The sequence below is a fragment of the Zalophus californianus genome, chromosome 2 (genome assembly GCF_009762305.2).
Source record: "Zalophus californianus isolate mZalCal1 chromosome 2, mZalCal1.pri.v2, whole genome shotgun sequence".
NCBI classification, from domain to species: Eukaryota; Metazoa; Chordata; class Mammalia; order Carnivora; family Otariidae; genus Zalophus; species Zalophus californianus.
The window spans coordinates 20,664,737-20,808,915 of NC_045596.1; the positions used below are offsets into that span (position 1 = coordinate 20,664,737).

General features: G+C 45.1%; 1 protein-coding gene and 1 long non-coding RNA gene across 5 annotated transcripts; one reads left to right on the forward strand and one right to left on the reverse strand.

Moving 5' to 3' along the window:
* Positions 1-12,078: 12,078 nt before the first annotated feature.
* SEL1L3 (SEL1L family member 3) lies at positions 12,079-112,931 on the reverse strand. 3 transcript variants are annotated; one of them, XM_027599805.1, is made up of 24 exons: positions 112,656-112,820; positions 99,275-99,845; positions 88,460-88,586; positions 86,700-86,821; positions 86,016-86,131; positions 83,408-83,466; positions 75,394-75,526; positions 73,381-73,513; positions 71,707-71,847; positions 60,277-60,488; positions 58,905-59,084; positions 50,559-50,678; positions 48,758-48,898; positions 45,023-45,085; positions 41,394-41,570; positions 39,119-39,246; positions 36,500-36,583; positions 29,420-29,510; positions 29,201-29,285; positions 27,931-28,040; positions 23,006-23,133; positions 22,282-22,384; positions 22,129-22,201; positions 12,079-13,213 (listed from the first exon to the last, which is right to left on the reverse strand). In XM_027599805.1, exons 1-24 carry the CDS (start codon positions 112,818-112,820, stop codon positions 13,080-13,082), a joined length of 3,396 nt encoding a protein of 1,131 aa, XP_027455606.1. In that variant the 3' UTR covers positions 12,079-13,079. The 3 variants fall into 3 exon arrangements, 2 of the variants coding, with proteins under 2 accessions (XP_027455606.1, XP_027455607.1); XM_027599806.1 differs by lacking the exons at positions 86,700-86,821; positions 88,460-88,586 and having other exon boundaries at positions 112,656-112,931; XR_003520943.1 differs by lacking the exons at positions 12,079-13,213; positions 22,129-22,201; positions 22,282-22,384 and adding an exon at positions 23,221-23,523 and having other exon boundaries at positions 23,003-23,133; positions 112,656-112,931.
* On the forward strand, positions 111,423-119,407 carry LOC113925202. 2 transcript variants are annotated; one of them, XR_003520944.2, is made up of 3 exons: positions 111,423-112,132; positions 114,443-114,500; positions 118,979-119,407. It is a non-coding gene; the product is annotated as an uncharacterized LOC113925202 (long non-coding RNA). The 2 variants fall into 2 exon arrangements; XR_003520945.2 differs by lacking the exon at positions 118,979-119,407 and having other exon boundaries at positions 111,423-111,973; positions 114,443-114,766.
* Positions 119,408-144,179: the final 24,772 nt, after the last annotated feature.

The window sequence follows — 144,179 nt, forward strand, 5'->3', positions numbered from 1 at the left end:
GACAGGAGGCCTGCTGGCTGTCCCATGGCTATGTGGCCTACTGCAGGAGCCTAGGTCAGAGAAGCAGAGGAGAGAGGGGTGCCTGAAAGTGACAATTAAAAACACATGAGGCAGGATGGTGGGCGGGGCAGGTGGGGAGGGGAAGGCTGTGTCCAGGATCAGAGCTGCCAGGAGCAACTGCCTTCCTATTCCATGACCTCTCAGCAAGTTCTGCCTGGCTGAGCAGCCAGGCCACAGGAAGGGACGTGAAATATGAGCCAGGCCCGTTCTCAGAGATCGATCCAGTATGTATTCTTCATGGACTGAATAGAAACTAGAAAATAAGAGCTCTCCTTACTGGGTATCAGCCAGCCTTCATTCTGAGTCCCTGGTTTCCTTAGGTTGACTTCCTAGGAAAATGACCCTTGGTGTTTCTAGTGCCTTAGACTTGCCCTCTAAAGAATCATCACTGTCCCTCTAAACACCATGTTGAAGCTATTTGCCACTCTGTAAGCACCAGGAAACATCCAATGGCCACGTTCAGCTCCTGACCTTTTCAGAGACCAGCTGATATTTGGGTGGCCATGTTCTCTGCTTTCTTTTTGCAAACTTTCCAGAAGGCAAATCCGTGCCTGTTCAGAGGCAGCCTTTTCTGAGCTCACTCAGGTGCTGAGTTCCCAGGTCATGCTAACCAAGGTGGGGAACCAGAGCCCTCCTGTCAACGGAGCTCTCTGCTCCACTCTCTCCCCACTGTGTGTGTCCTCACCTGCAGACCCTCGTTCAGGCAGTTCTTCCCACCTGAGATGCCCCTCCATCTGCCTGGCTAAAACCCTGCCCAGCCACAGGACTCAGTCCCCGCCTCTGTGACTATCCCTCGCTTCCTGGCTACCTCTCTTGCTCTCTCATCACTGAATGCCTTGAAACATATCTTGTATTATCTTGTAATGGGTTGCAAACGTATGTACATACATCAAGATGTGCATTGGAAAGATATTTTCTTTAGTTGTCTGTAGTCGAGACTTACATTTGTTGTTGCACATCCTCTGGGTATTATTGGGGATGGGTGGAGAGAGGGGGCGGGAGGGAGCTGGTTAGTCAAAGGTAACAAACTAGTGCAGGTATCTTCGGGGGATGTTCAGTTTCTTTAGGTAAAATGCCTTTTTTCAGAATCACCCCCCCCCCAAATTCCCTTGTAAGATGGTAGATGGTGGAAACTGCGGGATTCTTACAGTGGTGTGTGAAGTCTTCATACTATCTAGTCATTGGCCAGCCTCGAAGCAAACATCTGCTGTCAGCACGCTTGTGGTCCCTTCCTTGGCTGGCATGCTTCAGGGTCATCCTCTCCAACTGCTGCTCACCAATGACCTCCACTCTGGCTTTCACTCATGTTTAAAGATTTCCATAGCTGGGGCGCTTGGGTGGCTCAGTTGGTTAAGCATCCGACTCTTGATCTCAGCTCAGGTCTTGAGCTCAGGGTCGTGAGTTCGAACCTACTGTGTTGGATCCTACTTAAAAAAATAAATAAAGATTCCCATAGCTGCAGCCTCTCTTAGAGGAGACAGCCAGCACCCTCGGCTACCTTCCCCATTTCTCCCTCAGGGCACACACATGTTTCTGCTCACCTTCAAATCACACAGAAAGCCAAGAAGACACAGGGAAGCCTCAGGCTCTTGCCCTTGGCTACAGCAAACAGAGGCACTGGTTGAACCTTAGGTATGGGCAGAGGGTCAGCAAGACTGGCGGGGCACAGAGGATACTGAGAGGGTCTAGAGAAGGAGATCGACGGCATCTGCTTTCAAACTCTGTTCCTCTCTTTCAAACTCTGTTCCTCTCTTTTCCCCACCATTGGCTATAAAGAGTGATTTTTCTCTTATTAAACTCTTTCAACCATAGTACCTAGTTGTCACAAGTGGAAGGAATATTGGCTCTCCAATATTGGTAGAAAAATCTTTGAGCTAATTCTCCAAATGTATCTTTTGATATAACTAAAGAAATGTAAGAAACCCATTCTTTCCCCACCAGGCTTAGTTGGCAAGCCCAATTTCCTGTTAATGAAGTCAATTATCTGTTTTCTTCCACTCTCTGGTTATAAGCTTTAGGGCTCTCTCTGAGGGAGAAAGCTTCAAAGGAACATGAGTTGTGGGAGAAATTAAAATACATTGGTTTAATATGTGCAAATATTGTTCCAAATTTCATCTTGTTTAACACTTGTGCTTTTATTTAACTTTTTATATTTGTTGGTCCTCTCTCTCCAAGTAAGTAAAATGTTTGTTTTATCCACCACGAAGTTTCACACACTGTTATATACAGAGTAAATTCACACAGGAGCATTAAAAACAAAATTGTACAGCTTCATTGAAATGTCATTGACACATGGCATACTGCACATATTTAAAGAATACAATTTGATAGGTTTTGACATTTGACTTCTATCATTCCCAGAAGTTTCAAAAGCATCTTCCCTGCCCCCGCATCTCACTTCAACCCTTGCCTGCCCTAGGCAATCACTGATCAGCTTTCTGTCACTGTAGATTAGTTGGCATTTTCTAGAATTTCATGTAAATGGAAGAATTTGGTATGTACTCTTTTTTGTCTGGTTTCTGTCACTCAGCATAATTAATTTGATATTCATCCATAGCTTATGTGTATCCTTAGTTTGTTTCCTTTTATTTTATATTGGGTAGTCATTCGTTGTATGGATATACCATAATTTGTTTATCCCTTCTTTTGTTCATGGACATTTGAGTTGTTTTCAGTCCACTATATATACAAGTGGACGTATATTTTTATTTTTTCTTGGGTAAATACCTAGGAGTGGAATGATTGGGCTGTATGGGGAGTAGAGTTGCCAGATTTAGTAAATAAAAATACAAAGTGCCCAATTAAATTGAATTGCAGATAAACAGCAAGTAACTTTTTTTTAATATGTATGTTCCATTAAATTTTTAGGCCATACCTATATTAAAAATTATTTATTATTTATGTGAAGTTCAAATATAATTTCCTTTATTTTATCTGACAACATTAAATTAACTAAATGAACACTTGATTGACACTATTAACTTTTTAAGAAACTGCCAAACTTTTTTCTGAAGTGGTTGTAACATTTACATTCCCTCAAGCAGTAAATGAGAGTTCTAGTTCCTTCATGTCCTCATCAACACTTAGTATGATCAATCTTTTTCATTTTAGTCATGCTAGTAAGTATGCAGTAGTATATCAATGTGATTTTAACTTGCATTTCCATAATGACTACTGATACTGAGTATATTTTTAATGTTCTTCTTTGGTATCCCTATAGCTAGCTTGATGATGAGTCTGTTCAGTTTGTCCACCGCCCCCACCATCTTTTTTTGTATTGTGTTTGTGATACCTTATTATTGAGTTCTAAGAATTCTTTACATATGCTATATACAAGTCGTTTGTCATATACTTTTTTTGCAGATATGTTCTTCCAGTTTGTCGTGGCTTTTTTCATTTGTGTTAACAATGCTTTTGAAGAGCAAGAATTTTCATTTTGACTAAATCTGATTTATTGATATTTTCTTTTATAGTTCATGTTTTTGTGTCCTTATTAAAAAAATCTTTGCCAGTTCAAGGTTACTAATATTTTCTTTTAAAAGTTTTATAGTTTTAGCCTGTACATTTAGATCTATAATCCACTTTGAGTTAATTTTTATCTGTGGTGTAAGGTACAGTTTCAATTTTTTGCTTATGACTATCAAGTTGTTGTTTTTAAGAAAAGATTATTCTCTCTCTAAGGCAGTTGAATGTCTTGACCAATTTGGTGAAAATCAATTGACCATATATGTGTGGGAATTTCTAAAATCTCTATTCTGTGCCATTTATCTATATGTCTGTTTCTATGGCAATACCATCCTGTCTTAATAACTGCAGCTTTATCATAACTCTTAAAATCAGGTAGTGTCAGTCCTCTAGTTTTGTTCTTTTTTTTTCAGTGTTGCCTTAGTTGTTCTAGGTCCTTTGTATTTCTACATAAATTATAGTATCAGCTTGGCAGTTTCTACCAAAAAAAATTCTGCCAAGATTTTGATTGCTATTGCATTGATTCTATAAATCAATTTGGAGAAGATTGACGTCTTGAAAATATTAAGTCTTTTGATCCATGAACATGATCTATCTCTTCATTTTATCTAGCTTTTCTTTAAATTTTTTCAATAATGTTCTTAGTTTCAGAATACAAAGCTTATAAATCTTTTGTTAAATTTATCTCTAGATGTTTCATATTATCTGATGCTCTTGTAAATAGTTTTTTTTAATTTTCACATTTCAATTGTTTATTGGTAATATATCAAAATATAATCTGGTTTTGTATGTTGACTTTGAGTCCTACAGGATTACTGAAGTCACTTAGTTGTTATAGCATCTTTTTTGGGTATTCCTTAGAAATTTTACAGATGACTTTCAGTACAATGCTAAATAGAACTGGTGAGAGCAGACGTTTTTGCTTTGTTTCCAATCTTAGGGGGAAGCATTCAGTCTTTCACCATTAAGGGAAATGTAGCTGTAGCTTTTGCTGTAGATGCCCTTTATGCAATTGAGAAATTTCCCTTCTCTTCTTAATTTGCTGTCTGTTTTTATTATAAAGGAATGTTGGATTTTGTCAAATGTCTTTTCTGCATCTATGCAGATGATCTTGTTTTATATTTTTTTGTCTTTTAATATGGTGAATTACATTGGTTTCAATCATTAAATCAACCTTGAATTCCTGGGACAAACTATATTTGGTCATGATGTATTATCCTTTTTATTTATTGCTAGTTTCAATTTGTTAATATTGGTTAGAGATTTTTGTATCCATGTTTATGAGAGTTACAGACCTGTTGTTTAGTTTCCTTTTCTTATAATATTTTGTCTGATTTTATGTCAAAGTAATGCTGGCCTCATAAAATAAATTCTGAAGTATTTCCTTTACTTAATTTTCATGAAAGTGTTTGTCTAGAGTTGGCATTATATTTTTCTTAAATTTTTTAAAGATTTAAAAAAATTTTAAGTAATCTCTACACCCAACATGGGGCTCAAACTCACAACCCAAGATCAAGAGTTGCATGCTCTGCTGACTGAGCCATCCAGGCTCCCCATTTCTTAAATTTTTGATAGAATTCACCACCATAGTCATCTGGGCATGGAAATTTCTTTTTGGAAAGGTTTTTAAGCTATGAACTCAATTTCCTTAAAAGCTGTGGACTATTCACATTATCTATTCTTACATTAGCCTTGGCAGTCAGTTCATGGCTTTTAGGGAATTTTCCATTTTATGTATGATGTCAAATTTATTGGTTTAAAGTTTTCATAATATTCCCTTGTTAGTCTTTTTATGTCTGTAAGATCTGGTGATAGTATTCATTTATTCCTGATACTGGCAATTTTTTGTCTTTTCTCCAGAGCTTTACAAATTTCATTGTTTTTTTTTCCTCAAATAACCAGATTTGATTTCATTGTTTTTCTTTACTTTTCTGGTTCAATTTCTTTAATATCTTCTCTTTTCTTTACTATTTCTCCTCTTCTGTTTACTTTGAGTTTATTTTGCTCTTCTTTTTCCTTATGGTAGAAATTTAGATCATTGACTTGAGAACTATCTCTTTTCTTTCTTTCTTTTTTTTTAAGATTTATTTGTTTAGAGAGAGAGAGAGCATGAGAGAGTGCAAGCAGGGGGAGGGGCAAGGCAGAGGGAGAGAGAGATTCCTCCAGCAGACTCCCTACTGTGTGCAGAGCCCAATTTGGGGCTCGATTCCAGGACCCTGAGATCATGACCTGAGCTGAAATCAAGAGTCGGCCACTTAACCAACTGAGCCACCCAGGTGCCCCAAGATCTACCTCTTTTCTTATAAACAGTTAATGTCATACAGCCCCACAATTTTTGATGTATGTGTTTATTATTATTCAGTTCAAAATATTTTCTAATTTCCTTTCAGATTTCTTCTTTGATCAATGGGTAGTTTAACAATGTATTATTTCTTTTCCAGCTATTCTATTTACTTTATTTTTTTTATTATGTTACGTTAATCACCATACATTACATCATTAGTTTTTGATGTAGTGTTCCATGATTTATTGTTTGCGTATAACATCCAGTGCTCCATGCGGAACGTGCCCTCTTTAATACCCATCACCAGGCTAACCCATCCCCCCACCCCCCTCCTCTCTAGAACCCTCAGTTAGTTTCTCAGAGTCCATAGTCTCTCATGGTTCGTCTCCCTCTCCGATTTCCCCCCCTTCATTTACTTTATTTTTGTTAACTTCTAATTTATTTCCATTGTGGTCAGATAATATATTCTGTAAGATTTCTAAATTTTGAATTCTATTGAGACTTGTCTTATGGCCCAGGATATAGTTTAATCTTCAAAAACATTGCATGTGTCCTTTAAAGGAACGTGTATTTTATGATTTGGGGGTATAGTGTTTTATGTTAAAACATTTATAAAGGGTTTTGTTATTCAGGTCTTTTGTATACTTACTGATTTATTTTTAGTTGTTTTATTATTGAAAGAAGTGTGTTAATGTTTACAATTTGCGGATTTATCTATTTTTTCTTATTTCTCTTTATTCTATCTTCCTGATTTATTGTCGCTTTTAATATAATGAAGTGTCCCTTTCTGTCTCTTATAACACTCGTTGTCTTAAAGTCTATTTGCCTGATATTAATAAAGCTACTCTACCTTCCTTTTTCCCCATTTGTATCTTTAGTAATGCGCTACTTTTAGAAAATATTACGTATTTTTAAATGTTTTTTTCTAGCATTTTCTAATTCTAAAATCCAGGCAATTTAATCAGGGCTGACTTTTTCTCACCAGTGTTTGGTTCTCTGCTTTGCTGATCTCTGCAGCATGCGCTTTGTCTGTCCATTGGTTAATCCAACACTGTCTCCATGACACCAGAGCTTTTGCAAAATATGCTTTAGCACAGACTCATTAAAGGAAAGCCAAGGCTAAAGTCACAGTGAAAGCCAAAATCAGGAGATTATAGGGTCCACTCATTTTTTTTTCCTCTTTAAGGATATTCACAGGGTAGCAGACTGAACTCCAATGGACACCTACTAATTCTGAGCACTAAGGTCAATTTTTGTTTGTTTTGTGTTTCTTCATTTCTTGTGTTTGGACCTCAGGTGCCCAAAGTTGAATTAATCATTTTCTTCAGTTCATGGCACACAACCGCTGCTCTTTCCTTTGCTCACATCGTCTTTCTCCCAGTCCCTGCCTCTGAATACTGCACTAGCCCCTCTAATAGCTTGAGCCAGTGATACATGATTTGAGCCAATGATCTCAACCAGGAAAACTTTCTTCTATCCCCACCAGGGGACATCTGGAAATGTTTGGAGAAATTTTGGGTTGTCCTGAAGGGGTGCTACTGGCCTTTAGGAGAGAGAGACCAGATATGCTGTTAAGCATCCTACAATGCATAGGAAAAACCCCCACAACAAAAAACTATATAGCCCCAAATGTGCATGTCACCAAGGCTGAGAGCTATGTGTACATCATGGAAAAAAAAAGTATAAATATACCCACACATGAATATATACATATACTTATATGTGTGTATATAATACTCTTTGGGAGTTTGATTTTTAATTTATACAAATAGTATTGAGATACAGATCTTATTCAGTTTCTTACTTTTCTCATGTGTTATTATATTTGTCGACATCTTTCTATGTGGCTGCTCATAAGTCTAGTTCCTTCCTTTCTGACTGATGCATCGTTTTCCATTACATTCATCTGTTGCATCCATTCTCCTACTGATGGACATCCAGGCTGCTCCATCTCCTTGCTCTCTGAGACAGTGCTGTGATGCATGCCCTCTCTCATACATATCCCCTGTCAGACCCGTGCAGTAATAAAGTAATGAGTAATAAACACTTAGTTTTCACCAAGTGCATTTACTGCCATATGCCCTCCTGCTAGCTAGGCGTGAGAGTTTCTATTCCCCCATATCTCAGAGTATTATCTGTCTTTCTCATTTTGCACACATGTGGATATGAAGTAATATCTTCTAATTTTAATTTGTATTTCTTTGACTTCAGGTTAGATTGAGCAGCCTTTTATCTACTTGTAGTTGTTATATTTTTCTCTTTCCATAAATTGGCCAATCATATGCTTTGAATATTTTTTTCTACTGGGTTTTCTGTTGTGGTTGATTAGTGTGCTTTCATTGTACATTGTAGATATTGATCTTTTGTGGTGATGGATGTTGCAAATGCCTTCTCCCAATCTGTCACCAATCTGCCAATTTTGTCTATGGTCATCAGAGCAGAAATCCTTCACTTTTGAAAAAAAGAAATCTATTGTTTAAAAAATCCTTTCTGATTCAAAATCAGTAAAATACTGTCCTACATTTTTTCCTACTAGCCTTCCAAGTCTGCCTTTCACAGTTAAGTCTTTAATTAAATTTGACATTTAATTTTTGTATAAAGGACATGAAATACTGTTTGCATCTGATTTTTCTACCTATGAATATAGCCAATTTCCTAACTCTGTCTACGAAATATTCCATTCTTAGTCCAACTGGTTTGTGATGACACTTTATCGTACACCAAATGTCCATTTGTAACTGGTCTGTTCCTGGCTCTCCATTGTTCCCCTTTGAACAATTTGTCCATTCCTCCATCACCACCCCACTGTTTGTGTTACTGTGCTTTGTAGTAAAATGATGTTTGGTAGGTAAATTCTCTTTCCTCTTCTTTTTCAAATTTTCTTTACCTGTGCATGGACTTATATTCTTTTATACACATTTTATTTTATCTTTTAAAAGATTTTATGTATTTATTTATTTATTTGAGAGAGAGAAGGAGAGAGCGAGAGAGAGCACAAGCAGGGGGAGCTGCAGAGGGAAAGGGAGAAGCAGGCTTCCTGCTCAGCAGGAAACCTGATGTGGGGCTCTATGCAGGGCTTGATCCCAGGACCCCAGGACCATGACCTGAGCCAAAGGCAAACGCTTAACCCACTGAGCCACCCAGGGGCCCCTCCATACATTTTTAAATCAGTTTGTCAGTTCCTCACAAACACAAAATCAGGACTTGACTGAAATAATGAATTTATATATTAATTTTGAGGAACTTAACATATTTGTATGTTATTATTCTATCCATGGACATAGCATATTACTTTATTTATATCTTCTTTTTTTGTACTTTAATAGTTTTTAGTTTTCTTTGTAAAGATCTAGTGAATTTAATGTTGGGTTAATTACTGGACATTTTAAAACTGTGTTGCTATTATAAAGGAAATTAATATTTTAATTATTTAGTATTTTATTTAGTATAGGAAATACTAAACATCCTATACTGCTGGTATAGGAAAACACTATTTTTTTTTAATTTGACATTTTATCCTACATCTTTTTTAGACACTTTGTTGGGACTTCAAATGAGTCACAACTTGGCATCTTCCTCTACCAAAGAGTGGAAAGAAAGACTACCATCTCCCCAGCTAACAGAGGCTTGACAATTATTAAGCACTAGATGAATCCGGGACTCACTCTCAGCTTTGCCAAAATGCAGTCACTAAGAATAAAGAGAAGGAAGTCCAAAGCATGGACTGTAAACTCAAAATACTTAGGTGGGCTAGGTGTAAACAGCAGGGAATGGTGGGGACTGGGGTAAACCAGAAAGCACAGGCTCTACCTAAAAGAGGCAGACCTCCTTAGCTTCAGCTAATTCTTGGCATGCAGCAATGAAAGCTATTTTTTTTACATCTTCAGATTTTGTTAGGAGAAGCCCCAAATCCTCCATTTTAAGATGTTAAGAAATTATTCAAATTTTTTAAAATATTGGATGGGCCAAAGAAATCACATCTGTGTGCTAGATTTGTTTCACAGTCTACTGGTCTACACCCCCTGGTCTAAGAATGTCCTAAAGGGAGGAAACAATAGGGAACTTGAACATCAACTCTGGACCCCACTCTTCCATTCCTTTCCCCACCCTCACCCCAAGTTGACTTCATTGTTCAGGGTTCTATTCCAGTCAGCCTAACACTAGGCTCATAGGAAGTGAATTTAGAATTTGAGGAGAGAAGAGGGAGGTTGAGGCTTGAGAAGGTGTGAGCTAGACCCAGATCATACAGGCTGAGAACTCCCAAGAGAACAGGTGCCTAAGCTGGGACATTAACTGATATGGGACCTACCTACCAGCTTCACCTGCAGTAGTTTGATGCTGGAACAACTCCAGCTCTTTCCAGCATGACCTGGAGATGAGCATGTTTGGACAACTGTCTCAGATAAGGATGGCTCCCATGAGCCCATGTTCTGGAACTGAACCACCTCCCACAGTGTCTCAGGTTGGTGTTACGGGCTGAATTGTATCCTCCCAACATTCTCACACTGAAGTCAAACACTCAGTATCTCAGAATGTGGTTATATTCAGAGATGGGGCTGTTACAGAGATCATTAAGGTAAAATGGGGTCATTAGGGTAGACTCTGATCCAATATGATCGATGTCCTCAAAAGAGGAGATGAGGACACAGGCACACACAGAGGGAAGACCTTGTGAAGACATCGGAAGAAGGTGGCCATCTAGAAGCCAAGAAGAGAGGCTTCAGAAGAAAACAGCCCTGCCGCACCTTGATCTTGGACTTTCAGGCTCCAAAACTGTGAGGAAATACATATCTGTTGGTTAAGCCCCCCCCCCCATCTGTGATACTTTGTTATGGCAGCTCTAGCAGACTAATATAGCTCTGTTCCTTGGAAATAGACTCTGAGATGCAGGGTTGCATGTGAAGTTTTATGGGACCAGTGTCACGAAATCCTACACAAAAACAAGGAAGGCAGAATTAGGTAGAGGGAGAAGTTGAACTAGAATGAGCTTGCCATCAAGGTGGTGTTCTGGAGTTGGGATGGCCCTGCAGGGCTGTTCCAAAATGAGGCAAGAAGCCTTTTTTCCTACATAGGTCATTCTTAAGGTGAAGGGTGGCAGGAGGTGATTCCTTCCTGCCATCCCACCCCCCAAAACATTTGGCAAGGTCTGGACATATTTTTGGCTGTCACAACTGGGGGGTGGGGTGGGGGATGCATGCACTGCTGGCATTTAGTGGGTAGGGCCCAGGGATGCTGCTGCTAAATATCCTACAATGCACAAGCAACCCCTACAACCAAGAGCCATCTGGTCCCAAATGTCAATAGTTCTGAGGTTGAGAAAGCCTGCCCTACATCAACAAGTCATTGGCCATGAGGTGCTCTTGCAAGGACATAACCTTGGTCAGGTCCCTAGAGCTGATGGCAATTCCCAGTGAGCCATCTGTAGTCTTATGATCCCAGCCACTGAAGAGTGAGCTTTTGCCATGAAGAGAGGATCCAGGTAGAGCAAAGGGCCCTTTATCTGGACCCTCAGATTTCTGTTTCTTTTCTTTCTTTCTTTCTTTCTTTTTTTTTTTGAAGATTTTATTTTTAAGTAATCTCTACACCCAATGTGGGGATTGAACTTACAACCCTGAGATCAAGAGTCGCATGCTCTACCAACTGCGCCAGCCAGACGCCCCTCAGACTTTTCTTTCTAATAAAAATAACAACAAACCATGCTTAGGACACTGTGTTGGGGGTTTTACCTACATTATGGCATTTAAGCTGCATGGAAAGTCGGGAGAGGTGGATTTTATGGTCCTTATTTTATAAACAGAGGGTCTCAGAGAGGGTTAATCACTCACCCAAGTTTATTGAGCTAGAAAGTTACAGAATCAGAATCTGAATCCAGGGCTGTTGGATTCCAAATTCTGGCTCTCTTGCAAGCAGGGAAGACAACTTTTGGTAAAACAAGAATAGTCTACGTGACTCACAGAGGAGAAAGAACAAGGACCACAGACGTCACCCAGAACTGATATAAATACAGCCCCAATGTAGCCAGAAGCCCCGAAGCAATGCCTGGAACCATGCAAACATCACAGGGGCCAGGCTCTGAGCGTGGGATCCCTGGAGAGGAGCCGCCTTCCACCTTCATATCTGTAAACCTTCATGGGTTATCAGAAATAATCCCTCTCATCAGGAGCACTCCTTTTTTTTTTTTTTGCCTCCTTGAGGAGCATGCATGGACCTTAAGACTTTGTATGAAGACAACAGTAACTACGAAAAAGCAAGAAAGCCACGTCCCAGGAGTCAATGGTAGAAAAATAATTTTTATTTACTACTGTAAATAAAGTAGTGCAAAGAGTAGTTTGGACCCACAATATTGCATTACTGATTTATTTACTACCTTAGCAACATACAGTGTATGGACAGTCTGCTGTCCCCTTTCCTCTCTCTCTTTCTGTCTCTCACACACACACATGCCCTTCCACAGACTCAGGCAGGCATAAGGGGTAGGGATGGAACTATGAGCTAAAGGCTTATTTCCTGCATATTCCACTGCCGCCAGTATTCTAATGGGTAATTCATGGAGAAAACTACAGTTAAATACTAAGAATTTTCTAAATGTTATTTTATGGATTCAATTGAAAAGGAAATGATATCCAACAATGTCATTGAATGATCTGGAAGCACGACCCTAGAAAAAGTCAAGGAGAAGAATGTGAACCCATTTACAAAGCCGTCACCTTCCCTGCCTCTCCAGCCACAACTGATTTCTTTCAAGGTGCCTTGCAACTGCTGGGTCTTGGAAGTCAAATTGAAATCTGCCTTTTGGATGTTGAGGAGCAGGGCTGTGGCCAACACACACCCCGAAATATTCTCTAACTGGTGGGAAGAGGTCACAATTTTCAGTACTTTAATGACAGGGAACGAACAAGGGGCTAAGATCCTTAAAAATACATCTCAGTGTATAAGGATTCGGATACACCACAAGGCAGACTATGACCCCCCCTCCATACACACGGTCACTAGGGATGGACTCTGCAATGACCTAGTCAACCTCCCTGACATGCCCCTGTGATCAGGGTGTTCCTTGTATTTGTCTGATAACCTTTGGTTTACCCACTGCCTGCTCTGGGTACTTCCTTATAACCGGATTAAAAAAAAAGACACCAAGTGCAAAATTTGCATCCAGTTGACAAGACATGTAAGGTGTTTATCAGTATAATGCCCTAGCCCCAGCTTTCTAATACCAGCTGCTGACGGGCTTCTCTCTCATCCAGAGAGACCTGGAGCACACAGTTCTCTCTCAAGGCTCTGTGTTAGTAGTGACTGTGGGCTGGTCCTGAGCAGAAGCATCTGCAGCTGGAGTCACAGCTGGACTTGCGGTGGGAGCCGTGGGGTCTGCAGAGGCCTGGGCTGGTGTCAGACGGGAACCACTGGCTGCAGAGACACATGGATAGCAGGTACTGAATATTCAAAGCACTGCATGCAGGACACACAACCACACCTAGACCCTAGCAAGCCAGGGCAGATGCTTCTAGTCCAGTGGCCCTGACACTAATAGATAAGTGACTCTACACCCATTACCTAGATTCCTTGAACTTTGGTGTCCCTTCCTATAAGATGGCGGATGGGAAGAGATGTGCAAAGATCTTTGATGGTTCTGACATCTTGGGATTCTAAGTTCTGCATCTATGCTGTGACTTCCAGGCAAAGGTTTGCATTTTTTAAAAAAAGAAAGAGAGAGAGAGAGAAGGAAGGAAGGGAGAAAGAAAGAAAGGAAGAAGGAAGGAAGGAAGAGAGGGGAGAAAAAAGAAAGAAAAGAAGAAAGAAAGAGAGAGAGAGAAGAAAGAAAGAAAGAAAGAAAGAAAGAAAGAAAGAAGAAGAAAGAAAGAAAGAAAGAAAGAAGGAAAAGAGAGAGAAAGAGAAGAGAAAGAAAAAGAAAGAAAGGAAAAAGAAAGAGAAAGAGAAAGAAAAAGAAAGAAAGAAAGAAAGAAAGAAAGGAAAAAGAAAAAGAGAAAGAGAAAGAGAAAGAAAAAGAAAGAGAGAGAAAGAAAGAAAGAAAGAAGAAAAGAAAGAAAGAAAGAAAGAAAGAAAGAAAGAAAGAAAGAAAAAGAAAGAAAAAGAAAGAAAGAGAAAGAAAGAAAAAGAAAAAGAAAGAAAGAAAGAAGAAAGAAAGAAAGAAGAAAGAAAGAAAGAAAAAAAAAAAGAAAAAGAAAGAAAGAAAAAGAAAGAAAGAGAAAGAGAAAGAGAGAAAGAAAGAAAGAAAGAAAGAAAGAAAGGAAAGAAAAAGAAAGGAAAAAGAAAGAAAGAGAAAGAGAAAGAAAAAGAAAGAAAGAAAGAGAGGGAGGGAGGGAGGGAGGAAGGAAGAAAAGACTGACTCTCTGGTCTATGTCTCCTGTGGTCATCTCTTTTTTTCTCTTCTTTTCTTGCAATGCAAGCCATGAATTATACCAGTCGATCAGAAAGGAGTGTTCATTTTATTCACATTCTTACTCCCATTGGATGAAGTATCAAATTTGGTTTAAATTATGTTATTTAAATAAATGTGTATAAGAAATCATAATTATGTTTTTTTTTTTGGTTTAATTGTTTATCAAACTACCTTTAGTAAGCAGGTTGAACCACCATAAATATTAGGGAAGCTTATAAAGTTTTGTACTTTATGTCAGTAGTTTTCAAATAGGGCGATTTTGGTTCCTGGGGAAAGTTGGCAGACGTTTTTGGTGGTCACAACTAGAGGGCAGGCTGCTGCTGGTGGATCGTGGGTAGAGGCCGGGGATAACCTGCCTACACCAAAGAATGATCCAGCTCCAAATATCAGTAGCGCTGAAGTGGGCATACTCTGCTTTCTAGACTGAGGCCGAGACTATCCTGGCTCATAAGATTGTGGGATCTGGAAACTGGCCACTCTCCTTTAGAGTTAATGTATCTAAAGTGCCCAGAAGAGTGTCTGGCATGCACAGCTACTCAACAAATGTTAGCCATTGGTACTAGTGATAGTCGATCTCTTTTACCCTGGAAATGTGTTTTAAGATTTATGAATTTCAGGGACATAGCATGCAGGACTGGTGAAAGAGTTAGTTGGCGCATCTGAGTCTGGGATCCCTCTAGCTCTCTTTCAGACCCCAGTAGCCTCTGAAAACAGCAGAAACTTTGAAGCAAGAAAGACAGCAAAGCTTTGAAGCCAGGAGTCACGTGGCTCTGGCATTTACCAAATGGGTGATCTTAGGCAAGTTACTTAACCTCTCTGAGCTGTGGTTTCTTCATCGGTGATATGGGGGCAGCAATTTGCAGGCAAGTGTGACGTGTGGCTAACACAGTGGCCAGAGTTTGTGCAAACAACTGCTAGCGATCTTAAGCTCAGCAGTCCCTGAGTCTTAGACAATTTTCAGTAGGTGGGGGCATTCTTAAAGGTTCCCAGTGTCCATCCTGCAATGTATCGACTTTAAGAAGATGACACCACATTGACAATCTCACTTCTAGATGAACTCTTCGAGAGTTCCATCTCCACGAGGCCATTCCAAGGACTTCAGGAACAAGCTCCAAAGCCTCTGGCTTTTCTGGTTATGGAATTTCCTAGGAACCCCTTCCAACAGCTACAGAGTATTTTGTGGATCCAGAGATGGTTTTGAAAGAACAGAACAGTGAGGGTGGTTGGTGGGATGGGGAGGAACCAGGGTATTATATGATGATGTGCTGTTTCTAGGTTAAAGCCATCACTCTGGTGGGTGATCTAACCATGGCAGGGAGCATGAAGCCCAGTGACGTGGTACAAAGACCTTAGGCTGGAGTCAGGAGACCTGGTCTGGGTGAGCCTCATTTATCTGCCACTAACAGGTGACTTTGGGGTAGGTACTGAGTGGCAGACATTTCAGTCCTAAAATGCTTGAATCTCACGGGTCTCAATGTCCACCTCTGTGAATTGAAGGACTTGGATCGGATGGTGTCCAAGACCCCCTTGGGCCCTGAGATTTATCTTTCTGATGATCTTTGAGGAAGTTCACAAAGTACTAAGGCATGCAATTTTTTCCTTTTCAAGCTCTGGGGAAAAAAAAAAAGTTTAAATCACCATGGTAACAAGATAAAGCAGCAATCAGTTTTCTGATTAAAACCAAAAAGTGCCAATGTGTAAATGTAGAAGGAATGCATAATTAGCATCGCCACCATTTAAATCTTCTTGTAAGAACATAATAAAAATCCTTGATGTTTCTACAGTAAATTTGTTATTACCCACGTGAGAACGCTCCCCCTTCCAACAGGGGGTCACAATCACTGGACAAGGCCCCCCACAGCCCATCATAATTTTATTTTATTTATTTATTTTTAAAAAAATATTTTATTTATTTATTTGAGAGAAAGAATGAGCTAGAGCATGAGGGGGGGAGGGTCAGAGGGAGAAGCAGACTCCCTGCTGAGCAGGGAGCCCGATGCGGGACTCGATCCCGGGACTCCAGGATCATGACCTGAGCCGAAGGCAGTCGCTTAACCAACTGAGCCACCCAGGCGCCCGTCCATCATAATTTTAAAGTGGCCTCTTTGTTTCTGCTCACCTGAAATGCGTGCTAATTGGATTACCAGACTGGAATCAAGGTAACCAGGAAAATAAGTGTGCTGTTTGAAAAATTACAGAGTCTATTCCAGAGCCAAATCAGAGTGATTTTTGTATTACTTGTGCTTGGGGGACCGTTTTGTGTATAGGAGCGAGAATAATCGAAAGCTGGCCCTGAGAGGGGTAGACCAGGGTTTGGCAGACTGCAGCCCACGGGCCAAATGGGGCTGACTGCCTGTTTTCGGATGGCTTGCAGCCTAAGAATGGTTTCCGTTTTTAAATGGTTGAACAGAAATCAAGAGAGGAGTAATATTTCGTGACAGGTGAAAAACATAAGAGATTCAGATTTTCACATCCATAGTAAAGTTTTACTGGAAACGAGCCATGCCCACTCGTTTTCACGTATGGTCAGTGGCCGCCTTGGCCCTATAATGAAAGCTGAGGAGTTGAGATGACCTGCAAAGCCCCAAATGTTTATTAGATGGCCCTTTGCAGAAAAAGTTTGCCAACCCCTATTGTGGGCCATCGCGGGAAAAAGGTCTGCTTGCCAGTTGACCAGATGGGAACATAAAAGAAAAGAATATAAGGGACATACTGGGTCAGTTCTGAGATAGTAGAATGTTTACAAAGATGGAGTCCAAGGGGGTGAGGGGGTGGGGAGGGGGAAAGCCCGGAAGTCCTATGCGATGAATAAGATCTAGCGTACTTCACCTGGGCCCCCGGATCTAGCGGGGCACCGAGACAAGGATGAGATTCATGTCATTTTTTAAACATTTCTCATGAGTAAAGCTACCGGGTCAGTGCCAAGGGTAATGAGAAAAGTGAAATCTCGCCGTTAAAGAGCTCTGACTTGAAGCCCTCTGCTTTTTTCATGACCGCCACTTTCTGACATTTCACTGTAATTTTAGTAGCAACCTCATTAACTGGAAATGTAGAGGACAGGAAAAGAGTGGAAACGGTTTAATTAATCTTGGTCATATCATCCTACCCATTTTCAAAGACCACTGGGCTAACCACTCGGGCAGAAAGAATGAGTTGGCTTCAATTCTGGCTGTTTTGAATGGAACGACATTGGTTTAAGAGGTTACCCGGTCATACCCAGGAGCTGCTAGTTCGGCAGGTCTCGCTCTACGCTGTGCATTCTACCGAGACATCCAGTTTCTGGTAATACTGGTAAGACCAGACTCTCTCTGGAAGGGTACCTTCCATTTTGTCCCTTTGTCCTCTCTTTACCTTCCTTCAGGCAGCCAGCCAGCCTCCATGCTTTCTTGGTCTACGGGGGGGGGGGGGCGGGTTTCAGCAGGGCAGAAATGGAAACGGTTCTAGACATACTTTGCTTTGGGGATTCTTTTTTGTTTTGTTTTTGTTTTTTGTTTTTCCAAAAGCCTGAGTCCATTAAGGCAATTATGCTTGGCGCCCTGACAGGGAAGGGAGAGGAGGAGCTCTTCAGGGACTCCGTGAGGCAGGGAGAGGAGTGTCTGGAGCCTGGGCAAGTGGCCGAGCCCATCTGTGGGTTGTACCGGCGGCAGCTAAGCCCTCACCTTGCCCCCTCAGCAATCTCAGACAGGAAGCATGGGGAGAAAAAAAGGTGAGCAGCAAAGCTGGTGGGACTCCCAGGTGACCAGAAGCTGCAAAGCCAATGGACTTGGAGGGACAGAGGAGGATCAGAGCAATGTGCATTCTGTCATCCCACTGGGGGTCACGTGAGTGGTCCTACTGCCCCCCAAGACCCAGGGACCCTGGCACTCCCCTGGGAGGCATCGGTCTCAACACAGACTGAGCTGCCTGGTAGAATGCAAGCCAGGAGACAAAAACAAGTTCCCTTAAAGGAAACAAGAGATGTGCAATAGTTTTCATATATTTGTTTTGGTTCTCTTGAGAGCCTGGTCAATATCTTTCAGATGGTTTAAAAAAAGAGTTTGATGTTTTAGAAAGAGTCTAACAACATAGAAAAACCCACGAGGCGCTGGGAATTGTGTCTGTTCCTGAGATAACCCAAGCTAGGTAAGTGCAGGTGCTACTTGGTGTCAGCACGCTTTAACTGCAGGTGGAATGCCCCAGGATATGATTCTTTGGGGAGCTACCAGCTACCATTTGTTGAGTTCTAAGCACTTTACACTGTGTTATCTGGTTATTTGCTTCTCTCAACTACATTTGAAAATAGGTGTACTGCTGTTGTGGCTATTTTACCGAAAGGGAAACTGAGGCACAGATGGGCTCCCTCCCTTGCCCAAGGTCATGCAGTGAGTGGCAGGGCCAGAACCTTAGCAGCATGACTCTCGAGCCTGTGTTATTAGCGTCTGTCCTACGCTGCTAGTCTTCTGAACACGGGACAATTTAGTGTGGGGCAAACGCAGTGGAGTGTGGACTATATATCACAGAGCACATAAACTCAGGAGGAAAATGAAGGTAGTTGGAGCTGAAAGCAAAATGGATGGACAGCTCAATTTAAAAGTTTGACCATAAATCACCAATTTTTTAAAAACAACTGGCCGGAAAAATGCAAATCGCGAAATGACAAAGATCCTTAACTTAGAGCAGAATCCTTCCACAAGGCTACTTAAGGGAGGCTCCTGACTCAAAATTTTGTCCCTCTTAACTGTCACTCAGCACGCAGACTTCATGCCTGTGCCGGCTTCACACCAGCATCCGCTAGAGGGCGCCCCCTCTCCCCGGGGCAGGTCAGGAGACCTCAGGCACCAACCAGGTCTTGGGCGAGGCACCAGGCCCAGCAACTTCGCCTTCTGAGCAGTCTTCTCTCCTGCCCCACTGTACCTACCTGTCTCCCACCCCATTGCCTAACCACTGACAGAGTACCTTCCTATTTCAAAGTTGGGTTTTTTTTTAAAGAGTTTTTTAAAAATGTATTCATTGGATAGAGAGAGAGCACAAGCATGGGGAGGGGCAGAGGGAGAGGGAGAAGCAGACTCCCCGCTGAGCAGGGAGCCCGATGCGGGCCCAGATCCCAGGACTGTAGGATCATGACCTGAGCCGAAGGCAGACACTCAACTGGCTGAGCCACCCAACGCCCCCTATTCCAAAGTTATTGACAAATTTGCACTTATGTTGAGGATTTTAAAAATATGAAAATAATTTACTATGTATTTTAACTCTTAACACTAGTTCTAACAAGGCTGGTAGGCACCACTTAAGGCACATTTTGGAAATAACGTGGAGACTTTTTTTTTTTTTTTTTTTTACTTCTAGGCCCTTCCTACTCAAAGTGTGGCCCATGGAACCACAGCGTGGACATCACCTCAAATCTTGTTAGAAATGTGGAATCCCGGAGCCAACCTCTGGACCCACTGAACCAGAATCTGCATTAAACAAGATCCTGGGGGTGATTCATCTGCACATTACAGTAAAGAAGTATGGGGCTAGAATTCACATATTAAAATATGTCATTTTATTATAATTCATTTCTTTTTATTTCTCCTTTATATTGCTGTTAGGGCAACTACTTTTTAAAAATATGTGTGTAGGCAGGATAATTATCATTCACTTCAAGGTACCAAAAATGTGCTACAAAATATTTTTTATATAAGGGAACAACAGGTCAGAGACAGAATGGTAACCACTATTTTATTTTATTTTATTTATTCATTTATTTTTGGTAGCCACTATTTTAAAACACTGCTGACCTTTGAATAGTTCAGGTTTGGACTGGATGGATCCACTTTCACAAGTTTTTTTGTTTTTTGGGTTGTTTTTTCTTTTTTTTATAAACATGGTACAGCACCGTGAATGGACTTATGATTTTCTGAAAAGCGAATTCTTTTCTCTAACTTGCTTTAATGTAAGAATATAGTATATAGTATGCATAACATATAAAATACGTGTTAATTGACTGTTTATGTTCTCGGTGAGGCTTCTGGTCAACAGGAGGCAGTAGTGAAATTTCGGGGCAGTCAAAAGTTATATGCAGAATTTCAACTGCAAGGTAGGTCGGTGTCCCTAGCCACCCCCCCACCCCCGTTGCTGAAGGGTCAACTGTGTCACAAGTCTGAAAAAGTTTGAAATCCTGCTGCCCTCTGTCCTTTCTTGGATATTATTTTGTGATTTGGGGCAGACCCCTTCATCTATTGGGCCTCAATTTCTTCATCTGCAAAATGAAGGGCATAGAATTAAATTAACTTTAAGAGCCCATCCAGACTTAGTCTAAGGCCAGCAACAGGCAAGGAGGTATGCTCAGGAAGTAAATGAGTTTGCAAAAAAATGAAGAACACATGCGAAAGAGCAAAGGATACACAGCAAAGGGAAAAAAAGATCAGAGGGCAGGAGGGGCAGGGAGGCGAGAATGTGGGGAGGCTGATAACGCCGACAGGGAGACAGGAGAAAGAGACAACTTCTGGTAAAAGCAATTCCACCAGCCCATGAATTTTCATGGCTACCAGCTGGCATGAAATCATAAAGACAATTTTCAGCTCCTCTAAGGGAATTGCATTTGTAATAATCATAACAATATTTCTACAGAGTAAAAATGACAAAGATAATTTGAAATGGAAAACACCGACAAGATGCAAAATAAATGTGCTCTACCGGGCAACAAATTTAGGGACGGGACAGAATTTGCATGAGGAAAATTTATAAGCCAGCATACAACGGGGCATCAAATCTGGACGGGTTTTGATGGCTCCTTGTTAACCTCCTCAGGTAAATCAGAGGGAAATGATTCTGCTTTAGCCTCTTGTAACAGAGACTTCCTTCCCACCATCGGATCTGCGGTGAGACGCACTCCTTTTGCTTTTCGTTATCTGCTGCACAAGCAGCGGTTGAGCACGTGTTACGATGCCACGTCCGGTCCTAATCTGCCCGTTTGTAAACGTCCCTCCTGGTCTTCAGAAGTGATCGTGCCCTTCTGCAGCCCGTCCAAGAGGGTGGAAGATTGTAATTCTCCACCGACAGAGGTTTGCAACTTTGAGCACCTCCTAAGTGTGAGATATTCCACACGATGCACGAAAGCCTTCCACCCTATGGTCTGATAGGGGAGACGGACATAAGAGCTCACATTGACTGGTTTTATGTGCCAGATAAATATAATGGCTACGACTACCTGCAGTAGTCACTTTGGTAAGTGTCACGTGTATTTTTTTCACTGAACCCTTCGAACATCCCTGGGAAGTAGCAACTATTATAACCTAATGTTATTGTTGGGAAATGGGGAGATCAGGAAGGTGAAATAACTCTCCATAAGTCACACAGCTAACGAGCAGCCAAGCCTGGACTCCAAGGCCACCTAGAAGCTACGGTGGTGTCCATCTCTTTGACGACAGCCCAACGCTAGCTCGGAAAAATAACAGTGACCGGTGGAAATCACACTAAACTAACTGCTCATTTCATCTTCCTCCTCAGCCCCTCCTTTTGAATCCATGTGGCTGGGTATGTTTACTCATCATGAGGCCTTATTCATCATCCCACACATTTGATTCCTTGACTGGAATAAATAGGAAGAATTCATACTGGAGGGGGCTTCAGAGCTGGGTTCTAAGGTAACGGAGGTAGGATATTGACAGTGGATGTATTTTCAATGGGAGAAGGCATTTTGGTTCAATTTCTGAAGCTTCTTATTTAAAAAAAAATCCTTGCTTACTCTGACAGATATAACGATAATTGGGACCTTCCATCAGCCAGAGATGATGACACCCCCCTGGGGGAACCCTCCACCCCACGAATGACCCATCTAATGAAAGGAAATAGCATGGTCAAGGGCATGAAGAGGGAGAGTGTCATTTTTTTTTTTTTTTTTGTAGGGAAAAAGAATCCCTACATTTTTATAGTGTCCCAGCTTCTTAGAAATCTTTACCTGAAACAGACTGGAAATACTGCACGGTCCAGGCGATCAGTCCGGACAGTAGGAAGGTTCCCAGAAAGTAGATCTGCAGAATCCGAAGCACGAGTCAGATGGCTGCCAAAGGGCAGGGGCCACGAGGGCAGGGCTGGGGGAGATGGCACCTACCAGGGCAGAGTGCAGGGCAGCACCCCAGATGAGCCGCAGGTGAAGGTAAAGCCAGGCCAGGGAACAGGGGCTGAAGGACTCCTCACTGCTCTGGCTCCAGCACCTGTAGACAAAAAGCACAGGGAATCCCGAGGGATCGGCAAACGTGGGGGGCATCACCCATGACCCTCGTTGTCAGATCCTCAAACTCTCCTCCTGCTCTGGGCAAATGGGCACACTTGAGATGAAAAACAAAGACACGAAGCCCGTTCTAAAGGGGGTGGGGCCTGTCCTGAGAGTCCAGGCTCCTGGCTGGCAGAAACCTCAGAAAAAGATAAGTCTTGTTCTCAATAAAAAGCTAATGGGTCAAGGAGGACCCCGACACAGATCCGCCAGAGCAGTACTCCTGGCCGAGTGCCTGTCCAAAGTCCGGACGTCAGAAAGCTTCCCTATCTTGCAGAAAGGCACGGTCTAATCAGACACATTATTCTTTCCACTCTCGTGGAAAACCTTGGTCAGCACTTTAACTTCAGATCAAGCACATTCTGTATAGAAAGCCTGAGATGCTAAAAAAGGGAAATAGTTTGGGTCCAGCTGAGTGTTCTCGAATCAAAACAAATCCCGAGCCCTTTTTATAACCACTGGCGTTACATAATAAGAGAAACTCTGACTTTAGCCAAGAAGCAAACACCACCCACTTGGGTTCCCCCAGACTCCACAGCATTAAAGAAGGCCCTGAACTCACCTTTCATACAGTTCCTGGAGGATGGAGATGTTATTAGAATGGATAGTTGGGTCAATTTCCAAGAAATCCAAAATATGATGTGGGATTATAGCACCTTCCTCAATGAGCAGAGCCAGGTTAAAAAATCCCTGAAAAGAAGCCACAGACCAAACTGATCAACTCCTTATAATAAACCCCAGACACACACCCTTCATCAGAATGTAAACTTTTACAACCTCTAGGTTTGTTTTTTTTTCTTTTTAAGTCCCTCGAGCCAGATGGTTTTGTCATCTTCATTGATGGATTGTTTCCCTAAGTATATGCATCTGAGAAATTTATTTGCAGGAGAACCAGGAGGCTTTCAGAAGATGCTGTGTCCCATCTGCTCAGAAGCCAGTCAACCAGGGCAATCTGTCCTTTCTTGCTCATTCTCTCAAGACAGAATTCGGTGAAAACACGCCCTTGTGTCATCCACAAACCAGAATACCAAGTTGAAGGTGATGTCTATCACTTATAGATCACGCTCTGGGACCATCAGCCTGTCGGAAATCGAACAGAGTGTTTTTGTGGCCGGGGGTGTTCCTCCTGACTGGCATTCTAATGTAGAGAGTCTCCCTCATGCACAATGTCACACATGGGGGGTTGTCTCTGCTCTCCTAGGCCAGTGTGGAAAACTGCTCATGATCCTCTTGGCACAGCTCCACTCGGATACAATTCCTTACCTCTTCCTTACACACCTTGTTCCTGACCCTCAGAGGTAGGACCTGCCTTATTGGGCTGTACAGATCCAATTAAAAAACCCAACAGTTAAGAGGCTGACAGGAGAGGCGCTTCATAAAGAATGGGAGCTACTACACTATCTGGGGAGAGGCACGATCCGCCAGGAGCAGAGCATGTGGCCGGACCGAGAAATCAACAGAAAATGATGTGTTACTTACCACTAGGGATTTACAAGTGAAACGGGATTGTTGCCCTTCAAAGAATTCACGGTCATGTTTTAATGACTTGTATCTTCCCTTTGACCTTTCCTTTCAGTTGCCACGGACAAGGATCTCAATGAAAATCACCCCCAACAGGCTGTATACACCAGGCCTCCCATTACCATCCTAGGCAATAATCACGATAAACATAACAGCAGCTAACATTTTCTGAGTGCTGTTATAATGTGAGGCGTTGTTCTGTTTTATGTATATATCTACTTAATGGTCGTAACAGCAGATTGAGATAGCTACTATTAGCCTCTCTGTTCTAAAGGTGAGGAACCTGGGGCACAGAGAGGTTGAGGACCTTGCCCAACGTAACACAGCTGGACAGGGGCAAGGGCTGGAATCCAAATGCAAGCAGACAGGGCCCAGAGTCTCAAATCTTTACCTTCACTGTGCTGCCAAGTAACCTCTAAACCGATGAAAGTGTTGTACCTTCAGGATGTACACGTAACACACACTTATGCACAAGCAGAAAACAGAATATACTCTTAAAACTTGAGCTATTAGACGAAAAGAAAAAAAATCACTTTATGTAATTTTAATGTCTCTTGGAAAAATACCAAAATTAAAATGAATGGGAAAATAGACTAGGTGAATATTTGTATGCAATGTAATAGCTTAAGGTCCATTATCTACTGGGCAAATGTATAAAGAACTAATTATGATTCAAATGGAAAAAAAAAACAGTATTGGGGGCGCCTGGGTGGCTCAGTCGGTAAAGCGTCTGCCTCCGGCTCAGGTCACGATCCCGGGGCCTTGGGGTGGAGCCCGGCATCGGCATCGGGCTCCCTGCTCGGCGGGGCGCCTGCTTCTCCCTCTCCCTCTGCCCTCCCCCTGCTCATGCTCTCTCTTTCGCTCTGCCCTTTCTTTCTCTCAAATAAATAAATAAAATCTTAAAAAAAAGAAAACCAGTATCAAACCTCCAATAAATAAATAGGAAAAGAATACGAATAGAGAATCCACATAAAACATACCACGAGGGAAATGACCGTAAAGTCTACGTAAAAATGTCCATTGCCACTAGTAATCAAATCAACGCAACGTAAAACCCTAAGGAAGTTATCAACTTATAGTTATTTAATTAGAATAATTAAAAGTGAAGTCATGAGAGCATCCAGTGTTGACAAGATTTCAGTCCCTTTCCCGCACTCAGCCACTGCTTGGTGAGGTATTCGTTGGAAAACCCTTTCAGAAAGCACATATGCTATTAGTATGTAGCCATGAGACCATTTTGACTGTTTGAGTCAGTAATACGAGCCCTCAGATCATTAAGAAATTATTCCAATGGAGATAAAAGACGGAGGTATGAACATGTTCACTGAAGCACTCGATAGCATTGCAACAACGGAAAAGGCCTCTGCGTCTTCCTTAATAGACTATAAATCCCAAGCAGGCAGGAATATTGTCTTTTTCTCTTCCGTCCCCACCACTAAGAAGTGTCTAAGACATGGCAGGACTGAAGAAATAGGTGCCAAGTCAATGAATAAATTAGCAAACGAGAATAAATGTCCACCAATAAGATAAAGCTTAATAAATTACAGCCATCGGCTCAACAGAATATGGGGCAGTGGTTAAGAGTAATTAATAGTTACAGAGACGATGCAGTAAAATGCACACATCCCTACAATTTGTGAAAAGACACAGATTTTCTAAGTGGCATGGATGCTCTTGTTAACATTACAGAGATACACTTGGCTGTGGGCAGCAGCTAGAGGGGGACAGGAAGACAGGAAGGAGCAAGGACCCCGCTGTGGAACTGTGGCTGCATCCTTTCATGTTTATTTTCCTTTAAAGTTATCTTTTAATGTTTCTATAACATTGTTTTTCCAAAAAATAAACATCGGGATTGAAAAAAAAACAGGTCCCCTAAATCTGAGTGCCAACAGATATCATCGGGGAAGTTTGGCTCTGTACTGAGTCCTTTTAGCACCAACTCTGATTTCATTCCAGAAGAAATAATCATAGGAAAGATCATGTTCGTTGAGTGTACTCAGTGCTGACTGTTTAATAACATTCAATCCTCATAACCTATGGGCTAAATACTATTACTATCCCCAGTTTCCAAATGAGAAAACACAGACTCAGTGATTCAGTGACTTGCCCGGTAGAAATAGCAATGAAGTGCTAAAGACGTGGGGGTTTAACCCAAGTAAAGAAACACTCGGATGTCGCACCTCCTTTAAAAAAAAAACAAAAGAAAATCTAAGATAGGGGTGCGTTTCCAGCTTTTGCTCTGTAATCAGACCGCAAAGCACAACACCAGAAACCCGGTGTCTAAGAAGGCGTCAACCACAGGGCGCCTGGGTGGCTCAGTCGGTTAGGCATCTGCCTTCGGCTCAGGTCATGATCCCAGGGTCTTGGGATCGAGCCCCGCTTCTCCCTCTCCCTCTGCCCCTCCCCTTGCTTGTGCTCGCTCACTCTCTCTGCCAAATAAATAAATAAAATCTTAAAAAAAAAAAAGGCATCAACCACTGCGACTTCCATCGTGAAAATGGCCCTGAGATTCTCACAGGAGAATTCGGATTAGCAAATGTCAGAGAGAGGGAACCGGAGGATCATCATGAGCTCACCACACTAATGATTGTTGCTGGCAAGATCTACTAAAGGATGCTAAAATTAGTGGACAGAAATTTGAGGAGAAACAGAATATCTGCAGAGTCGCAAACGATGTCCCCAGGATATATATAAATTAGAAAGAAAAATGTTAACTTTACAGGGGAGAAACCTAGCAGAAGCTACCTTAACCAAGGGACTGAGATCAGCCTCACCAGTAATCAGGTGTACTGACGTCACTCTTATGATACACTCAGAAGGACATATCACTTCTCTGCTTTCCTTGCTCAAAATGCATAACTTCATTCTATTCAAGAGGAAGCAGAAGACAGAGCCAAATTGAGGCACAGTCTACATAATACCCAACCAGTGTTCTTCCTAAGTATCAAGGTCATGGAAGACAAAGGCCGAGGAACTACTATTGATTGAAGAAGAAAAAAGAGATAGGACAGCTAAATGTGATGTGGGAGCCTGGATGGGATCCTGGAACATAAAAAGGGCATTAGTGGGGGCGCCTGGGTGGCTCAGTCGGTTAAGCGGCTGCCTTTGGCTCAGGTCATGATCCTGGGGTCCTGGGATCGAGCCCCGCATCAGGCTCCCTGCTCAGCAGAGAGCCTGCTTCTCCCTCTCTGCCTGCCTCTCTGCTTACTTGTGCTCTCTATCTCTCTGTCAAATAAAATAAAATCTTTAAAAAAAAAAAAAAGGGCATTAGTGAAAAAATGAGTGAAATCCAAGGGAAAGCCTCAAGTGTACCTAATGGTAATGACCCAACACTGACTAGTTGATAATGGTGTTGTGGTTATCTACAAGATAGTCACATTCGGGGAAGCTGGGTGACTGGTATACAGCAATTCTCTGTATCGTTTTTGCAACTTTTCTATACATTTAAAAATCCTCCAAAATAAGAAGTCTCCCCCGCCAAACAGTCACCAAGAGCAAATTCCTATCACTGAAGCGTTGGCCCAACTATACAAGCAAATCATTTGTCATTGTGACCACACTTCCAATTTCTTCAGTTTCTACGCAGTGAGTTAGTTTGATGGAATCTGGTAGAAGGACTCCTGGACTTGGAACCAGAAGACGTGGCTTCAGGATCGGGCCGCTTCCCCTGCTACCTGATTGGTTGGCCTTGAGCAATTTACCACCCGATTGCAGTCTTGTTACCTCCACTATAACCTGGCTATAATCACCCCCACCTTCAGGAGATTGCTGTGAGAACCACGTGGCAACCGTAGCAGCTGCTCCATAAAGGTGTCCTGTTAGGGTTCGTGTCCTCACAGAGCTGTGACAATGGAGGGGAAATGACTCTGTGAACTGAGAAAGAGTAAAGACGGGAGGGCTTGGGAGGACTCCAGGTCTTGCAGCCTCACAAACAGACATCACCCAGAGCTTGTTTCTGTGGTTTACCTGCGTGTCTCCATCCAGTGCTGCTTGGGCATACATCTGCACGGACAACTCAAGGTCTTGGGACTGGTTTTGGTGGCCATAGTAGTAAAGGTCTCCCATTTTCAAATACGCTGCCGGACAGAAAGCACAGGCCCGTTTGTGAAGCGGTTTTATTTCAGACCAACATTTTCAATAGTTGGCCCAGTCGCACGACTGAGAGTTTTTCCTATCTGGACCTGAATACATAACATCATTGTTTCCTTGGTGTGTCAGGAAGGGGGGTGGGGGAGGAAAACCTTTGGTACTGAGCACCACCATTTCTAGACACATTTTCTTGCTTTGCTGGGCAGCTCTCCCAAAGGGGTCTGTGAAAATCCCAGTCTGCAACCTTACAGCGCAATTGGCCAAGATTGTTTGGGGCACTTTATTTGACATCTGAAATTTTGCTGCCTAAGTCTGATGACTGGTGGGTATTTCTTCACTCTGTTTAAGCCATGGATTTTATTCCCCCCCCCCTTGGAAAAAGTTTTGCCTAATGGTGTACGTATCACTCAATGTCTAGTCAGAAAAATAGAATCTATGTCCAGTGATTCAAAAGATGGATTTCAACACTGGGAACTGGTTACCAGGGTGTTAGAAGGGCTAAAAGGGCAAATGGGGGGACAACCAACAATCCAGAGAACAGTTAAGATAGGAAACTATTACCATGCCTAGATCTGGGACCACCTGAGACCACAGAGGGTGGCCTGTCAGTTAGGAGGTGGAACCATGGGTGTACGGCCATTGCCGGAGACACGGCCCAAAGTAGAGGGAGAAGGGGAGAAATACCTGGACTTTTCACTTCCTCCCACCCAGCAATCTCCTGCCGGCACCTCCCACTGGCTGAAACCAATCAGATGCCCAAGAACACAGGAGTCTGGGAACTGTACTTCCTGGGGATCAACCCCTCCCATACAGAGCAGAGCAGAGCAGAGCAAGACGGGGATACATCCGAGGGCAAAAAAGGCAAATGACTGGCTCAGAGAATCTCTCCAGCAGAGCTTTCTCTTTTGAATTCTCACCAACTCTGAAGAAATGGTGGGTTCAAGCATTCAGTGGACAATGGAGGGAGAGAAGCACATGGCTTGAGGCCGACAGTAGTTTACTCGTGATCTTAACAGCAGAGATTTTTCACACTCTTTCCTAATTGTTTAGAAATACCATACTTCGCACAAAGCTGTTACATGTTCCCTGTTACTAAAGATTAAAAGTGTCCAATGCTTCAATTTAGCACCCATTTTTCTATACATACCAAATGAAGGAGCACCAATTTGAAAAACAGAGAAATTATAGTATCTCCAAACACAATTAACACCCAAGTATCTCTTGGCCAGGTCCTAAGGGGATAAAGGGGGAGAAAAAGTTAATTCATTAATATATTTCAGCCAAGTGACTAATTTTGCCTTCATAAAACCCGATTCATTATCCTTAACCTTAGAGCTTCCACTCCGAGAAGAATACATTTACTTACTGGCCTCTCCTCACAGATGTGTGCTAAATTTGTCTGTGACACTTCGATTCCAGTTTCTGCTGCTAAAACATAATACAGCAAAGCTTCGTGCCTAAAAATAGATGATTAATAATAAATTTCATATAGTGGCTCTTACTAATATTCACAGAGAGCTCTATATTCAAGCATAAGAGGGCACAAAATAAGCAGTTTTTTTAAAGCCACAAAATCATGAGTTTGTTGTGTGTGTGTGTGTGTTTAAAATAAATACTGTTGTTAAAAATACTGCATGCACTGATTTATTTTCTATCTTAAAGGCTGAACTCCCTGATAAGGTTGGAGAGTTATTGATGCAACAGCTACCTCTACTGGCTAAATGGTGTATGGCATGCTGGCAGGGTGGTCTAGTAACCTTGGGTCCTGGAATCCTTCCATCCCCACTGAGAAGAGATAAGTGGCATTTAGAAAAAGCCCTGTGCTTTCGGGTCCTCTGTTTTGTGAAAGGCTCCATGGGGCTTAGGATTCTGAGCAAGCTTAATTAAAGCTGAGTTTTTGTGATGCATTAGAAGTTTGGCAGAGGGGAGGGAGTTTACAAGGGGCTTGAAACCAGAAAAAAAATAAATGTTCGATACCACTAGCAACTGAATGATGGCAAAGCAATGACGGGTCACTGTTCATCTGTTGAAAGACTGGCACAAGATTCATAAGACAGAATAGCAGCAAGGGTTTGGGGAAATGGACATATTCCTAAGGCCAAGGGCAAGTGACCCCAACCGTTAAATGCGGGAAGTCTTAAGAATGCACATACCATTTGGCCAACAGTTCTCCCTTGTGAAGGTTTATTCTAAAGAAGCAGAAACATGTGCAAAGATTCTGTGACAACAGAGTTCACAGCAGAGCTGTTTATATGAACAAAAAACACTGGAAGCAACTTAAGTATCTGAAAATCAGTGAGTAGTTAAATTACCCCATGGTGCAGCCACTTTCAGATGAGGCCATTAAAAATGATGTCGTAAAGAGAATTCAGAAACGTAGAAAGATGTTTATGCAAAATTTTCCACTCAGTTAAAAAAAAAAAAACCAGCAGGATGAGAAACAGAGCAATTCCATTTTTGTAAAACAGAAATAAAACCGAGTGCACACCTTCACAAGCTCAAGCCGGTGCATATAGGCCGAGGAAAAAAAAAATAAAACCCCAAAATTATCTATCAAAATGTTCACAGTACTTTTCTCGAGGTGGTGAGAATCAAGTCATTTTATTTTCTTCTTTTTAATTCTATGATTTCCTCCATTTTCTTTGTGCTACCCAGGTTATGAGCGAAATTTTATTTTGACCAGATATCATTGTTATTTTGCACTCTCAGGAGTTGACATTAAGAACTCTTTCTTAATTGCAGTTCCACCCCAAAACTGGCTTCTGACTGGGGGTCAAATTAGGACAGTGAGACCTTCAATCGGACATGGTGCAGGTCACGGGCCGCTTCCCAGACACCCAAGGCAGCAGACCAATTAGCCATGACTCATGCTAAAGAGAGACGAAGTTGGCTGGGCACTTGTGCCCTGCATTGCAAACCAGATAACAAACCCACAACGGCAGCCATAAGAACCACACAAAAGATGCCTGGGCGTTTTCCTACAGAGCTGGTAAAAATCATGCTTTGTGACAAGAATCTTCAGAACAGACCCCAGATGGAGGGCATGCAAAGGAGGCCTGGCAGAAAGTCCCCATCATTCTGCGACAGGGACCCATTCCCAAGGTCTTACAATCTTCCATTTCTTTGGAGACACTTGGATTGGAACCAGTGCCTGTTTCCCCCAGGGATGGATGCGGGAAGGAGCTGGTGTAGACTTGCCAGCTCAAGGTCACATGTCGGGCCAGGTCCCTCTGCTGCCATAACTGGATGGGATGTGGCTCACATTATTAAAATGTAATCAAAATGGCGTTTTCTTTGACAGCAGTCGGGCAGACTGTTAGAATGTGCGAGGGAGGCATGAGGCTGACGCTTCCCGGAAGAACTGAGTCACTAGGATAAACTTTACAAAGACAAGATCTTGTCTCTAGAGTTACTTTGGTTGTGGGGAGGGGAGGGAGGGGCGAGTTTTATAGGAAGATTTGCGCTGTCCAATTATTGTATAAGCCAAGGGGAAATTTCATAGAATTCCCAAGTATTTCCTTTGAGGAAGCACTGAAACCCATCAAAAAGAGATGTCTATGAAACATCGATGTCAACAGAAGCACTGAAGGGAAATCCACCTCTGTCTTGCCTCCTGCAGAAGCAACCCTCCGATGCCGTGCACTCCCGCACCACCACCATCCGCAGGGGACAGTTAGAACTCTCGCGGCCAGACTTCCTCAGCTTATTAAGACTTCTGAGAAATGACACCTCTGCAGAAATCCTACCCACATTTAGCCTCCCAGTGCTTTGTTCTTATTTGTGTTTCAACACAGAGTGCCCAGAAGTATTAATTACAGATATTTCTATATTTATATTCGTGGAACAAACACGTACACAGCACTTAACCATGGGCAGGAAGCCCAAAGACAAGCCACAAAGCTGTACTGTCCTTTCCATGAATTTCCGCAAGGCTTAGGAAGCTCACTAGAGCTTCAAGCTTTATTTCAAATGCACTAAAGTGAAGTTGTCCCCCAGACAGTCATTCCGACAGGGATGGGGGTGGCGGGTGGACATGGAAAGGAGGGGATTTATGGTAAAGAACGAGTTTAGGGGCATATTTGCTGTCCTCCCACTTCTGACTCAGCATATACACTTAGAGAGTTTTATAATGATACATCTTAATAATCAATCCTTTGGCTGCTTGCTGTGAATTGTGAATTTGAGCAGCTTCCCAAACAATTATATGATTTTCTTTGTGCTCTTCTCTGCAGCTCAAACCGAAAGGATTAAAAAAAAAAAATCCTGGGATCTCCGCGGAACTTGAGACCCCTGGTCTCTTGCCGAAAGGTGAATCTCTTTCAACTGAGTTTGGCGCGCCTACTTGTCTTGCCTCAAGCCCGCCATAATCTGGCTAACCTCCTGGGTTAAATATTTGGGGCATATTTAAGACAAAGGACAATAAAACACATGGCTCACAGATAAAACACACATAGGGGAAGGCAGAGAGAAATGAAACATGACAGTCAGCCTCTCCTTCGCTGACTTCTTCTGGTGTCCGAGGACAGCCTGAGGCATGACAACATTATCTTCCATATTACGCAGATACAGCAAAAAGCCACAGGCCCTTTTCTCAATCATGCTCCTCTTTTAAACTATCCCATATAAATCTTGGAACAACACAGAAAAGCACAAGCTCATCAAACTGACACATGTAATTTGAAAATAACGTCCAGAATAAATTCACTCACAGAAAATGAAAAAGGGGGATGGACTTGGGACATTGGTGGATGATTTAGTTCTATTACAGCAAAATAGATGGTACCAAAAAAGCCACATTGTGGTGTGGGGAGGCCAACATTCCTATATTTCCTGTTTAACCCCAGGGCCGGCTTCAGGACTCGGAGAGCAGGAGGAAATAGAAGCACTTCGCCTCAAATATATTTTGACGAAGATTTTCCCATTATAACGGATACTAGATGTCTCTTCCTGTTGATAGAAAAAAGGCTTCGGATCCGGATTGAAACTTAATAATACGTAGCATCAGCATCAAGATTGGTAAGGATATGGAGAAACAAAAATGTATACATGGTTGGCAGGCGAGTAAATTGGTAAAATCCTTTGGGAAAACAGCTAGCATTATCTTATAAAGGTGAACACTATCTTATAAAATACCTGCCCTGTGACCCCACTCCTAAGTTTATATTCTAGCGAAACTTTTCGTAGGTATGCCACGATATGCATAAAAAATGTTCATGGTCACATTGTTCTTAAAAAACAACAAAAAAAGGGAAACGCAAATGTGTGTTAAAGTAAGAATTGGTAAGTAAAGTGTGGTATATGACAGCAATAAAAATGACCCGCAGATACATGCATCAAGGGATATGAAGCTCAGAAACACAGTGTTACGTTAAAAAAAAAAAAGCAGTTGAACCATATATAATATGGTTCTAATAATATGAAGCCCAGACACAAGCCAAATAACTCTACTGCTTAAGAATATATCCACGTATAGCAAAACTATAAAGAAAGCAAGGGGAGAGCAAAAACAAGGCTCAGGATGATGGTTACTTCTGGGGACTGGGGGTGGGGGTGGGTTTAATCTGGGGGGGGGAAATGCAGGGGGCTTCAACTGTTCATTTTCTTACATCGGGTTACAGATGTTCATTGTATCATTATGCTTAAGAACCTGTACGTATCACTTCATACGTATCAACTACTATATGACAGAAGAAGGAGAAAACAACTCAACTGGCTTCTGCCACATCTCCAGTTCAAATGCTCGGCTCCTTTTACCTGGATTCTGAGCCAGCATGCCCCTTCAGACTCTCCCTTCTCTTTACCATCAAACACAGTTGTCTGGTTAGACATCTCAGGCCCCAGCTCTGTCATGTCACTACCCTCTCCCCAAACTATCAATAGCTCCCCACTGCCTCATGAATTAAGTAAAAAGTGTATGACCTGCCATTCAAAGTTCCATAGAGCAGCACCTCTTTGCTCTCATTATTTGTCACTCCCTTTTACAAATCTTACCTGAAGGCAGACTGGTGGCTTAAAATTTCCTAGACGCATCCAGAATTTTCCTATCTCTTTGCTTTTGTTCCTGCTATTCCTGTCATCAGAAATGCTGTTCCCTGCATGGCCAAGTGGAAATCCCACCCAGCCCCCAAGGCCATATTATCTGCTACCCCCGTCATGAAGGCTGATCTAAGTCCCACAAACCAGATAGCATCTTCTCCTTCTCAGAATCCTTCATGCTCTTTATATACTGCTCATGTGCCTTGAGTTATGGTTGTTCTATTTGCCTTGGATCGTGCGCTCTGCTTTTGAGCACTTCCCAGGTAACCCTAGGTGCTGGGCCCTGGGGTACAAATCACCGGACAATCAACAAGAGCAGTCATGATCTTAAAGGGAGTAAGGAGTTAGGGAGGACTTCTCGGCAGAGGAAACAGCAAGTTCAAAGATCCAGAGGGCAGACAGAATGCGGGCCACGTGAGAAACTGCAGAAAGTTCAGCATAAGGAAGAAATGAGGCAGAGCACCTGGCTGGTTAAGTGGTTAAGTGTCTGCCTATGGCTTGGGCCATGATCCTAGGATCCTGGGACTGAGCCCCGGGATGGGCTCTCTGCTCAGCAGGGACCCTGCTTCTCCCTCTGCCTGACACTCCCCCTGCTTGTACTCTCTTTCTTTGTCAAATGAATAAAATCTTTAAAAGAAGAAGAAGAAGAAAGAAGAAGAAGAAGAAGAAAGAAGAAGAAAAGAAGAAGAGAAAGAAAGGAGGAAGGGAACTTCCCCACTTCCTCGAGCCCCGCCTGTGGCATCCCCTGCAGCTTATGGCAAGGCAGCCTGCATTTAGGTGTACTCAGTAAAATCTGCTGACCTGGACCCGAACTCACAGTGTAGAACACACTTAATTTCCCCCTCCCCTCTACCAAAAAAAAAAAAAAAAAATCAATCTCGTGTTGTGGCTGAATATTTTAAGAAGGACAACAGGTCGCAAAAATCTTAATTCATCTCGACCTTCACAGCAAATTTTAAAATGTGCTACCTGAAATGCTTTGTGATGTTAAATTCAAATGCAGGCAAGAAATGTAGCTATTAATAGACACTCTCTTTATGGAAAAAATAGTGTTAAGCATTGTGGTGTGTATGTGTGTCAGTGTGGGGGTGTTTACAGATGGGCTCTCTCTTTGGGAAAGCCCACATACACACTTCGGTTTTTGAATACTCTTTTTCCCCTAAGAAGCTTGTGGGGAGCAAAGGGCGGGGGAAGTTTGGAGGATGAGAAGTAGAGAATAAATTAAATTCAAATTTGGGAGTTTTAGAAGCTGAAGCTCACTTGGGAGACAAGATAAAGCACCAAAAAAATTATAAGGTGTATCTAGTGGAAAATAAAAATTCCATTAAAATTTTTTTCCAGATTGTGCAAAGTGAGGCTGCAGATAATAAACTTTCACAGGATGATAACAAACATTCCTTTTGGTATTTTCATTGGGTTCACTTCCCTGCCTTCTTTAAGATTTTCATTCACTGACATGCTGTCTGCTGATTATGCGGGCACCCATGGACCAAAGGGGAAAATAGTGTTCTTTTGGACTTATATTTTAATTTTTAATTAAGGTTCAGATCAGACTATGATCTATGATAGGTCTGGTCTAATGTCTTTGAGGCAGTGGACCAATGGGATATGTGCTGATTTGTATACCCTTTTAAGTTATTACTGAAATACCCAGATCACTTAGGCAATAAACCAACCAAGAAAATATGTCCCAATGGAAAAGGAAGACAGAGTGGCAGGACTGGCAGAAGAAAACAAAAAGATGGAATCAGGTGGAGTTTGCAGTTTGGAAAGGTGTGCCCTTATTTGTAAAATCAAGGCACAGCAAACGGGGATCATTTGCAAGTCCTCAGTGCAGCGTCTCATCCCATAGGGTACAGGTTGAGATTTGTTAACTCCATCAGAAGAAAGTTAAAATGGGGAATCTGTTTGGCTGTGATATCCGAGGGCTGGTGAGTGAGTTCCAGTAATCCCAAGCTCTTGGCCATGGAAGATGTAGTAACGTATCAGTGGAAAGATGTAGCTTGAGCCTTAAACACACTGCTCTCTCCGCTTCCCATGAACTTTCTGTGCTCTGCCAGGGAGAGGCAGAGGTTCAGCTAAGACCCCCTGTGCTGTCTCCACTCTAAAACCAAGGGGAACAAGCTTGAAGGGAAGAGAAGTCAACACATTCATGTGTCTCTCAACTTGATGAATGTGGACGCTTCCCCTAAAGAACTAATTTTTGTGTATAATTAAACATGGAAATGCTATGTTTTCCAATCAACAGCCAATCAGTCTGTGATACTCTGAATATCATTACTGGGAGGCCATGATTTCCCTGCAAATTGCTCTTTCGGTTGTATTTTAAGACTCCTTCTCATACGACTACACTGACAAATTGAAAGGTGAGGGCTGAGAAAGTTCATTCTCACATGGGTCCCCAGCTTACCATGAGCCCTCCAGGTAGGCATTGAGGCCTTTGCGAATGACATGGCCCAAGTAGCCATTTTTCTCAGCTACGTGCTTCGCCCATCTGAAAAGAAAAGGAACGGGAAAATATTCAAACTGTGGCAAATTAAATAATTGCTTTTTTCTTCATATGATCTCAATAAATCCCACTTGGGGATTATTTTGCTTGTTAGAATTTTTACACAGCAACAAACCAGAACTGAACATTAAGAAGGCAAAAAAAAAGATGCATTTTGAGAACTTTACATTCAGTGCCTTTTCTTCTAAGTGCTTAGGAGTTATCGTGTATGGAGACAAAGACATGAGAGACACCTAATGAAAAATAACCGCCGATGCGAAAAAAGATAATCTTCACCAAGAGTTCTAGTACTCCCTCCATTAAAACATGTTTACTGATTTATTATAAGGTTTCCCCATTTTTTTTCTGTTCTCTAAGTTATCCTGGAGAATTTTTACTAATAATGAACTGGCCTGTTGTAATCTTTAGACTTAACAACCACTAAAAGAATATTACAAGGATACACAACTAACAAGCTGATGGAAAGGGGAAATAAGATTTTTAAAAAATACTTGAGTAATGGGGCGCCTGGGTAGCTCAGTCATTAAGCGTCTGCCTTCGGCGCAGGTCATGATCCCAGGGTCCTGGGATCGAGCCCCACATCGGGCTCCCTGCTCAGCAGGAAGCCTGCTTCTCCCTCTCCCACTCCCCCTGCTTGTGTTCCCTCTCTTGTTGTGTCTCTCTCTGTCAAATAAATAAATAGAGTCTTTAAAAAAAAAAAAAACTTGAGTAATGTAAAGGAAGGGTAAGAAAAGGGGAAACAAGCACAAAGAATGGATGGGACAAATAAGGAATAAGTAGTAAAATGGTAGATTTAAAACAAAATGTATCTGCAAGTTGCATTAAATGTAAATGGTCTAAATATACCAATTAAAAACTAAACTCGTCAGACTGAATAAAAAGTACACAAAACCCAATTATTTGCTGCTTAGAAGAGATACATATTAAAATTAAAAGAAGACAAAATTAAAAGTCTGGAAAAAGATATAACTCTAACAAAAAAACTCTAAGAAACAAAAAAAGCAGGTGTAGCAAAATTGATGGTATGCTGGTCATAAAGTAAGCCTCAACAAATTCCAAACAACTGAACTCATTCAGAATGTATTCTTTGATTGCAGTGGAATTAAGCTAGGAATCAATAACAAAAAAAAATTTATGAAACATATGAATGTTCACACCAAACATCCTAACAAATAATGATAAAAAGCTTCAAGTTTGTCTTGGTCAAGTTTTATCACTGAGTTCAGGTCAGGTTGGATTTGCTCTCAAATGCCTTATGAAACAAAACCTTTTGAAAAGCCAGACTATTGGTTTGAGGGTGGTCTAAAGCAGAGGTCTGCAAAGTTGTTTTTTTTTTTTTCTGTAAAAGGCAAGATAGTAAATATTTTAAGCCTTGTGGGCCACACAGAGTCTCTACTTATATTCACCATAGTGTGTGTATTTGTCTTACAACCCTTTAAAAATGTAAAAAGCGTTCTTAGCTCCTGGAGCCACACAAAACAGAGGGTGGGCCACATGTTACTTATGGGTCCTAGTTTGCCAACCTCTGTAAAACATTTTCAGATATGCATGACCTCAAAAATGCACCTCTTGTTCACCATTCTTTAGGAAGCTACTGTAGGATGTGCTCTACAAAAGCATAGGAGTAAATCAAGAAAGAGGAAGAAATAAGGTAAGGCAAGGAGAACCCAAAAAGACAGGGATGAAGAGAAAGGGAACCTCCACAGTGATGACAAAGTTAATTTCAGGAAGGTAGCTCTGTCCTGAGCAAAGACAGAGATGTCACCGAGATTAAGTTAATTGTATACCTGGTGGGTCTGGACATACGGAGGAGAGATTTAGACAACTGTGGGAGAATTTGAAGAATTAAGCACATGAAAAATGATAAGTATGCAGAACGCTAAGCAACTAAAGGACTATGAAGTATAATTAATACTCCATGGAACAAAAAAAACTGTGTAATAAAGAAAAAGTAGTCATAGCATATTACACGGCTCAGCTGTGCCTAGCACTCACATGGCCCTAATAATGGACACCCCGCTCCTAATCTAACCAAAATAATGATATATTTATGGGAAAATGGGACAAGGTGGGAAGTGTGGATGCGTGGGATGGTAGGTGGTGGCAGAATGAGAGGGAACTCTATCTTTATTTTTCACAGTGGGACATCATTAGACAAAGCCTGTAATGAAAATAACAAGAGATAGTAGTATGAGCATGTCATTGAAAGAGAGAGGCAAACAGTAAAGAAATAATGAAAAGACTGAAAGTGACTTGTTCTTGAGAGCAGGAAGTAGTCTGGGTGGGAGAGCAGATTGCTTGTTTTTCCCATGTCAAATTATTATTTTTTTGGTTTCAGTTAAAATGTACTTATTTTTGCCTTGTCGAACGAGATGGCTTTTGAAACTCTGTGCATGCATAACTGGTAAAAATAAAGATTGAATTCAAAATTGCAAAACAAAGAATGGGGACTCCATTTTCAGGCACAGTGAATAAAGTACGCAGCTTTCCCTTTGTGCACAATAGCTGACAGATTCTTACACAACAGCCTTCTCGGGATCTCTAGGGAATGTCTCCAGGTTTCCTGTGATATAATAGAGAGAACACCACAAGGTTCCTTCGATGTGTCCGCCCTGTGCAGCCTTATGGAAATATTCACCAGCTAAAGTCTGTAGAGAGAGAAACAGAGTTATCTCATTGGTGAGGAGTCCTCCCAAGTGGACTGGTCTCCCCAGAGCCAACACGGTGAGACACTCAACCGCTGATATTTTCACTGGCTCATCACTTCTGATATCTTTAGGAAAACCAAGTCAAGCTTCAGGAAGACAACCCATCACAGAAGCCGGCCTCTGGATGCGATAACCTTGACAGTAAGCTATTCTGTTAAGTTTACCCAATAAGTTAATAAGACAACACGTAGCTATGAATCCCTTAACCCTTGTAAATGAAACAGAAGAATGTATCAGAAGTCACACCGGGTGAAAATTCAGGCATTGGCTTCCCTAACCTTGCTGAATACTTTCTTCAAACTCATGTGCCAAAACTGCATCTCCCGCAGGAAGGTGAGAATTAGAATATGACAATAAAAAATCCACACTAGCATATACGTGGGTGGGTGACCAGACATTAGCAATGCATAAAAATATACAGCCTCTTACGCAGGCAGAGAGAGGCAGAGGGGAAAAATAAGACAAACATTTAGAAGGGTGAATGTTCTGCTGCTTACTATTATTTTTTCCAAGGCGGTTAGCTGCCGTTCTGAAGCAGGGCTTTGGAGTCAGATGGGCTTGGGTCTAAATACCAGCTCTGCTCCCCGCCCCGCCCCCCACCGTGTGACCTTGGGCGTGTTAGTTCATCTCTCCAACTGCGAGATTTCTGCAACTGAAAAATATGGCTAATAATACCTAGCACGAATGGCCGTTTCAAGGATTAAATGAGATGTATTCTCAAGGCTTAGCACGGTGCTTCACAAAAATTCTCTTCCAGTTCCCTACCCCCAGAAACTTGCCACTGCCTCAGGCTGGCCCATCCTGCAAATTGCCCCCTCCACTCTTCTACCTCGATAAATGCCAAATACTTTGTGGAGTCACCCTGTCTCCTCTCCCCTGTCACACCTCACATCCAATCCATTAGCAAGCCCTGTCACCTTGACCTTCAAAGTACATGCATAGTCCAGCCACATTTCTGTCCCTGCTCCTGGGGTCGCCCATCCTTCTCACTTGGATTCAATAACCCATTAGCCCCTGCTCCCCTCTTGTCTTCTTTAATCCTAGTCTCTGCTAGGATCCAAGGGGAGGTTTTTAAAGCACAGCACATCACTGCCCTGTCCAAAGCTGCCCAGAGGTTTCCCATCTTCCTCGGAGGGGCCGGGACCTCACAATGACCTGCACACCTGCCTGCCTGACCTTCTCGCCCACCTACGCCCCTCCCCCACTTCCCGCTCCGCTGCTCCAGCTTCCCTGTTGTTCCTTGAGGAGCAACAAGCCTGCTTTCCTCTAGGGCTTTTGCCTTGGCTATTCCCTCTTTCTGGAACATTCTTCTCCCAGATATATGTAAGGCTCCTGTACCCCCAGTGCCTCGTAGACTGCCTGGCATAGGGTGGGCATTCAATTAAATTTGTGGAATATAATGGTGCAGAAATTAAAAGCACCATCATCAAGAGTATTAGTAATAACGAGGGGCTTCTATTTTGCGCAGGGATCCCAGTCCTGCCTCCACTAAGCATATGACTCTGAGTAAGTTACATATCCTCTCAGAGCCTTGATTGTTCATTCTGTAAAATGGATATAATCATAGCAGCTATTCCAGAAGGTAATTGGAATGACATGGGGTGCATGTCAACTATTTCTGAGTGTCTGTCACAGAGGAAGTGCTTAGCAAACACTGAAGACTGTCACTGTGGTTTTCACTATTATGAAATCTGGTCTCATATCAGGCAACCCTATCTGGACCCAGCTCTCTTTGCTTCTAGGAAGATCAATCTCTGCACTGCCTCTTGCTCATTCTCATCTTGAATCATCTTCCCCTTCCTCCCTAGTTCAGGCCTCCCTCCTCCAGGAAGCCTTCCTGACTGCTTTTGGGTCATGACAGTTTCCCCTGTCGAGATCCGTTTGGATCACAGCAAAGGGCACACACTTGACACTTGGCTAGATAGCATCCTTTGCTGTTTGCTGTCTTATCTTCCCAACTGGACCCTGGAGCTGCTTGAGGACAGGGTCTGTCTTGGGTGGCGTCTGCACCCCCACGGGGCCTCACGCAGGCCAGGCACACGGCAGATGAGCCAGTAGCCAGCGGCACAGCTGGTCTCAAGTCTTACTTGATTCCTTTCAGGAATTCCGGGGAAAATGCCATCCAAATACAGGACTCCAAGATTGTACGATGCATCCGGATTCCCCATTTCTTCTGCTTTTAACCAGTACTTTGCTGCTTTGGCATAATTTTTCTTGAATTTGTGGTAATACCATCCCAAGCCATTGACTGCCTGATGCAATCCCTGGATTTTAGAACAATGAAAAAAAAAATTACTTTTTAAAAAAAATTTTTTTAATGAAACCTAAAGAGAATCAATTGTTGGGAAAGCACTCCGCCTGGGTCTGAGCAAAACCTTTCCCATCTCTTTCTGGGGGCAGATGGCATTGAAGAAAAGCTAAGTGTTAGAAACCACGAGCCTGCTCGGAGCCTTCCCCGGGATGGATTTCATTTGGCTGCTGCTGGGGGATTCCTGCCTACCAGCTCCGCAGCGATGCTACCCCCAAATCATGGCGCAGCTCCTGCAGGCTCCTGTGCAAAGCCCTTGTCTACAAGAGGCCTCTTCTTGCTCCGCAGCATCAACAGTGACCTCGCGACTCATGAGCGCTCATCTGCAATGGGAGGCCTGACACCCCCCCCGGCTGGGACAGTTTCTAGGTGATCCGCCTGCACATCTGTTGATTACTCTGCACTGAACACCAACAAATTCTCGGAGGGAAGCGGCTGCAACAACCTGCTTGCAAAGCACAGGAGCTCTGAGGCTACTGGGAGCCCCAGTCCTGACAGGTAGAGTCAGGAGGGTGGGGGAGGGGGGCTTGGGGGGGGGCGAGGGTGATGGGGATGGGAGAAGGGTTTTGTTTTTTTTTTTAAGATTTTATTTATTTGTCAGAGAGAGAGAGAGAGAGTGAGCAAGTGAACAAGCAGGGGGAGCGGCAGGCAGAGGGAGAAGCAGACTCCCTGCTGAGCAGGGAGCCCGATGTGGGACTCGACCGACCCCAGGACCGTGGGATCATGACCTGAGCCGAAGGCAGGCGCTTAACCAACTAAGCCACCCAGGGTCCCTGGGAGGAGGGTTTTAAAACTGTGTCTAGATCTGGGGCTGGTACCGAGGAAGTACTTCAAGCAAATCGAGTCTGGAGCCTCCTTGTGCTTGCTTATTTCATTCTAGCAGGTACTCTCATGTGCTTTCCCAAGATGCTCCCGCTTGCTTCCACAGGGCAGCCTGCAGCTTGGTTGTTGAGGGCTCAGAAGCCCTGCAGGGGTGTGAGTGCTCCAGAAGGAGCCGCCCGCCCCACAGTGAGACACCTGTGTGTAGACATGGGCAGACAGGGTTCTCATACCTCCCTTTCTGCGGGGCCCACCAAACCATGAAGAAGCAGGGGGAAAAATATCCAAGGGTCAAACAGTGCCTTGCATCTGTAAAACTTGTTAAATCAGAGTCTAAGTATAGAACCAAATCTCTTTTACCACCTTTCACGAGTGAAGGATGGGTGTCCCTTGAGAACAGATGCCAAGATCCCAGGCTGAGCCTTTTCAGTCTGCAGTGGATCCTGAAAAGCTACACTTCCTAGATTTCTGTCATACTCCGGGTGCCAGAAAGACCAGGGGGAAAGAAACTCACAAAGCACATTAAAATAGAAGCTCCAGGATGCCTGGGTAGCTCAGTTGGTTAAGCGTCTGCCTTCAGCTCAGGTCCTGATCCCAGGGCCCTGGGATTGAGCCCCACATCAGGCTCTCCACTCAGTGGCGAGTCTGCTTCTCCCCTCTCCGGAGCTCTGTGATCTCTCTCACTTTCATTCTCTCTCAAATAAATAAAATCTTTTAAAAAATAAAATAAAACAGAAGCTCCATGAGGGCAGGAATCTTTGTTTTGTGTCCCAAGAACCTATACTAGTGCTTGCTACAGAGTAGGTACTCAAAGATTTGACGAATGAACAAAAGCCACACTTTGAATGCTGGAAATCCAAATCCTACACTTTGAGGATGGACAGTAGGGTTCAGATCTGCAGGCCCCCGAGATAACTGACTCCCAAGCCAGCTGACATCAGGAAGGGTGTCAGTGCCGTGGATCTAGTCATCGAGGCCTTCTTCCTGAGCTGCATGCTGTACCAGGTGCATGGTGGTCTCTTGGAAAGTCTGGCAGAATGCCTTTCAATCATGTAATGGACCAGGCCATACCATAAAGTGGCAACAGCCAGGTTTGGAACAAGCCTACGGAAGGTACACATCACAGTGACTTTTGCTGCAAAGCCAGAGGCCACAGGCTTATTCAAATGCACCTGTCATCCCTCAAAACATCTGCAGAACTCTATGAGGAATTGCATTTGGAGCCCCACAAGAAATCCTGTCTTTCTTGCTTACTATTCATATTCTGTTCTGGACAGGTGCAGCTCAATCACCAGATTTGCTCCCGTGTGACTTTTCGCTAATTCCAAAAACCAAACTAGATGGGACCTTCGCCACAGTGCCTGACAAAGAGTAGGGGCCTCAAAATTCCTTGCCGAGTGAATGAGTGAGAATCACGTAACACTTTTAAGGATATGATGACTCCAGGCCATAAGGCAGCATTTCCCAATCCTCACCTAAGCTCTGCTAAGAATCCGTTCAAAACAAAGCACATTAGGCGTCAGCTCACCACTAGGATGGCTAAAGAGATGCAAATTTCACAGCTGCCGGGGCAACCCCATCACTGCCCTATTTTAGGATGCTTTGGACTGAATGCCCACTGTTAATCTGCCTCTCTACTTCTGCCCTTTAATTTGTGCGGGGAGGGGGCAGGAGCTGGTGTGCGCTTCAGTGGGCTCCCTTCTCTTGGGTCAAGTGCCTTCTTGACACCACCAAGGTGGACGGGAAAGCCTCTTTCTACACACAAAAAAAAGAGACTCTGAACTTCTCATGGTAGGATGAGCGGAAAAAGAAATCAACATGGGTACTTGAGGAGTCTTTGTTGATAAGGCAAGTATTTAGCAGCCTTGGGGAGGGAGGCACTTTCAAGAGCCAGAAGGGCTATAAAGGATTCTGTCAAGGTTGTAGACTTATAGTGGTTTCTACGAATTTATTTGCAAGTTGCATGCATGCACCTGTGAACGTGCTTGTGTGGGTGTGCAACACATTGTATGTGTGTGTGTGTCCCCTCACAGGCGATATTTAACCTCCATTCTGTAGTGCTAGAGTGAAACCAGCTGACTCGACGACAACATTTTAAAGAAAACAGTGACAAAAACAAAGCAATTTTTAAACCTGGCCGTCACCTTGATATGCATCCCCATTATTACAGCATGGGCAGTACACGGGCTTTGGACACGACAGGGTTAACCTTCAAAGGAATTCGGCTTTTGGTTTTCCTAATTCAATGGCATGTCTACATACCCATTCAATTCCAAGGAGCCCCGCTCCCCCCCACTGCTTGTTATCCAGGCAGCCCGTGATTATAATTTTAGCCTTCGAACAAAATCGGCCTGAATTCTATTGACTGGAAGGTGAATTCAGCTTTTGAATTCCACCGTCCCCATTGTGGCGGGTTTCTGTATGTGTTGTAGCTCCAAAATGACTAATCACCGCTATGGCAGCGACCCCCCCCTCCCCACTCCGTTTTCCATGGGCCGGGCCAAAGGCTAGCCATTTATTCTCAGCCGTGTGAGCGTGTGGGCGTGTGTGGTGCAAATGTTTCCCTCTGACAATATGCAAAAGTGTTACCTTGGAAGCCGCTTTCTTCATCAGCTCCAAAGCAAGCCGTCTGTTCTTTTTCACTCCTTGACCCTAAACAATGATAAACAGCAATGAGTAGGAAGAAAATAAACCCAGATCGCGCTTGAAAACATGACGCAGGTGTATCAGTGCTCCACATAAAATACTTCAAAAAGAAAACCCAAGCCTTCTTCATTAAAAGCCTCATCTTAAAGATTTCTACACGCAGAACTATTCTACCGTCATCATCATCATCCTCACTATTATCTTGCTTATATGTGTGGTGCAGAGGCAGCAGACCTCACCTTGCCCGCTTAGCATCCATACAAACCCCCCATTATCATCGAGTGAATGCCATTCCTGTCAATCCACAGGTACTATTGGGAGAAGCCCTGAAGAACAATTAAATGAGTCTGGTCATCCTGGATGCGTTTCTCTGTGGCTGGCCTCGTTTGCGAGCCAGATACAGCCCTTGATCTGTGATGGGACTGTCAAAAGTTATTAGGTTGTCCTCTGCAGCCTTCCCGGGTCCTCTCGGGAGTCTCCAGGGTGGACCAGCTCAAGAGCCAGCTGTGAAGGAGACAGGACCCGTTGGAATCTGTCGCGTCAGATGCTGACGGAAACTGACAAGGTTCCTCCTACAAAGTTTTTCCAGCTAGAGGCGGTTTGAACACCACCACAGAGAGAAACGGCTTTGGGGTTCTTGCTACAAGAGAGGAACTTTGTGGGACTTCACTGAGGTGTCTGCAGGACCGTGTGGGGAAGTGACAGTTCTGAGGATCGAGTGGGAGAGGGCCTCAAGATCTCTCTCACCACAGGACTGACAATGAAGATGGTGCACAAGGTAAGCCGGATGAAAACCATCGCTGCTACCAAACCCACCTAGCATCTGTGTTGACACACTCACCACATGTGCCCCATGGAGACTTCCTGGCCAGAGACAGGGAGGTTGATGGGGTCACATGTGATATAATGTTGGGGGTGCTTCGTACCAAATATAGCTTTTAACTCTACTGAAACAGCACTACAGTAAGTGAAGACAGCATGAGCAAACATCCCTGTGTTAATTAAAGTGGTGGGTTCAGCACTGTGCTGCTCTATCTAATCCTCACCACAAGCCTACGGACATGCTGCTAGCATTCCCATCCGAGCCCTTGCCCAGAATCGCACAGTAAGTGAGATGCAGAGGCAGGATTCGAACCCAGGCAGGCAGGCTCCAGAGTCCAAGTTGTAACTAGCACGCTCTACTTCCTCCTGTGCGTTCCTGTTCCGTGCTGAGAACGTATTATGATTCATAACCTCCTTACAGAAAATGTGCAGGATATGTTTGTCTCTGTATTTTTCAGGACCCCAAATAAAATTGCGAATCCAACTAAGAGTTAAATTATATACACCAAGTTTCTCCTAGCCTTGAAGTTACCTATTTAATGAAACCGATGAGCTGAAGCCAAGTTGAAGATGAAAATATTTTTCAGAAAAGCACCATTACTTCATTTAATAGAGAGGAAGAGGAAAGACAAAAGGACACGGAGGCTATGTGGAATAACTGGATGGGGCAATGGGACAAGCTTTTTGGAATTCTGGAAAAGTGTCAGAAAGAGCAGGAGAACAGAACGTTAGAACCTGGTTGAACTCAAGGTTTATCTTCTCCAACTTCTTTGCTTTGAAGGCATAAAATGGGAGGATGACTTACCCAAAGCCTCACAGTTAGATCTGTGACTAGAATTCAGGTACTCTTATTTCTAGGCACCAAGCATCTTCTAGAATATTTGTTATATAAACCTAAGTGGGATAATTTCTTGCACAAAGACCCCGCACTAAGCACAAATCTGAGTCGTACTGGAAGCTGTTAAGTGAGAGAAATGTAAAGTCCTGGTACATAGTAAGTGCTCAGTAGGGTCCACTGGGTGAATTCATGGAAAACAGCTGCTACAGTAAACGTCAAAGTGCTATCCTCATGTGGATGCAAGACGGGATGGCTTAGACTGTCTTGGCCAAGCTGTAGCCACCATGGCGCCATCATACAATGTGCCGAATGCCCACACAGAGCTCCAGAGCACACTACTGTTCTTCACATTTGGGAAGCTCATTTTCTGCATGGGGTTATTTCACATGGAACACACTTAAAGTGACCTTCTGACCAGAGGTAAAATCTTCCCCGTTACTGAAATACCGATAAGGGGCTTCCCTTGTCCCACTGAGGGATTCTTCGTTAGAATGCAGGAGAACCCAAAAACTTTAAGGTTGGGAAAGCAGACAATCCATCACCTCCAGAGTCATTTTTCCTGTATCTGCCTCTCCCTCTAGATGGTGAGCTCCTGGTGATCAGAAGTAATGTCTCATTCATGCTATTATTTTCTCTGCACTTTGACAATGGCCAGCCCCAGTTCTGGTGGACCGGTGCCTCTCTGTGCCTGCCCTCCCCACCACTGCACAAGCCCCTTGAGGTCGGGGATGTGGCACACACATCCATCTGTCCCTCCCTCTAGAGTAGAGTCTGGCGTTTTGTCAGCCTGGAATGGGTGTTTATTGAATAAACACATGGATGCTTCAGCATATGGCTAGGAGTCAAACCATTTCTATGTTGACTTGACAACTGAAAAAGGAAAGTCCAGACCCTATATTTGGAAACCATGTGAACCAATAGGTTTTAAGGCTGTAGAGGGCTAGAAATGTAGCAAAGTCATGGCTGTTAATCAGTGAGCAGCCACAGCTGTGGTTCTGAAGATGGACCTGGCCATGATTCCATGTCCTTGTTTGGAGACACTCACTATGAGGGTAGCGGCTTTCTTTGGGCAGGACATGGGGCCCAAGGGCTTCTTTCCCAAAATCAAGAGTTTTGCTTTTCCAAGGCTGGTGAGTTGATGTCTTGTGTTTAGGGGTGAAGAACACAGACTCTGAAGCTGAACTGCCTGGATTAGGATCCAGATCTTAGAGATCTCAGATCTCTAAAATGTACCAACTGTGTGACCTTGGGCAAATTAAAAAACCTTTCTCTGCCTCTGTTACCACATATACAAACAGTAATCATAACGCACCCCCATGCCTACCTCACAAGGTGGTTGTGAGGCTTTCATGTGTTAATACATGTAAGTCATGTAATAAGTGCTCAATCAGTGCAAACTATGAGGATTTCGTTTAAGACAGTATTTTACATTTCTTGAAGCCCATTCATTATGTTATCTCATTCAGTCTCTGGTCATTACCATTGCCCCATGAGATCAAATAACTCTAAGGACACATAGCTGATGATTGCAGAGGAGGGACTTGAATTCCATTCTCTGTCTCCTGGGCTAATGCCCTTTCAACCCATCCCCCGTTCTCCTGTTGGCTTAAAACAAGATCTTTGTTTTGACCAACCAGATTGTTGGGAGCCAGCCCAAACATGCACTTGGGTTAAGCTGTAATTCAATGACAACTCTGTCTGGTGGTGAACTTGCAGAACCTCTGGGGGCTGGTGGCCGTTTTTTTCCAATCCATAAAATAGGGGTGCTTCCTCTAGACAGTTCTTGCAAAAGCAAAGAGAATCCAGGTGCCAAACATAAGACTAATGATTGAAAATGAGACCAGGGGACTGTTTCTGACTCTGCCTTTTCAGCAAATATCCCTTTCCATCAAGAGTGACAGAAGCATATACTGAATTTCTCCGGTTACAGAATCCTCGTTTGCCTGCACGCCTACGGGAACTGCTCGGGAAGCCTGATAAGAATTGCGTAATTTCAGCCCAAACTGAGGGACTCTTACCTTGAATAACACAATGGCATAGTCATATATTAACGCAGGGTCCTCGGTCTCCAGCGCGCCCTTGGCATACCACTGGATCGCCGCCTCAGGATTCTTGGCCACACCTTGCTGGCCCCAGAACAGCATCTGGGCCAATCGTTGCTTCAAGACAGTAGCAATTTAGAATAATGACTTTCCTGTGTAATGCTTAACATAAGACTTTAAAAGGTGGAAGGACAAACCTGAGAACCAGGAATTAGGTAGACACATGTCATCTTTCAACTGGGGGCTGGAGCCCTGAAAAGTGAACTTGTGTAAATACAAGTCCGTAGCCCCAGTTGGAAACCATGCATGTCTGTACGTGAATGTGAGTCAGTCTACTACTGCACCCAGGGCCAGAGCCGGGTGAAACTTGGTCAACAATGACTCTCCTCTCTCCAAAGCCCCTTTCTTTTGGAAGGTACATGCCATCCCCTGAGCCTAGTGAGTGGCCTGGAGGCCTGTGCACATCCGTATCAGAAGGGCACTCAGCTCCTCCCACTCCAGCACTTGTCCACATGGCTCATTCCGCCATGACATTCGAGGCGGGGAGCTCTCTGGGGATCAGAACCTCACGATGTGATTTGTCCCTCTTTCTTCCCTCAGCCCCCACTCAGCAAAGCTCAGCAGAAGCTCATAGAAGTTACTCAACAAAGATTTGCTGAATGAAGGCAGGAAAGTTCATACAAGCTCTGGAGCACCCTGGAAATGACTCTGACGGTGGCATTTCCGGAACTAGGCGCTGGAATTCCTTCCTGCCCTAAAAAGACTGCAGGCTGGAGATGGATGCCCGAGAAGGGAGCAGAGGAATGTTGGTTAACATTCTAGCCCCATTCTGGCCCCTGATGGTCTTTCTTCCTTTCTGCTTCTTCTCTCATCTCCTTTTCTTTCTACCCTCTACTCAAGTACTTATAACTTCCAGCAAAGTATCTCCTGAAACTCTAGGAAGACCTAGCGTTACTAAAGGGTCTCTGAAATGCTTGCTTGTCAATGCATTTGTCTTTTTTGTTTTCTTTCTTTTTCCCATCTCTGGGCTTCTGCCTGCTTAGTGGACCCAGAGGCCCTTAACCACACTGTATGCTCACTAGGAGCACAAAGCAAAAGCTAAAGCCATTCCTGGGGAAGGGAGCTTTCTCCCTCCCAGTGCAATCTGTCTAAGCTGGCTCCCGTCAAGGGTTTCTCTTCAGAGTGAAATCAAGGCAAGAAGTCAGATGAGAAAGTTCTCCCAGCTTTCTGCCCTTCCTGGTACCTCAGAAAAGTCCATCCAAGAAACAAGACATGTTCAAGAGCCAAGGTTGGTCCGTTGGTCATGCTGAACCTGATTTCTGTTATTCTCCTAGCTGAATTCATGGCTTTCTTCCTGATACCCATCTAATCTCTCCTGCACTCTTTTTATTTCTATCTAATGCCCTAAAATGTCTAATGATAGTCTTTAGGACGGATCACAAACCGTGTAGCTCTCTCTCCTTCTGGGTGCACTTCCGGCCTGCGTGGTCAAGAGAGACCATGTGACTTGCATTGGCCGTAAAATGTGAGAGATGGCTTGTGCCATTTCTGGGCAGCCATGGCTGTGGGGGCCTGTGTTGCAGTGAAGCCCCTGTTAGCTCCATTCGTAGGGGTCTACGAGAGCACAGCGCATGCTCTCAGCATGAGACGGACAGCGGGAGCAAGAAACTAACCTGCGCAGTTTTAAGCCAGTGAGGTTTGAGATATTTTGTTACCATGGCAGAACCTGGGTATTACAACTGATGGGTTTCCAAAACAGTGGACCACATTTTTTTACCTGAGCTGCTGCATTGCCTCGGGTGGCTTCATGCTTCAACCACATAAAGACATCTCCGTCCTCTTTGGTCTGTACCTTGAGTGTTTCATCATCCTTCAGTCTAATTGTTTCAACATACGCCTGAAAAGGAAGGAAGGAAGGAAGGCAGGGAGGGAGGGAAGAAGGAAGGAAAGGGAAGGAGGGGGAGAAGGGAAATATCCAAATGATTTGGGCACGCAAGAGCCAGGACATTATTCTTAAACTAGCAATTGCACAAGTAAAAACTATATGAATAATTGAAATATGAGGTGTGTTCATGATGCCATGAGATCAGATTCTTCTTAAATGAATGTGTCACATCTCATCTGTCTAAATGGGCATTTTTGTTCCTATCAAACAAAATGTTTGCCTTGGGAGGGCAAAATTTATTCCCCTTTCACTCCGGCTGCTCAGGCTTGTCCAGAAGACCACTTTCATGCCGCGGATTTCAGAGTCAGATTACACACAGCATCAAAAAAGGTAAATCAATATTTTCTAAGTATAACTTTGTTTTTTTTTTTTTTTTATCCCAAAGTGTTATTATCCTGCATGCCTAACCCTTTTTATTTAGCGGGCTCAGCTTCAAATATCTTTTGGCTATTTCCAAAAATTAAATCTACCCTGGAAAAAAAAAGAGGGCATGTTCACTCTGAGGATGCGAGCAAGAATGTGCTAGAGGCTCGAAGGATGACCCCAAAGGGAGAGTTCATAAAGTGTTTTGAATTGGCACATTGCCTCTGAAGTATCCGACTCCTCTGAAGAAAATCAGATTCATTTTGATGTGTAAATTGTGGCTGCTTATCAAGAGACCAGTTCTGTGGTTTTACGGTCTCCACTTATACATAATGAAGTCTATTTAACAATGCCATGAGGGGTCCGGGAAAGGGCTTCCTGCGCCCTGCACATGCCACGGGCAGATGGTGAAAAAATTGGATCTGCATGAGTTTGGGAAAGAAGCCTCAGAGAATAAGGAGCCAGGCCTGATTTCCCTTCTGACCCTCTTCGTTAGTTAAGAAAAGTCCTTATATTCACAAACTCTAGCCTGCAGACCCATTCCTGAGACTGCTATGGCCGTGCGGAGCCACAGGTCCCTTCCGGGGGCCGCTGGGGGCTGGGAAGCAGGGACTGTGCTGCGACTCAGCACCCAGCAGGCGTCACGGCCTGCTCAGTGTCTCACCTGGGGAGGCCACCAAGTGAAGAGCAACGGTTCGAATAATGACACCCACTACCTTTAACTGAAACCACCTGTGCCGGGTATTTAAAACTTTTTCCGCACTTCATCCTCACCATAGGGTTGCAACCCAAATATCACTGTCCTTGATTTATAAGCAAAGAAACCGAGGCTCCAAAGGTGAAACTGTCAGCTCACGGTCACTTTGTAGAGCAGGCCCTGAAGCCAGGCTGGCTTAACTCCAAAGACGGGGCTCTTTCAGGCTGCCCAAAGTGTCGCCCTCTAGCAAGAAGGCCCTAGACTCCACTCTGTCTCCTCGACCCTGACAAGTGTGCAGCCAATGAGCTGGCGTTTCAGCTCAAACTCCAGGGGACACTCTGTTGTCTGTGATGAGCCTGGAATTGGGCTGAAGCTTGAGCTGTTCAAATAATGGAATTCTCAACTAGAATTTTTTTTTTTCAACAGGAGAACTTGGACATTTTGATTTTTGGTTGTTTTTCTTCTTATTTTGTTTCTTTCTCTTTAACTTTGTCATGGGATTTTCCTACCCTGCAAGGATTTACAATCTCAGATGTTTCTGCCACTCTCTGCCAAATGACGATATGTCACTGATATATCCCAATAAGATATATCCTGATGATATATCACTGTTCTAATTGCTTTGCCCAAGACTGACTCATTGAATCTTTGCAACCTTACAAGAGTATCACTGTCAATATCTCATGCCGATGTAGAAACTGAGGCTCAGAAGTTAAGTAACTTATCCAAGATCATATATTTAGTTCTTCAAGCTTAGATGTCAAACTCAGGCTGGCTGGCCGGTGGGGACCATGGGCTCACCCACCCAGTGAAGGACTCATACATCTGAGAGGAAGGAAGTGGTAGACTGTTGCATCGTCTTCCTTGAGACATAGAAAATTCAAACAGTGTCATGAGGAGGGTCTTGGCAAAGGTCATGTTTCTGGGGGGACCTGGACAGCTGTGCATAATTCTGAAGAAGGAACACTTTGTCCTTTGTATCACTGTCCCCTGGCTTAGCCCCTCCTACTCCCCTGGGTGGTGCCATCGAGTTTTGCAGCAGGATCGGGCCATTAAGAGCACAACCTTTCACATCAGACCAGATGGAACTCTAACTGACCACTAACTACCCCGGGACCTTGGGCCACTAACTTTACTGATCTGAGCTCTGTCTCTGCATCCATAAAATGGAGCTTAGCATGATACTTCCTATATCGAAAGCACTCAACCTATCAGCCATTATTTTTTATACTATGAAGAGTTAGAAAGGCCTAGGTTCTAACTGAGGCCCCATGACTCATTTGGTGTGTGACTTTGGGCAGTTCTTTACCTTCTGAGTCTCAGTTGCCTCCTCTGTAAAATAAGAACCGACTTCATAGGGCTGCGTGAGGATTAAATGAGATTATTTATAAAAGAGCTAGCAGAGTGGAGGGTGTATGCTAAGCTCTCAGTAAGGGAACTCATCATTTGTTAGGTCCTTAGTTCGCTCTAACACGTAAAAGGCCGACAGCAGCTTAAACATTCGCCCTCCTGTTGGTTTTGCAGTTTTGTGCAGCTCATAGCCTTCCGTTGAGGGGATGGTCTATCTAAGAGAATTTTATGCTTTGGAAGATGGAAGAAACAGAATCTGAGGAGGGGGCATCAGGGCCAGAAACATTTTAGAGAGCTCATACCATGTGCTGGGCTCCACTAGGCACACATCATGTGGCTTAACTTATTCAAGCTGTGTGAGGCGCACACCATCACGGCACCCACTTTACAGGTAGAAAGCTGTACAGAGACAGAGGTGAGGAAAATTACCCTGAGACTTCACACCCAGTGAAGAGCAGACCTGGGACCCGAACCCGGGCAAATCTGGCCCTGGAGCCACGCCTCAACTGTCCGCCATGCCCAGGCAGTTGGCTGCTTCTCCATAGTGCTGGGGTCACTACGGCAGCACCTATCACCATGTCAGAGCCACATGCCTGGGACCTTCTGTGAAAGCTGACCACCCACAAAGACATCCGATGAAGAGACAACCCCTACAAGGAAGCAATGCTTGGTGGTTGGTTCGTTCATTTGAAACAATACTTGGTGACCAGAGAATGATGCTTCAGATGGAAACCTGACCAAACCAGGAAGAAGCTGTGGTGTGCAGAAGCAACAGGGTGGGTGGGTGGCGGCCAGAGCTGGGTAGAGGTGGGCAGGGACCCAGAGGCCCCACCCCGGCCAGTGCTGTGATTTTTGTGGCTTCTGAGGGGTTCTTTTTGTTGTTGTGTTATAAATCAAGGTCTCTAGAATGAACAGTGCCGATCCCGTACTGCTGACCAGGTCAGAGGAGGTCCACTGTCTGGAGACTGTGCTGTCCTCAGAGCCCCTGCATCCAGTGTCAGAGGAGAGGCCACACTGTCCCAGACACTGACTTTCACCTGCGTTACCCCCTTCCCCTCTGCTCGGCCTGCAGGCTACAAGGGCTGTGCTCACACCCTATCAGCTATCTGCCGTTGAGCACAGAGCAGGGCACAGGGCAGGGCAGAGGGGAGTGTGGGCAGGGGTTGTGGAGGGCAAGGGAAGTGGTGGAGACAGGAACAGAGGAGGAGAGAGAAAGAAAAGAGGCAAAGAGAGCAAGGGAAACATGAGAGAGACAGACAGAGACAGAGATAGACGGAGACAGGAAGGAAGACAGAAAGGGCAGGAATTTGAAAACCCCCTTCGACTTTGCAACTGGGGAGCTCGCATTTTCTCGAACATCTGCGTTCTCTGGAGTTGTGAGATACAACGGTTCAGCCAACCCCCGGGGACTCAGGAGCAGGGCACTTTCAGAGCCTACACTTAAAGCCCCTACCTCCGCCAACTTCCCGCATGGCCCGTGGGAAACACCAGTAGGAACCTGCCTCGCGGGGTGTTTAAAGTCAGCTATGATGCTTGGCTCCCAAGAGAGGGTGTGTGTTTTCTTTGTTAAGATTTAACAGTTTAGGGATTTTATTAAAGTAAGAATGGAGAAATATCTGCTGTAAGGATAAGTACCCGAGATTCTCAAACAGGGGATCCCACGCAGAAAGCCTCAATGTGAGAAGGGCCAAGTGCTCTGGGTGCTTGCAGTCCACAGTGAGCACTGGTCGCTTCAGAAATCACCAGAGAGTCAGCAAGACAGTGTAATAACTTCATGTTTGTCACTGGATGAGCTGCACTCCTATCCCATCCATCATCCCATTGGTAAGCCCTGGGTGCCAACTGTGTGTCAAGCACAATGCTGGGCACTGGGGTCACCGATGTGAACAGAAAAGTCGCCTGTGTCAGGGAGCCTCCAGTCTCCTGGGGAAGTCAGCTCCGTGACCCTCTACACAGCACCCACCCTAAGGGCAATCGCAGGTGTACACCCAGGTACCACGGCCCCCCTACAATAGATCTGGAGGAGGAGGTGATGTCTGAGCCCAGGGTTCAAGTAGGAGGGTCAGCAGGCAGGAAAAGGGGAGCGAGTGTGGAGAAGCAAACCAGACAGAGGAGACCAAACAGGGCCAGGAGGTGTGCACAGCACTGTGTGGCCAATAGTATGGTGTCCCTAGAGGAGACATGCTGATCAGGGACTACTGACAACTGAGCTTGGAGAAACAGAAACCAGATCAAGGAAAGCCTCCTATGCCAAGCGACCAGCTGAGCTTAGATCTTGTGGGTCAGCACTTCTCAACTCTGGCTGTGCATTATGAGCATCTGAGCTTTTTAAATACGCTTGAACCATACAGGTTTGAACTACATGCAGAGTTTTTTCAATAAATACGGTACTGTGAATACATTTTCTTTATGATTGTCTTAATAACATTTTTTCTCTAGCTTACCTTATTGTCAGAATATAGTATATAATATGTGTAACATACAAAATATGTGTGAATTGACTGTTTATGTTATCGGTAAGGCTTCTGGTCAACAGTAGGCTATTAGTAGTAAAGTTTGGGGAAGTCAAAAGTTATACGTGGACTTTTAACTGTGTGGGGGGATCAGTGCCTCTAACCCTTACGTTGTTCAAGGTCAACTGTATAAATATACACATATACACATATGTCCCGGCCCCCCAGTCTGTCACTTCAAGACTATGGGGTGGAGCCTGCGCAGAGCTATTCTTTAAACCCCCAGGTGACTTCACTGTGCCACCAGGTTGAGAATCTCGACTGTGGACAGCCTGGTTTGGTCTCAGTGAGAAGAGAATGGGTGGGACAAAGCCTAGGGACAGAAAGACCAGTCAGGACGTGTATTGATTTGCTGCGGCTGCCACAACCAAACATCACAGATCGGGCGGCATAAACCACAGACATTTATTTTCTCAAAGTTCTAGAGGCTAGAAGTCCAAGATCAAGATATTGGCAGGCTTAGTGTCTTCTAAGGCCTCTCTCCTTACCATGCAGATAGCCACCTTCCCACTGTGTTCTCCTGGGGCCATCCCACCGTTTTATCCGTGTCCTGCTCCGCTCTTCTCGTAAGGACACCAGCCATATTAAACCAGGGCCCACATAATGACTCCATTTCAACTGAGTTACCTCCTTAAAGCCTTGACCTCCAAGGAGAGTCACATTCTGAGATACTGGGGGATTAGGACTTCAGTTAGGGGTAGGGTGGGGTGGGCATAATTCAGTGCAGAACAAGAGGCTGTCCAGTGGCTCAGGGTAGAGATGACAAGGGGTGAATATCGCTTGGGGCAGCAGGGATGGGATGGGAGGAGAGGGAAACGGGCAGGTGAATGTGGTGGGATGACCGGGACCGATGGGATGATGGGGACGATGGCTACTCGGATGCTAGCACCATGGACAGTGGTGTCAGCCGTGGAGGAGTTTGCGGGGGATGGAGAGGGGAGGTGGCGGGTTGCCTGCACGGTGTGTTATGATTGTAGTTGGGGGGTGCGTGAGAAAAGCTGGAGAGGAAGGTCTGAGTGTCGTCAGTACGTGGAAAGCAGCTGACACCAGGGGTGTGGATGAGACCCCTGCCCCTCTAGCAGGTGCAGAGCGAGGAAGCCGGGGACCAAACCTTGTGGAAAAGCACATTCCCAGGAGCAGAGAGAATGAAAGAAACTCATTTGCGATTAAGCCACAAAAACAAACAAAACCTAGCAGCTTCTTTCTCTTTCACCTGAGGCAGAGACCCGCTAAATCATACAGAAGTGACATGCAGCAAGATTACTAATAAAGAAGATGAAATGATGTGAACCACGAGTTACATAAAAGAGAAAATGAAGCAAGAATCGAGGAAGGAGTTACTGACAGATCCTTGGTTCGTTAATTAGAGGTTTGGCTTTCCATATCTCCTCATTTGTTACAGGCTGCTGGTGAATTAATAGATTTCTCAACAAAAGGACATTTAAATCAATATATGACACCTGCTTAAATTCTCAAGAAGCCATTAATTGCACATTCCTAAGAAAATGAGCGAGGATACAACTCTCCTAACGGTATAATTCCTATCTGTGATTCTTAATCATACAACTTTCAGCTGCAAGATGGATCTCCTCTATTCATTTTCCCTGGTTCTGATCAATTAAACATTTTCTTTCATAATCGTAACATTGCATGTGCCAAATCTTCAAAAGAAAAGGAGCTTGTTAGCAACATACCACTTCCCATTGCTAATTTATGCTGAATTAGAATTCTTAAAAGTATAATGTACACATAGAGGACATTATTAACACATTCAGGCTGAGTAGAACAACCACAGTATGACTTTGTGGCTTGCTTTTTGTATGGATGGGTTTTTTGTTGTTGTTGTTGTTGTTGTTTTCAGAATAATTCCTTTCTAAAAAAAACAACAACTTCATCAATTCATAAATTAATTCCTATCGAACTAAGGTCCAATTTTGCGCATAGCTTATATACACTGATAGAATACAAACGATAATGATGAGATTGTGTAAGTTTATTCAGGAGAAATCACTCTTTCCTGAAGGAATTAGAACGTCTCTATAGATAGCCATTTGGTGTTTTATGGTTTGACTCATGTTTAATGGTCACCGACAGCATATACCGTTGAGTCAAAACCATACAGCAACCACTGTAGATTTCCTTTCCGGCACCATCCATTTCCGATCATCAAAGTGCAACTTTTCTGCACTGCGGATTTCTGAGTGCAATCCAGAAGCAGCGCTGGGGACCAGTGAGCGGATGAGTTCCCAGTTAGCCGCTGAGGCTAAGGTTCCACAATCCTGACCTAGCCGGGAGTATCCCCTGGGCTCATCAAACAGAAGCAGGGAAAACCAAGAGTTTATGGCCTCCTCTGGGGCCAAATCCAGCCATGAAGTTTACGCACTATTGACAGCTACACAAACCCAGGCTCCCCGTTTGCTTATATATTGTCCCTGGCAGAGGCTGTATGAGCAAATCCTGAAGTATTTACTACCTGGCCCTTTACAGAGAAAAAATTGCCACCTCCTGGTAGAGACGGCTTGCCTTTCCTCTCAACTTGACCACCTCAAGGGCTATGACCATTGAAACCTCTTAAATCCTTCCTAGATAAAGAGGATATATACAAATACATTCCAAGAAGCCAACCCTGCCATGGTCTGCTCCCACCGAATGCAGACCTGCCTCAACTAGAGGCAGCTTCCCTTGAATTCTTACACTATCACTTCTACTTATACTCTTTTATTCATGGTCCTCAAAGCAAACCATCAGTTGATCCAGCAAACCATCAGGTGCCCGGCACTGGGAACATAGCTGGGGATGGAGCTTGCTTCCTTGTGCCGCAGACCCTGCTTGCTGGTTACACACTGATAGGAGCCCTTGGCTTATTCCCCCCACTCAATTTGACCCAACCCCTAACACCTCCACACCCACCCCCTCACACGACCTTGGAACAAAGAAAACGTATCTATGTTTCTGGTACACATTTTTTGCAAAATCGAAAGCTGTCCAGGGCCAAATCTATTCTTCCCATGCTAGTCCTCCCGCTCATGAAAAGCTTTTCATGCACGGGTGTAGGGTTGTTCCTGCATTCAGCCTGAGAACACAGCCAGGAAATATGAATTGGAGAATGCAAGATAGTTTTTCTCTCCATTCAATTACGCTCAACCTCTGAAGACCTGAAAATGAGCCAGCCACAGGTGCAGACACTGTATAAGATTGTTCAGGAAGCCCCACTAAACAGGGCCATGACCATCTCCACCCACTTCTTTCTCTTACCTGATCTCCCTGTAGCGTGTGCTGGTCAAGGGGTGTCTTCGTGGCAATATTGCTGTAGTAGGCATAGGACAGCTCCCAGTCCAGGGGGTAGTTGTCAATACCCTGGTAGTGTTTGTATCCAAGATTCATTGAAGACAGCCTCTCACTGCCCTGGCCTCCTACCAAACTATACAACATGCCCTGTTAGGAAAAAATTGACCAAGTGTTCACAGGATTGTAGCAAAAGGTCATAAAATCCTAACATTGAAAGGTCATCTGGCCCCGTCCCTATATATGAACCTGGTCATTCCAGAAACATGTTAACATGCCTTTAAAAACAATCTTTAGAAAAGAAGCCACAGCAACTTTCCAATGGTTCACAAATTCTAGCTCTCTGTCCTTCTTAATGCCCAATACTATGATTCCTCGACTTCTGCCCTTCACTCAGTGAAAACAGGGGTCATCCCCCGATTTCTCTCATAGAATCTTCTTGTGTATCTGCCAACTGTTCTAAGGACCCCTGGTGTGCTTCAGTTACGTTATCTATGGAAGATGATATGAACAGTGGCCATGTCCTCATCTTACACTCTCAGAATGCTAGTGTTGAGGAGGGTCTTTAGAGATCAGCTAGCCCAACAGCCTCATTTCATAGTTGAGGAAAGAGGGGAGAGAGAGAGACTGCGGCCAACCAGCCACTTTGTGACAGAGACAAGGTTAGAATCTTCCCCACTATTCTACCTTTGTGGGACTCAGGAAAGCACTTAGAAGGAATATGGAACCACCTGGGCAGGTTTAAACAACCGGAGTCTCTTCAAATCCAGGATGAACAATCTTACGTGCAGATCTGAAAATTAAAAGTGACCAGGAACCACCCATAGCACTTACTAAAAATGGGATCCCAAATGTTTAGCAAGTTGCATAACTAATTGGGTCTCAGAACCACAAATGAAACAGTCTGGTATGGCTTTTGTATTGATGGCAGAAGGCTAGATGTGACGATACTTTGCTGAGAGGTCCAAATGACTTCATTTAGCTAAATAGTCATGAGAGATAATGGCCCTACAGCCAGAGTAGTTAGGTAGTTATAAGAATTGGGCGAGAGGCACCTATTCTCGAAGGAGTGGGATTCTGGTAAGCCCTGCCCCAACTCTTCCTTAGAGTATGCCAATCATATCCCCTAGCTTGCGTCCAGGAAGGAAGCGCCTTTTCTCACTCACTGAAGACAGAAGATCCTGTACTTAACATAGCTCTAGGATGTTTTTCTTGAGTGTCAAGATTTTTAAAGCACTCCATGGAGCATGAACATGTCCGGTTTCTACCTGCAGTATGAGAGCATTACTCTGCAAATATAACGCAGGTGATTGATGTTCCTGGAACCCATGAAATACTCTACCTGCAGCTGATTCCGAGGCAGGTTTAATCCAGTTTCATAAAAGACTGCGAGGTAGTAGGATGCTTTATGGTATCCACAGCAGCTAGAATCCATCAGAAAGGGGACAATAGAGCTAATTTGGTGAAGACCATCAACACTGGAGAGTCTCTTTACAGCCTTCTCAAACATCCTCCTGCCGATTTCTAATACAGATTCATTTCGGTTCCTTGGCACTGTAAATAACCACAATTCACAGCACACACGATTAATTACCATGGGATCGACGTGGCTTTAGAAAGAAGAGGGAAAAGCCAATTAAACCACCTGAGTTATTAATATGGCTGGTTCTGCAGTGCCTTGAAATATACCACCTTCCAGGAGGTAAATTAAACCCTTTGGGATGTCATGGTGTCATTCTGCAAATAGGTTTTTCTTTGGCACTAAATGACAGCCTAGTATCCTGGGAAAAAGGATGTGCCTTATATAGTTGAGAAAGTGCCCCCAGAGAGTAATTTACTCAGTGTAACTCACCACCAAATCAGGACCACCGAAAGTTCCAGAGAGACTTTTTTTCCCTCTACGACTCTCGGAAGAAGAATGTGTTTTATCTCAGAAATCGTTCCTAGGTGCTGCTCTAAAAAGTTGCACAAAAGAACCTTATTTTGAGATGCTTTCTTATCTTTCGCCTCCAGTTTTTCTTGAGGGTTTCTAAATACAATAAAAGGAACGAGTCAACTTTTATGGAGGGCTTACAAAATGCCAAATACTGGATTAGGTGTCTTATGCAAATTATGTCATGTAATCCGAACAATTTTATGAGGTAGGTACTATTTTTAGTGTCCTTATTTTTCCAATGAGGAGTTTGAAGCCTGGAGATGTCAACTAACCAGTCCAACATTAACAAAACCTGTCAAGTGGCTGAGCCCAGTTTTGAGTTCAGCTTTGCAGGTCACGAAAGCCATTCCTACTTAACTCTGCTACACCGACCTGCTGATGAACAGGCAACCAGATGTCTTACTAAGTACCTTACCACTCTCGGTAGACCCTTCTCTATGCAGCTACCTTCAGCGGTACGGTATTTCCTTTCACCTAACCATCCCATAAATCTGATAAACATTTAAGCCCAAACTAGCAAGTTATATGGCTTTATAACGTAAGGGGGTGATGGTCTTCCAATAGTTCAAAGTGGTTTACATGGTTCATCTCTCTTGTTCATTGATTTAGGCAACAAATGTTTACTTTCTATTCTGTGTATCTATTAGATGCTACGTTTCAAAAGACCAGGAGGATTGTATAGATATTGTTTACATGTAAAGAGACATGGTCATCTTATTTAAGACTAAAATTGTATCTGCCTAAAAGTTGTTATGTCCAACATTTTTCTTTTCTTCATTCTATCCAAAATTAAAATGTTACTAATAACTTTCAGGGGGGCAACAAAAGACTCATTCTATCAGCACTCCATTAAGGAGTGAACAGAAATGAGTTTCCAATGTGGGAAAACTGAAATGGGCAGGTCTGAGATCGGATTTATTTAAGGGCAAGTCCCTTGCAGAGTCCATGCTAAAAACAGAGGCCAGTGGGATCCAAGGATGAAATTGCGAAAGCCAAGCCATTGGTTATGAGCTGGTGTCAGTCCTTTTGGGCACACAGGCAGGCTGGCTGCCCCCTGAGTGGAGGACACGTGCCTCCACTTGCCGAGCTGCGGGGAAGGAGCCCACCCCTGCCCGGAGCCAAGGCAGTCTCATCTCCTGGCTCCTGGAACCCCTCACCCCAGCCTTCTAGATTCCAAGAAGCAACAGCTGGGTCTGCTTTTACTCTCTCGATCCCAAGCAATAGGTGCTGAAAAAAATCACCTCGCTGAACATATGGAATTTGCTTCTCTTTCTGTATTTTTTAATCTCTAAAGAAATAGCTGCTTGTTTAAAAAAAATCAAACAATGCAGATTTGTATAAAATAAAACCGGAAGTGCCCTCTCTCCTAACCCTTTTTTAATAGTGAAGACAAGCATTGTTAAAAGCCTGGTGTGTATGCTTCCAGACTTTTCCCTTTGCACAGACTGTAACTCATATACACATCTATCTGTATTGATACACATGCATTTTCTTCCACAAAAGCTCCTACAATTCTGACCCTCAACTTTTTTGCTTAAATTAACCACGTATCATGGGTATTTGTCTGTGGCTGTCAGAAGCCCATTCTTTCTAAGGCTTCACTAGTATTGCATTCTATAGCAGTGCTGTGTCCCCAACCAATTCTCTATTTTTAGACCCTTGGGCTGCTTCCAGTGATTTTGCTATAACCAACAACACGGCAATGAACATCCCTGAACATTTCCCTCTGCTCGTCTGTTGGGATATATCTGAATAATAACCCCCTTTTCCACCAGGAGTCTGGGGATCTCATTTTGGATTTTCCCTTTGAATAGTTGAGAGAATTCCATCCTACCCAACCATTAGACAGGATAAGAACCAACCTTCTCCACTGGATTTAGTATGCACCGCAGCACTCTGATGCAGTTGCAAAATAAATCCTACTCATTCATATATTTACTTCTAAATATGTACCCATCTCAGATATGCCTCTCTGTGCACATTCTGAGCAAAGCAACATTAACATTTTGTTAATGATTCATCCCCACCTCACCTGTTCTGCCAAACACCTAACCAAGATGATGAGTTTTGCCTGAGTACCCACAGACATGGGCTTTGTGGGCTCAGAGGAGAGAGGAAACTCCGAACCAAATGAAGCTCCAAATGAAACACTTGCCCCAGCTGACCCCTGGCACAGAACCCCAGAAATCATTAGCAAGAGTGCCCAGGTAGCTGGGATTGCTGGAGAATAAAGAGCAAAAGGGGAATCCTTCACAAAGCTCAAAGCTTTAGCACAAAAAACCCACAGACTGCAACCAAGGCAGACTGAAAAGGCTTTGTTATTTCTTTTACACATTAAAACTCCTAACTCTCCCCACACCCAAATATTACCAATCAGTATTTCCTCTGCAAAAGAATCTAAACAATTTTCCGCACTAGTGAATGTAATAAAAAAAATAAGTCTAAAGTCAAACTGCTCTTTTTGCGTATTCTTTAAAGTTCAAGTTCCAACTGCGGCAGAAAAGCAAAGCCATGCATGCTACCACTGGTGAGTCTGTAAAACTGGCAATTTCAAAATTAGTTTAATGAAACTGTTAATTTCACCCATCTGGTTTAGCATATGCATTTTTTTTCTAGTCAATCTGTAACTAAAAAACATGCCTTGTTTATGGAGATGAATGGCGTAACGAAACAAACAAACACAATAGAAGAAGGAGCCACGTTCCCATTTCCTGGCTTTCTGCCCCAGAAGCTAAGGAAACAAAAGCCCAGCGCCCCCACTCCACTCCTTAACTCTTCCTATTTCCCCAGGAGCATGGCATTGTTGGTTTTGCTTTTCTACAGCAATACCGATACCATAAGGTGGCCATTGGCGGGCTCATCATCAACGGAGGCAAAAAGCAGAAAATGAGAAGGTGGGCCCTTGCTGGGGAGCTGGAGTGGGCCTCTGACTGAGAATTCAGGGGAGAGGCAGACTCCTTCCTCGTGAGAGGCACGGGGGGCATCGATAGGAAAGTCATTTTTAGTTTCAAGCTTCCAAAAGGTGGAACGCGTCCAAAGTACAAGTTGGAAAGGGAAGAAGAAGTGAAAGGAGAAAATGTCATTTAACCAGAAAAGGAAGCTCTCACCCGGCTTACTCCTTAAAAAAAAAAAAAAAAAAAAAAAACAGCATATTCCTGATTTGCATTCTGATCCCCTGAGCCCCAGAGCCCCAAGGAGGTGGCTTATTTCTCAAAAGTAAACTGCTTGGGGCGCTTGGGTGGTTCCGTGCGTTGGGCTTCGGACTCTTGATTTTGGGCTCAAGTGGTGATCTGCGTCCTTTGTCCATGCTCCTCAGTGGTGAGTCTTTGTCTCTCCCTTTGCCACCCCCCCCCCAACCGGCCCCTCCAGTTCTCTCTTTCTCTAAAATAGATAAATAAATTTAAAAGGAAAAAAAAAAAGTAAACTGCTTGTACTCTTCGGTATGCAAGTTTTCCAGGTTTGTCCTGTAATTTCTCTCCCTCCCTTCTCCATCCCCCCACCCCGCCCCACCCTCAGGACTGCCATCAGGGGACCTCTGGGCAGGAAAAGTGTGGCCCTCTCTGTTTTCTTCTCTGTGCTTCTGTGTATTTGCTTAAAAAAAATGATAACGTATCCTTTCCTAAATAAAAATAAAGATGAAGTTTTTTCAATGAACGACACTGAAAATAGCTCTTAAAGGACACGGTATCCAGGTGTTACCAAGAAACATTACTGTATGTCTACCATTTCCGTGCTCTGCATTTTAGTGTTTCCAAATACACATTGCGATTGTTGGCAAAAATAAGAACAGCTAGAAGTGAACAGTTAAGGCCAACAGCCCCTCGGTATCTAGTGGGGGACCTCCTCTAACTCTGCACTCAGCGCTCCTAAGCCGGGGCGAGGCTGGCCGGGAACAAAAACAGAGATGAGAGGGGCAGGATGCAGGTGGTCAGCCCTGGGAGGCGAGCCCACCTCAGACCCGGCCTCCTCCCGAGACGCATTTGCTGGCAGACCTTGGACTTCCTGTAGCCACAGCTCCCGTGGGCTCAGACGTGCCCAGTCCAGTATGAAGGGAGGGAAGAGAGTGAACAGTTCCGGCCTCAGGGCAGATGCCCACAGGGGCCTGCCGGCCAGCTCACCTCTCCCACTCACCTGTCCCTGCCTGCCCTTGCACCCCACCTGCACCTCAGTCTTTGCAGCTTTCCTCCCTCCTTCCTACCCAAGCCAGCTCTCTGGCTTTGAACCCCACACCTCCGCTACCATCTCCGCACCCCCGCAGCCTTTTACCAGCAACCCCCCCATCCCCACCACCTCTCTTCCCTGGATGCTGGAGCCCCATTCAAAGAGTGTTTGAATGCTAAGGGTTCTGTTTTGACAAGGAAATTGCAACAGGAGAGTAAAAGAAATAGCCACCACACCTCTTAAATAATGAAAAAGCACGCATACTAGAATCCTACCATCCTAGCACTGGAAAAAGCCCAAATGCTAATAGGGCAATTTCTATGCTCTAACAGGAGCCATTTTCCTAGAGAATTGGAGGTTCCCCAGGAAACGACATGGAGGGTGACCAATCAGCATAGTCCCCCTGAAGTCTTGAACACGGGGTCTCCTGTTGGATGCCACCCAGAGCCTGGACAGTTGTGGACTTGGGGACAGAGCAGTACAGAATCCCCATGCCAGGCAAGGAACTCAAGATGCAGAGCTGTAGTTCTGGAATGCCGGGAGGCAGGAAGGGTATTGTGCCACATCTATATGCACTGCAGCCGAGGACCCCGAGGAACGCTGCCATCTTTAATTCAAAGGCATGCCTACTATGGGAGACAAGGAACACGTCCTGTGATTCTTCAGTGGGAACCACCAGTGGGGACAGCTGCATTTTATACAAGGTTAGCATATCAGCTGTCAATATTTAAGAAGCCTCTCTCCTCCGCAACCCCTGGCACTTGGCAGAGAGTTCTGTGTGGGCTGGAGTAGTCTTTTCATTATGGTTGCCCTGGGGCCCAGCACAGCGCTGGAGGGATCCAATCCATGGATGCCAAACTGGGTTTGCACGAACCTTGGGGCTGTTTCACATCCGGGCACCTGTTTACTTCAGCAACTCGATAACAGGCATATGAGAGCGAGGACCGTGAGGGCTACATTTTGGGAATTCTTTTGTAATGGGTGTGCCTACGAAGGATTCTGGGCTACTTTTGCTGAGATTCTGGGCTACTTTTGCTGACGGGGAGGAGTTGGAAAGCAGCTTGCTGGCAGACCTGGGAAAGAGAACTATGTTTGCAGAGGTGCCTCAGAACCAGGACGGCAGCTCCTGAGAGAGGACAGACTGAAGAAGTGGGCAAAAAATGAGAAAAATGTAGAAAGAAGGCAAATAAGCCCATAGCCCTCGATCCATCTGGATTGCTGTCATGGCTTGGCTAGCATAGACCTTGAACCTGGTACAGAAATGTGCTGTGTAGGGTCATCTAGAAGAAGGATCGATAACTAAGCGCCTAACATGGCCAGCACCGTTGCAGACACCGTGGAGAATTGGAAGTGTAAGTGGGATATTATACTTCTTACGCTCCCTTCAACAAGCTTGTGATTGCACGAGTGATAGAGACACAGACAGGATCCAACAGTTATAACTCAAGGTAGAGTGAGATGAGCTCTATTCAGGTGACCCGGTCCCCCGTAGCCATATGGTGCCTCTCTGTCCGTGAAGCTCTTTCGTAGCATTATGTCACTCAGGAGAGCATCATTCTTAATTGCCATTAAACCAAACTTGATCCAGTACATAAATTACGAACGTAAATTACATCTCACACCCTCGAGGATGGCTACTTCTCAAAAAACCAGGAAATAACACACGTTGGCAAGGATGTAGAGAAATGGGAACCCTTGTGTGCCGTTGCTGGGAACGTAAAACGGTGTAGCCTCTATGAAAAAGAGTATGAGATTCTTCAAAAAATGAAACACAAGGATTACCATATGACCGAGTAATCCCACCTCTGAGTCTATATCCAAAGGAATTGAAAGCTGAGTCTGGAAGAGGTATTTGCATACCCACGTTCATAGCAGCTCTAGTCACAATAGCCGACACGTGGAAGCAACCCAAGTATCCATCGACAGATCAACAAAATGTGGTATCTACATATGATGGAATATTGTTCAGTCTTAAAAAGGAAGGAGATTCTGACACCTGCCACAACAATCTTGAGGACATGATGCTAAGTGAAATAAGCCAGTCACAAAAAGACTGATACTGAATGATTCCACATCTATGAGGTATCTAGAATAGGCAAGTTCATGGCGACAGAAAGTAGAACAGTGCTTATCAGGAGCTGTGGGGAGGGGGAAAGGGGAGCTGTTGTTTAATGGGTACAGTTTTACAAGGTGAGAAAGTTCTAGAGATCTGTGCAATGAGGTGGATATACTTAACACTACTGAAAAGTAAACATAAAGATGGTTACGATGGAGAATTTTATATTACATGTATTTTTACCACAAAAAATATTTTTAATTATAGTCCTTAAAGAGTGAGGGTACAAATCGTTGGTGATTCTCTTTTGCAGTAGGAAAATACAGCTCAGACCTTCGGGAATAATGGAGCGGTGCTGGCCACTCCTGAGCTCGCTAGGCCGGCTACAGGGAACTCAGCTATCCACTCCCTACTAGCTGTGTATGAAGCCACTGTTCCCGATTGTCCACCCCCTGCAATGTTCTCATCACTCCTTCGAAGTGTGTTGTTGGCTTAGCGAGAGAGCAGACGATCCGCCTGAAATCACACAGCGCAGGGGAACAACACTCTGAGGTCTGAAACACGCACGTGTAGTGGCCTGGAAGTGGAGTGGGCCGTGTATGTGCAGATAGGCTGCCCACAAAAAAAAAAAAAAAAAAAAAAGACTCTGTCGCAAAGAACCAGAAATCACAGGCCACTGTCTTAAGTGGTCTTTTTTCAAAATGCCGGGGGAAAAAATAATTCCACAAATTAATTCCCTTGGTAGGAACAATGGAGCTGACGTTTCTCTTTCTATTTATGTAAAAAACTCTCGTTCAAAACATGGCCCCATTTTTGTTCTATGCTGGCCCACGGGGGGCACTTGGTCAACCTCTGTTGAGTGAACGAATGGATGGAAGGTCGTGACATGAGCAACCAAAGATGTTTCTCACACAGTTAAATTCCTTGTCTCTCTTCCTGCACCCACTGAGTTCCTGCAGCCAGAATTCCAAGCACCGAACATCTGATCCTTGACTCCATTCCCAGAGCTTATCTCAGGTATGAAAAATATAAGATGATGAGGATGTTCTAATAAAGTCTACTAGTCAACAGGATGGGATAGCTCGGGGCAACAGGAGAAAAGAGAATGTAGACATAGTTCATATTAACTAGAGTTGTCCAAAGCGCTCCAGAGCCAGATAGACACTTACGGCAAGATGAACCTGGGAGCAACCAGGAATGGATCTATAGCCACACTGGTCTATGACTATTCCTTTTATAGGAGACCCGAGTAAAGATACATTAAAAATATGTTTTCTTTTTGTTTTCTTTTTCTCTCAATTTACAAAGTCAAATGTTCTGCATTTTGCTCAGCCTTGTTAGAAACTGAACACAATGTACACCACCAGTCTCTCTCCAGGGTTAGCAGGAGGGCACTGTGATAGCCCCAAGCAAGGGCAGTGCGCCAGGCAGAGAGATGAACTTTAATGAGGAGTGTATGCCCAACCTCTGCAGAAGGCTCCCCGGTCCTTATCGACAGGATGGCGTAACCTAGAAAAATAGGAGCTGAAGGCAGAATGGGGGCTTGAGGTTCATTCCAGAGATTTGCCCACCCTTCCTGCCCTATCTCCCCATCTGCTCCTCAGCTCCAGGAAAGGGGAGGGAGCAAAGGAATGCAGGTGGTTGGGTGCCCAAGGGAAGCGGAAGCCCTGGTCGCAGATACGGCCCCTCACGAGACGCTCCTTGGCGCTGTTGTAAGCAGACTTGGCACCAGAAGGACTCGGCTGGCTGGTTCGGCACCAGCAGTGGGCTGTAAAGTGGCAAATCCGGCTTTGGGGCTCCCATTCTCACCACAGATGGAGCCCCCGGAGGCCTAACAGGGGTCAGCAGAACACACTATGTGCTGACATGTGACAGTTCCCCAGCCCCACAACCCGGGACAGCGTGAGGTGTAGGAGCTCATGATTTGGGTTTTTAATTAGATTCCATTTCCAGGCCTCCACGGAGGGGGAAAAAAAAACAATTCTAAATTCTTATAAACAAAACTTCTGAGCTATAAAAATAACATGAAAACATTCTTACTGAGAGTATTTACTTTAAAAGAAGAATGTGTTGTGAAAATGATTCACTCCTGCTCCCAGTCGGTAAAACTATATTTACATATGATCAGGAATCTCATAAAGCCGATTTGGATGTGGACGTGGCGTCAGTCCATGGAGCCTAACCTACCCAGCACACATGTCCAGCGTGAGCAGCGGAAACCGGGGGACTGTCTCTGCCAGGTGATAACATCTGTAACACTTACACAGCAGTGGTTCTCAATGTCAGGAGATTTGGCCTCCTTGGGGACATCTGGCAGACTCTGGAGACCTCACAACTCAAGAGGGGGGTCATGGGAGGGGAGAGAGTGCTACTAGTGTCTAGTGGGTTGAGGCCAGAAATGTAGCTAATGCACAGGGCAGACCTCCCCTCCGGCCCCCCAATAAGGAATTATCCAGTCCAAAATGTCACTAGTGCCGAGATTGAGAAACACCGCTTGTACCGGGCCTCCTGTATGCCGATTCTGTTTCAACTATTTTATATGCATCAATTCATTTAAGCTGACACTAGGAGGGTGGCACCATTCCCATTCCCACTGCACAGATGAGGAAACCGGGCTCGGGGAAATGGAGTAACTTGCCCAAGGCCACACGGCCTGTAAGTGCTAAGCTAAAATCGGAGACAGGCCGCCTGGCTGCAGATGTTATGCTGTGCCCTGAGTCCACAGGCTTCCTGCTCCTCGGCCTCCTTGCCTGCATGCAAGCGGTCCCACAGCCTTAAGAGCCAACCTCTCCCCACCACCCTGTCCCATTCAGGCCTGCATCCCTGGCCTGGACCACGGACCGCCAAGACCCACTGCTTTCCCCGCACACCCCCCCGTTCCCTTCCCCCCAACCTCCTGCTGCTGCCAGAGTAACCTCGAAACCCAAATCTGATTGCACCTCCACCCGCTGCTTAAAACCCTTCCACAGGCCCCTGTCACCTACAAGGTGAAGCCCAAACTCTCAAGATGCTGTTGGAACAGCAGTCAGAATCACACCCTCCGGGACTTCTCCTGCCTCCCAAATGCCTCACACATCATTTCAAAGGCGGTGCTGCTCCCATATCTCTGCCTCTACTCTGCCTCCGATACCCAGATACCCTGCTCGTTCGGCAAACACCCACGGACCCTTCAGGAATCAGTCCCAGTGTCACCTCTTCCAGGAAGCCTTCCCTGACCACTCCCTTCCTTGTGACTCTACCACTTACTCCCACCACTTTTATTAAAAACGCATCACCAGGGGCTCCTGGGGGGCCCAGTCAGTTGAACATCCGACTCTTGGTTTTGGCTCAGGTCGTGATCTCGGGGTCATGAGATCGAGCCCCGAGTCGGGCTCTACAGGCTCAGCACAGGATCTGCTTGAGATTCTTTCACCCTTCCTCTCCCTCCCCCCACTCATACTCTCGCTCTCTCAAATAAATAAATAAATAAATAAATTAATTAATTAATTAAATCTTTAAAAAAATGCATCACCATTTTTCTTTGTTTTCAAGTCTGTCCCTTAAGGGCAGGGACCTCGTGTTATTTTACTTATCTCTAAAGTCTAGCCGAGTAACGGAGCAAACACTCAGCAAGTACCAAATGAATGAAAGAGGAAATAACTGGTATGGTTCAGATTCTTTCAGGCCAGAATAGATTCCCTTTGTCCCGTCTGCAGCTGGGAATCTCTTCCGTTGAATACTGACATTCTTAGGAAGTCCTTACGTGAAGCAGAAGTCCGTTTCTGCGCTGCCTCGCCTCAAGGTTCTGGTTGGATGCCCAGCAGTACCATGGGTTGACTCTCACCACTAAGAGTTATCATCACCCCTCTTTGTAGCCCCTTCCTCGGGCTGAACACCTCCAGCTTCCCTCCTCTTCCTAACAGACGTCATTTCAAGATCCCCTGTGGCCCTACAGCGTGCGCTTCATTACTAAGCCAACCCAAACTGTGATGGGCTTAAGCAGAAGCCGGCCACATTTGGGAAGTACAGACAGATTCCCGAGATGCTGTTTGCAGTGTGTACTTCAACTCCAGGACCTCAAGTTCAAGGGCCTAAGGGCCCAGGCAGGTAAGCTCCAGGAAAGAAGTAGGCGGGAGGTGCTGGGATGGGGGGGGGGGCGGGGTGGGACAGTGGACAGAACACACCTGTGACAGCTCTCACTTCCAGAACCACTGCTAATGCAGGAATGGAGGCCCGGCGTTACCAGATCTTTGGGGTTTTCAAGAAAAGCTAAACATTTGCATTTTTCAGCCAGTTTTTAGATACCAGCAACTCATAAAAAAATTTTTTTTGACAATAACGTACATGCCAAACCAATCGCCTTTGGTGGCCAGCTCTGGCTTCTGGCCGTCATTTGTGGCCTTGGCTTTAAAAGAATGGCTGGAGTGGTTCCTAAATTTGTTTTCGCATTAGGTGTCAGGAATGTGCACAGACACACGGAAAGTTGCGGCCATACAAGGGCAGAATTTAAATGCGAAGTTAACCTAGGACACTAGGGTGAAAAATCACTTTGAGGTATACATCACTAAGAGGGGGAGCAGAACTGGAAAAGAGGGGGCCTTCCCAACCAGTGTCCAAAGGTGAGGCAAAGACACATTTACCTGTCCACAAGCCCATCTCCAGCAAGGTCTGGAACAAGCTGGGGTGCCGGTCTCTCAGCCCCTTCTCCCAGGGGAAGGCTCTGCACGTGGAGGGTCTCCCGTACCTGAGCTTCAGGTCCAGGTAGGAGTTCCGGAGGTCGCCTACAGGCCAAGGGAAGCACAAGAGAGCCCTCGCCTTAGGAGAGGGCAGGTCTCATCCTTCTAAATCCCTCCTCCCTAAGAGGAAGTAGAAATAGGAGGTCAGACTTAATGTTACTGGATGTTGGTTTGGGTCCATTGGGATTTGAAATCGGCTCCGATACGTCTGCCTCAAGGTCACAAATTCAAAGCCATGTCCAAGGGAAATGTGCCAAAGTTGCTGATGGCTGTAGAATAATTCTACAGAATGAGCAGCTGGCCTCAGACTGTTCCCCAGGAGGCCAATATCTAGGCCATTTTGTTGGCAGTGTGAGTTGAGGAGCAAAGCACAAGGACCCCCAGGGAGGCAAGGCAGTGGGTGTTAGGAAAACCTTTCCATGCCACCAAACAGATCAGCATGCAAGGATGGCCTTTCAACTCAGAGGATCTCTCCTGAAATTACATCAGTTATCAAAATCAGTTTCTTTCCTGTTTGGGATATTACTATTCCTATGTATCTTCCCCCTCTTCTGACAGCATCATATTTTCTGGATGAGTCAGCTGTACCCGCAGCAGCTGGGGACCAGGATTGCCTGTTCTTAAATTACATTGCAAAAGCACTGCGTCTCCAGGCTTACCTATCACTGTGTCTACTCACTTCCGGAGACCGTGGTCTGTGGACCCTACAGGACTGAGGTGTGTTCCAGAGGCACCCATCCCTGCACAGCCTGGAATGGGGAGGTTCAGCTCTGGAGAGAGTGCGATGTGTGGGCAGGACTGCCATACTCAATTCGCTTCTGCGGATGGCAAAGGCCCCACAGGAATTTCTCTTCCAGAAGGAACATATGTGACTAACTCTAGTGCCGCCGTATCCAGCAAGAAGACCTAAGCACAGAGAAATTTACAAGCGCTAGATCCAAGCCGGAATATTGGAAGACAGGCCAGGAACCGATTTTTATAATCAATGAATGCCCTGTATGAGTGAAGGATGCCCGGGCAAATATGAGCAGGCCTGAAAGCAGTCTATTTTGAAATTCATTCCTTCTGCTGGCTATTACCAGGGTCTTCCAGAAAGAATAAATTTCAGGGATTAAAAAAATAAAACCAAGCCCCAAACAACAAAGTCACTGTTCTACATTTCTGAAAGCTAATATTCAGATATTAATGGTCCAAGACAAAAGTGCACCGATGGGGAAACATTTCTAATGATTAATTTATTTTCCAATTCACTTTTATTTTCTTGGACTGGCCTAAGATCCCATTATGGGCGGGAAGAATGCAATGCAAGGCTCAACACGCTCTCATTTGTATTCTTAAAGGGAACCGCGTATGGATGAAGCTAAGAGGCAGGTGTGTGGTTCCTGTTGGCTGTTGGTCTGGTTGGAATCCAGGCGGCACTACACGGCCATCCACCTCCATCTGTGGAGGGCTCCAGGTCATATCTGTTCCCGCTGCTCAAGTCATATATATTCTATTTTAACCGTGTTAGAAAGAAGCCAAACATGTTGACACAAATACGCAGAGCTAAAAATTGCCCTGCTGGAGCTCAGTACTTACATGCTTCCTGTCGCCCGCCCCCTTGCTGTACCGTGGATGTGTACACAAACACTATTTCTTGGACCTCAGCACACCTTTCATAATATAATTTGAGCTGTTCAGCAAGTTGCTTCTCAAGGAGGGGATTACCAATCTACAAGAAGGCAAGAAAATCGAATGAACAACAATTGTCATCAAGCTCCCATTGATACCTCTGAAGCTGTGTTCGGGTTGATTTCCTTCTCCCATTGGTATCACCAGATGGCTCATCTGCACACAGACCATCCACTCCGGGTTAGCCACCGGAGGGTATAATTCAAGGGCACACAAGCTCTGTCCGGTTCCCACTCACTGCTTTCCGTGGCACCTTCTCTGCAAGAGCTTCTTAAATGTCCGGATTTCCCAGAGACCAGGCTTCCACCCTCTTGTTCCCCTCACCGTGTGCTCTTCCTGAACAATCATGTTCATCTCTCCTTCAGTCCCCAAGAGATGCCAAGTGCCAAGCTTCCCCATGCTGTGCCGCGCCCTGCGAACCCTCCTCCCGCTTTCGTCTGCTTGGCAGGCTCCTACTCGACCTCCAAGAGTCAGGTCCAAGGTCATTGCTTCAGGGCGGCTTCCTTAACAGCCCCCCCTCCCGTGTGTGCTGATGCGGATGTTCCCACCTCAGCGACCCAAAACACTCGCATGTGAATTAGCACATGTACTGAGTTCCTTCATGACTTTGGTGTTTAAGACCCAAGACAGGGAGCTTCGCAAAAACAGAGGCCTTATCTCAACTTGTTGGTTTTCAAAATGCAGGTTGTGACGCATTAGAGGGTCAAGAAATTATTTCAGCAGGTTGTAACCAGCACTGATTTATATATACGTGTGTGTGTGTGTGTGTGTGTGTGTGTGCGTGTGTGTGTGTGTATAGATACATAAAATAGAACACAAAAGAGCAGAGTGCATCTAACATGGGAAGGGCCTTATTCTTAGTAAAATCTTTGTTTTGGTTTCTTATTTTATACATATATATAATATATACATGTATGTGTATACGTGTGCTCATGATGTTAATAGATTTCTTCTTTTCTTTCTTTTTTTAATCACACAGATTTCTGATGTGAATCACCTTCAAAAAAAAGTTTGAGAGCGGCCATCTTCATCATCGTGGACACCTCAGCACAAGCACAGGGCCTGGCACATAGCTGGTGCTTTGGAAGTATTTGTTGCAAAAAGAATACATTAATTTCTTTGTTTTCCTCTTCATAGACGTTTCTCTGTAGGGGCTCTGAGATGGACCCATGGATAGTAGGGCTATGCATTGTTCTTCCTTTACTTTGCCTAATGACTCCTGCTTTCCCCAGAACAAATCCCGCAGGGTCATGGGAATGCACTAAGGTTCCTTGTTCAGGTATCTGGTGATCTCCTTACCAAGGCAGAAAAAGACACCTCTGTAAAGGTGGGCAGTCCTCGTCTCCCTGCAGCAGCCCTGGGGGAGCTGGCCTGGAGAGCTGGACGAGCCCATCTGTGGGTGGGTTTTGGAGGCAAGCGTCACGGTGTAGCAGCTTCGGCCCTCCACAATGTCTACAAGTCCAGCCAACCCACCCCAGTGGGAGCCCAAGGCCTGCGTGTCTGAAGACAGCAGCGAACAGAACCAAGATTTTCATTTGCTAGAGTGTCTCTTCTTCAGATACTTTAAATAATAGCACATAAAAGAAGCTCTACCTAATAACTAAGATTCTCTCCTTTCATTAGCTTAATCACTGGATAGGCAACAACCTGATAAAAATCTACTCTATAATTAAGCTAGTAGTTATTAAAACAGAGGAAGTAAATGGTTTCCATTTTATGAGTACTAAATGAACCAAACCTTAACAGAAATCTATTCTCGAGTTTGCTGGGGGAAAAGCCTCCATATTAATTACGTTTGATGACAAAGCCAATGTGAAGTCCAGCTTGGGTATATCTTTTGTTTACAGGAGGTTCCACATGCTGGAGCCACACACCCATCATGCATGAACACCCAGTAGCTTCTCAATGCCCGGGGCTCACCTGTGCAGGGTGCAGAGTGTGGAGACGATAGTACTTCAGGGGTCCGAAAAACCCTTCAATGCCGGCCACATACCTGCTCCCTCCAATAATGAAGTACCCAGCAGTGTCATTATAATAGAAATCCTCTCTGAAGCTACAGAAGAATAAAGAGTTAACAGAGCTCTTGGTCTGAACCAGATCTTTAAAAAAGAGATTCTTTCATTGACCCTCCTTTCTCACACCCCCAGATTTCTTCAGTCCTTCATGCTGAGTTCTAGCAGATAGGACAATGGTGGGGTCAGACACACTTGGGCTAGGATCCCAACTCTGTTATTTTCCAACTGTGTGACCTTGGACCTGTCCCTTACCTTCTCTGAGACCGAGTTTTCTCATTAGCAAATTAGTTCCTCAATAATTAGATTCTTAGGAGGACTCGTGAAATGTAAAGCCTTATGCCCAGCAGAGTGCCTGGCCCATCGTAAATCCTTGGTACCTGCCAGCTTTTGATATTGGTAAAAATGTTTGGAATTGGAAACCTCTGGAATCACTAGTCTTAATTGGAACCGTTTTGCTCTAAAAGAAAAAAAAAAAAACCACCTTGTTGAATGGACATGTTGACTGGATAGAAGGTGGCTGCAAAGGAAAACTAACAACATATCCTATTAGATAAGAACCGAGGGATAATTCGGAGTGAGGAGGAAGAGGCTGAACACCAGAGCCTTGTACTGAAAGACTTGAAGGAACAGGAAGGAAAATGGAGGGAAAAATGGGCCAGCACGAATAAAATGCACAAAGTATTCCTTGCTGCATTGTTTATACTCACTAAAAGACTGGACAACCCCAGGCGTCTGTCAGGGAGGACTGGCCCAAAGCCATCCAATGGACCCTAAATGTGAACCTTTTTTTCATATATAGCTTAGAAAAGGAACAGAGGGCTCTGTGTACTGAGCTGGAGAGATCTCTAATATATTAAGTGAAAAAAAGAAAAACAAAAGTGGAACAAAGAGCATATACTTTTTATCCAAGAAAGAGGAGAATGGATTTTTTTTTGTATTTGCATTTTAAAAACTCTAAGTATATACTGCAAGAAATTAATAATAGTATTTCCCCAGGGCATGGAGGGTAGGGGATGGAGTGGATGGGGGCAGAGGTAGGAGCAAGACATCTAACTGTATATCTTTTCATATAGTTTTGACTTTTTTTAAACAGGCACATTTATTGCCTATTTTAAAACTAAAATAGGATAGGTGAACAAGGTGGAATCAGAGCCTACGTAGACAGCAGGTTGGAGGGAGGGGGTCAAGACAAGCATCAGGTGAGAAGCTAGGCCAAGAAGAAAGAGCCAGGGAAGGCAGAGGGCAGATGGAAGCAGACGGAAAGAAAACAAAATGTCAGGCAAGCCGCCAGGAGCCCAGCAAGCCACAAAAGCAATGGGCCAGGGTGATGCCAACAGGGACAACAGAGCAAGACACCAGCAGTTAGACCAGAGAAGCCAAGCAACGTGGGGTTATCCCAGGAGAGCGGATGTACTGACTGTTACCAAGGAACCCGAACCCTAGCAGGTGCGCCTGGCTGGACAGGAAGATGAAAGGGAGAAGGAAGAAGACTGACAACATCAACAGACGGCGGCAGAAGTGAATGCTTAGAAATTAGCTTTACACGAATGCGACTAAAATGGAAAAGGAGTGCTTCTTCCCCTGCTATTTTTCTTTTCAGAATCTCAGGCTTGATGGTCCTTCCCTTTATTTTCCACTGGGACCACAAAGTTATTATCTCCGAGAGCTGTGAATTGATCTTGTTTTTCAAGACCGTAGAAAGACTTAACATTCCAGCCACCCTCACGACGACGTAATACCTGGCACTTAAGGGATACAAAACTTCTACAGTAGATGCTCTCTTAATGGAACTCGGCTCAACCAACTCACCAGCGCACCTGCTGGCTATCCCTGCAATGTGCTGGGTCCTCGAAGGCTGGCGCCCACTCTCTGGATCCTTCGTCTTCCCATTGTTTAAATAGAGATGATAACAGTACATACCTACTGGGCTGTTGTGAGGATTAAATAAACTAATATTTAAACAGAGCATTTAGAGCAGTGCCTGGCACATAGTAGGCACCATAACTGTTAACTACTGTTATAATATTAACCTAATCCACTGTGGGACTGCATGCTAAGTAAGAATGAGAAATGTCTGTACCAAACCTGACAGTGCCAATTGTATGGTCATTGTAATTATACAATTTAATGAACTATTATGTCATTCAATAAAATATGGATTGGGAAGAAAGCGTTGTTCATTCTGTAACAATTAAGTTGAATATATTTTTGGGTTGACTCAGAAAAGAACGGTTGCTTAAAAAGTGTGGAATTAGGACAACAGTAAAAGATTCGAAAAAAATGGAAGAAATCTAGATATATCTAGATGGCTTTGATAGTTTCACAGGGATCTTTGTTTTCTTTCCATTTGTAAGAAACAAGAATTGGGTGCTGTTTATGCAAGAAAGACCACAGGGAACTCCAATTGGTAGATTCGGAACAAAGGAAAGGCCCTATCTGGAAAGATTGGTAGATGAATGTACATTTCTGTTTTTCTAATTAAAATAAAATGTTTATGGTAAGTATCTTTTTAAATGGATCTTTGCTTTAACTGAATTTTTCATAATCAACAAATTACTTGGTCCCTATGGTACTGGATTGTAATTTTTTTTATCATTATCATAATACAACTGCAACATCGTGGCTTATGAGAAATATATATTTGGGGGCACGTGGGTGGTTCAGTTGGTTAAGCGTCCGACTCTTGATTTCGGCTCAGGTCACGATCTCGGGGTTGTGAGACTGAGCCCTGCGCCGGGCTCTCCACTCAGTGTGAAGCCTGCTTCAGATTCTCTCTCTCTCTCTCTCTCTCTCTCTCTCCTCCTCTGCCCCTTCCTCCACTCATTCGCACATGTGTGCTTCCCCCCCTCCAAAAAAAATAAATCTTAAAAAAAAAAAAGGTTGGGGCACCTGGGTGGCTCAGTCATTAAGCGTCTGCCTTCAGCTCAGGTCATGATCCCAGGGTCCTGGGATCGAGCCCCGCATCGGGCTCCCTGCTCAGCAGAAAGCCTGCTTCTCCCTCTCCCACTCCCCCTGCTTGTGTTCCCTTTCTCACTTTCTCTCTCTCTCTCTGTGTATCAAATAAATAAATAGAAGCTTAAAAAAAAAAAGGAATATATATTTGGTCTTTGTCCACAGTTCCTGGCTCACAATGCTTCCCAAACCCCTGGGACCTCCTAAGTGTTGAAAAGTAGTAAAGATGTATGTCTTTTGTTATATTAAAGAAGCTGACTCCACCCAAAGGCAGAGGCTGGTTCCCAGGCAGACCAACGAAGTGACTAGAGGACTGAAACTTTTAGTTCTACTCCCCAACCTCCAGGGAGGGGAGAAGGGCTGCAGGTTGAATCAGCCAATGGCCAATGTCTTAGTCAACCATGACTATGTAATGATGCCTCCATGAAAACCCTAAAGGACTGGGACATCTGGGTGGCTCAGTCGGTTGAGCATCTGCTTTCTGCTCAGGTCACAATGCCAGGGTCCTGGGATCAAGTACCCCATCAGGCTCCTTGCTCAGCGGAGAGCCTGCTTCTCCCTCTGCCTGCCACTCCCTCTGCTTGTGCTCTCTCTCTGACAAATAAATAAAATAAAATCTTAAAAATAAAAACAACCTTAAAGGACTGGGGGAGAGCCTCAAGGTTGGTGACGTGACCACATGGAGGCTGGGGAGAGTGGCACACCTGGAGAGGGCATGGGAGTTCTGTGCCCTTTGCCCAGCCGTCACTCCATGTCTCTTCACCTGGCTGTTGATTCGTATCCTATATCAGATCCTTTAATAAACGGGTAAATGTAAGTAAGTACTTCCCTGAGTTATGGGAGCTGCTCTAGCAAATCAAAAGAACCTTAGGAGGAGGTCCCTGGAACCTCTAATCTCCAGTCTGGGGCTTGTAACTGGCGTCTGAAGTGGGGGTGGGGGTCATCTTGTAGGACTGACCCTTCCCCTGTGGCATCTGATACTATCTCTGGGAAGATAGTGGTGGAGTTGAGTTGAATTCTTGGACACCCTGCTGGTGTCTCAGAATTGCTTGGTGTGGGTAGGAGGGAAGCCCTCCTGCATCTTGGAATTGGGTCTGGGAACCCAAAAGGAAGAGCTAAATAGGAAATCTCTCCAGCCTGCTCTCCATCCACCTCAGAGCCTCTAGATTTTTCTCCTCTAAAATCCCCTCCGTGGCTGCACAAAGATTGCAAGCACTTCCTTGTACCGTGTGTGCCCTGTTTGATGATCATCAATTTCACAGACATAAAAGCTGAGCTAGACAGTTCCAAAGCCTAAGCCGTCACTTTTGGAAACCTCAGACACGGGCAAACTATCTTTACTCTCATCTGGACATAGGAGACCGCCTCGGTTTATAACTGCCAAGCTCCGGCAGCCCAAACAAATCTCCGAGGTTGTTAAATAAATCTCACTCAGAATTAGAAAACAGCTCCAGCTCGACAGTTCTTTAGTAGGGAAACTTAAGAGCTTCAAATTAGCCATCCCTCTCCCCCCTTAGAGTAATTATCATCTCAAATGTGACTTCTTTGGGATCTGCTGTAAATTCTGACCCCCTTGAGTATCCTCTGAAACTATCCTATTCGATTCCTTTCCAGAATTCACCACAATTTGTAATTTTATATTTATTTATGAATTTAAGATCTGTCTCCCCCACTGATCTTTCTTTCTTTCTTTCTTTTTCTCTTTCTTTCTTTTTCTTCTTTCTTTCTTTCTTCCTTCCTCTCTTTCTTCCTTCCTTTCTTTTTTTCTTTCCTTCATTTCTCTTTCTCTTTCTTTCTTTCTTTCTTTCTTTCTTTCTTTCTTTCTTTCTTTCTTTCTTTCTTCCTTCCTTCCTTCCTTCCTTCCTTTCTTTCTTTTTCTTCCTTCCTTTCTTTCTTCTCCCTGAAAGTAGGGACTGACTGTATTCTCTTTGTTCGTCATTTTATTCCCAGAGTCCGGCACTGTGTCAAGTACATGGTAGAGGTGTTGGATGAATGAGTGTATATTGGATAAATGAATGAAGGATAAACACTGTACAGGCCTAAAGTTGTTACCTGTCACCCAGGGTCACTGACAGCCTTTCATCTGTGTGGAGCACTGCACTTCCGAGCACTTAATTACTGATCTTTCCACACCACCTTGATGGGACAGCATTATGTTTACATGACAACAAGGAGTAAAAAAGAATGCCTATAACCATCTGAAATATCTGGTGTTTAGTTCACTGGCTTGGCCCACTCTAAGATCTCTCTGATGGATGAGATTCCAAATATCTAACCACAGGAATCCCAGGTAAGCCCGACATTAAATCTTCAGTTCTTCTATTGATGGGTGAGGTCCCAGGAGTACAGGAACGGCAGCTGAGGAGGTGGCCAGCAACACTCCTGGGTCTGGGGACTGCCTCTATTACCAGGTCAGGGATCCTTTCAGTGTTTGTTTGTTTTTAAGATTTTATTTATGTATTTGACAGAGAGAGACACAACGAGAGAAGGAACACAAGCAGGGGGAGTGGGAGAGGGAGATGCGGGTTTCCCGCTGAGCAGGGAGCCCGATGCAGGGCTTGATCCCAGGACGCCAGGACCGTGACTTGAGCCTTAATGGCAGACGCTTAATGACTGAGCCACCCAGGTGCCCCCATTTCAATGTTTTATGTGGAATGTCGAATTGGTCTGTACCTGAAAATCGGTCCTCCTTTCTGGAATCTTGTATGATCACAGGGATTCTGTATTTACTTAAAACTTTTATTTTTTGTTCATTGTATATTCCTTACATTAATTTTTATTTCTTACAATATTATATTAAACGTCATTTATCATGATTACTGTTAGGAGTTAAATTGTGTCATTCCCCCTACCGCAGATTCATACGTTGAAGTCTGAACGCCCATACTCTCAGACTGTGACCTTATTTGGAAAGAGGGCCATTGCAGATGTAATTAGTTGAGATGAGGCCATACTAGCAGAATGGGCCCTTAATACAGTATGATTGGTGTCCTCACAGAAGGGGAAATATGAAGGACACACACACAGTAACAGGAAAAATGCTGCGAAGACTGGGGCCCTGCCACCACAATCCTGGAGCTGTCAGAAGCTGGAGAGAGGCCTGGCAGGCTCAGAGCCCAGGTCAGCTCTTTCCCCAGACCTTTCAGAGAAAGCACGGCCCTGCTGACACTTGACCTTGGACCTCTAGCTTCTAGAAATGTAAGACAATAATTTTCAGTTGTTTAAGCCACTCAGCTTGGGCTGCTTTGTTCCAGCAACACTAGCAAACTAATACAATTACTGAGTTTTTTGGCACCTCCTTAAATTTTATGTGGAAGGCATAGGTCTCTCCCCGCATCCCAGGCGCAGGCCTGGATCACCCTGTGATCTCTCCATCTGCAATTCACTTGTGCCAGCATCTAGGTCACTAGGACGTATGGTGAAAGGAAGCTTTTACACAAAGAATGAAAAAGAACCTATGAAAGCAATCTTTTGCCAAAAACGTCCTGGGCTCGGGGGTAGGTATCCGGAGAGAAAGGAGAAGGTATTATTCCAGACTTCACATCCCCAAAATACAAACCCTCTATCCCTGGGGCCCACTGTGCAGAGCGGGCCACCAGACAAGGCTCCCAAAGGAGCCACACATCATCGGTTTCTCCAAGCTCCCAGGCCTCTCCTATTCCTGAACTCTGTTCTACAACAAAACTCATGTCCATTGAACTCTTTCCGACTGGTCTTAGTCCACGTGGCCCCCTTTAAGACTTCCCCTCTGTTCTCAGGCCTCAGCCTCTCTGTTCCCATACAACTGTTAACATCACCCCTGACCTTCTCTTTGCAGGCTAAAGAATAACACCTCTTTAGCCTTTCCTTATAACTGTAATCCTTTAATCCGGCCCTGAAAATAAGAATTGTTCTGTGTGTCCAGAGCCTGAAGGCCATCAGTATGACTTAAATGTAAACTGGAATGGTGGGAGGGGAGGGTCTGGGGTGGGGGGGAGAGAGAAAAGCAGGGTGTATGCCCCGCTCCGTTCCCTTGTCTCTATCTCTCCTGGTGTTCCTTTCTTCAATAATTGGTTTCCAAGAAAATCTGGCTTGTGTGAGGAGTCTGAGGGAACGAGTCTGTTCGGAGAGACAGTTTCCTGCTTGCTGTAGTAAAGTAGCTACATGAGACCCCCGCCCCCAGCCAAAGTGCCTGATACATTTTTTTAAATTACCCAGACAAAGCTGGTACATGTGTATTATACATGATTACATAAATTATACATACAAAGCTGGTAGTTTTTGTTTCTGGTTTTTTTACACTTATTCTTAAGCATTTGAGTGTATATATATATATATATATATATATAATCTAGTTATGTTGAGGTATTCCGAGTTCCCAAAGGAGACTGCCCCATGGTTCTGCCCCTAGAAACCCCACTATTAGACAGGGGTGTAGAGGCAAGCATAAAAATTATGAAACGCAAGGCAAAGGACCCAGTTCTCAGTTTCTGTAACTCTTGTGGAGAATGCTTACATGAGGATGAAAAGTTACACCAATACCAATACTCGCATGCATTTCAAATTTAGATTATAAACATAAATATGAAGACTGTCTGCTTTTATGTTTTATCCTAGGCCAAAGTTACCAACCGTTCTCAATAAGCAACATTACTATGTTGATTTATTTTTCAGAATCCTTCATAGAAGATAATTTTCAAAGAAAATGAATTATCAAGTGCCATGAAAGGAAGGATTTACAATGAGATCTGGAGAGAGGAATAGTTTCTCTTCTTAGAAAAAAAATGTTGTGAGGGAAGAGAGGGGAGTTTGCAGGTGGAAAACAAAAAAAGTGCGAAGACTGGGCTATAGGGCAGACCAGACACAGTCCATGCTCCAAAGCTGAATAAGGGGGTGTGGGAAGAACATTAGGGTTGAGGGCTAACGTACGACGACTTCTCAATCCTTATCCAACATCATGTTGAATAAAAAGAAAATATTGCACTTACCTAATGGTCTGATTATGGTAGCTTTTCAAATCCTGTCCAATGCTGGTGGTGACTACGACCTGTGTGGGAAAAATACACAAGATCAATTGTGCCCCAACACTTCACATCATAAATACAGTCCTAGGTATAAATTACTCATAAAACGGGCTGCGTAGTCTCTCACCTGATCCGTTTCTGCAGAAATAAAAGTAATACTTTACTAGCCCTGTGTACATTTTAAGATTAAAGAAATTTACTTTCTCCAAATGACTTCACATGGTAACCATAGCCATCATGCAGTTTCCCCCAGTGGGGTTCAGATATTTCCAAGCTATAAGCCACAGCTTTGCTTGGTGTACTTGTGCTCAAAATTTTGTGGCATAGGAAGAGAAGGAAATGCATAAGATACTACAAGAGGCTTATGAAATTTTACTTTGATTCCATGAGAGCCTTCAGGGGAGAAACAAGTTGGTGCTGAGCGTTCTTCATGCACTGCTGCTCCCCACTCTCTTTCCCTAAGCATGGAGAATCGTCATTGTCTTTTCAACAGTGACGATGTTTTTGTTGATAATGTTGTTAGCTGTCACGCATTCTTCTTGTGTCTTCGATGGCTACTACAACATAAGCCTCTTGAGCTAAGGGGCTCCTTCTCCCCCCACCCCTCCCACCCCCAGTGCTAGCACCGAGCAAGGGTTTAGAAAATATGTGCTGAGCTAACGAGGGTCTCAAAGGTGTGGCTACAACACTGTCTATGAGAGGCAAACTAACACAAAAAACAACCCAATTCATCCATAGGCAACATGTTGGCTTAGAGAAGAAAATGACTCCAATCAGTTGTTTCTCTAAACCAGCCACTGGCTTTAAGTCACTTGTCCATTTAGTCAAAGCAATGAGTATGGTAGTCCCACCACAGAGGCGGATGTCATGTGGAAAAATAATAATACGGTTTTGGGGAACTTATAAATATGTTAGGAAAACGAGATAAGATGGAAAGAAAGCAGGACAAAAGGGAAAAGTCTACCAAACAACAACAACAAAAACCCAACCCTACTTCTTTTTTCTTTCCATCCAATCTGGTCTTTTTAATCCTTACCTCAACATACTCTGCTAAATTAAATTCATCTCTTTAATTAAAAGACTACTTTGATTAACTCTGTTCTGGCTCGAAAATCTTCCATGACACCCTGCCACCTTGCAAATAAAAATCCAGATTCCTTGATAGTCAAGATTGTCCACATGCTACCCCTAAAGACATTTTTTTTAATTCTATTAGTTTTCTACAGCCTGCAAATTTCCACCCCAGCCTGGTTTATCTGCTAACCCCCAGTGATGTGCTAAAATGTTCCCTCCTCTCCTCTCCATCTCAACTCCACCCAATCTGTAGGAACCTTCTCTGTGAAACCTTCCCCGAGCATCCCAGCATGAAGTGCTACCTCTCTTCCCCGAGTCAGTATGAATCATTTGGTAATTAAGCTCTCCTTATGATATCCTGTCACCTGCGTAACGCTTCTCCCATAAATAGTTGATAAGCTCTGTGAGCAAAGAGCCTTGCATACATAAGGTGCAAAATAAATCTGTGATTTGCTCTGATGATTTGATACCCGCTTAAGTGACACAGAGTACTGAGCTGACCTTCACCTCAGGAGCAAGCAGCAACCAAGCTGCCATATAATGCCATAATAATCCTTATGTAAGTGGGAAGCTGGACAACAGACCACAGCTAGGTCACCTCACATTGTAAAGGAAACCAACAAACATACAAAAAAATTCCCAGCTAACCTGTTACAGACTCTTTTTAGGGAGGCAACAAGGAATGACCTGATTTCTTTTCTCTCCAGGAGAAGGAAATGTGATAGACATAAACACCAAGGGAAGCCTGTGTCTTATCTAATACATACGACAAACAACAGGTCTCTTCCACTTTTGTTACCGGAAAATCACAAATCAATAAGACAAGCTGATGAGGAAGTAAAATAATGAGAAAAAAAGGTAGCATGTCGGCATCAAATATGCCAAGAAATGGAGTGGTCTTCCATTATAACAACAGATTCGCCATAATCCATAAAATCTGCATTATGAGAGTTTGAAGCAGTTTTGTGCAGTGTTTTATAGTACAAAGCAGATAAATCCCCTCTGTCCCACCAGAATGATCACTTAGTTTTGTTGGTTATTATTTGGTTAATGCCAAATGTCAGCAATTGTGTAACTGCCAAAAACAGTCAAACCATTTCTTGGCTGAACTAGCCAATAAATTTCCTGTAAAAAAAGAAAAAGTCATAGATCTGATAACACTGTATAAACATGACCGATGCTGTTTTAACATTTATCTCCACAAAGCCTATCTCCCTCGGGGGAGGAAAAAACCTGAATTGCTCAGATAATTGTGGACATAGAGCAGGCTATATTATTTAGTCATTCACAATATGGTGGAAAGAAGCACTTTAGAAGTTAATTAGATGGGATGGGATTCTTATGATTTAAACTTCCATTGATAAATGTTTGCTTGAAGAAGTGTAGAGTTGTAAAGAGTTTATCATTTACCACACATCTCCTCTTGCAGGCACCCTTGCTCCCTGCCTTTACTGCAATGTCTAACGTGGAGGGACTCACGGAGCGTGCGCACAGATACCTTGCCTCCGTTAAAAGAGATATCCAGTCGAAACCACTCCTTCAGAGGCATGGTGAATTTCGTTTTCACAGCAAGGTCTTCTCCTTTGACGAGATGCATTTGGATATGCAAGTGGCCTACAAGGAAAATTAAAGCTCGTGAAAAACGACAAAAAAATACTGAGGACTGGGGCATCTGGGTGGCTCAGTCGTTAAGCGTCTGCCTTCGGCTCAGGTCATGGTCCCAGGGTCCTGGGATCGAGCCCCGCATCGGGCTCCCTGCTCCACCTGCTTCTCCCTCTCCCACTTTCCCTGCTTGTGTTCCCTCTCTCGCTGTCTATCTCTCTGTGTCAAATAAATAAATAAAATCTTTAAAAAAAAATACTGAGGATGGCACGAAGTCACTGCACCTTTCTGACAATTGTCCTAAGGAGCTCTCTGACCAGAACGTGGGCCTTCTCCCTACAAACAAGAAAAAAGCAACAAAAGAACGCACAAGTGGATCCCTTCCTAAAGAAGACATGTGTTTTAAGCTTCCAGGGAGGAAAAAAAAAGAAAAAAGAAAAGTTGACAAGAATCCGCATTTAAAAATCATAGCTCTCACTGAACTGCCACGTTGATGGTATCTTTCTTAATTCCAGACATGTCTGCCAAGGGAGCACAAGAAAACTACCATATCATTTTAAAGGTTCAGTTTCATACTTACCCTCTTCAGTGAGAAATACAGACGGTGTGCCATACATCTCATTAGAATCAACAAAGTACAGAATCCCACAGAGACTGGCCTTGCAATAATGGAGTAAATAAAGCCACAATGAAACAGTAAACCTACAAGAGTGAGGAGAAAGAAAAAAAATCTGCAGATTGATATCATCCAAGAACAGGTAATTATAGTTAACAATGACCAAGTAAATTGCTTTCTTTCCAATGAAGGGATGAATTTGCCTTCATGTTCATCATGGGAGATCAGCTTGCAAAGCTTGATTTTTGAGACAAAGGAGGTAGTTATAGTAACTGTGAAAGACAGGAGTTAAGAATCACTGTACAAAACTAGCAGACATTGTACCTTGCACCAAAAACTCTGTTTCTGTGCCTCTTGGAGAATCTCACATGCCTGCCATTTGAATTCTTGATTAAGGTTTAGAAAGCCAGACATAAAATAAAAATCTGGATTTTAATAAGAGGTGATTTGATAAGAAGCTATTCTAATTTCCATGATTAAAAGAAAAAAACATAATTAGGGCTTTTTGAGCAATTTTGTTTCCTTCCAAGAGAAAAGCCTTAAGGTAGAAAAGTGTCATAATCTGCAAATGGCATTGCTATATATTAATTGGGACACGTAGATACTATTTTAATGCACACATTAGGTTGTTCAGGATCACAGTTCCGGCTGACCCATATGGAACAACTAATCTAATTGTTCCATTTCTGGACCGGGGCTATTTTAGTTGAAAAAAGTATTGTACATCTGTGATTTGTGGGGTGAGAATAAAATAACAGTAGTGAACTTAACTAGGACACATTTAGCCAAGAAGTGTGATCCATCCATCACTCAGCAAATATTTGCTGAACGCTTGCTTGACGCCCCACCCATTGTGTTAGTGACCAGCAGTTCCAAGATGGGGAGCTGGGAGTAACTGCATTTTGCAGGTCAAAAAGGAATCAAGGTCAAAACAAATGTACCGAGTTCTCGCCATGACTCCAGTAAGCAATTCACAGTTTGGGTTAACGTGGCCGTGGCCCCGAGTTCTTTGGGGATATATCCAAACAAGTCCTTTAGAATTTTCTGGGCTTTCTAATCTGGCCTCAGAATCAGTTGATAAGATATGCAAACAGATGGTGCCACACAGCTCCCTCCTGACCCACCCAGCTGAGCAAGCTCATGAAGATAAGTTATTACAAGGAAGCTTAGCAAGAACATACGCTCAGTAAAGTGAGTCAAGATCTTTCTACAGCCAGCAGCATGGGAAGAATTAAATCACTCTGCTAAATCCATCCAGTCTGAGGTGAACCAGGAACTGTTTTCAGCATCTTCAATTCAGCAGAAGGAAAAAAATATATCTGGGTTTTGCTGAAATCAATGGAGGAGATCAGAAGTTGTGAGATTTCAAGCAGCTCATCCAATCTTTCAAGACCAAAAAAGCAAAGCAAAAGCAGCGGTGTGTGCTGGCTACGGCTGGCTGCACCCCAAAGCTTGCAAGGCCTCAGGCTCCCACACCTTGCTCCCCTGCTCGTGACATTCCTGGGACCAGCACAGAAAGTCCAAGGCAAACTGAGGACTGCTAATGGCAAGAATAATTCGGGAACGCTTTGGACCACAAATTCTGTCTAAGCGGTGTGGATCTCCACATTTTCCCATAGCATATCACCACGGTGTGTCCTCCTAAGGGATTCCACGAGCCTGCCCTGGTCTTCAGATTAAACAGAGTACTGCCCCACCAGCCCCTGTCATCTGCCCATTCTTACACTGGGTAATCTATCCGCTGGCGTCGGGTGGCCTCCAGCTCTCGGTTGTGAAACCTTGGGAACTTCTTCACAATGCCTGTGTTTTCTCCACTGGAGGCATAGAGAAAGCCCAGGAGGGTGACCACATCTGCGAACAGCAAGAACACCTGCCTTTCAATTATCTCCAGAAAAGCCCTGCTTCCCCAATCACGTTCCTCCTGGAACCCTCTCCCCAGCTCCAATCAAACAGTTACAAGAAAGCATCTGAAAATATCAGCGAACGTTTATTGAACACCGATTATATGCTGGGCGCCTGCTAAGCCCTTTACAGAGAGCTGTCTCAATTTGTGTTCACAGCAACCCCGTAAAGGAGATTGTAGTATGAGTCCCAATCTATGGATGAAAAGCCCGAGGCATAGAGGCAAGATAACTCACCTAAGGTCACAGCTAATAAGATGTAGAGCCAGATTTTATATTCAGGCTCGGGTTCTAGGTTCTTAACCATTTCACCTGCTGCCCTTCCAGTGCTAAGGAAAACATCTGGAATTTGTGCGACAGTAGTAACAGTTATCATGTGAGTAGCCCTGGATCCCATCCACACTGCTGTGACTAGGCCTATATATCATTTAGCTAGCTAGCTACCTACAGAGATTCATTTAATCCTCATTATTATCCCCATTCTGCAGATGAGGAAATGTAGGCACAGCTGCCCAAATGGTAGCTAACGTTGATATAACACAGAATGTGCCAGGCAATGTGCTAAGCATACCATTCCAGTAGCGATCTCATTTAATTTCACAACTGTCTATGAAACGGGTGCTATTATTATGCCTATTCAACAAATGAGAAAACTGAGCCCTAGAGAGGACTGAATAGTAAGAGGTGGAGCTGGGACTCAAACTCAGGCAGTGTGGTTTCAGAATCCATGCTCTTAGAAGTGCACAGGTTTTTTTCTTCTGTGCAGACTTTCCAATATACTCCACACATTACTCTATGCAAAAATGACCTACCAAACCCCTTTAAACTAGGGAGCCTTTCTCTTTATTTTGCAAATGTGGGAGAATTCTGTGGCTCTAGAGAAGATGGGGTGTCCTTAACAAGTCTTAAAAGGAGAACTGAGTTATCTCATCTATATTTAATACCTACTGCTTTAAACGGGGCCACAATTATTTTTTTTTTATTTTCCATACCCATTCCTCCCTTGGAAGAAAAAAAGATCACTGAATTCAACTAAAGAATAAAGAACTCTTTTCTCTTTCTTAAAATGCTCTTATGTCTGTGATTAAATGCTGGAAATCATCTATTTTGCTGGGCTTCCTGGAAAGGGAAGGGTTAACTTCTAAGCAAGTCACCAAATGCCTCTATTGGCACAAATTAAGGGAGCCTCAGCCTGGGATATTGGAGACCCCAGCTCTCATTCCTCAATGGAGAGAAATATCTTATTATAGAGAGAAAGGTACCTCTGGTTCATTAAAACTTAGAAATCACAAGAGCAAAGTGTTCATAATCTCAGACCCCTATGAGTATATCTAATAGAATTAAATAAAATAGAGCCAAATTGTCCCCAGTGTCCACAAATCTCCCTGTTTGGTGAGAGGTAGAGAGGCATTTGAAGGAAGACTCAGAAGGATAGAGTTATCAATTCCAACAGACACAATGCAAACTTTTTTTTTTTTTTTTACAACTTGAGCTCAATTTGGGGACACTAGTCTTGCTGGTTTATTATAGAGATGGGTTGGGGGATTGGAAATGGAAATACTGCAAGGGTGTCTTTGGAATCCAGGGAGAAAATCACCAAGCAGTTGCTGTCGGCCCAACCTTGGTTTTGCTTCCACTGTGTGGAGTGGAACATAAAAGACCAGATGGCCACGTTAGCCCCCTAGGAGGCCTTCTGCTAGTGATTGCTGTTGAGTTACCCAGTGTGCAGTAGAAATATTTATCAAAAGGAGCAGGATTTGATTCTGTCCAACCTGACTCCAGTAAAAGGAGGCTTAATAAAGAGGTTTCCAAAGTGAAAGGAGTTAAAAGTCAATGCTGATGAGCCTCTCCTTTTTCCAGGGATCAAAGTAAAGCGGGTTGAGCAGGAGAACTTGCAGCAAAAGATGTGGAAGGAAAAAAAAAAAGTATAAGACTGAAAGATCTAAAATAAATTTTACAAAAACACATACCTTTTGTACCCAACAAAACCAAAGCGATGGCGGCTTTCTTGTAAAATCTGCAGATTGAATAGTTCTATGATTTGGAGTTTTACTATAATTTTTCCTTCAGTATAATATTGCCTTCCCATTTACTTAGAAATAATAAGAATGAAATTTCAGAGCAGGAAAAGGATGTTAGAATTCAGCTAGCCCAGGATAACATAGAGGCTTGTTTTCTATTAAGTGACTGTGGCTGCTTGGAGCACCATGCTTGATTAGCGATGGCTGTCATGGGCACTAGAATGGGGGGTAACAGCACCAGTATCATTCTCCATGAAAAATTTACAGGTAGGAAAACTTAACTCCAAAGTTTAGGTCCAAAGAGGTTAAGAGACTTGCCCAGTTTCCTCTAGAATGTAAGTCCCAAGAGAACAAGGACATTACTTCAATCACTACCCCTTCCCTAGAGCCCAGAACAGTGCCCAACACTTGATAGAAGTTCCATAAATATGGAGGGAATGAGTGAATGAATGAACGAACAAACGAACGAACAAACGAACAAATGGGCACAGTATGGCCAAGTCAGGATCTGAACCTGCCTCTCTCTTGCTCAACTCTTTTCACAGTTTTGTAATGTGTCCCATGCTGCCCAAATCAGATCACAGTCTCTCTTCCTTCAGACCCTTCCCCCAAATCCATTTCTCTGGCTAATCTTGAATGAAGAAATTAGGTAGGAAAAAGGCATCATTACAACAAACATAAAATACCAGGAAGGCAGTTCAGATTTAGAACCCACCACCTTGACTGTTTTGCTTGTTTTAGTTCTTCAAATTTTAGAGCAAGAAGAGGCATTAGATTTTGTATGGCACAAACTCCTTCATTCGGAGACAAGAAAAATGTTAGTGTTTCACCGAAGGTTGCATGGTTAATAAGAGATTCAGGTATGACTCAAAGCTGGTCTCCCGCTACAAACCAATGGACTTCTTATTAAACCACATCACATCTCACGGGTCTTCCCAAAGAGATGGGTGCTGTCTTGACCCTCCAGGACCCCACCACCACTACCCATCCAGGCTCTCCTTCAGGGTAGAGCTTGGCTCAACAAGGGCCTCCTGGACCATCCTGCTTCAGCACTATGGCTAGCGCCTACGGAGCCTGACAAGGAGACCCTATCTAATATTGGTTGTTAAATACTTTGAACATCACCTCTGAGCGGGGTGGCTGGGTTCGGTCATGTAGCCCATTCTCCAGGTCAGCAGAGTGATCAGAGCCCTGACATGGATACCTGCTCTGGACACAGTCCCACGTCCATGTAACGTGCTTCAAACACAACCACAATGGTGCAGCTGAGACCTCAGCCCATTTGTGGAGAACAGATAGTCTTGAGGCAAAAAGTAACTGACTGTAAGTCTGTAAGTGGAAACAGGAGGAAAGGAAGCTAAGATGTTCCAACCTGGAGAAGGAAAGCTAGAGTGCAGGTAACTCAACAGTGGTTTCCAAATGCAAGACATTAAAAGGCAGGAGTGTTCGGGTGTTTCATTTTCTTTAAAACCAAAGCCTGAGAACTAAAACTCAATTTTCTAGCAAGTATGATTTAGGTCAGAACTTCCCCCAAAGGATACAAGGCAGTGAAGTGGGCGAGTAAGGAAGTCAGTGGAATATTCAATAGTAGGAGTGTTAAGAATAAAATAAATTTCACTCCCAGGAATTTATCCTGTGAACATACTTGTAGGTGTGCACAAAGATACGTGTACAGGGATGTTCAGTGAAACCTTGTTGCTAATAGTAAAAGACTAGAAATGACCTGCATGACCATCAGCAGGGGACAGGTGAAATAAATTATGGGTTGTCCGGCAACAGGATGCTAAGCAACTACTGAGAAGAATGAGGTTGTGTAGCATACACTGCTATAGAAAAATCTCTGCCGTATTGTTAATGAGTGCAGGACAGAGTTTATAGTGTCTTCCCATGTGTGTGTGAAGAGAGGGGCTCTCAACTTAAGGCTTATAGGAGCAGAGAACATTTCTGGAAGGAGACACAAGTAACTAGTGCGAGTGAGTTTGCCTCTAGGAAAAAGACAAGAACGGGTGGGTGGGAGCTCACTCTTCCTCCAATCCCTTTTACACTATATGAATTTCTTTTACCAGGTACATGTATTCCTTTTTAGGCTAAAAAGCAGAGAACAAAGTCTGAGCACTGCCGTGCAGGCCAGGAGCTGGGGCCAGCCACATTCAGAGGCCTCCCCGCCCTGGGCCTCTGCGGCTATTCAATCTGCTTCAAAGAGGCAAAGTCCAGTGGGGAAAACAGGATGATTCACATCAGTAAAAATTCAACTTAAAAAAAGAGTATTCCTTTCTAATTTAGAACCTGGGTTAGGGCTGTATTAGCATATTTCAGAGAGGCGGCATAGCAAAGCTTGGACTCCCCTGAAACAAGCTGAGCCTTGGTTTTTCTCCCCTGAAAAGAAAGGATGAGAATAATACTCTTTCCCATGGGACTATTACGAGGATTAAATGAGACAATGTGCACGGAAAAAGTGTTCTGAAAATCATAAAGGGCCATGCAGATGCAAGGCATTAATTGGTGTTATTACTGAGAAATTCAGACCACCGTGATTAACTGGAGGGAAAAAAAGAACTAAGTCTCTCTCTCTCTCTCTTTTAATAAAAGCGCCAAATACATAGTCCTCATAGTTACCAACAGTATCATCATGTCATTGACTTAAATAGTCTCACCGCATCAACTGGTATTTTCACAGAGACAGGTAAAGCCTGGCTCCCCTATCTGACTTAGCCCTTCCATGACTTTGTTGTAATGGAATTTTGTTATAAGAAATCACACTTCTAATCCATTGGATTTGAAGATGAGAAGGATTTTTGGTGAAAGGAAGAGAGAGTGGGAAAGAAGGAAGCTGCCATGTTCCCCAGTTTCTGAAGTAAGTGGCAAGATCAGAAAAATGTTCATATAGATGGACAGCAGGCCAGAATGTTTAATACACCTCAGCATGGCATTTCAGAGCCTTCAAAGTGTAGCCCCCAACCCGCTTTTCCAGTCTAATTTCCTGAATCGTCCAACTCACACCTGACATTCTACCTGGGTGAACAAACAGAGCATGAAGCTGCTACTCTGTATTTCCACCCTGTGGTGGACACTGGCAATCGATCCGCCAACCACTCTTTCTCACTAGGCACAGACTCAGCCTCAGAATCCTTCTCAATACCATGATCTAGGTGGCCACCCCCAAGCCCGCTGGCGTGCAAGATGAAACCTATTTGCCACCCCTCCCATCGAGGGATGCAGGCTCATCGCCATTCTGCCACAAGGCTCCATTTTCTCCTCTGTGCGCTGTGGTTCATGCTTTCCCTTCTGCCTGGATGCCCTTCCCCCTACTCCTTTTCTGACTATGAGAATTCTACTCATCCTTAGACTCTCTGTTCAAAAGTCAGCTCCTCTGTGAAAAAAGCAAAGCTCTTGGGAAGCTTGGGTGGCTCAGGCGTTAAGCGTCTGCCTTCGGCTCAGGTCAGGATCCCAGGGTCCTGGGATCGAGCCCTGCCTGCATCGGGCTCCCTGCTCTGCAGGAAGCTTGCTTCTCCCTCTCCCACTCCCCCTGCTTGTGTTCCCTCTCTCGCTGTGTCTCTCTCTGTCAAATAAATAAATAAAATCTTTAAAAAAGAAAAAGAAAAAGAAAAAAGCAAAGCTCTGAACATATAAGGACTGCTCAGCAACTTTTTTCAATGAATGAATGACAATAAATAAATAAATAAATAAATAGCTTCATGACATCCCTCAGCAGTATAGGCTAATAGTTACATGTGGGGTTTGGGAACCAAACTACCTGGGTTCAAATCTCAGCTCTATCATGAAGAACCATGTGACCTTAGACAAATCTCTGAGTCAGTTTCCTCCTTTGTAAATATGACAGTAAGATGCTGGGCAGATTAAATGAGATACATAGAGCACTTAGCACAATGCCTAACACATAGTGAGTACTCAGTAACAGAAAGTAGCTGTTACTATTGGAAGCTGTTTTTTCCCTCCCCTTTAAGCACCTAAGACAGAGGGGACCAGGTCTGCATCTTCTAGCCTCCAGACTTAATAAAGAAATTGATACATAGTAGGTGCTCAATATTCTTTGCTTAGTTGACTTGAACATGATACACATTGTATGGGGAGACAGGTACCAACAGAGGGCTAGGGAAGGCCAGAGGATAGAGAGTTAATTTCTGATTGTGGGGATGAGGGAAGGGAAGGAAAGGGAAGGGAAGGGAAGGGAAGGGAAGGGAAGGGAAAGGAAAGGAAAATGGAAAAAGGAAAGGAAAGGGCTTCGGGGGGTGGTCAGGGAAGAGGAGTGGAAATTTGAGCCAGCTACCGAAATATGGGTATGATTTTTGCCACGAGGGGTGGCAGTGGGGAGCAGGTACTGGTGGGCAGTGGGGACGGCTATTCTCTCTAAAAGGAAGTGATTTAGTCAAGGTAGGGGATGGGGAATCCCAGACTCAAACTAAGAGGGCAGAGCAAAGGTGGGCTCGTGCGTGGTTGCAAAGGAGAATCACTGACCAAGAGATTGCATCCTTACCCAGCACAGCCCAGATGGGCTCCTCCCCGGGCAGCTGCGGTGTGTGTGAGAGCCTCGGGAAGACACACAGCTGCCCCCTACCCCTGTGTGCTCTCTAATGTGGCAACACAGCTGTGTGAGGATGTCACCGTGGGATGGTCACACACAGGCCTATGAGAAAAAGGTCCTTGCCCCTTGGCTAAGATCATTCACCAGTCAATTCACAAATGGTCACTGCATGCCTGCTGTGTGCTAGGGGCTGAGGTGGTGGGCACTGCACAAAACAAGGCAGGACCTTGGCATAATGGAGCTTGCATACTGGTCCAGAGACACGCATAACCGGCAAAAAAGCAATGACGCATATTTAATTACAATGTCTGGGGACGATGAGGCTGTGCAGGAAAATAAAGAGAAATGACAACCCGGGTGGGAGTGGCGGGGGGGGGGGCTGCCATCCGAGATAAAGTCGGCCAGGAAGTCTTGCCTCCTGAGATGACATAACACAGAGGCATGACATAAGGCGGCAAGCCGTGGAGGGGAAGGGGGCAGTCATGTGAGCGGTCCCAAAGGGAGAATGAACTTGGTCAGCTCCAGGAGAAGCCAGCAGGCTCGTGTGGCTGGAGCCAGTGGACAAGGGGGCGCATGGCAGGAGATGCGGCAGGACAGGGGACAGGAACAGGAAGAGGACAGGGACCCCTGGCCAGGCCGCGGGTAGGGTCGTGAGGGGCACTCGTCCTCACCACAATGGGAGGAACCGCCTGCGGGGGTGGGGATGGGACCTGCCCGCCCTGGCTGCCCTGTGGGGAATGAGGGCAAAGCTGGGGGGGCCGTTTGCAGGCTGTGACATCCGCCAGTATGACAGCAATACACGCGGTGAGTAGGACTGAATATGCAACGTTGTCTGGAGATGGATGCCACAGGACCCGCTGACCGCTCCCGGGAGGACAGGCAGGAGGACAGTCCAGGTGCACCTCGAATTGTTGCCCACGTGGTGGATTGCTTTTTCTCGATGAGGTCATGTGCGAGTCAGGCACACGTGTGACCGGTGAGGGACGCCTGCAAATGCGTGGTCCCCTCCCCCCCAGGAAACGGACAACAATAAGCGCAGCCGCAGGTGCGCGGTGCCTGGCCACCTGTGGCCCACGTGCCCAGACCGCAGCAGGAACAGGTGCACCAGAAGGACACGTGGCCAAGCCTGGACACACACGTGTCCCAAAAGGCTGCTGACTGCTGATCTGGGGTAGGTTTTCTCAGCAGGGCGGGACAAGAGTCTGCCGCGTGGCCAACAAAAATCAGACCAACAGCCCGGACTGGCCCGGTCCTGGCAAAGGAGATAAACCGCCGGGTGTGGTGGAGGAGGGCTATGTCCGGTGCACACAGCCGTCACCTCGGGGGCCTAAGCTAAGCCTTTGGTGGAGAGGCACTCTAACCGTAGTCACAGAACAGCCCTCTGCATGGGGACTTGGGCTCTCTTTCTTTATAAAGGAAAAAGAAAATGAAAGCAAGAGGCTACTTCAGTTCAGACGTCGAGCCCTCGTAGGACACCAGGCACTTGACACAGAAAACATTCCCCCACACCCCACACCAGCGCCGGCTGCAGACCGCAAGGGGACAGGGCATGAAAGGCGGCCCCTCGGCTCCCTTATGCCATCTTGTTGTTCTGACTTGACTCCTGTTCATCAAGAGCCAAGTAAAGAGGCCCCTGCTAAGAGCAAGCCAGAGGCCTGGCCCCCTTCCATCACACAGCCGTATCAAGAACAAAGGTCGCGGACACTTTCCATAGGGCGGCTGCACACTCTCTTTTGATTCCTCTTTCAAAGAGAGGGAGAGGAAATGTTCCCCTTTTCGGTGAACACATCGCAGCCACGCAAACAGAGCTGGCTTTGAGAGTGCGTGGAACACCCCACTCCCCATTTTTTGGTGACTTTAATGATTAGAAAAGGCTTTCCTCTGCATTATGCTTTTATTAGCTTGGTTCTCACCCCAAAAGTAATGCTCGGAAGAAGGTGGGGAGAAAAAAGTCCCACTGAGCTATTCTGGAGCTCAGTGAATATGGGAAGGAACAACAAAAGAAAGGAGAGGTAGTTCACATTTTAAGGGTATGTGCGGGCACCCTCAGACCTCAGCCAGTTCATAAACGACTTCATTTGAAAACTTCCAGCTTGCAATTTAGTCATTCTTCAATGAGAAATATGTGATTTGCCACACAAGAAATGGAATCATTACCCCTTGACAAAATTGAAGGCAAATCAAAACTGGCTCTATGTGCTTCATACTTCCTTCTCCTTAATAAATTAAGTCTCCCTGTGGAAGACATTCCAGAAAGATGCTAGCATGGGGCTCTGCCTGGAAGAGGGATGCACGCCAATCATCAAAACGCAGGCAGCTCGACCGGCCCACCCCGTCCTACCCCCAACTCACGTACACACAGAAAAGGAACCTGCCTTCTCCCTCTCCAGCTCTGTATTTAAAGCCCCACACAAGCCAGCCACAGCACAAGGCTATTCAGACCAAGTGCAGGATAAGAGCCCATAGACCTACGCACACATAAAAGTGCGTGTAAACGCTGGTGAATTCTGAATAAGGTCTGCAGTCTAATTCAACAGTACTAGGTCAATGTCGGTTTTGTGGTCTTGCTAGTGTGCTACAGTTATGAAAGACCTCACCATTTGGGGGAAGCCGGGGAAGGATACACAGGACTCTCTCCCACCTTTGCAACTTCTTGCAAATCTATAATTATTTCAAAATAAAGAGGTTTTTTTGTTTTTGTTTTTGTTTTTTGTAATGCCACATGTATTCGTTCTAGGGCAAATGGCCTCTGACCACTCTAACCACATCTGGTTAAATAGATCCTTGAAGTGTCCGTTATATGCAAGGCTGTTTTGGGGTGGTCTCAGGAAATATTCGTCGCCACTGTTTTCTCAGTGTTCTTAAGTCATCTTGCCCCAAAGCAGTCCTCTTAAAGACCAGGAGGGGTCAGGCACCTCCCGAGGAAGGGTCTGCTGTCACAGGCCCATGGGGGTTGGGTCACAGTTACTCTAGATCCAAATCCCACCAGCTCTGCCACTGCTCCGGAGGTCTGGAGCTTTAAGATGCATCAGGGTCATGGGAGTGTGTCTGAAGTGCTGATTTCAGGACCCTGCACTCCACAGGTCCTGACTGAGTAGGATATGGATGGGGCCTGGGAAGCTGCATTGACAACAAGAGCCCTGCGTGATTCTGTCTCAGAAGGTTCCAGGGCTACACTTGAGGAAACACTGTCAGATTCCGGGTGAGTGCCTGGGAGCACGCCCAGGTTAGCTCCCCACCGCAGGATGACCAGAAGAGCTGGCAGGCGCTCAGCATCCACACAGGAACGTGCCCCTCATACCAATGGAGAGAACTAAGAGTGCACAAGCCACAGACCTCCAACCCCAGTGCTTATGGAAGGTCACGGGGACCTCCTGTATGGGTCCTTCGGAAGCTGTAACCATGTGGCTTTTAGGATACAGCGCAGTGTTTGGGCTCTATCATCATCATGGCTACTTTTTGCTGAGTGCTGATTATGCGTTAAGCAAATTACATCTCATTTAATTTTCACAACACGGCTCTGAGGGAGTTGTTATTTATCATCCCCATTTTACAGATAAGAAAACCGAGGCTCTCAGAATTCCAAGGTTACATAGGCAGAAAGTGGCAGAATCAGGAGTTGAACCCAGGGGCTCTGGGCTGAAAACTACTGTGTGATACCACCTTGGGCACAAAGTCTCCTCTGGTTCTCACCTCCACCTGTATAAAACACTCCACTTAAATGTAACTGATACTCGAAGGATTCATGAAGGGAGAGAGGGAGGAAGATTTTCCCAGTGTCTGTTTTGGTGGCATTAACACACCTTTCCAACTTCAGACCCAAACCTCTCCAGGCCCCTCCATGATCTCTGTGACTCTCCAGTGCAGTCTACTCTCTTCTACTATTTCTTCTCTCTTCACCTTTTTACTCCCCGCCCCACTTCCTCCCCAAAGTCCTAAACTACAGGCTTGGTGTGCCCATCATTTTGCCCACCTCTCCCACTGACAGAGTAAGAACCTTCTCCTGTCATTCTCTCGTGATACAGGCTATCTGAAGAAATGAGCATTAGGTTCCTTGCAAGGCAAATGACCTACCACTTTCAAGTGGACACTGGGGAATCTTGTTTGCTCGAAGGTTCCAAATATAATCCATGTTCCACTCAAGGCACACTTGATGATCTTTGAAAGGGCGTTCAAAAGGTGGGACCGTCTTCAGCAGAGTATAATTCTTCGCTACAGCATGTAGCAAATTTTCTTCCCATTTAACATTCAAGTCTCCGCCACTGTATTTGTGAGTAATCCAGGCGCGTAGTATCACCGCGGATACTGCAATGGAGTGTCTGATGAAATAATCATCTCTATAAACCATGATGCTTGGAAATTTCACATGTACTATTTGTGTCCTGCTGGTGTGAAGATGCTTCTCGTTCTTCCACCTCTTTTTGTACACAGGGATGCTACTTCTGAACTCAGATGAAACAATCGCTTCCAGATTGACGACACAAGGCTGAGAGCATAAGTACTCAACCGAGACTTCGGAAACATTGCGAACATTCCCTTCAAAGACAGTGAAATAAATAAAGTCTTTGTAAGCCACGCTCTGCTCGGCTTTGGGGGTCACCGACGTTGTCAGGGAAGTCTGCCTGCCCAAAGATGGCACGATGTTCTGAAAAGGTGGAAAAAAAAAAAAAAAGAAAGGAAGAAAGACAGAAAATTTAAAAATCATCACATTAACAGATATGTGAATCATTTTCCGGGGATAAAAAATATCCAAAGCACTGAATGTGGGACATAAAAGATGGCAAAACCACTCCGGAACAATTAGAGAAAAACCAACACACACACACACACACACACACACACACACACACACACACACACAAATGAAGATTAGGCCACATTTAACTCTCTCGCCAGACTCAGTAGCATCTGCTGATCAAAATGGGACTTTCAAAGCTACGTGGCAATCATTCCAGAGTTGGTTTCCAAATGGAGGAGCTAGTTCGCAACAAATCCAGTAGCGGTGAGCCTGCCTTAGCGTGAAAAGGAGAGGAGCCAGCCTCAGACATTTCCAAAGCATTGTCCTGACTTCAAATGGTGATCAGATGCAGCCAAATCAAAGGGTGGGGGAAGAGTTCAAAGTGCACCCGAGAGGGAACATGACAGGGATGCCCCCTTTTTCTCCCGTAAGTTCCGAGCCAGCACAAGCACACATGACGGATGGACCAGCAGGAGGTTTCCACTGCTCCAAGTCACACACAGGCAGGCTTGGACCACAGACTGTGTCGTCTGATTCTTTCACCATGGACGGTGCTACATAGGCCAAGAAAGATTTTAGCTGTGTGTGTTATTTCTCTAGTTCTTTAAATATGAAGACCTCTTAAAATGGACATTCCTTGCCGAAGAAATCTTGGAAATTGGTCATGAGATCAAGACAATGTTTTCAGCATATGATACAAGAGTTCTTCTAAATATAACTTCGTGATTCAGGCATCCAAAACACAAGAGCGAAAAGGTTACTTTGGACCACTTCACACCCATTAGCATGGCTATTATCCAAAAACAAAAACAAAACAAAAATAACAAGCGTTGGAGAGGAGGTAGAGAAACTGGACTCTTTGTGCATTGCTGGTGGGAATGTAAAAATGGTGTGGCCACTGAGGGAAACAGGACAGCATCTCCTCAAAAAATTAAACCTAGAATTACCACATGATCCAGCAATTCCACTTCTGGCTATAAGCCCAAAATAGTTGAAAACAGGGACTCGAAGAGATACATTCATAGACATACTCCCATGTTCACAGCAGCATTATTCACAATAGTCAAGAGGTAGAAATGACCTCAATGAATAAAAGGATACACAAAATGTGATATATACACACAATGGAATCTTATTCAGCCTTAAAAAGAAAAGGAAGTCTGACGCATGCTACAAGATGGAAGAACTTTGAGGGCATTATGCTGAGTGAAATAAGCCAGGCACAAGGAATAAATACTGTATGATTCTACTTATATGAAGAACCTGGAGCAGTCAGATGCATAGAGACAGAAGGGAGGATGGTGGTTGCCAGGGATCGGGGTTGGGGGCGGGGGGAAGGTGATCATGGGGATTTATTGTTTAATGGGCATAGAGTTGCAGTTTTACAAGAGGAAAATAATTCTGGAGATGGATGTGGTGATGGTTACACCACAATATGAATGTACTTAACGTCCCAAAACTGTACACTAAGTGGTGAAAATGGTAAATTTTATACTGTGAATATTTTTACAAGTTTAAAGAAAAAGGTCAGTTTTCCAAAGAAGGAAGATATAAGGATCCCTTTCTTCACTTCTGGCTGAGGGTTGCAGGAGACGCAGAAGGGGCTAAGACACAAAGCTGGGTATCAGGGAATTGTGTTTACAAAGAGCAGTAAGTAACACCAGGCAGGACGTGATCAGGGCTCCAGTCAAACTATAAGCAAGTCCTAAAGGAGTACAGTCCCAGGTGAGGGTCATTCTACTGGGGGGCATCTAGAATAGCCTTCATGGAAGGAATGATATTTCAGCTGGGCTGGGAGGGGAGAAGAGAAGTTCTTTAGGTAGAGAGGAATAGGGAAGACCATAGAAGTGGTGTGAATAGCTTAAGCAGGAGCAACACAGATGTACTAGAGAGAGGGCAGATTTGTTTGACCAGAGAACAGAACAGGGGTAAAGACACAAAAAGACATGAGGATATGAGGTTGAAAAAAAAAGGCTGGGTCCTAGCTCTGAAGGACACTGAATCCCCCAGCCCAAGGAATGTGGACTTTCATTCTACCGACAGTGAAGAATCAGTGAAAGTTTCTGGAAATGGGAACAGTGCTTCATTTGAAAGCACCGATCGTCAATTAGAAACAAAGCTGACAATCAAGAAAAATGAGCAAACGATAGAGTTCATCAATAAGTAAATTCCCACCGATAGTCAGAGAAAGGCAAGTTGAAACCACAATGAAGAGATCAGTTTGAACTTACTAGGTTCATAGAGATCAAAAAGCCTGATAACACTCTGTCCCGGCCAGACTGGCCTCTTATGTCCTGCTGAGGAAAGTGATCTCTATGGATGGCAGTCAGGCAGTATCCATCAAAAATATAACTGCACCCACCCTCTGGGCCAATAATTCCTCCTCTAGGATTTTATCCTACTCATATACTCAAATTTGTGCAAAATGATGTACGTACGGGCTTGCACTGCAGCACTGTTTGTAACAGCAAAGGATGCAGAACTAAATGCCTATCAAGACAGAGTTGGTTCAGTAAATGATAGGACATCCACTCCTGGAGTGCTAGACAGCTATTAAAACAAGGAAGAGCTTCATGGACAGATAATGAAATCATCTCCAAAGTTTGAAGTTTTTTTTTTTTTTAAACAAGGTTCAGAAGTACCATTTGAGTTTTTTTTTTTAAGAAAAGGAAAAATAGATACACATTTGCTTGAATACACAGAGCACTGGTTGCTCACATGGAGAAGGATGAGGTGACCAAGAGACAGGCTAAGAGAGAGACATGTGCTATATATCCTTATTTATCTTTTGAATTTTGTACTACATGAATATTGAAAAAAAAAAAAACGGAGTTGGGGGGGAGAGCGGGGGATGGAGAGAAAAGCAACTGTCCTAAAGATGAAAATAAAAAAATGTAGCTTCTCCAAGTGGCGGAGTGAGAAGGGCTGGCCATTGCTTTTGATTAGTCATGGGAAAACTGTGGGAAGAAATATGTAAAGAGGTCGGTACAGTCCAAATTGTCTGCCCCCGCAGTGAGAGGCTTAATTGTTTCATGCTCTCATTTATACTTCCAAATTACAGGGGGGAAAACAAACATAAAAATAATCTTATAATTAGAAGTAGCTGCTCTTAGAGCAGACGAGACCTTGGTGATGAGCCAGCCCACCCCATTCTTCCAACAAGGCAATGATCACTGAGAGGGGATGTCCTCCGACATCACCCAGCTGGTGGCTTCCCAGAGGCAAGCCCAGGAGCCCAGCCCCTTGCTTTCCCTCCCTCTCCCACGTTCTCCAGCCCGCAGCGCACAACAGCGAGACTATAAAGAGTTGGCCAGGCGGAATTCTGCTTTCTTGTGAATAGAGATAGCCGCAGCATTTGTCCATAAGCGGCGGTTTGTTCATTCAGCCAGATGTGCCAAGATGCAGCCCCCTTCTCAAGATGCGAATCCAGCCGATGAGCCCCCTGCGGAGGCCAGCCAAAGACAGAGAGGTGGGCACCCCTCATTCCAACTGCCCCTCATGCCCACCATCACTCAATTCCACATTTGCCCAGTTAGTGAGGCAACAGAGAGCAGAGTCCAGGACATGCTGTGATATACTGAATATCACCTTGTGTTCTTTCTCCAAGAATGACTTAAAACCGCTTCCTCGTTCCGTTTATGTATACCTTAAAAAAAAAAAAACCCAACCCTCTTCTCCCACTTCAATATTTAAAAAAAATATTTTTTTAAGATTTTTATTTATTTACATGACAGAGAGAGACACAGCGAGAGAGGGAACACAAGCAGGGAGAGTGGGAGAGGGAGAAGCAGGCGTCCCGCGGAGCAGGGAGCCCGATGCGGGGCTCGATCCCAGGACCCCGGGATCACGACCTGAGCCGAAGGCAGACGCTTAACGACTGAGGCACCCAGGTGCCCCTTCAGTATTTTTTTAAAATCATGTTTTTATCACTGACGCTAGGCTCCAAGTTAATACTTCTTTTAAACAGAATTCTGGGGGAAAGGTTATGTGATTTCACTGCAAAGTGCAGTTAGTAGTAATGTTCATTACTTTACTTCTTAGTGCTAAACATGCATCAGTCCACTTTCCCACATTAAGAAGCACAGCGTGCTGAAGCTGGCTTCAGCTTCGCTTGATGACCCATGACATCAGGCTCATCATTGCTGAGATCAGAGGTAACAGATGAGAATGAAGAAGGTATAGGACACCTGACTGTGTTTTCCCTCCAGGCCCTTCCATCAAAATTCGGCTTTAAAGGAAATCTGTATACATGCAGATGGAGATTTTTTTATTTTCACCTACTTCAAAGCCTCAAGTGCAGGAAAAGTAAATCCAAGGTTTACAGGTTCTAGGTGGGTGCTATCTGATACAGGAGCCACGAGTCCTATGAAGTGCTGGTAATGGGGCTGGTCCAAATTGCTGTGAGTGTACAATATACACTGGATTCCAAAGACAATTTTAAAAAAAAAGCAAACTATCTCATTAATATTTCTTATTCCGATTACATGTTGAAATGATCATATTGAGATAGGGTGAGTTAAATAAAATATATTACTAAAATTAATTTCACCTGTTACTTTTTATTGTTTTTATTATTTTTTAAGGATTTTATTTATTTATTCATGAGAGACAGAGAGAGAGAGAGAGAGAGAGGGAGGCAGAGGGAGAAGCAGGCTCCCAAGGAGCAGGGAGCCCGATGCGGGACTCAATCCCAGGACCCTGGGATCATGACCTGAGCCGAAGGCAGACGCTTAACCAACTGAGCCACCCAGGCGCCCTCGCCTGTTACTTTTTAAATGTAGCTATTAGAAAATCTGAAAGTACACATGTGGCTTGTATTTGTGGCTTACGTTATATGTCTACTGGATGGTGCTACTCTGGATTTGAAGTTAGTAGACTTCTCCTGTAAAAAAAGGGCCATATGGTAAGTATTTTAGGTTTTGCAGGCCACTTGGTGTCCATGAAGAACTACTTAGCTCTGCTGTGGTATCAAGAAAGTGGCCACAGACAACTAAGTTCGTAAGCGAAGGAGCACGGCTGTGGTCCAGCTCAACTCTGCAAAAACAGGCAGCTGGTTGCACCCATGGGCCATAGCTTGCCGACTACTGTTCTAGATTATCGAGCTTTTATTCTAGATTTAGAGGTTTGGAAAACACAACATGACAGAAAATATGCTTTCCAAAGGAATGATCCTATGGGAGAAATGAGATGAATTACCCAATTAGGCATAATTTCATAGACGTGTGGTTGATGGCGCTTGATTTGTTATTTTGCTAAGGTTCCTTGGTGGCGGTGTTGACATCTGCTATTGTTTCTTTCAGTAGAAACCAGGTGGGATGAGAAGTTAGAGCGAGGCTGTGGGCGCAGAAAAATTTCATGGACTGAGTAAGATGAACTTGAGAAGTGGGAGAAGCATGAGTACAGGAGAGGAACAATGTCAGGGATGGGCAATACGATGGGGGTGTGCTGGCCCCCAAAGGGACCTCAAAATCACTGTAGGTGGCCTTAGGGGTATGGTCTAAATCCCTCAAGAAGGCATGGAGGTCTTCAGTCTTTTGGACACCTATGCAATGTAGGAAGCTGACATCTTGTGGATTGAAGGTCACCCAGTGGGCAGCGGCTATGCCATGAGGAGGGCTAACTCTGTTATGTACAAAACCAACACCAATTAGCAACACATCACACTCTAAATATTGATTAAGCTGAAGCTGATTTCCTGGCTCAAGTCATGTGTATGGTTATGAGCTGTTTCCTGCCAGGAAAATAAGGCAATTAACTCAAAGAGTTTCGGCTATCAGCATGACACGTGTCCAACCTTCATAGGTAGTTTTACATGCCAGGTTGCATTAACGGAAGTGAAAAATTACCTAGTCGTTCCTTTGCTTAGAAATTATGAGGTCAGAGTCCATGTCTTGTTCATTGTTATGTCCCTGGCTTCTCAAATAGAACTTGGCACACAGTAGGATTTTGGATACGTGTTTCCTGCTGAAGTAAAATCTTGGGCATGAGCCTTTCTGCTGGGAGCCTCTGTGGTCTACCTCAGGTCACAGCTCCCAGGGACACCTGCATACAAACTGGAGGAGTTGATCCAATCCTGGAGTCCCTGGCACCCTTTTCCGACATTCACAAGTCCTTTTGTGATGGGGACCCTCTCCACTTCTTTTTTTCCATCAAGCCTCATTAATCTCCTTGGGAAGAACCCTTACCCTTTGGCTTTTCACTGGGCTCCTGGGGGGTCACAGCTGACGTGGGGACTGTGAGGTCAGGGAAGGTGACGCTCTGGAACCTACCTTACCCATTTAGGGTGGACTTCTCTCAGCTATCAACTCCCTCCAGACCTTTCAGACAACCGCACTGTCTTCTAGAACTTTCCATTTCTCCACAACAAAAATACGAATTAAATATTTTAAATGTCCTCTCCCTCTACCCCCTGTTGGACTCCTGTTCGTCTGGCAAGTTCATCCGTGTTAATGTGATAATGAAAAAGGACTACAGTAATGTCACATATCTGCATTTCTATGCCAGTCTGGGGGAAATAATGTCTTAAAAGCAAAGCTCAAATGCACTGCAGCTATGAGCAAGATTTGGGGGGTGAGTGGGGGCATTTCTGTGCCCCTCAAATTATGCCATTTAGACAACCACATAGATGTTCCACCTCAGAAGCTACTGATCTGCTCTGCACACAATGGAGCTGGGCTCTGAAAGATGCCCGAGCCCTCAAACATCTGTTTACACCAGAAGTAAGCCTTAATCAAAGTCAAATTTGACAATGTCACACACAGTCTCAGAACAGATTCCCTCACATTTGTCTAATTGTGTATGTATTATACATTTTTTTTTAAAGAAAGAAATGGGTCAGTTGATGTCGTGTTCATGAGAAAAGACCCCAAACTGGAGATCAAAATGCGTTCAATTCAGACTGGGGGTCGAGATGCATTTATGTATCTTCTGGATGGAAAAAAAAATCTATCAATTCTGTCTAAGCTTCTTTTAGGATGACTGCGTCTGATGCCTTTAAGCAAGATCAATAAGAAGAAATTCTATTCAAATAACCCTCCCTGTTCCAAAAAGCTGAGAAAACTTGGCTCTTTTCTCTATATGGACAACTTGCTATTTAAGGAAGGGACCGAGAGACTGAAGCGTCTTAAATCATTCACGTCTTGTCGTGGGAAATTTTACACTAACACGTGTATGTGGTGGGTTCATGTAATATGCAAACAATTACTGAATGTCTGTTTTTCTCATTCCTGCCCATTCCACCCCATCAGTCACCTAAGGAAACCTTGCTCATGAGTCCTTTCTCTCCAAACTGGCTGGATCAAACTTTCCATTGGTCAAAAAGTCACTGCATTGGCTTAAGAGGTCTACTTTTCCAATTTCTGCTGACTATTAATAAGCAAAAATCCTGTTTATGTCAACAAAGCATGCAATTAAGCAGAATGGGCAGTGATGTCAGTATGGACTCCAAAATCGAGATGTGCCTTGGGTCAATACTTCACAGTTGACCCATATGCCTTCCCAAACCTGAGAGCTGGCTAGAGAAACACCATCGCGACAGTGAGCAATACTCCTAGTTGTATTGGCTTCCCTGCTCTCTTTAATACTGTTTGATATGCTATTTCTTTTTTAACTTAAATCATGAGGGTAACCAAGGTTTGGTTTGGTTTCATTTCATTGAATAACTATGAGCTGGGCATTGGGACAGATGCGGCAAGTCCCTCTTCTCACTCACTTCTAACCTCATCCTCTCAAAAAGAACTTCATAGAACGTCTCCCTTCAAATCTAATCTTCACAACAGCTCTGGGAGGGACACAGCGGAGAAAATGGAACGGATTCAGAGAGGGGGAGTCACTTGTCCAAGGTCAACCAGCTCCTCAAAAATAGAACCAAAATTCAAATTCCCATCTGACTCCACAGTCAGTGATGGTGTCCCTCTTGCCTTCCAGAAACTCCCAAAATGAGGCCCTCGACTCACCAGCTGACCTCTACACCTGTCCCACTTCCTGGCCACAGGTGGGGGAAAGCTGAGACTTTGTTCACTCTCATCTTGAATGTGCAGGAGGGAGCGGGGGATGGGGGCTAAGATCCTACCAGGTCCTTACACCTTGTACCTGGGGAGGGTAGGCATCACCTTACCCACAAACCTACACACCGCGTTGAGCCAACTCCCCAACTCAGTTAAGCCCTTCTTTGGATGAGGACGTCTGACAAATAAGAGGCTATTTACGGTCTATTCGAGTCTATCCATCTTTGTGAACTGCCTGAGTTCTTTATGTCTTGTCCACCTTTCCTCCACCTGCTTCCTTCAGCCGATTCATGACTCCCACACTTTTGCCAAGAGGAATAGAAGGTATAGAAAGCAAGAGGCAAACACCATGGCTTGGGGGATTTTAGGAGCTCTGGTCAGGGTGACTGTGGCTTCTATCGGCTGACGTGAAGTCTGAAGGTGAGCTCTGCATTTCAAATATCCATTTTCGCTCTTGCACAAGCAAGATGATGGAGAGTCTCCATACCTTGTTTTGATCTTCCTAGGTCCTGTGTTAGACAGAGTAAGGAGTTCAGGACTACTGCTAGAGGGATGACCGATGGTCTGTGGCCACTGATGGAGAATTCTGTCACAGCCACCATAGATCTGCTAACCATCCCCACATGCATCTGTGCCACTAAAGCCCATTTATGTCTTTGTCCTCTGGTTGTCTAACAAGTGCAAATGTCCACTCTGAATATTTCAGCTTTACAGCTGACATCAATACCAGCCATTGTGATATGTGTTTTTCTCACTGAAGAAAAAATTATACATTCGAGACCAGCGTTCGGAAAGGACAGAAATGCCTTCCACAAGTGCCACCGTCACAGATGGGGCTGGGACAGCCTCAGCTGGTCTGGCCAAGTCCGGAGGAAGGTACGAGGTAATTACGTACGAGAATGGCAAGGGGGTCTGTTGGCAAGTCCAGCCCAGACCACACCACTCGGCACCGGGGACCTCAGCAGAAGCGATTCTGTTACCTTTTCCTTTCCAGGCCCTCACCCTCTCTGCGGAGGCTCTCTGCCTCTTGACCTTTGGTGACCTTAGAATTTTCTGGCAGCCACTGGAACCAGGGATCATCTTTTCAGAAATCTGCTTGGCATCGTTCCGTGACTTATCTTTCAGACCTCGTCACAATTATTCACGCTTTGGCAGTATCCTAGTTACAGTCACAGTGCTGCTCTTGGGCTGCCACTGAAGGTTACTCTGTCCCAGCCAATGGGGAAGAAAGGCGCCCGGTGCCTCAGGACCCTGGCTCTGGGAAGCATGCTCCCCATGAGGGCAGGGGCTTAAAGGCATCTGTTCAGAAAACCACTCTCAACCTCCAGTCCTTGCGAACAAGCATAGGTGGGGATAGCACAGTGGGAATCGGCCCCCAAATCACAGACAACTTGGCTTTGGAACGCATTCCAAGGCACACTCGCTCTACACCTGGACACACGTTCATACAAACGCTAAGTGCTAACCTCCACCAGCTGCCTCTGGACGAGAGAGAGAGAGAGACCCTATCTTTCACCTCTCCATGGCAAATATTTTCTGGTGTCACCTATTCTTTTTTTTTTTTTCTTGTTAACATCCTGCTTCTATTCTGCAGCCTGTGCTTCCTGCTTTGTATATTTTAGGCTACTTTAGACATGACCTCACATCCTGGCCAATTGCACGGTGGCTGCTAATTGTGAGAGCTTTGCTAATGACCCATGCATCTATGTATGACAGGACCAAGCACAAAGCAGCAAAATGCAGAAAGCAGTAGGTTAGCATGCCTAAGAACTGGGTTTCTGGAAGTAGACAGACTTGGGTTTCTATCTTGGACTACCTGTGTGGCCCAGGGCAACTTACTTAACCTCTCTGAGTCTTAGTTACCTCATCCGAATGAGGATCATAACAGCTCTTACTTCACAAGGTTGTCGTTAAAATTAACACTGGAGAATGCAGGGGCGACAGGTTGGCTCAGTTGGTTGAGGGTCCGACTCTTGATTTCGGCTCAGGTCATGATCTCAGGGTCCTAGAATCGAGCCGCACGTTGAGCCCTGCATAGGGCTCCACGTTCAATGGGGAGTCTGCTTGAGGATTCTCTCCTTCTCCCTCTGCCTCTCCCCCCTGCTCACGTGTGCTCTCTCAAATAAATAAATCTTTAAAAAATATACTGGATAATGCATATAAACAACGCAAGCTATCATTATTATTTATGTTTTCCAAATTATGGGCTAGCTTTCTCCCTCTAGGGTCTACATGTTCCTGAGATCCTCCCTAGCTATTCTGCTCCACATCTACTCTCCACCTGCCCGCCTCGCCTCCCCTGACCAATCACTTCCTCTAGGCAGTATTCCTTGACGAGGAGAATGGACACAATTATGCCTTTTTTTCCCTCTGTCGTTTTCTGTATCTCGTGCTTCAGGCAGATGTTCCCCACCTTGCACAGTGAATTTCTCCAAGGTCAGGAAGCCTCACCTTTCACCAGAGGCTCAGATAGCACATACCTCTAGAGCAGAATCCTATGGAAATGGCTAGACCTTTAGAACAAAAGGTGAAGCCCATCTCCCAAATCACACTTTTGCTCTCCTGGACTTGACAAAAGAGTCTTGTTCAGTTGCAAAATGGTTTGCTTGCTTACTAAGCCTTTTCTGTACAGTAGCCTCTCTGAAGCCCATCTGAAGGAATCACACAGAGTCAGGAAGCACTGACATTTCCCTCTTCACGGTGGTTCCAAAATCCAATCCTTCCCCATCTGCCAAGACACTCAGTCGTGCTCTGGTTAGTTCCCACATTACAGTATTTTCTATAAATCTCTCCCTTCAGAGCCCTGACCTCACCACTTCACTCTCTAACTCTGCTCTGCGCACAGCATCTCTGTCCCCTCTCTGTGACGTGGTCCCTTAAATCCCCCTTGGTCCCAAAAGAACTTTTCTACTTGCTCCCTCATCTGCCTCTGTTCCCGTAGACCACTAGGCCTTTAAGCTTTCTCCTGTTACTCAGATTTCTCAGAACCGTCAAGAAGTGGTCTCTCCTTGCCAGGTCTTCGGATTTCCGCATGGAACTTTCCAGACCACCTGTATATTAATGTTTCACACACTATTCTACTACATCATTTCTGCCTCTGTGGGTAACCAGTGCCTTGTGGACGGTGATCATCTGTTTAAACTGAAACCCTGTCATTTGTTTTGGCAGTTATATTTATGAGCCTGTGTGCTGAAACCCTGTGGCACAAATATTAAATAATAATACATCTTGGGTGGAAAGAAAAAAAAAAAAAAAAAACAACCCATGCATGTTAACTGACAACTTCTTCTGAAGATATCAAGTAAATCCAACCATGAAATTTGGTACTAGTTAACTTTAAAATAGGAGGAAAAGCATGGATTGCTCAACAGGTAGACGCTAAAGCAGAATTACAATTTGCATTTTTACACCCTCTTGCTTCAAGAAATGCAACAGCTGAGAAGTAAAGAGTGTTAAAAGAAACTTGGGCTGGGTGGCAATTTCCTTGGAATCAAATCCTAATGCCTGACAATGTCTCTCTCCTAAACAGTTTTTAGCCTCTACGAAGAAAGACTCCAAATAATAGCGATACCATATAAATGAGAACAATTCTGGACAATGACATTGCTCAATTTTAAGCATTCTGTGAATTTCCTATTACATCAGTTTCATGATTCAGCATTTTCGATTTCACTTATTTACAGTAATATATGGCGAGATAACCCAAGCTTTCTGCAGGATCCTGGAACATAAGGTAGGCTGGACAGGAAGGGTGTCGCCTTCGGTTAAATTTATTATTGTTTGGGAGAATTCAAAGCAGAAGAAAGAAGGCCATCAAAGGAACTGAGGAATATTCCCCCACCTTGTGCTGAGTGTTTAAATTATTCTGGTATTTTAAGTGAGCTGGTTTTGAAAAATAGGCTACTGCCATTTAGTAGATGACTGAAACCGAAGCCAAGAAGAGTGCAAATGGTAAACTGACGTGCCTAAGCCAAGCGTGTTCTCTGAAATGACAATGTTCAAGACGCAGCTAAAGTCACCACTCTGGCGGTAAGCGTGTTACAAAGAACTCGATTTCTTTCTGGCATCCGCAACTTGGCTGGAGTGACCACGGAGGAGTTGAAGAGCGCTGGAAACGCGAGGGTTCGTCGCGGGTGCGTTGGCAGAAAACGGTCCGGGCCATGAGGACCCGGCGGAAACTAAACGGAGGTTCGAGGCGGGCGGCGTTCGCCGAGAGAGAGAGACAGAGAGAGACAGAGAGAGAGAGAGACAGAGAGAGACAGAGAGAGACAGAGAGAGACAGAGAGGCGAAGTTGGGCACGGGAAGACAAGGAGCTGCGAGACTGTGAGGGAAGCCCAGGACCGGGAGGGAGGGGGCTGGAGAGCCGCGCGCGGCGGGTGGGGAGGAAACGCGGCTGGCGAGGCTCCAGGTGGAGCGGGGGACTGGAGGGGGTCTCGAGGGGGCACCTCAGCCGGGTCTGGAGCGCGTCTCGGGGGGAGAGGGACAGACACGAGCGAGAGCGCCGCGCCGCAAGTCCGGTCCACGCACCCCTCTCGGCGCCCCGGGTCCCCCATCCCAGGTGCCGGCGCGCCAGGGGCGCAGCGGCCAGGAAGCGAGCAAACTAGCAGCGCCGTACCGCCCGGAGAGGCGGAGGTCCCCGACCGCCCCCGCCCGCGTCCCCGGGGCCCCGCGCGGATAGGGGGGAGGACCCGGGCAGGGTCCGGCGCTCACCAGGTAGCAGAACAGGAGCAGAGCGCAGGCAGGGCGGCCGCCGAGGCCCGGGGGAACGCCGCCGCTCGGGGGGGCCATGGCTGCGGCCCGGGGACCGACCGCGGGCGGCGGGGGTTGTTGCTGCTGCTGCCGCGGCCACCCGAGCCCCGCGCGGCGCCGCTGCATAGCGAGGCCGCCCGGATCCGGGCCAGAGCAGGTCACCTGGTGCAGGGACCGGCCCCCGCCCGAGGCGCCACCTTCCTGCCCGCCCCCGGCCGGGCCGGCCGCCGCGCGCGGGGCCACCTGCCGCCGCCGCCGCCGGACCCGCCGCCGCCGCCACTGCCGCTCCCGCCGTCGCCGCCCCCGCAGCCCCAGCCGAGAGCCGGCTCCTCCCCGCCTCCCAGTGCCCGTCCCCTCCCTCCCCACTGCCTTGCCGCCCAGCCCGCCTCCCCGCAGCTGCCCCCCCACCCCGACCCCGGCTACCACCTCCCGGGGCGGCCCCCGCAGGTGGGGACTGACCCCGGTCCCGCCCCTTGGCCGCCGCCCCCCGCCCGGTTCCCTCGGCTCCCGGCCCGCCCCCCCTTTCCCTTTCTTCGCTCTCCTCCCCCGCCCCCCCTTCGTCGCTCTTCCTGTCCGCGAGCCCTCTCTCCTCTCCCTCCGTTTCCCCTTTTCTCTCTCCCCCGTCTCCCACTCGCGCCTTTCTTTTCCTCACCCCCTCTTTCTTCCACTTTCTGCCTTTTCTCCCAGTCTTTTCCTTCCCTCCCCTCCTTCCCCTTCTCGTTCCAGTCGCCCCTCCCGCCTTCTCCCGCTCCCACCCACTCCTCCTGCGGGTCCCGCAACCCAGTTCCCGACGGCAAGATGGGTTTTGTTTCGTTGCTTTTTGGGCGAGGGCGCCATTCCCGCTGGGCGCGGGGCGAGTGTGCCCCCTGCAGTTGCGCCACGCAGCGGCCCAGCTTCTGGTCCTTTAAGGATGGATTTTGACCCCGGCCAACCTCCACCTGTCCACCTGCAGGGGTGGGGCCGCCTCCCTGCGGGCACATTTTTAACCCAGGTTGCGCCCCGCCCTGCCGGCTGGTACGCGGCACGTTCTGGATGTTTCCCGAGGGTTTTGTGCGGTGCCGCCGCCGCCGCCGCCGCCGCCGCCGCTGCCGCCGCTCTTTGTTTTAATTGTCCAGAGTATTGGCGCCCAAAGAGGGTTTGCATTGGATTTGCCGTCCTGTGCCCTGGCTTCCACTTGGGACCGAAAAGAAAATGAATTAATTAGGTCAGTGCAATTGGACTGAGCTCTAAATGAAAGGGTGAGGCTTGTGAAGTGCACAAACACTTTTTTAAAAAATAAATCAGGCCCACCCTCGGTCTTGGGGACCCGGGTTGGGACTGGCTGTTCGCGGTTAGGAGTCCTGCCGCCAGGCCAAGGGGCGCGGCTGGACCGCGGCTGGACCGTGAGACCTCCAGCTTGCGGCCAAGCTGGTGCTCTGGGAAGCGCGGGGCAGTTCAGACAACTGCTTGGGCCCCTAGCTGCTCCTCTGAGACAGCCCACCTTCGAAAGTTCTCAGAAGCTTCTCTTTGGCCCTGGTGGATTTGTGCGTATTGCAACTAATAACACGTGCGAGAGAGGAAGGATATGGCCCTTGCCCAGCCCTTGCCCTGTGGACGTGCCACCGCCGAAGGTCAAGTCCAAACAGGCAGCAGGGGAAGCTGGCAGTAAAGATGGGGTGCCCGGGGGTCGTGCCTGGATATGCCTCAGCCATCTCAGTACGAGCCTGGCCAACTTAGCCACTCAGCTGAGTCATCCCTTTCTTTTTTAGGTCACCTGAGGGCTGTGGCCCTGGGTCAGGCTCTTGGCTTCGAGTCACTCAGCGCAAGGTAATGCCTTCTATCGGTGGTTCTCAAAGTTCAGCCTGCATCCGAACCGCTGGGAGGACTTATGAAAACACACATTGCGGGACAACCCCACTAGAATTTCAGGTTCAGTTGGCCCCGGATGAGGTTTGAAAAGCTGCCTTTCCAGCATGTTTCCAGAGGATGCTGCTGCTGGTCCACAGACCCCATTTCCAGATCCTGGCTTATAGAAAGGGTCATTCTGCTCCCATGTCAACCAGTAGCCACCCCATTAAAGCATCTGAGGGTTTCTTTGTTTGACAGATGTCTCCAACACCCTGTCCCACTTCCGTAGACCCAAAGCACTTAAAATTCTCCTGTGTGATGTGGAAAATCATTTAGTCTATTGGGTGTCCAAGGGGATGAAAGGTTTGGTGGCTTTGTCCCAGATTGTGTCATATATATATATATATATATATATATATATATATATATATATATATATATTTTAGTCAGGTCAAAGTATAAACTATACATTTTAATGTATGTGGAAGGAAAATTGTTGGCCAGTTCCAGAAGATGGGGCTTCACAATATTTCTGGAATTTCCGCCTGTCTTCCTGGGCTTCTCTGGAGTTCACTCCCCCTTCATTGCCCACAGACTCGGTTGGTCTTCAGGGAATGACATGGTTTCCTCAGGTTGTTTGTAATCAGGACTCATGGAATTGAAGTTTTAGAAGGCTGTGAGTTTGAATTTCCCTGACTGTAGTCACTGTGGAGGCACCCCATAGGGCATTGGGCTGTTTTTCACCTGGTATATCAAATCTCTGACTCACTAGGCTTCTCTTGGGCTCCTCCTGTGAGTCAGGCACCACCCAAGGCTCTAGAATCCAGAGGTGAGCAGGCGTCCCTTTCCGTGAGGAGTGGCAGGCGTGCAGAAGACTAACCATAACATAATTTGGTCCTCAGAAAGGGATATTCAGGTTGCTCTGTGGCCCAGGGCAGGGGGTGGTGGGATTGACTGATCAATTCCGGACTGGAGAGGGGCAGAAAGAGAGAAGGTCAGGATTTCTATTCACAGTGGTCCGTGACATTTTGATCCAGAAGCCAGAATCAGTTTTTGCCCTTGCCTCCTCTCCAGCTGTCTGTATCAGTAATTTGAAAGGTGTGGTCTGATCACAGAAGACCGTTCATTTGGGAAAATAGTGTTCTTTCCCGCCTTTACAATTTATTGTTTGAATTAAGTGTTCGTGCTCCACCTAACTGTGAAGGTGCCTGGGGGCTGTATTCATCTGGTATGGCTCACTATTGCCTTCGTGCGCACCGGTGTGTCCCATCCCCTCTGAGAGACAGTGAGAGAACCACTCCACAGAACAGGACAGAGTCCCCGAGGAGGGCAGCAGCCGCCCTCCACAAGGCTTACGGGGAGGAGCGACCAGAGGCCTGGAGGGATCGGTTCAGGGCTGCCAGGGAAAAAGAACAACCTTCACTGAGTGCGCTTGCCTCAGTGGACCCAGAATGGCATCGAGGCCAGTAGTTCTTAGACGCTGAAATGGTTTAAAGTCTGTAAAATCAGGTGCCTGGGTGGCTTAGTCGGTTAAGCCTCTGCCTTCGGCTCAGGTCATGATCCCCAGGTCCTGGGATCAAGTCCCGCATTGGGCTCCGCGCTCATCAGGGAGTCTGCTTGTCCCTCTCCCTCTGCCCCTCCCCCCTGCTCATGCTCTCTCTCAAATAAATAAATAAATAAATAAATAAATAAATAAATAAATAAATAATCTTAAAAAAAAATAAAATCTGTAAAATCTCAGGGACCAATGCAGTTGGCCAACTATTCATTTGACAAGTAAAAATATTTAAAACAGACAACTCCCCGCCCCAATATGCTATCTTTTATCAACATTATTTCGTCCAAAAGACAGGGTATTTTTATCATCAAAAAACTAGGAAGGACCTACTGTCATAATAAAAGAAAAGTCCTTTAAACTGAATATAATTTGTTTGTGGAAAAACTCCCGATGGGTCATTGTCTTATTTTGCTGTGGACCAGTAGAAACTTAACTTCGGGCTGTCACAGCCCATGCAGGGGCCCTTGGAAACCACATTTCTAGGTCCCGAGGATGTCTCGGGTAGAGAGATCTGGCCGTGCAGAGACGACTGATCTCTGAGTTACAAGAGAGGGCAGGGAGGGCACTACATAGGAGTGAGGAAATCTCCTTCTGCCCACTGCCCTCCTACATAAACCTTTGGGGCCCAGGCAAATCCCACAAGCTCTGGAGAGCCTTCCCTCATGACCTCAGGTCAAAAAGCAATGGGTCCTTTCTCTCTCGCCTGCAACCTCATGAGGCAACTGGCTAATCCTGCTTCCTATTCTAGTCGGTTTGTTGGCCTGTTCTCCTCAAGTGGGTTGAAAGCTGCTTGAAAGCAGGCCTCGTTTCTTAATCAGCCCTGGGCACTGCCCCCGTGCCTTGTACATAGAAAGTTCTTAGCCCTAGTCACTCAATAAAATCGACTTCATCATCTTCCTTTTTCGTTTTTTTTCTTTTCCATCCTTCTTTTCCGTCTTGCTCCCTTATTACCTCCCTGCCTTTTTTTCCTTCTCTATTCAGTGTCATCTTTTCCGTCTCCTTCCCGTTAGCACCCAGCTTTTGGTTCTCTGGAATTCTGTATACTACCACTCCCTCCATTCCTGTCTGCCACTTCAGATATGCGGAATAACGATAAATGAACTGTGACATTTGCCTTTTCCATCAACATAGAAGAGAAGAAAACAAAAACAGAAGAGAAGATTGCCGTCAGGCAACACGCTGCCCGTCCCCACTGGAAAACCATGGCCTTTTTTCTGCCAAGGATGACCTTCAGGATCCAGCAAAACAAAAAACAAAAAACAAAAAACAAAAAACCCTTTTTCAGCATTCAGTACTTCCATTTTTCTCATGAAAAATTGAGAAAGCCTAGGCTTTGGGCTTCCCTAAATCTGTTCCTATCTCTGTTCTTCCTTTTTTGAATCCTCCGTATTTACCAGTTACTTCCTGTTCCTTCCTTCCTTAGGACATTCCACCAGATACCATCCTCATCTCCTGGTCCCCAGACCCCATCTTTTGAGCCTCAAGTCTCTGTGACTCTGCAGACTCCTTTCTTGGGGGCCATGGGACCCATGCTTTGAGAAGTTGTGCAAAGAGGGGTTGGAAGTGCTTGTGTGAGCTGGGACTTTTTCCGTGCATTTCTGTGGGAATGCTGAAGGTCTCAGAATCACCCACACTGTAGCCTTGGTGTGCTCTAAAATGAGCTCTATTTCTGGGCCTGTCAGATGAAATGCTGTTGCTCCCAGTTATTTTTGGCTCATTGCCCTTCTGAATAGGTGCCTATTCAGCTCAATTCTCCCCCGACCCTGAGCTGGGAAAAAGCAGGCAGCTTCCCTTAGCCAAGCCTCCTCTCAAGTCAGGAGCATCTGCCCCCTTAAGGAGCAGCTATCACAAGTGTCCTGGACTGCATCCTGGCTGTTTGTGCTGCCACCAGGCCTGGAAAGAGGGGAAGTCCACTCCCTGGCCCCCTCAGACCACTGGTGGAGAGCCTTGTGAGCCCGGAAGGTGCAGCCAGGTATCCAGAGCCTCCTCACTCATACATAGGTCTGCGCCCTGCCCCACTGGGCGTGGCTGCAAAAACTACCTTGGGGGATCTGGGATGATAGGGGTATATTTTAGGCTCAGTGAGCACAGAAAAATCTGTATACCGAAGGTCTAAGCAAGGAAGGACCCTGGGATGCAGAAGGTCAAGGGCATGTGTCCGTAGTTGGAAAGATCTCTTTGGGTGAGTGTGTTGAGAAGAACATGTGTGTGAAAAGGAGAGGTGGAGGGAAGTTGGGGGTGAATGTGCAGATCCGCTCGGGAGAGAGAGCTGGGAGGGATATCGACTAGGCACCTAGGGAGAGAGAGTGTAAATAATTGAGGAAAGAGAGTACCCAAGAGACCTTGGGCAACCGGGTGGTGTCTACAAGTCCTGAGAGTATTTTATAACTGCATCCTGCAGCTGACATCGCGACCCTTAGGCAGGCATTAACATTGACTGAGGGCTTTTAGTCTATCCGGTAATAAACAATATCAAGTAAAATGAAATGTCAAGATCAGTTGTATATGTATGGATACTTAGTAAGGTCCATATAAAAGTGAGAATAGCCTATAGACAAGAGGAAGCCAGACCAGGGTTCTCTTAATAGCTACTTATCTCTACAGCTTTTGGCTGGAGATTTCTTTCTTTCTTTCTTTCTTTTTTTTTTTTAAGATTTTATTTATTTATTTATTTGTCAGAGAGAGAGAGAGAGAGAGAGCACAAGTGGGGGGCAGCTGGCAGAGAGAGAAGCAGGCTCCCCACTGATGAGGGGCTCCATCCCTGGATCCCAGGGTCATGACCTGAGCCGAAGGCAGACGCTTAACCAACTGAGCCACCCAGGCGCCCCTGGGGGATTTCTTTTTAAAGTTCTTATCAAGTGTTGCTTTGAGGCATTAATTCATTCAATCCTCATGACAGGGGCAGAAGCAGCCTCATCCTACAGAAGAAGGAACGGAGTCCTTTGAAAGACCCCAGGTCCACAGTCGTGAGGTGGCCAAGCCGGTTTGGTTTCAGGCAGCTTTGCTCAAGGACTCCAGCTTCCACCACTACACTCCCCTCCTCCTGTGACAACGGGTGGTGGAGAAGCAGCAGGTGTCCTGAGGTGTGTGTGTGGGGGGGGTGCGGAGTCACACCTGGGTTTGAAGCTTAGGTGTCAGTCAGGGCCTCGTGGAGCTTGAGGACACACACTACTGTGTCAAAGCATCTGTCTAGGGCCATCCCACCACTTCCTAGCTATGTTATTTGGGGCAGGTCACAAATCCTTTTTGAACCTCAGTCTCCACCTCTGTTAAATTGGGGATAAAGTCACCAATCTGGCCATTGATGTGGCGTTAGGAAGGCCATCAAGGGAGCATGGGTGAGGGCACATGGCAGCTTGTCAAGCCCTAGACAAGAATAAAGTACTCTTTGTGTATTATTCACACTTGTCTACTTCCAAAAACGGCTCACAAAGAAAGATTAATCCCTTATAAGGTTATGAAAAATAGAGGGGCGCCTGGGTGGCTCAGGAGGTTAAGCATCCGACTCTTGACTTTGACTCAGGTCATGATCTCAGGGTCGTGGGATTGCGTCCTGCATCAGGTTCCGTGCTCAGCAGGGAGTCTCCTTGAGATTCTTCTCTCTCTCCCTCTGCCCCCCAACCCATTCTCTCTCTCTCTCTCTCTCTCTCTAAAAAATAATAAATAAATCTTTTTTAAAATTATGAAAAATAGAAAAAGGTTTATAAATACCTGTGGTGGCATGCCTCCAAAGATGACCCCACCTGTGAAGCACATTTCCATAATAACCCTGGAGTGGGGAGGGTATTCCCCCACTATTTCTCCCAGGGAGGGGGAAGCCAGCTGCCCTGTCAGTTGTGACCACCAGCATGCTCTGAGAAAGTCCAAGCTAGCCCTGTGGAGGGAGAGAGATGCTCAGCTGGCCTCCAGCCATTCCGGCCATCATGTGGGCCAGACATGTGAATGAGCAAACCATCTTGAACATTTACCCCAGTCAAGGCTCTAGATGACTCCAACCCTGTCGCCGCTCGACTAAAACTGCTTGAGACTCCCCAAGTAAGACCCGCCCAGCTGAGTCCCGTCAATTTGCTGAACCATGACAGGTAAAAATAAATTGTTGTTTTGAACCACTAAGTTTAGGGGTAGTTTTTGGACCACAATGGGTAACTGAAACAGTGCCCTAGGCTAATATTACTTTTATAACTGAACGGTATTGTTAGCTTCAAGCTCCCTGGCATTCAAAGCAAAAAGGGGAGCAAGATGGATTGTGTGCCCTTCTTATTATCTTGAGTATTATGATTTACCTGAATGGGTAGTTCATCTGACTCATCTCCTTTTGGTCAAATCAGAATGAAAATTAAACTATCTTCCTTACATGAGAACCTCTCCTGTCTTTACCAAAATTACAGTTGTGCAAATTCTATAATCTGCCTTGCTAGAACAAACCAAATATTACAGTTGTCACTAACGAGAAAGTGTTCTTGCATCTGGCCCAAATCTTTCAGACTGTAGCTCAAGCCCATTTTCTCTTGTTTGGTTCTCAGCGCATCTTCTGCCTCCTGCCTCATTCTCATCCCAAATTAAGTCACAAACGGGCTCAGTGTCTCCGGGGTCCTAAGCAGCCAAAATTAATGATTAAAATAGAAATGCTGAAAATAGTTGAAACTGAAGCAGATTGGATGATTTATTCAAACCTTCAGGAAAAATTACTATTCAGCCCAGAATTGGAAATTAGACTTGTGGTTCCTAAGAATGCAACACTTCCCTGGTGCTAACCCCCCAAAAGGGAAAGGAAAAAAAAAAAAAAACATGTAAAATACATACATGGCAGTCTGTCCTCTAGAACCCATGCTCTGGGAGGTCAGGAACCATATCTGCCTTCTGAATAGTGCAATGCTTAATGCCTTCCTGCTGCTTATTAAAGCTTTTCTTCATTAAGTGACCTTACAAGTCTATGATAATAAAAAACATACAGCTGACTATAAATCAGTGATTTCCATTCGCTCGATTGTGACCTCAGTGAACAGGCATTATCTGCCTGCTGGTCCTGTCCTGGGAAGACTGGGTTAGCACATGGGGTATTTGAGGTCACCTCCCTTACTTGGAACCCAGGCAACCCTAGGAAGGTAGTGAATTTCATCCTTGAGTCCTTGACCTCATTTTCTATACTCTTCCCCTCATTTGTCTTCACACCCCCAAACTGGACTTCCGAGTCCCCCTAGTGAACGGCTCTGTGGGTAGCCGAAAGGTTAGCAGAAAGGACCAGGCTCAAATCCCAGCTGAATTCCTTATCCCACCTTTGCATAAATGCTTTCCAATCCCCAAGACATTTCACATCCGTATTTCAGTTCATTGTCTCAACAATTTCTGTAGAATCCCGTGAAATAATCCTGTTATGGGCGGAATTGTGTTGTCTAAAAAGATATGTTGCGAGTCCTAACCCCTGGTGCCTGCAAACATTTATTTAGAAATAGGGTCTTTGCAGATGTAGTCAAGTGAAGATGAGATCATGGGGAGGGCCTTGATCCAATAGGACCAGTGTCCTTACAAGAAGATGGACATTTGCTCATAGACATGCACTGAGGGATGACAATGTGAAGACACAGAAGGAAGAAGGCCATATGAAGACAGGGGCAGGGATTGGAGCTATGTTACCATAAGCCAAGGAGCACCTGGGGCTCCCAGAAGCTGGAAGAGGAAAGGAAGGATCTTTGTCTAGTGGCTTCAGAGGGAGCACGGCTTTGCCAGTGCCTTGATTTTGGACTTCTACCTTCCCGAACTGTGAAACAACAAATTACTGTTCCAGTTTGGGGCATGTCATTTCAACAGCCCTGGAAAACTAATATACAGGTGTTGTCATTTTCCCTATACTTTTTAATGCAATGTCATTAGGTACCTACTGCGTACCGGACTCTGAGCTGAGCTCTAGAACTCAGATCCAAAGGTCCAGGTTGATATAAAGCAAATCAAAGACCCTAGCCCTCTGATGAGTTTCTATGCTCATTCTGTTATGTCTCAGGCTCTCTCCCCCAACGTCCTCACGCCCAGAGACCATCCCCGTCCATCCCCACTGTCTGGTCTGTGCCCATCCCTGAACTGTCTGAGAGGTAGGCAATGCTGGGTCTGGAAGCAGCTTGGAGGGTCCGATCCGGCCCCTTGGTGTTCCAGCTGCTCCTCCTGAGGGGCAGAGGGGTCAGGCTACCAGTAGAAAGGCAACACCGAACTCCAACACATCTCCTCACTCCCTGACTCTGATTAATTCACGTTATGAATAAATTCAACAAACAACAAATGTTTGTTGAATGAACACTAAATTATTAATCACTGATAACGAGAATGTGTTCTACCTCCTGGGGGTATTTGGATGTGAAGCGATGCCTGAACCCAGGGACTCGAATTTCTGACCGTGGAATGTGGGACGGAAGGTTGGGGCAGGCAAAGCTGGACAGGGAGATTTGGGGGCAAGGGTAGGGTCTTCCGCTGACCTGGTATCTCGGATCCTTAGAGCAACTTCAGTCTCTGCTCAGGATAGAACTGGCTACCTTGGAGAATTCTGGAGGGGGCTGAGGAAGAAATTGCTCTCCTCTGTACTTGGAGCGGTGGTGAAGGGCTGTGACCAATGCCCTCTTGGATGAAAAAGGAAGCACTGGCCTCATCATATGCATGGACCACAACTGCTGTTTTAAACTCCAATGCTGCTGAACAATTCAGAAATAGATCCATTATAGGTCTGCTTTAGCCCCAGGGCTTTAACACAGGTCACTAGAAAATCCAAGATTGCACAGTAATTCAAACTCTTAAGAGGGAAAGGAAAAAAAAAATTCCCTTCAGCACTCCTGCCCCCAGAGCCCCTCCCTCCAGCATAACAGGGAGCCCCTCTTCATTTCTGGGGTGCTCTGGAATAAATAGCTCTTATGTTGAACTTGAAATCTAATTTTTTCTCCAGCTATTAATTGAGAAGAGCAGCTCATTTTACCTCTCATGCTCTGAAGCAAGACTACAGTGTAAACAAACTGGGTCGGGTTTAGCAGGATGGACGTGAACTGTTCCCCAATTCCCCTTAATCGCTGGTAAAAGAACGACTTGGATTTGGACGTCAACGTTCAATAAAGCAGTTATGTCCCTCCCTCAAACGCGATCTAAATTAGTCCGCTGTTCTCTCAAAGAGAGTCCAACGAGCCTCCAAATCGCGCTCTTCAATCGCAACCTCCTTGTTTTTGTGCTAGCCCTTGAGAAGAGTCGGGATGGTAGGAGGGATTTGATTTGATTTATATTGATTTTTAGAGTATCAGGGAATCTCTTGTTTCGCTTGAAACAGATCAGGGAAAAGGGGTTAGTAAACAAGGGTTTTCTTGATTACTGATCACCACACCGTGCTCAGCATTTTCATGAGCCTGGCTTCTCATTTTCACAGCGCGTTAGAATCATCGAATTCTTAATCTCGCCCTAGAGTTCGGAGGAGCTTATGACGCCCATTGAAGTTAATGAAGGCTTTTACCTGTGGATCTGGCGCTAAATCACTCTGATTGACCGCGTGTCCACAATATGGTAGGCACTGATAGAATGGACAGAGGGGGGAAAGAATTAAACAGAAGGAAATTAAGAAGAAGAAGTAGAAGACGCTGGAAACGAGGAGGGGCGAGAAACCAAAGGAAATTGGAACTTCAAAACACCTCGTTAGGAAAATGGGGCAGTTAAGGAAGAACTCACCAAGTAATCTGCTTAAACTTTAATTAATTATTCATTTATATATATTTATGTGGCACACTTTCTCTAGGGAACCCAATGTGCTTTGCAAACATATGAAATAATTAACTCTCTCAAATCTGAGTGAAGTGGAGAGGGAACAAAATTACTCCAGAAAAGGACCAGCGGATTGCTGAGTGATGAATGTGTCTCACTTTGAAGAGGCAATCCCATGTGATACCCACCAGTGACCACATAACAAAAGACATCTTCTGGGGGCTAAGATCCTTATGGTGATCTGTCCTAGCACCTTCCAGAGTAAGCAGCGTTTGCTAATCAGATAAATGATGATACATAGAGGGACAAACAGGCAGACACATAAAGTGAGGTGAATTATGTAGAAATCCAGTATATTTTGAGGAAGGGTGTTAGCAGGAGAAAGTCAAATGGAGTGCATTTAAAAAAAAAATACTGCCTTCTAGATAAAAATAAAAGTTAAGAAGTATCAGGGTGTCTTGCTGGCTCAGTTGGGAAAAGCATGCGACTCTTGATCGCAAGGCCGTGAGTTCAAGCCCCGCATTGGCTGGGGACCCCACTTAAAATAAAAATTAAAAAATAAAAGGAAGTACTTCAAATCAAGAACATCAAAAGTGGCACTAAATAAAATGAAATTGCAAAGACCAAATGCCAAACAATGAGCAATAACATTTGGTAAGTTGTGTTTAAACAGATTCTGATTTTATTTTCTGAAATTATATCCTCAGTGCATCGTTTGCATCGTTGACAGGACATTATTTAAAAAAAAAAAATACCTTTAACACAAGTGGCTTAAACACCTTTCTGGAAAGTGGAAATGTATCTGCCAGATCAGTGGAGGGCAAAAACAAACAAAAAACTTAGGGAATTAGAAAAGAAAAACAAATCAGCAAGAAGTAAAAGCCGCAGCTGCTCGGAGGCAGTGAGCTTGGCTGTGGGGTGAGCGGGGCAGCCTCATACTCCCCAGGAGATTCCTGCCTTTGGGGGCCAAGCCCTCTCGGGCACTTACAGGAACGGACTTCTGTTCACTGCATCTTAAAACTAGTAAAGTGGACTCCACCCACGCAGGAGGACAGACCTGGTCCTTGGAGAAGCCATGTTCATGTACATATGGCCAGGCGACCATCACCTGACAGCTAACGTGGAAATGCGGCCAACTGACCTATGGGAAGTTTCAGTGTGGGAGAGAGCCGTGGAAAAACAAGACAGGCCTTCTTACTTTTTTTTAAAATGGAAGATCGCCTTAGCCCAAGGCCACTGGCAGAAAATTAAGATAAAAAAGGGAAGGGTGGCGAGCCTAAGAAACTTTTTTAAGAAGCAAATAAAAACACTCTATTGATTCCAAACTCCACCTAGAACCCTGATGGCTTTCAATTTTTATTTTATTTTACCTTCTTTGTAAAGAGCATTTGTCTGCTTGCCTGCCTTCTTTCCTTCCTTCTCTCTCTCTTTCTTTCTTAAAGAGAAGCAACTTGGTGTGTGGGATAGAATTGGTTCTCCACCAGTTTGCAAATGAGGGCCTTTGAGCAAATTCCCCTGAGCCAGCTCGATCCATTGAAAATGATGACAGCCAGTCCCAGGATTGTCTTGAGGATTCAAGGAATGGTGGCCGGCGATGTGCTTTGCAAGCAACACAAATGTGAGGTTATTAGTATCAGTTTGGACAGGGAGGAAAGTCGTAGGGTCCAAGGCACACACTTCTGAGTGTCAGGATTGAAAACTCACAGGCCTCTCCTCCCACCTCCTTCCATAAGACAAACATCCCATGCTGCTGCCACTGGAATGTTCCAAAATCATGCTCCAGTTTCAGGGATGTTGATCTCCCATTATTATTTGCTTTCCCCCTTGGACTAGCCCCAGTCTATCTGGTTCATTTCAACATTAGTCAGGGATAGGTCTTTAGCTTTAATGTAAACGAACCAACATTTTCCTGCCTAATCCTCCTACTTGTGCAGCATAGACCACAAAACACGACCGGACACAAGACAAGCCCTCTCTTTGAATTGCTCCATGGGCTATAGATAAATTCTCCTTCCACAAGATAAGCAGGCAAGCTGCCTGGAGTGACTTCGGTCCAGAGCTTTCTGTTATTCACACCAACTAAATTCTTCTAACTCCATTCACATTTTCAGCAGATTGCCTATACCTTCTAAGCTAAAATACCAAAAGCCTTTTCAAATTGTGTAAGCCATGGTATTAGCAATGTTTTAGGCAGTATTTTATTATTATTATTCATACTGTGAAATCTGTTCGGTGATATTTGCTGTATCTATAACATACATACATGTATAGTTTGAATCTGTTCTATATATTACATATACAGAGCAATGACATATATTAGAGGAGAGCTTAAACTTATTTTGTATATATAATAAGTTTACATAATTCATCTATTTCTTATGTACACAAAATAAGTTGAAACTGTGTAGGTCTAATCTCAACTCACCAGATTTAAATTTAGGGTAGTTAACAGGTACTTCCGTGACATTTCTAAATCCTGCATCTCCAATTATATAAAAGAAACATCTGCCTACCTAACCAATTTAACAAAAAGAAAATAGGCAAAATACCGACAAAGCCTGGCAGCCTCGGAAGTGAGAAGTAACACTCTTCAAATGATAACACCGGGTCCCCCAACTGTGATCTCATTAAACTTCACAACACTCGGACAAGGGATTCAGTCACTGCTTTTATTTTTATTTTCAGAGAAAGGACAGTGGACATCCTAGGAGATTTAGCCAATTTTCAAGGTCACTCACACACAGCATGGTAAAGAGGCTGCAAGCCAAGCACCTTCAGTCAGCTGGGCGACAGGAGCCCAGCTAGTCAGTGGTGACTGCCCCCGCAGAGGATGGGGGCATCGGACCCCTGTCAGAGACTTCACCCTCTTGGGAAATTTTACACAGCTTTTCTAATTCCTCCAGAGTCCGGTTAAGCATTCGAATGATTGTATGAGAGCTTTTAATGCCTTCCCATCTCCCCACCAAAACTGAGCTGGAGAGAAATGTTTAAGGTCTCAAGAGCACAGAGATTGAACAACCAGTTCCTTTTTTTTTTTTAATTATTCCTCTGCAAAGGAATGGGAAAGCCGTTTGTGCATTTCAAACTTAAAATTTAAAAGTTGACTTGCAGAATCACAAGCTCAGCTCCCTTCAACGAACAGAAAAGGATCTGCCCCTTCGTTGGGAGTTTTGAGGAAGGCTTGCGTGTGGTCATTTTCATATATATGCTATGTGTCTAACTAGTTTGAGAAGGAAAGCTGATTTTAGGTTGAAAGACCTTTAGCCATATTCTGTGTAATATTTTTTAAAATTTTATGTAAATCTTCAAATTGTTGGCAATGCTTATTGTTATTTCACAAAACCCTCTACACTAGGTGTATTCATTATAACTCCTGTATTATAGTGGCTCAAAGTAGGGGGGGTGACTTTGCTCTCCAGGGGACATTTGGCAATGACCGAAGACGTTTTTGGTTGTCGCATTGTGGGATAGGGTGGTGTGCTATTGCCGTCTAATGTGCAAAGGCTAGGGATGCCATTAAACATATAATACATGGGACAGTCCACCACAATAAAGAATGATCCAGGCCAAAATGTCAATAGCACCAAGGTTGAGAAATCCTGCTCCATGACAATCACAGTCAAAGTTCAGGACATAGTTACCTTTCCCTTTCCTTCCCCCTGCCCAGAATTCTGCCCCTCCAAGATTTATTGTTGCGTTAGAATGCTAGGCATTATAATAGCTTGAGCCGAAAATAGTTTTTCAGATCTTTTGAATCTCTGAATGTTGAATACCTGGAGGATGAAAATGCTATTATGATGCATTTTATTATTAGCATTATAAATGGAGTCAAAAAGTTTATATTTTGAATTTATCTGTGTTTAATCTCGGTTGTAAATTGAAGCCCCAGCACACAGAGGCCACGCGTCACCTTTCAGGGGAGAGATTATGCCAGTTGGTTGGGTGCCTTGTGTTCTATTAAAGTTGAAACCGGGCTTCCCTGTCAGGACCGTTACAGTTAAATACATTCAGATCTGCAAGCAGCAAGCACGAGCTTCCTGCCCAAATGGCTCATTGTGCTCGGAGGAGAGAGCAGATCCGGACCAGTGGAGCGTGTCCCTTTGCCATCCCTGAGCATCCTCCCTATTATCCACTCAGGCCTGGGAGACCAGCCTGCCTGACAGCTCACAGCTGTCGGGGGACACCTGTAACTGAGTCAAGCTGCTGACCGGGGACTGTGTAAAAGCAAGAATAAGAACTTCTAAAACCCTCTTCCTCATATGTCTGAGTCCCGCTGCCCACACTATGAAGTGGGATCTCTTCCTGTCCTCCGCTTATCCTCCCCCATGTGTCAACTTTGCTTTTAAAGGCAAAGCTCCTTTAGGATCCACAAGGTCCTGCCCACACTGACCTTTATTCTAATCCTCATGTAAGTCATACTCTCTCCCACCACAGGGCCTTTGCACAAGCTGTTCTCATTTCCTCAAGCTCCTCTCCCCTCCCCCCAACTCCACCTAGTTAACTCACCTGTTCATTTAACAGATATCAGCCCGGGCATCACTTCCTCAAGGACACTTCCCTGACCTCTCTAAGTCAAATCCCCTAATACACATTTCCATCATACCATGTTCCTCCTTTAAAGTCTTCACACTGATGCAGCTTCACAATTACTTGAATAGTGTCTGTTAGGACACATCGCTTTTCCCTGAGCACCAAACACAACACTTGGCATATAGTAGGTACTGGGTATTTCTTGCCTGACGATCTAATTAAATAAATGAACAAGTGAATGAATGAACAAATGAACAAACGATGAATGAACGAATGAAACAATCCTAAGATCTAAAATCAAGAGCAGAACCATAGATATGAAACTGTATGTGTGGCATCTGGACTGTCAGCACTTGGTATTTAGCTTATTGAAAGGAGCAGAAGAGAAACCTTGCCTACGAAACATGCAAATGAAAAAAAATTGTATACTTCACTTAGAGCGTCATTAAGTTAGAGAACAACTCCCACACTGCTCTAAGATGAAACCAACATCCAGATTCTCATGGCAAACTTAGCTTCCCTAGAATTCCTAGAATTTTCTTCTTCTCCCTTATCCCCCTGCTTCCTAAACGTGAAATATTCACAGCTGCGTCATTTCTTTACATTTTTTGGGTGAGGTCACCCTTCCTTCTCCAGTCGTATGTTGTGCAGTACCCAAGAGGCTAACATTACTGCTTGAGATATTTAAATATGACTTTGAGAAATGAGTCTGTCTTACATATAAAAGCCTATAGTCACCATGATGAACATGACTGCAATGTTTAAAATCCCTAAATAAAGAGATGCAGTACTTCCTCCATATTCATTGCTGAAATGAATATTATATATGATTCCTGATTTGGGAAGGATTCAAATAAGGCAGTCAAAGGGAATGTGGACTGACTTAACTTTTATCAATGAAAACAACTGCACTTGACCAAAGGAAGAATTGTCTCCTCTAGTATAAAAAGCAATGTCTCTGAGCACAGCTTTATTTTTATATTATTGTGTCATTTTATGCACAGTCCCCAAGTGCCTTGTCAGTGACAGCCACTCATTAAATCACTTAAACTATCATATAAAAATAAAGATGGATTTTAAGCTACACTGAGCCAGTCAGTTAGCAAATAGTGATTGCTCCCCACGGGGTCCCAAGAATTCTTACAGATGAGAAAGGTATGTATTAAGGAAGTACATGGTCCATTTCCTTGCAGGGACTTAGAAGCTTATCTAAGTGACAAATAGACGAACATGTAACCAAAATAAGATTGTTCAGATAAATACTATCCTGGCAAAATAGATTGAAGGTCAGCAGGGAATCCTCTTCACATTCAGCCAATATGACTCAGGTGCTATGCCGGGCAGAGGGGGAGGAAGCTGTTCCATGAAAATTAAACAGTTTGATGAAAGCCTAGAAGGTCATGACCTTGAATGAAGAAGATCTAAGAGGTCAGCTTGGTTGAACTCTTGCAACTTGGACAGGTGAAACCTCAGGATAAACTTGGTACATCGTCCAGAAACATCATTTCCCCTTTTGGGCATAAAATGTATATCATTTTTCAACATGGAAACAAACACGGCTGTATCATGGAGAAGAACAATGATAACAAACCCTGTGAAAAGGTAGATCCACAGGAACTCTCATGGAATGAGTACAGGTTGGTTCCACCATTCTGGAAAACTGTGTGGAAGTACTAAGTGAAGATAGGCAAAACGCAGGATCCAGCAGTCCACTTCTAGATATTCACAGTCCTGAATTCATGCCCAGGAGCACTACAGATATTTACCAGAATATTCAAGGCAGTATCGGTCATAATAACCGGGAATGGGACACAGCCTACATGCCCATCGACACTGAAATGTATAAATAAATTGTGGTGTACTTGTGTAATAGACACACAGAAGTGAAAATGAGCAGATGAGAGCTACACAAAGCATCATAGGTGAATCCCAAAAACATGTTGAGTGGACGAAGACCTACACAAAGGAATAGTGGTTGATTCCATGTACATAAAATCACCAAACAGTCAAAACTGAACAATAGCATCAGTGGTCAAAATAATGATTGGTTTCGGGGCACCAGGGTGGCTCAGTTGGTTAAGGATCTGACTCTTGATTTTGGCTCAGGTCAGGATCTCAGGGTCATGATCTCAGGGTCGTGAGATCCAGCCCCACATCCAACGCCATGCTCAGTGGGGAGTCTGCCTCCCTCTCTCTCTTCCCCCTCCCCCTGCTCCTCCCCCTGCCGCCTCGTGCTTTCTCTAAAATAAATAAATAAATCTTTAAAAAATAATGGTTGGTTTCCTTCAGGAAGAAGATAATGAGGTACAAAGGGGTGGAAGGGGGCTGCCTGGGTATTTGTTTACCTCGTGGTCAAATGCCTTGTGATAATTCATTGAGCTGTGTATTTGTTTTGTGTACTTTTTGGAATGTTATACGTAATCATATCTCAGTGACTGAAACCTTTTCTTAAAGCATGTGACCCTTTGAAAATAAAAACGCGAGCATTGAAAGCAATGTATTACTTGTGGGTGGGACTACCTCCCACCCCCAGTAGCCCAAGTTTGCTGAAGTATGTGTTCATTCTTTGTAATTAAACTCAAGAGGCATCGGCTCCGGTAACGGTGGGGGAGAAGAGTTATCCTACAAGACCTGGGAGCTGGAAGGTAGAAGAAAGTTGGCCAAGTTCTGTTTCCTAGCCCTGGGAAGAATCCATCAGGAACACTATTGCCTGGGAACTGTGCCAAATGTAAGCACTAAACTGGGGTTACCTGGAGAGACTGGAAACAGATTAATCAGCAGTGGGGGCAGAAATTGGGTATAAGTCTAGAAGCCAGAGGGCAGAGCCCGATAAATGACACCAAAAGGCAGTTCTACCTGGCAAAGCAGTATAGAGGAAGTAACTAGAGATAAGCTGCTGAGGACTCTAAGAGCAGGTCAGAAAGGAGAAGATGGGTCAGGAGCTGGGGGCCAGGGGCTAGGGCTGCTTCTCTCCATGCCACCATGTTCTGGCATTAAAACCCCCAGCAATCAGAGAAATCAGAATTTGAGTCTGGGCTTCTAGGTGGTGAAGAAGGTGTATTTGTCAAGGTAGGAAGATAGAACACATTTTGTCTAGCTGTTTGTGAGCTTGATTTATAACTTTTAAGTATTTGGGGGTATGGCATGCTGGCCTCCACTGTACTCTTGCCCCAGGGCCCATGGATGTTAGGGCTGGACCTGCTGAAGCCTCATATTCCTCAGTTAGGGGAAGCTGCCTCTCTGGCAGACAGCACATGTTGGTCACTGCTGAAGCTTTTCAAGAATTTTTTGGAACACCGATGCTGACATATCAATGCCAATTATGAGCTGCCCCCATCCCCCAGCTGACATATCAATGCCAATTATGAGCTGCCCCCATCCCCCAGCGATGTCCTTTGATAACACCAAAGGACAGATTTATTGATGCCAATAAAACTGCTGCACAGGAGAGGAGGAGTAAGTCTAGAGTCTTGCAGGAACATGTAAGAAATCGCCCTAAGATTGATGTCAGCACCGTAGTCCGTACATTGGGGGCCCGTTGTTTGACCATCAACCCAACCACTTAGCCGGCTTTGTCCTGCCTGTAAGGACATGATAAAAGGTTTTCAAACTCTGCTGAAACCAGTATACCCGGTGTCCCTGGCACGCTGCTGATCCCAGACTCAGGGACCCCTGCCGAGCAGAAATGGCATGGTTTGGCCAGACTTGCCCGCTTCCTGGTGCTCACCATCTTACTGCCTTTTCTGTACATGATTCTCCACTCTGTTTCCCACTATTGGCCATTGAATTTGGCCACTTGATAAAGGCAGAGGTAAACAGCACAGAAAGTAATGAGCCAAGCCTTTACAGTTATCTCCCGAAGTTTCTGGTCTGATGGGAGAGATGGCAAAGACTTCAGGGCAAATGTCAGCAAATTTTCTCTGTAAAGCACCAAATCATAAATAATTCAGGCCTATGGGTCATTGGTTACAACCACTGAACTCTGCTTCAAAATCAGCCATGGTGCAAAAGCACCCATAGACAGTAGAGAATGGAATGATGCAGCAGTGTTACAATAAAACTTTATTTATAAAAATAGGTGGCCGGCCAGATACCACCCACAGGTCATAGTTTGCAGTGCGTCTTAGGGTATAAACACCCCCTGAGACTAAGCCAAAGTGAATTACTTTTCTGAGTCAGTGAGAAAAACACCAACACCACAATGTATCATGCTAAAGGCGGATCTCATTGAGAAGCCTCAGTTCTGCAGATGGGAGGCCGTTGGAGGAGTCCAACTAAAACACCAACCTGCACCTTTCTCAGCCTGACGACCTTCGGGGCTCGCAGTCCCTGGGGGTCTGGCTCGGTCACTCTGCCTTCTTTCCCATTCTTTGTCACTCTCGCATACACCATGCTGTTCAGCCCTGCAGAATTCCTCCCCGTGTCCTTGATAGCTGGGCACAGTCCTGTCTCCAAACCTTTGCCCGTGCTGAGACTCCCCTTGCCGCGTTCAAACTCCTATTCATCCTTGAAGACATCGTCCAGATGTCTCTGCCTTGACGTTTCCCTGGCACCCTGAGGTTGCGTTAATGTCCGCTCTTCTCTGTTCCCGTCCATCGCACCCTAGACAGACCTACACTTTGTCAGGACAACTTCGGGGCGGCTGCTTCTAATTGACCTTATCTTGTCTCATATTTTAAACACCTGCTTGCTCTTTCCCACTGGGCTGCGAACTCCTTTCAGACCAGGCTGTGCCTTGTGACTCTTCCTTTCCCTGGGATTAGCACTGACCACCCAGGAAAGCAGGAACGCATGCTTGCACAACTCTTAACTTGGTGCAGAAACCAGTGGTGCTGGGGGCCACCGGGGTTCCGTGGAATGAGTCACAGTTTACGCCGTCTGCTATTTTTCTAAGATACTTTCAGTGGCTTAATAAGTGACTCTTCCTGACAAGTCACTTGGGAACTGTTCGTAAGTGACAGAATGATATTAAAATCAAATCAGGTTCAGAGGTAAATATACAAATCTCTCCTCTACCTACATTATATGCTCCCTTCAAATCAAGGAGAGATCATTGTTTTAGTTTACACAGCTGTTGTGTATTTATGCACATGCACTTTCTCTTGGAAAGACATCTCATGAAAATCTCATTCTCATATTAGATAGGGGACCAGGTGGGAGCCTCCTCTCCCTGCCCTACCATTAGTCCTCGCCTCGGGCTTGCCTTGGTGTGGGGGACGGAGCAGCCGGGCCATTTTTTTTTTTTTTTTTAGGGCCACCTTTTTATAACTTGCACGCAAGCACCTTATAGATCAGGACTGGCCTCAAGGAAAACCAAGGTAAACGTTGCAAATTCAGGGCACACCCCGACCTCGATAAACCCTCACTTCCTCTAAAATGTCACACCACCTCATCTTTTTCTCTTTATCTGCCCCGCGAATTCTTGGGGACACATTAGGTCTCTAAGAATCCCCTCAGTGGGCTAGGTCAACTCAGACCAGCCCCCGGTCCCTTCCTCCCGGTCTCTCCCTCCCCAGCAGCGCCTGCCCCTTGGTGAAGCATTTGCCTCAGTGGAACTCTGAGTCAGCCTGGTGCACGCAGGCCAGCTTGTCAAGGTTATGGAGGCCACGAAACGAGAGAGAGGAGAGGGAGAAGAGGTGGAAATTAGTTTCTTTTAGGCTTGCCTGATTTCCTCTGGGCCCCAACTATGGCAGGGCATAAATAGATAATCAAAGATTTTTACTTTCCCAGGTAGGAATTATGGAATCAGAGGCTGCTGCTTGCTTTGTGTTTTGAAACTTCACTGGAAGGAAATTCGCCTTGTGTTCTCGATTATACTGAGCATTTCCCCTCTGCTTTTACTTGGAAATCTTCACGCTCAAGTCAGCAGCCTCTGAAGCTAATCAGGTAATTCTGTGTAAATTCATACACACACTGGAGTTTTAAAAAAATATTTCTTTTAAGATCCTTTGTAGTGTGTGTGTGTTCGTGTGTGTGACACGAGCTGTCATATGGTGACATGGATAACTCATTTCAAAAAGAACTGTGTTTCCCTCTCCCAGATCCCCTGAATCCAGAACCATGGGCCCCACTCCCCTCCACCCTGAGGCTTCAAAAATAAAAAAAAACTGCTCTGTCCCCACCCCCATTCTGAGAAGGCAGACTTTTCAATACCTGTTAACAAAGGGAGCAATTTCTTCCCTTAGCACGTGAATTCTGATTCTCAGAGTTGAGGGTCATTAGCAATGGGGGACCCAATTCTCCTCTTGGCCCCTGAGACCTACCCTCCTCCTGGGCACCTCCACATATTTATCCCCGAGCCGGCCCAGCGCCACCTGTCCAAACCAAGCAAACGTCCCCTCCATCCTGCCCTGGGCCACCAGCCCTCTTTCTCCTGCAACCCTGTGAATAAGCCTAATCATTCAAGAGAGAAATCCGATGCCCCTGATCAGAAATTCTTTTCTGGGAAACAAGGCTTACTCCCATTGTGCCCATAGCCTGAGCGCAGGTCCACACACATCAGGTCAGCCAGGGGAGCCTCCTCCTTCTTGCTGGTTCCCACATCCGGACAGTTTCGTCCCCCTCCGGTCCCTCTCCCCTTGCCTTACCTAGTTCAGGTGCTTAGCTTCTTTCCCAGAGCTCTGTGAGCGCTGGGAGGAGGCGTGGTTCAGAGCGTGGGGCCGGAACAAGACTACCTGGGTTCAAACCCTATCCCCACCCCATCTTAGCTCTGTGACTTGAGTCCTGTCAGTTCATCCTCGGTGCCTCAGTCCCCTTATCCTTAAATAAAATGATGACTTGTGGGCATTTGGAAAGAATGGGGGCTGGCAGTCTTTTCCTATAAAGGGCAAGGTAGTAAATAGTTCAGGTTTTGTAGGTCAAAATGCAAAATGAAGGCTATTATGTAGGTACTTCTGTAACTAGAGAGAAAATAAATTTCCACAACATCTATTATTGACAAAGTTCAAACTATAATAATAATCAAGGACAATTTTTGAGTAATACAGGTCTGCTAATGAGACAGTGAAATTCTTTTCAGGGGGATCGGGGGGGTCGTTAACATTTTGCTTAGTTAAGGTTCAAAGTTAAGTGTTCCTGATCATCGAAATCTACTGTCAATGTTCACCTGTAAAAATCATTCTCAGCTGGTGGGCTAAAAACAAAACCAGGTGTGGACCAGATTTGGCCCACGGGCCACAGTTTGCCTACTCCAGGGAAAGAATAAAAAAGAGAGTGCAACGTGCTTAACACACACTGTGCGTCTTCAAACGATGTTGGTTATTATAATTATTTCTTACCATCCTACCCACTTTCAGCTTTGGCTTCAGCCACATAAGCACGTAGGGTTTCCTCTAGCTGTTTCATCTCTCTGAGCCTCTACTGGCTCCGTGCCATAAGCCCTCACCTCCTTAGGGATCCTCTCTTGCCTTCTCCCTTCTTCTGTGTCTTCCCATCCTCAAGGATTTGGCCACTGCCCCTTCAAGGTCCTGTTGTGGCCCTTACAGAGCCCCATCCCTCCTGCTGTAGCGTTTGATGGTTTCCCTCTTCCCCTTTAAACTGCGTCTTCTATAAGATTGTAGGCTCTTGGAGGGTCAGGGACATGTTACAGAATTCTCAGTCCCCTTCCTAACGGCCGGCACAGTCTCTTGCACACGGTGCAACCTCAGAGACAACTACTAATTCATTTACCCCTTCCCTCTGCACCCCAATCCAGCGCAGGGATCTGAAGAGTGTTCTAGAGACATTTTTTTTCCTGTCCAGGCCTGACCACCTAGGAGCACTTTTGTGTTTTAGAGAAGGAGACAGGAGGAGAAGTAGAAAAGGACAGTAATGTAAAAAGAAAGAAGGACAGGTAGGGTGTCTGCGGAGAATTGCGCCAGCTCAGAAGCAGTGGTGGATTTTGGCTCTATCTCTGCCAACTCTTATCTCCTGCCACCCCATGGAGGACCAACCGTACCGTCAGTGGGCAACTCTGAGGCCACAGACCGACACAGGCTGACTCCACTGATTGCAACGTGACTGTCCCTCTTAATCAAAGTGAAGTCATCCTCTGATTTCAGAAACTGAAGGATAGCAAAGTTAACGACGGCGTGAGTGGGCTTCTAATGGCTGCTGGCCACTGAGAAGCTACAGGGCTGCAGGGGTGCTGCATTTCAGTGATGCGAGCAAGGATTGCTGCGCTAACCAGGGTGCCCTAAGTCTTAATTACCCAGAACCAAGGCCTCACCTTGCTGCGTGTTCCCTGGGAGCTCCCTGTGAGGTCAATGGGAGCTTTGCCTGCAGTTCAGCCCCGTGAAAACTTGCCCGCAAATGTTTGCAAATTACCTTGTGTGCCTCTGAGGGAAATAGGAGAGAATTATTTATTTTCAGGATGTTAGCCGAACCACATCCCTGCCTTGCCTGACCTATCCCTCAATGTTACTCAAATCCTACTCCCTTTACCTCTGATTAATTCTGAATTGTGGGCCTCTTTTCTTCCTGATTGACGGATACACCTCCTAGGTCTCGCCCTCAGCCAAACCGCCAGTAATGTCCTATAGTTCTCACCCCATACTCAGCGGCTCTCTTCAGAACGCCTAATGCATTTTCCATTAGAAGAACTGATTCCCCTTTTGCTTTCCAGCAATGGCATGCCGCAATCTCCCCCATGTGGAGGACACCCTGCTCACTTTTCCCTCTGGAAGTAGCTGCTCCTGGTGCCCCATCATGTCCCCTGACCGGGGTGGCTAACAGCTCACAGCTGTTCCCTTGTCCTGAGACTTGCCCTGAGAGGTTTCACCTCCACTCTGGGGATAGCCCACCACCAGGACTGCATGAGAATGAGGCTCGAGGCTGACCCGCATGCCCCAGAGCTCCCATGGGGTCAGGCTGAGGCTAGACAACAACCCCGCCTGCCCTCTGCACATTTCCCTCACACCCCTGAAGGTTTTGCGTGTGAGCACTCCCCCAGGAATCTGTCTGCCCAAGAAGCCTGTCTCAGGCTCTGCTTCTGGGCAACCCAACCTAAGACACCTCTCTCTACCACCCTCCTCACTACAAGCACAGTAGCGTTGAACAGCTTCGCCTGGTCGTGCCACTTCCTTTCTTACAGCTGCCAAGCCTCCAACCGGCCAAAGACCACAGCATGGGTCTGATTGCCACAGACATGGCACCGCTTACCCCTCCCGCCTCACCTCTCCTCCCACCTTCTGCCTCACCTGAGAGGATCCTTCCTCCTCAGAGGCCCACCCAGACCCCCTCTACTGGGCCTGGGCCATCTCTCGGCGTGCACACAGCCCTGTGTGCCGAGTCCTACCATACATTCCATCCTATTGAAACTGCCTGTCTGCTTGTCTTTCTCCTTCTCTGGACTGCAGGTCTTCTGGTTTTCCCAAAGCCCACCACGCATCTGACTCCTAGGAGACCTTCAACAATTATCCGTGTGTTGATTAAATGAACCCATGAATGACTGAACTAGGCATTTCACAAATGCTTAATAATGACAGCCAAGTTCCAACTTCAAGTTAATAGATCAACATTTGCCTACTTGCGGTTTACCTGAAGTTTTCCTAAATAGAAGAATTTATGAGAAATGTCTTCAGCGAATTCGGTGTAATTAATACACGCATATATGCAGTCTGGTTAGGGTGTCCGGTGTAATCGATGTACACGCGAGCTCGGATGTTTCAGGAGGTTTCCATTTCTTTTGGACCCTTAGCTTGCCAAAGACTTCCCAGCCCCACTGACCTCTGACTATTGGCAATCCTCTGCTGAATTTTAAATCCTTTCACCTTCCCCTGTCTGCTCCCAACAGCAATAAAAAACAAACAAATAAGCCTTGGGGGTGGGGGTGGGGGACTGCAATTCCAAATGCCAGAATAGCTCTGCTCATGTGAGGAAGAAACCCTTGAACATCAATGAACCGTCCTTGCAAATCTGCCATATCACAGCAGACTTTTCAGAAAAGCATCACCCTACACATAAGTTCCTCCTGAATGCAAACCCCGTGACTGCCTGAACTGTCCAATGTTCTGACTTGTCCACTTCTCACTTCGGAATTGGGTGTACTAGTCGGTAGAGGGGCATTAATTCTCCACGCGGCCACAGACCAAAACACACGCGGCATTAACAAACTGCCGGTGATGGATATGCAAATGGATAAGGACAAGTATTAAAATAGCCCTATCTTTCTTGGCTGCCACCTCATCTTGTCCAAAATTCATAGAAATATTAATCCTCCTGGAACGCTTAGCAAAGCATATACGGCAACATTCCTGAGGAAGCTAATAATTATCTCTTGTTAGCGAGATCAACTTACTGCCGTCTTTCACTGCAGGGACAGAAAAATATTGTGACTTGCTACAGCAAGCAAAACACGGTAGCAGGGTAAATTAGGACATTTAAACTAACAATAATAAAGACATGCAGCTATAGTTCCCCTCTACATATAATTGATAAAATTAACAGACAATAGACACAGTGGTTGAGACCCAAAAGGACAAACTTTCTTCCTTCACTTATGTTGTTATAGCTAATATTTATTAGGCCCCCACTGTGCATGGCACGACTCTTATCAGGGACAAGGATAATAATATATTACTACCTGCCATCTAGGTGCACGGTAACTTCATTATGTGACGAGGCAGCACTCTTATTAAGTCTTTGGAATCTATTAAAAGTCTCATTTTGAAACAATGAACCAAGAGGAAAAAATTTATGAATTGTGGATCCCCAGTATTAACCCAAAGACTCAGCCTCGAGAAAGAAAAAAAAAATTCTTAAGGAAAAAAATTAATTTCTGCCAAGGAAAATCTAAGAACATAAGTTAGCAGGCTCAACCAGATGCTCCTGGCTGTGCTGTAACTGAGATGAGGCAAATACCTAATTTCATCAGAAAAAAAAAAATTGATAGACTAGACTATGAATCAGGCAGAGTCCAAAAAACTTCCATGCTGGGTTCTCAATCAAATGGCATAATATACAGCAATGTCCTTGCACATCCGAGATGCCCCTCTGATCTCCGGTACTGATCAGTATTGTGCTGTCACCTTCCCTGACGTATCCAGACATAACTCGCCCTTTACACTCACCAGTTTAATTTGCTTAGTGAACATGGGAGGTTGTTTGCAAAGTTGGCTGTAATGAAACCTCACATCAGTGCATACACATCCTTTTGCCACATCACTTTACACCACGTCCTGCCAAGTGGCCGTGTCTGTTCCTCCTTGCCTTGAACACAGGAAGGCTTTGTAACTCACTTTGGCCAAAGGAATACATCGGGAGTGATGTTTTGGTGACTTCTGAGCCTAGGCCTTTAAGGGACCTTGAAGCTTCCACTGTCACCTTAGAACAGAGAACCAGCAGGGAAGGAAGACTTGGCTAATGATCTTGAAAATTAGAGCTTGAATGGAAAGAGAATCCTCACCAACAGCCAGTACCAATTGCCAGATGTGTGAGTAAGGCCATCTTGGAACATCTAGTCTTAGTGCTAGGAAATGAGTAGTTGTCCCTCTACCCACCCACCCAATTCATATGTGGAAGCCCTAACTCCCCATGTGATGGTATTAGGGGGTCGGGCCTCTGGGAGGTAATTAGGTCATGAGGGAGGGACCCTCAGAATGGCAGTAGTGCCCTTCTAAGAACATGGAAGAGGTGATCTCTGTGTCTGCCATGAGAAGGCACAACAAGAAGTTGTCCCTCTGCAAATCAGGAAGAGGGCACTCACCAGGAACTGAATAGATTGGCACTTCTATCTTGGACTTCCCAGGCTTCAGAACAGGGAGAAATACATCTCTGTTGTTTAAACCACAATGTTATAGCAGCCTGAGCTAAGACACCTAGGGATGCTGCCAGGTAGCAGAAACTGCCCAAGTGACTCTCGAAGAGCCACCCCGCCGAGCCCAGCATGAGCTACTGACCCTCAGAGTCAGGGACGCATAAAATAGTCGTAATTTTAAGCCACCAAATCGTGAAGCAGTTTGTTACACAGCAATAGGTGAACGAAACACTGAACAGCGTGATAGGCTTTAAAATGTTGTACATTATTTTAAAAGAGTGATGCTGCTCCAACTCCTTGTATAGAACAGAGGCTTCCAGACTGTGTTATCCTGTGAGGCTAAGAAATTTCTTCTCATGTCTCCCCCATCATCTCTTATAGCAGTTCATGCTGAGACGGAACTGTTTAACCTTCCTTTGCTAAGGGAATAATAAAAATTGAAGGCTCAGAAAGGCTTGTTCAATGGTTGGCTAGTAGTTTGTCTACAGTGAGGTGGGTGAGAGGCACCCCAGCCTCCTCTGCTGTCCAGGTGAGGCATGGCCAGCCTTTCTATAACTGTAGCACCATCGCCAAATCCTGAGGCCGAAGGGAGGGCCTCTGGTTACAGGGATCCTTGGATGGGCTATTAGTCAGGTTCTCCAGAGTACTCCAGCGAAACAGAACCAACAGAGAAAGAGAGCCAACTCTCTCTCACTCGCCATATATATATATATAATATGTATATATGTGTATATATAGATAGGTATATATGTATTATATGTATATACGTGTATATATAGATAAGTAGATAAAGATATGTCTATATATGTATATATAAACAGATATAAATATATATGTATATATTTTTATGTATTTATATATGGGGGGACGGTTTATTTAAAGGAATTTTGGCTTATATGATTGTGGAGGTTTGACCAGTCCAAAATCTTCCAGGATAGGCTGCAAGATCCAAGGAAGGATTTCTGTTTGAGTCCAAAGGTAGTTTGCAGGCAGAATACCGTCTTCTTCCAGGGAAGTCGGTCTTTTTCTCTTACGGCCTTCAACTGACTGGATGGAGAGTAATCTGCTTAACTCCAAGTCTACTAATTTAAACATTAATCTCACTTAGAGAAACATCTAGAATGAAATTTGACCAAATATCTGGTCACCGTGGCCTAACTAAGTTGACATATAAAATTAACCAGCACAGATGGTGTGTTGAATTGAATTGTGTCTCCGAACTTAGGTTGAAATCCTAACCCCCAGGACTTCAGAATGCGACCTTCTTTGGAAAAGAATCTTTACTGAGGTAATCAAGCTGAAATGAGGTCATTAGGGTGGGCCCTGATTCCATACGACTGGTGTCCTTATAAAAAGAGGAAATCAGGACATGTGGACAGATGTGCTCAGAGAGAAGACCATGTGGAGACAAGGGGACAAGGGGCTGGGGCAGCTGGAGGGATGCTGCCACAAGCCAAAGAAGGCCACAGATGCCCAGTGATACCAGAAACTGAAAGAGGCACGGAGAGCTTCTCCCCTAGAGCTGTCACAGAGAGTCTGGCCCTGCCAACACCCTGATTTTTGGACTTCCAGCTTCTAGAACTGTGAAGCAATCCATTTCTGTTCTAAGCCATCCAGTGTGTGGTACTTGTGAAGGCAGCCCTAAGAAACTAATACAGATGGGTAGCTGGGAGCCCTGCTTCCAGGTCTGATACCATAGTCACCTGTGCCTCGGGGTGGGGGAGGAGGAGGAGGTAGCCGAATAAAACCCTAACATGAGTCTTCTCTCTTGTACTCCTGTCCTTACAACATGGGCCTTCGACAAGCCCTGGAAGAGAGACCTGAAAGGAGTCTGGAAAGCTTCTATTTCTGCCCCAAAGAGGCAAGGACATTCCCGAGATTTCTGGATCACCAATTAGTTGGGAGTAGGGGGCGCTTCTTGGCTGTGAGTTTGGAGGCTTGGGCTCTCTGCTCAGGCATCTCTGGAAAGGACGTAGCAATGTCCAGTGTGGCTCCTATAGCATGCAGCTGCTGATCCTGCATCTGGTTGTGACAAACCATCCCATGGTGGAAATTCCAATGGAAGTCATGCTGATCTGTCAAGATGGGCAACAGCCTGGGCTCTGAAGCCAGATAAACCTGGGTAGTCAATGCTCTGCCAGTCACCAGTTAATAACATAGCTGTCTTTTTATTGAATGCTGAGCACTTCGGGTATATTACCTCACTGATGCTTTCTCACCATTCATTTTACAGATGAGAGACTGAAGCTCAGAGAGGTTAACTGACCTTCACAAAGTCACACAGCCAGCTAGCATCCCAATCCAGGCAGTCTGGCCCCTAACCCCCAAAGCCCAAAGTCTTAACCGCCATACCTAATAAACTAGGGACAATGTAGCCTGAATTTAATCTCAATACTTAGTCAAGCCTACCAGTAGACCAGAAGCACCCACTGTGTTAAACATTCTTAAGGGTACCAAAAAAAGAAGAAGAAGAAGAAAAGAAAAATTGGGGCCTTGACCTTGAGGTATTGACAGGAGGACACCCACTTGCAGATAATTATGACTGACACTGTCCCCTTCGGGAGTGTGGAAAGTTGAAGTTCACCCACAGGGAAGGCTTCAGCTGGTAGGGCATCCCCATTTTTAATGAGTTGGTATTTTGCCCTCCAAACACATCAGCAGGTGAACGCACGTCATTAGAAGCATTGTAAAAAAGTTGAAAATTAAGGAATTTGAGCCGATGCTTGACATGCTAGGCAGCAGGTCCAAATCACAGCTAATCACTACCCTAGGCAAATCACTGATTAATTCAGACTTCAGTTCCCCCTCATCTTGCCCCTTCTTGCCTATCTGTGCTGCCTACCTGACTCCCAGGAGTGACCTGGGGTGAGGGCCGGTCAGACAAAAGTGCCGTCACGTTGCGCCACCAAAGCCTGTGTGCCTTCACTGTGTTATTAACACGCTACATCAAGAAATGGCTTCAACATTAATCACAAAGGCGGAATCACGAGACCTGTATCCTGGAAAGAGACAGCCTTGGAATATAAAGGACTGGTGACGCCCTGGCATTAGCTGACCACAGCCACCCCGCCCTTTCCTGTCCAAAGCAAACAGTGGGGCCCCTGGGAGCCTTCGGGACCAGAGTTTGTTTAGAGGGCAGGTGAAGTCGTCATACAGGGTGGGTCCCGGTGTGATGATGGAGAGGGTGGGACTCTGGCCGCAGAGGCTCATCCCAGGGCAGCAGCTGGGTGGGCCACAGGCAGAGCAATCTTAGGCGAGATTCAAATGAACAGAGGTTCCTGGAGGTGGAACCCTGGACGGCTGTATCTGGAGGCTAGAAGTCCTAAATTCAGGTGTTGGCAAGATGGATTCCTTCTGAGAGCTCATAAGGAGAATCTGTTCCATGCCTCTCTCCTGGTTTCTGGTGGCAGCGGGCAGTCCTCAGTGTTTCTTGGGTTACAGAGGATATTACTCCAATCTCTGCCTCAGTCTTCACATGGTGCTGGCTCTGTGTGTCTCTGTGTCTAAACTTCCCTCTTATAAGGACACCAGGCATATTGGATGAGGCCCTGTCCTAATGATTTCATCTTAACTTGATTATCTCTGCATAGATCCTATTCCCAAAGCAGCTTGCATTCAGAGGTACCAGGGGTTACGACCTCAAGATATCTTTGGGGGGATATGATTCAACTCATAATAATGACCCTCGTGGGGGTCTCCCCTGCTGGATTGTAAACAGCTGAAAAATGGGCACTAGCTTATTCATTTCATATCCCCAGTGCCTACCCCATGCCTGCCAAAGAGATAATGTCCAGTAAGTGCTGGATGAAGCAGTAGGCTTAGATCTGTACGGTACGGATTACTTGACCAAAACCCTGATTGCAAAATCCTGGCTCCACTACTTCCTCCCTGAGTGGTCTTCGACAAGTCTCTTAGTTCCTCTGAGCCTCAATTTTCTTCCCTCTAAAATGGGTATAATACAATATGCAGGATGGTGGTATGAAGCCAAGGAGAGAGTGTATATAAAATACTTGGCAAATAGTGGGTGTGAAGTAAATGAGAGATGTTCTTTTAAAAGGATATTCCAAATGTAACCCTACATGCTACCCTCTATTTCACATTTCTTTATACCACA

Excerpts from the sequence above, each read along its gene's own strand:
- SEL1L3 (XM_027599805.1), bottom strand. The coding sequence starts at position 112,820 with ATGCAGCGGCGCCGCGCGGGGCTCGGGTGGCCGCGGCAGCAGCAGCAA. Across the intron at positions 41,571-45,022 it reads TGAAGAAAGCGGCTTCCAAG|GGATTGCATCAGGCAGTCAA; the intron begins GTAACACTTTTG and ends TCTAAAATCCAG. Across the intron at positions 29,286-29,419 it reads ACATCTGTGAGGAGAGGCCA|GACCTGGCCAAGAGATACTT; the intron begins GTAAGTAAATGT and ends TTATCCCCTTAG.